Here is a 120,160-nt window from a genome sequence, read left to right on the forward strand (position 1 = left end):
TACCTAATTTTTGCCCGAAATTTGGGGATTTCGATTGAAATTTCAGTTTCGGATAAGTTCGAAAATTTCCAAAATTTTAGCCTAAACTGAAATTTAAAACTTTGCGCACAAAAGAGGAGAGTAGGGTAGGAAAGGGCAATCTAGATGCACCCTTGACAGCGTAGGTGAGGGTAAGAAACATGGTTAGTATATATTGATGGGGTGGGGCCATACATTTTATGACCATGCCTAGCATGAGTGGGACCCATCATTTGAATTACCCCTACTCTTGGTTTCTTTCGACTTAAAATGGGTGTCAGATAAATCTTACACCCATTTTTTGAAGGAGAAGCAGAGTCCTATGGTGTGTTCTGATGTATTCCTTGAGGCCCACCATCTCTACCCAAACCTCTACATGAGGGTGGAGCCAACCATTTTACGCCCTCATGTCTTGAACACGTGCGTTTTTTCTTTTTTCATTCAACATATTTTTGGCGTTTCCATTTATTTGACATTTTTTTACCACGTTTTTTAATCCAAAACCGTATTAAACCGGAATTTTTCCCGTCCCCTTTTTTTGCCGTGTCACGTTTTGCTAACTATGGTTTTGATGGTATGCATGGACCTGAATACTAGCAATATTATATAGTGATCTTAGTTAATGATATCAAAAGTGCCTTAATGTCTCGCCACGTGATTGTTTACAGAGCTTGAAAATAATGTTATTTGATTTCTCGTTCCTCGTTCTGTCTTTTTTCTTTTTCCTACCTAATTTATGATACAATGTTAAACATTCTGAAGAATTTCGTAATTTTGATATAAACAAGGGCAAATAAGACAAACCATCCTGCATTGGGATTTGCTAAGGGCCATCGCAGAAGGCATTTTGTGGAGCGGATGTTGCATGAGAAACAGCCACATAGGCTTAGATTTTGTCTTATTCACTTAATTCATCTGAGGTGGATGCTCTCTCATGCAACAACCGGTCCACGAAACGCCTTCTGCAATGGTCCCTCCTACATTTGGCATTATCTGAACTTTCCTAGCCTCTGTTTGGATTGAAGAATTTTCTTGAAAACATTGGGAAGGGAAAAAAAAAATTCTAAAATTTACAAAATTTTCGTACAAAATAAGATAATGAGAACCAAACCTATAATTTTTTTACTTAGGGACCTTCAATTTATGATGATATCCTTAATCATATCATTCCGCTCTATAACGTGGGAAGAAAAAAAAATCCATAAGAAATGTTTTTCTTGCAATCCAAACAGGGCCTTAATATCATGTCTAAATTCCTAGTTTTCCCACAAGCCATTTATTTGGAGATTTATTTGGACAGCCTGTCCTAAACTCTCATCCCACCTTGTGTTTTGTTTATGGTCCATTGATCACTTTTGATCCAATGGTTAAATAACAATTTCACACTCATTGTTATTCGATTAGGTGAAGCTAGGGGTGTAAACGAGCCGGGCTTGGCCAGGATCAGCTTGGCTCTGCTCGGTCAGACTCGGCCAAGCTCGCGAGCTTTACCGAGCTCGGGTTATATTAAGTTCACACCCCTCATCTTCCCTGGACAGCCCTATCTAGTGTAATTTGATTACTTTTTTTACATTATGGGGGGTGGTCCAAGTAACAAATGGAGTTCCAAAAATGAAGTGACATATTTTGCCTCCCCCTTTCACTCTCTGGACAACCTTTTTAGTGTATATATTAATATATAATATATATATATTTAAAGATATTAAATTCTTAACGAGCCGAGCCTGGCCTAAATCGGGCTCGGCTCGTTAAGCTTAACGAGCCTGGCGAGCCGGCTTGGCTCGGCTCGTTAAGGATTCAAGCCGAGCTTTTTTCGAGCCAAGCTCGAGTGAACTTCCGAGCCCGAGCCAAAATTGACACCCTAAGGTGAAGCCATATATGGAATTTCATTAGTATTTTTAACCGTACTTTGCTGCATTAATTACACTTGTTAAGGGGGTGAATGAGGGTGATGTCAGGTGACATCATCCCTGACTAGCCACAGTGAAAACAACATTTATTGACCCTTTGGTCAATGGTTGAGAATTTTGGGAGTGAAATGACCATTTTAATCATTAAATTAGCCAATCCCGTTGCACTCATGTATGAATTTCTATAGGACAAAATTTTTCAGGCCAAAGTTTTGATAAATGTTAAACATGCGGTTGCATTAGGTGATACCTCATTTATTAGAAGAACAGATGTCAGTCATCGAGTAACATTTTGATCAAGGGTTGAAATTTCTCTTTGTAAAATGTCTATTTTGACCTTAATATGGACCAATTGAGGGCTAACAACTGGGATTTTTAGGGTTTTCCTCCTAATTTCCCATCTAGGTCTATAAATAGACCTTTCAGGCCTAAGTTTTGATAAATGTTAAACATGCGGTTGCATTAGCTGATGCCTCATTTATTAGAGGAACAGATGTCAGTCGTCGAGTAACATTGTGATCAAGGGTTGAAATTTCTCTTTGTAAAATGTCTATTTTGACCTTAATAAGGACCAATTGAGGGCTAACAAGTGGGATTTTTAGGGTTTTCCTCCTAATTTCCCATCTAGGTCTATAAATAGACCTTTGCCATCTCATTTGTAAGGACTTTTGACACAGACTTTTAGAAGATTAATTATGACTTATGAGAGGAATTGGGTAGTATTTGGCAAACCCTAATAGGGTTGTATATAAGTAAGCCTAAACACCCATAAAAACCCAAAAAATTTAATAAAATCATCATTGATCCAATGGTTGAGATGATTTTAAATGAGATATCTTAGGCTTGCCTACAAATCTCTATTGATCAAAGGCCCTATTTGAATATTGAAGGAATTTTATGGAAAAGTTTGGAAAGGAAAAATATTTCTAAAATTTCCTACATTATTTACACGTGAAACAATATAAATTAAAATAACCCCATTCAATTTTACTTAGAGGGGCCTTCGATTTATGATAATATCACTCTAAATTAACCATAATCATATCATTACACGCTAAGGCCCTCGATTATGGACAATCGAGCATAAACACAGGATAATATGACACCTGTCACATATCTCAATAAATACAGGCTACTGGGTCTTGGAAGCTTCTACTTCTACGACTAATTTGTGAGACATTGATTTTTTCTTTTTTTCTCTCTCTGCGACTCTTTCTTTTCTTTTTTAATTTACTTCTTTTTTTCTTTTATTACTTGACTTGAAATTCTATGGTCGTTTTTATGATCATAACCTGATTGAATTTACTGAGTCCTCGAGAGCGATGGTTGGAAACTTGAAATATAATATTACCAAAATTCAACTTTTTAAATTTTCCCCCCCTTGATTGAGACTTATTAGATTATTCATTCTTCTTTTGATTTTAAACTTTAGAGAATATTTTATCACAAAGTATTCATAATTTTTAGTGAGAAATATTTTTATTAGTTTCTTTATAAACCAATTTCATTTTAGTACTAATTTATTTTATTAGTAGTAGGTCATCGATGTACAGCCAACATATATATAACAATATATTCTTTTTATTAGTTTCTTTATTAACCTATGCCTGATTTTAAAAAAATAATAATACAATGTCCTGTTTACTATCAGTATGTGTTAGTACATATTAATCAGTATTTTAGTTTATGACTAGTTTAAATTTTTAAATAAGTAAAATAATGCTTGTAAACAACAAAATTATTTTGAACTGCAATTGGATTAGAGGAAGAGCAGAGAGAGAGAGAGAGAGAGAGAGAGAGAGAGAGAGAGAGAGAGAGAGAGAGAGAGAGAGAGAGACCCTTGTCACTTAGTTTAGTAAAAGGAGGGACAATAATGTTGCTTATCGATTTTATTTATATTATGGAAATTCCCTTCCTACACACTCTTTTATTTACAACATGAAGGGTATTTTCATATATTAGTATTATCCAATTGGATCCCGTACACACCAGCGGATTTGTAGCTATTTTTAGGTTTGATCAAGTGTTGGAAATTGTAAATAAAAAATCAATGTTTATGGTTTTGTGGAGAGCCTATGTAGTCTTCTAGGATAGTTATTATGTGTGGAAAATGTAAAAGTTATTGTATGTTTTCTAGAGTTCTTAATGCCTAGGGTCTATAAGTATGAAGTCCTTTGTGTAGAGGAGTTCTTATATGATGCCCGACAGTGAAAATCACAAGGGCAGGGTGTCAAAACCACACCCTGCCCCTTGATTTTTTATCTTGGTCAAACCACCTTTTTTTAATTTCCCACTTAGATAAAAAATCAAGGGGTAGGGTGTCAAAACCCTACCCTTGTGATTTTCACGGTCGGGCATCATATAAATTCTCTGTGTAGAGATAGTAACCTTAAAGAAAAGCTTCTAGGGTTGGAAATTGTGAATAAAAAATTAATGATTATCAGAGTCAATGGGGATTTCCTATTAAAACCTTTTGCCAAATTAATATGGAATTATAAAACAAAGGGCAAATTAAACATTCAAAGCACAATACATACAAAGATAAAGAATAAGAGTAAAGAAAAGTGCACCTGAGATATACAGTGGTTCGGTCCAAGGATCCACACCAAGGCCTACTCCACTCCACCAAGATATTTGATGGCTTCACTAATCCCAATCCCCTTAACGGTGAGGACCAAACCAATTACAAACCAAGGAAAGCTCTGCGTCCTCAACACTCGCTCTGGAAATGGCTATGCGTCCTCTATACTCGCCCAGTGGAGATGGCTCTGCGACATCACCACATTCGCCAATTACAATGATGTAACAAAGAAAATGAAAGAACAAAAAGCCTCTACAAAGGCAAGATCAACTCTCAACCTCTCACAACAAATCTTTCGAAAGATATACAAGTTGATTCCTAGATCTAATCCCTTTAAGTTAATCCCATTTTAGGCACAAGGGTGTTGATCACTCTTAGTTATGTTTAGAACATGTTTAGGCATGTAAGAGTTAGGTTCAAATGGTTAGGGAATTCACATATATAGAGGAAGCCCAAAACTAGCCGTTTTAGGGGCAAAATAGTTATTCCCACGTACAACTTTCCCAAAAACTAGCAGTTGTAGCCTAATGACTAGTTTTTCAGCCTAGTCCAGTCGACTTGGGGGAGTAGTCGACTAGTCTAGTATTGCTAGACCTTTATGTTTTCAACAGCGTGCAACCCACAGTCGATCGGGGTATGGCCAGTCGACCGGTCTTGACAGATTTTACACATTTAAGGCTAAAAGTACTCCATTCTCTTGGGTGTGTTAGCTAGGTCTTGTCCCATGTATATTATCATGTTTTGAGAGACTATTAGGGCATCCAATGTGCCTCTAAGTGGGATACCAGATGGAGTTAGATTTATACAATCTAAAGACTTGAAATGCACTTGATTTGCACTTTTTCTTCAACTCTTCAAGTCTCCATGGATCAACTCCTCTTTGCTTTGGCTTCTAAAGATCTCCTTGATTGGTTCAATCCTTCATCTTCCTTTGGCTCAATTGATATCCAAGATTGTCCAAGCCTTGATCCATGCCATTGTCCTTGACCAATAGTGTTTGATTGATTGGAGTTCCAATACATGTACTAAAATATGAAACACATTAGTAATAACAACACAAATCAGCTTGTGTTTGGAATTATCAAAACTTAGAAGATTGTCAAGGTGGGAACCATTGAACTTACACTTAAGATACCTAAAGAAATCACGAGGACTACAAGCTATTTTAGGAGTGTCTTGGGTCTATAAGTATGGAGTCCTTTGTGTAGAGATTGTAAGCTTCAAGAGACGTTTCAAAAGTAAGGTTTAAGGGTAAAGGTTCAAGGAAGAAGTGTAGAGATTCTAAGGAAAAGGAGAAAGAACACCAACTCACTTTTAATGTGCTTTAACATATAAATGTTTATATTTTGGTGTTGCATTTGTATTTTGGTGAAGCTCTACACAGGCCATAGGGCCGTATATCTCACAAGCTCCCTTGCCTTGCCTTGCTCTTATGATCACAACACTACAAAAGATCCATCCAACTGGGGCCAACATCCAGCACAATTTGAACCTTAGGATATGGATCCTAATCGTATTTTATGGATCCAGCTGTTGTGCCCGTGTACTGTCCAACTCAGTTCGGACCCTTTGGGACCATTGAGACCTCTAGACTTATGAGGACAAGGGATGCCCTTATGATCGTTCATCAAAATTTGATAAAATTTCGTTTTGTATATTATATGGAAAAAGAGCTAAATTCAGGAGATATTTTTTGGGGCCATGATAGACACCATTAAAAGCAGACATGAGACATGACACCAGGGGTTTGTCATCTAAAAGAGAGAGTTTGTCCTACATCTAAAGGAGAAAAAGATACTTCAACCGCCTTTTCCACTATCTCTTAATGGTGCAAATGCCATCATTTTCTAATGAAAACACAAGGGGTGAAAATATTGGGAAAATAGGATGGAAATATCATTTCCCCATCTAAAATTGCAAAAGCAAATCAAATATGACAAACTGACAGGGTAGATAACCCTTTATATCTATGGGTGTCAATACCAATTCTCTTTTCTTTTTGATTTTCCCTTCATATACTTTTACAAATCATATACCTCACCAATTTGAGCAATGATATTTCTTCAATTCCCCACCAAAATAATAGTATTTCCTCTCTCTCTCTCTCTCTCTCTCAGCCAAAATAGGCAAGAAAAATATTTTTTATTAATTTTTTATTAATTTTTTATTTGATTTATTAACAGCCTACCATAGAAATATCCAAAATTGTCTAGAAGAATCCAAGGAAAATCATAGTATAAAAGTCGAAATTTGCTATTTTTTGCTAGGTTCAATTCCTAATGAAGTTTAGTCAAATGTCAAGCTCCTTTAGAAAAGGCTTTCTCTCTGCCTTGCAACCAATTTTTCAAATTTTCCGTCACAGATTTCTTACTTTTCTATGTCACCCTCTCAGTTCTCTTAAAACCACAACATCCAATCAAAATCCACTAAGTCATCTCCATAAACGTCAATAGAAGGATCCTATACAAGACAGTCGCCCTAATGACCAAAAAATCAAACCTCATGACTTTGACCAAACCAACCCCTCTTCATATTTATAAGAGGCTTCATGCAAAGGTGTCTTAAATGGTTTCTACTGCGCAGTGAAAACATTAAGAGAGAGAGAGAGAGAGATATGGAGTTAGAAAAGATTAGTTCATTAGAGGATGATAAGGAAGTAGTGCTTCCAGGATTTCGATTTCATCCGACTGACGAAGAGCTTGTCGGATTTTATCTCCGGCGAAAGGTGGATAAGAAACCACTCAGCATAGAACTCATAAAACAGACAGATATCTACAAGTATGACCCATGGGATCTTCCAAGTAAGTTGCTGTTTTCTAATCTATTATTTCATTTTACAGTTTTTTAAATTGAAATGAAATTTCCCTCTTCTTTTTTTTGGTGTAACTTTTGTTGTTGTTCTGTGAATATTTTTGTTAATTTTGTAGTATAATTTTTAGTGTAATCTTCATCTCATACTCATAAAATCAGTGTTTCTTTTTCCCATGGAAAATAAATTGGTTTTTCTTTAAGATGTGAATTTTTTTTATTCTCTTGTTCTTGATCACTCCATGAATATAAGCCTTATTACTTTAATTTTTAGCTTAATTTTCATCTCATACTCATAAAATCACCGTTTCTTTTTCCCATGAAAAATATATTGGTTTTTCTTGAAGATGTGTTTTTTTTTTCATCCTCTAGTTCTTGATCATTCCATGAACATGTAAGCCTTTATACTTTAATTTTCACTTCAATCTTCATCTCATACGCATAAAATCAGTGTTTCTTTTTCCTATGAAAAATATATAGGTTTTACTTGAAGATGTGATTTGTTTTCATCCTCTAGTTCTTGATCACTCCATGAACATAAGCCTAGTGCAATCTTCATCTCATACTCATAAAATCAGTGTTTCTTTTTTCCTATGAAAAATATATTGGTTTTCAATGAACATAAGTCTTAATACTTTAATTTTCAGTGCAATCTTCATCTCATACTCATAAAATCACTGTTTCTTTTTCTGATGAAAAATATATTGCTTTTTCTTGAAGATGTGATTTTATTTTTCATCCTCTAGTTCTTGATCATTACATGAACTACATAAGTCATAATACTTTAATTTGTAGCGCAATCTTCATCTCATACTCATAAAATCAGTGTTTCTTTTTTCCTATGAAAAATATATTGGTTTTCAATGAACATAAGTCTTAATACTTTAATTTTTCGTGAAATCTTCATCTCATACTCATAAAATCACTGTTTCTTTTTCCGATGAAAAATATATTGCTTTCTCTTGACTATGTGATTTTTTTTCCATCCTCAACTTCTTGATCATTCCATGAACATAAGCCTAGATTTTATGTTCTTGAAGTCATCCAATTAAGTTCAGAAACCAGGAGTGTTCTAATGTTTTTCCTATACAAAATAACCAAATATTGTTTATCACTCTCAAAACTTCATTTAGGATGCTGAGAAGTACAAAACTACAACTATAACAACTGAGTGAAATGATATTTGCAATCATCTTTCCATTTTAAACTCCTCTAAGTCCGTTTATAGCTTGTTGTGAGCAGTAACATCCATTTAGATTTCTTTTTGATTGACAACAAATTAAATTAATAGAAGAAGCAAACATGGGAAAACCCCGTCGACCGAGATGATCAACACAATACAGACAACAAGAAAGAAAGGAACCACCACTATACATCAAAGACATTAAGGGGGGAGGAAATCAAAGACCTCCAACTCCGCCCTAGATGCACCCTCCCTAGCTAGCCAATCGGCCTCTCAATTAGCCAATCTCCTTGATGAAATGAGATTGAAGTTCAGTCCACTTGATCCAAGCTAGATCTCGTTGATCCATCTTGCAAACCCTCCATGGATGTGATGAGCTTCCCTTCAACCACCTTATCACATTCAAGGAGTCTTCTTCTACTATCACCTTGTCTAGAGTATTGGGTTCCAACATCCTTATTCCTTGATCCACCGCTTTAATCCCCCCTGATTGGAGTCCGCGATTCCAATAGGCCTGAAAACACCCATATGGTGTCTCCTCTCTCATTCCTTAGAACACCTCCTAATCCTCCTCCTAATTCTCCCAAACTAGGAGAAGAGAAATTTTTGTTTGCTGATACAAGATTGTTTTTCAGACAACATGGACTTATGGAGGTGGGAGAATACAGTTATGAAACTGGAAAGTCAAGGTCGTTCTAGGACAACGATGGGGAAAGCATTCTTGAAATGTTTGCATGGTGGTGTTCTTATAAAAAAACACACCCTCGAAGTCAACTGGAACAACTATAATAATGAGTTTTTAATACTAACAGCAACACTCACATGAGCCCTATACACACACTCAAAAGTAAAACTGAAGTTCCGAACATCGTTTTACCGTATCGAATCAACAATTAGAAGAAACCAACATGTTTAATGTGAAAAAAGTGTTAAAAATGCTATTGAACTCTACAAACAATATAACGAAATGATGTCCACTCCTTTGTCTTAATAATAGAATTCTATACTTTACTTACCACTTTTCTTATTGGCTGATGAGAGTATTATGTGGAAGCTAATCAGAGAAGTGTAAGTAAAGAGACAAGTGTCATTATTTGAAATGAAGAGAATGGGAATATCAATTTCCAAAATATATAATGATTTTGATGATGAGATACGATGCATTATCATGTCTGGCACAACGTATCAAATTTTATAAGGTAATTTACTATTAGTTTTTTTTTTTTTTTTAAATGGCAAAGAATTTTATTAATAAAGAATGAAACCCGGGCAGCTACCTGATGATCAAGAAGATAAAAAAAACAAGACAACCGAAGAGAAAAAGAACCAAAAATTAACAAACCATAACCTATCAAGGAGGAAGGAAATCGAAGATTTCTAATGACACCCTAGAAGCACCCTGCCTGGCTAGCCTATCGACCTCACTGTTGCACCTCTAGTCTTGAGGCCCATTTAAGGTTCCGTAATCATATTGTAAAGGAGCTTTTGATTATTATCAATGGATTAATTTTGTTTTTAATGAAGTTTATTCTTTGATCTTCCTTGAGGATTCAAGGGTTTGCTCGAAAAGTAGAAGATGGTGATCTTCTCCGTCCATTTCTACAGCTTTATTCGTAACCGAAACTAATTTCTCAGTCGTTAAAAATGACATAAAATAGAAAAAAATTATACAATAATAGTGAATTTACTACCATTTTGATTTTTAATTTCTCTTTTATCTTCCTTGTGGATTCAAGGGTTTGCTCGAAGGTAGATGACAATGATATTCTCCTTCGTTCCTACAGCTTTATTCCAACATCGATGACCGAAAATAATTTCTTAGTCCTTGTTAAAAATGACATAAAATAGATGAAAATTATACAATAATAGTGAATTTACTACGGTGTTGATTTTTTTCTCTTTTCTCTTCCTCGTGGATTCAAGGGTTTGCTCCAGAGTAGAATGCGGCGATGTTCTTTCTCCATTTCTACAGCTTTATTCTTGCAGAAAAAAACGAAACTAATTTCTTAATTGTTCTTAGAAATGACATAAAATGAAGGAAAATTAAACAAGACTAGTGAATTTCTTTCCATGTTAATTTTTTCTGACTGCTACAAAAGAAGAAAAACTGATGGGGTTTTGTCAATATTTGTGTTTTGGCCATGAAGAAGTTAGTAGCGTGGGAGACAAAGAGTGGTATTTCTTTTGCTTGAGAGGGAGGAAATACAGGAATAGCATAAGACCCAATAGGGTCACAGGTTCTGGTTTTTGGAAAGCCACAGGCATTGATAGGCCAATCTATTCTTCTGGAGACAAAAACAATGAGTGCATTGGCCTCAAGAAATCGCTTGTTTATTATGTTGGGAGCGCAGGAAAAGGCACCAAAACTGATTGGATGATGCATGAATTTCGCCTTCCACCCAGCCAAAAGAACACCAATCCCCTCAATGCCAGGAACACCCAAGAAGCTGTAAGATTTCTTCTCTTCTTTTTCTCTCATATTTTCTTATTCTCATCAGCACTAAGGTTGCAACTTGGGTCGGGTTGTTGATTTACTACGTGACGATTTTATTGAAAAAGAGTGAAGTCGTGGTATTTATTTCACTCAAGATTGGTTCTCTATGCCAGGGGTATCTGACATTTGAATAACCTGGGTCAGGTTTAGAAATCATGGGTCTTGGGTTGGGTCCGGTTTCAAGTTGAAAAATCAGACCCAATCTTGGGCCTGTCGGGTTTAAAGAAAAAAATTCGAAAATTGAAACCCGACTCAACTCTTATAAGTGTACTATGACCTTTTTAAATATTTCTTGAATAACATGACAAATTATTTTTCAGTATATTGCTATAAATGTATTCATTGAGGTGATCAGGTTTGTGATTGAGAAAAAGTAGTTTCCTCCTTGAATTTATGCACTCAATAACTTGAATTTTTATATTTTTGACGTGTGAAGATTTTTGTTTTCTACAATCTTTTGAAATTAATCACTATCCTAGGCTAAACATTAAAACATGATCCGACCTGAGAAAGTATCTAGCGTAGGGTCAGGTTTATGAATCTTGAGTTTTCCCAACTCGATCCGACCTGACCTAAGATAATTTCTTGGGTAGGGTAGGTTTATGGAAAACCCGATCCGCCCAACCCAAGTTGCAACCCTAATAAGCACTAATACTAGCTTCTTTTATGGGGTTCATTCCTTTTTCAATAGTTTTTTTAATAAGATTCTCAATAAAGATTTATCTTTTTGGGCGGCAGGAAATTTGGACGATTTGCCGAATTTTAAAGAGAGCTGTTTCGTATAAGAAATACATTCCGGATTTAAGAAATTCCTCCTCAATCAAGCAAAAACCAACTGAATCAAGTTCCCAAACATGCAGTTTTGAGTCTGATGGCAGGGACAAGTACAGTTCTTTTGGAGCTTCAACTATCCAACAGATTGAGAAGAAGCCTACTGTTAATCACCTTGAAGAAAATACTCAGTTATTTTCAGGTCAGTTGAGCTCAATAGCACAACCTCCCTTCACAAGTTTGTATTCAAGCTACCCAAATCCGAATTCTGGAGAATTCTACACTGCTGGGAATTGGGATGAGCTCAGTGCAATTGTAGAGTTTGCTGTTGATCCAACACTTGTGTATGGTTGTAGATACCCCCTTGATAGATTCGGAGGGTAGTTTTTACCTTGTAATTAACGACCCTGATGACATACATAGAATAATACAATGGTTGTAGATACCCCCTTGATAGATTCGGAGGGTTGTTGTGACATTGTAATTAATTACCTTGATGACATACATAGAGTAATACAAAGAGTGGCTTGATTAAGTAGCTATGTAGGGAAGATTTACATGGTTAGAAATCATAGTTGAAAAGTGAACATATACACATACACGCAGACCCACTCACACACAAAGACACACGAAAGTATACTATATATACATATATGTTTTTTTTTTTTTTTTTTCTAATCAAGAGAAGGCAAAAGGAATGGAAGGATGGTTAAGTGTAAGTGTTCATCAGATCAGGAACCGTGTTCAATTTTTTAAGAGCATGGAAGGATGATTAAGTGCATCTAGGTTTGTTCTTTTTTATTAGTTTTGAATTTACAAGTAATATATGAAAAGGTAATGAATTATTCATATGATAAATTTTAAATTTAGAAAGTTCTCATTTAATTAGAAAAGTTGGAGAATTTTTTATTGTTGGGATTTTTAAAATTTTGAAATGGCCATAAAAAATTCTAGATTTTTTCAATAATTTTCAATTATTTGGAGAATTTTGTAACTGTGATAGAAATTACCCAAGGAACAAATAATTTCCATGTACAAGGCCCATTAGGGCTTTGTTTCATGCTCAACATAGTTTGTAGAAGAGGTCCACTGGAATCTTGTGGTTCGGGTCTCAAATGAGTCCATCGGGGACCCATGTTTTGCCTTGTTAAGCAGGTCCTTTTTAGGGTGTCGCCGAGCGGAGAGGGGAAGGCAATCCTCCCCTTTTCCTATTTTGGGTTTATCTTTCTTTTGAAATTTGGAGTATTTTATTTTGTCGAAGTTATGGAAATTCTAACTTATTGGAATTTTGACAATGACTTGCACCTTAGTTAGGGATTCGGAGTATTTCATTTCGTTTAAGTTGGAAGGTGCTTTTTTAATGGAAAAGAATTAAATTAATAGATAAACAAACAGGGGGAGAACCCCGGCGAACGAGATGATCAAGAACAAACAAGAAACAAAAGAAAAGACACCGACCACAATACAATAACCCCCTCATTGGGGGTCAAAGGTTTTCATCTCATCCCTTCAGGCACCCTCCTTAGCTAGACTATCGACCTCACTATTAGCTGATCTTCTTACATGATGAAATGAAATGGAGGTACCTGTCCCTCAGTCCAAGATCGCATCAATCCAGTGTGCAAACATACAAGGATGGGGTGTGATTCCCTCAACCGTTTTATCACGTTTAAGGATTCACCCTCTGCAATGACCATATCAAGAACATTAATTTTGGTCTATTATCGAATTTGGAAGTTGGTCTGACACCAATTCTACCTGATTCGGTGAATGGCTCTATACTTAAATTAGTGAGGTTCTCATTAAGTCTAGGATAATGAACTAAAATGTTCACACAAAACATCCAAGAATATGAAAAATGAATCACATGAATATCAATTGGTTCAGCTCTTTGTACTTTTGTATTCTCTGTCTCTTGTTATTGCATGGAAAAGTGCAATCACCAATGCCATTCGAATTTAGAAGCAGATCTTAGAATTCTAGATTCGCTCTATTTTCACGGTTCAAACATTTGGAATCATGGGAATTTTTAGCTTCAGATAATGCTTCTATGTTTCACTGATCTTGAAGGAAAATACACGTAAATGAAGTAATTTGGCTAGAGAATCCTACTACTTGAAAATATTACAAAAACTACACGATCTATGTAGCTATACATGGAAGTTTTGGATCATAAATGAGAGATTTTATATGGTGTAAGCCCATATAGTCCCTTTTGGATCATAAATTAGAGATTTTATATGGTGTAAGCCCTTATAGTCCCTTACTATTCAAAAACTACTGTACGGACCGCACTATAGAATGATCCAAACCGTCCATGTGATTGGCCACAACGTAAATGGGTTGTGCCCCAAAAATCATTTCCATAGGATGATCCTAGCCAACCGATCTGTAGAGGTTTCCATAATATGCAGTTCCTTTATAGATTGGTGGGTTGGGATCATCCTTAATATAAAGATCGAATTATATGGTGTAATATATAGGAAATTACTTGAAAAGTGAGAGGGGGGATTCATTTGATTGGTTCATGCAACCTTAAGATCGAATGAATTATCTAGAACTTAATTTCAAAGTATCCAGCAAACTATGACAGTAAATAAAATATGAAGGTCTACACTGAAAAGAACCTTTTTTTTAGAAAAATCAAGATATTTGAAGAAGTATTATTGTAATTCCAACGGATTTAAAAAAAAAAATAGTTTAATGTGATTGCCATTAGCAAATGGTCTTGCCATCGCACTACAGAATATGATTGCAAATGTCATTTTCTTTGAAATTAATTTTGAGAGTAGGATATTTTATGGGATCTACACATCAATCAACCCTTGATAATGACTTTGAAAAAAAGAGTTTTTGAGAATTAATTCATTTAAATCTAAGTCATTTGTAAAAAGTAGACACATTTTTATAAATTTCTCACTAATCATCCAGATCTGGGTTCTATTAAGGTAAAACTGTCAACATTAAGATTACAAAATTCTTCATCATTGAAACATCATACTGGTGTCAGGACAGGCAGACGCTAATCATGGTTATTTAGATGTGGAGTCATTAATCGATGTTGACTAGGCAGGTTTTTTTTTTCAATTAGGCAGGTTATGTAGATGATGATCTTTTTAATGCGAGTTATTGTATCTTAGAAGTACTTCAGTTAGTTGGATGAGCAGGAAACAATCAATTGTTGTTAAATCAAATGATGAGACTGAGTATAGGGCAATGCGGTGATCGACGGAGCTCGTTCCAACCATGCAAATAAACTAGAATATAGAAGGAAGATTAAGAAACTTATCTTGATCGCCCATTGCGGTAATCAACCGCGCTGGACCTTCTATTGCCTCTCTGGTGGGGAAACTTATCTTGATTTTCCTATTCTCTCTTGTGGGGAAGATTCTTCTTTGGTCAATTAAATGGAAGCAGAGACCAACTACTTATTTATAGAAAAACACCTCTTAGAGTTCCACACACAATAGAACTCTAATTAGCTTAATCAATCTATCTATTATCCAGGCCTACCGAATATAGTTGATTGGGCTATACTAGTCATCCATGTCTCAATAAGGATGAGTTATATTAATTACTCTTATACCTTTACAGATCAATTTGGTCAATGGGTAACTCCAGTGATTTTACTCCTAATCCCATTCTTCAATCTAGATAGTACTTTTTAGATCAATGATTGCCCACATAAGATCTTATACAATCACTCTAAACGTTCTTCAAGATCGAAGAGATCTTAACTACCCACTTCAACACTCCGATTGCCCTAACAAAAATATAGAAAGAAGGAGAAAATGAAGAAGGTAAAAGAAGAAGCAGAGAGCATTTAACAAAAAGTGTTTTGCAAAGAACATTGAAACAGAGAGCGCTTTTAATGTATATGTGATATGTAAAAATGAAGGATAGCCCCTTATTTTATAGCCAAAATGTGTCAGTTCAAAATACGCCCTTAGAGACGTTCATTAAATTGTAAAGCTGTTTTTAGACATTATTAAGTGGCGTTTCTAAATTGGGATTTGCTAGCATCCATCGCAAAAGGCTTTTCGCGGATGGTCTGTTTTATTTGACAGCAGCCACAGAGGCTAGCAAATCCCTTCTAAATTAAAAACCACACATGGCAGTTGAGGCAACACTCACGCAATCCAACAGTCCAAATCAGTGAACAAAATGAACTTCATCTCTTTTAAAAAATTCAAAATTATATCATGTGCATACACCCAGTTAGCAAGTTTTCGGACTGGTCTAGCCAAATGGCCCAAATCCCTCCTGTGGGCCCAAAGGCCCATGTGTGTAGGATCCTATCTCCTCTTCTCATTCACAATGCAAAGGGAATGAGATGCTCTATGTACCCGTGAAGATTTCTCTCGCTTTCTAACGTGAGACTAAAAATTTTAGGTGGGAAGAGTGAAAACACACTTTTTGAATTTGAGGCGCAAAACTGTAAATAAAGAGTAACTTTTTAAAAACGATTTTTTAAACCATTCTTTTTATATTAAAATAGGAACAATCCAATATCATTCACAGGATGTTTTTCTTTCGAGACATCCGATAAAATTGGAACGATACAGAGAAGATTAGCATGGCCCCTGCACATGGAACACACGCACAAATCGAGAAATGGTCCAAATTTTTAACTTTCAACAAAACTGAAAAATAGTGGTGCGAAGGTGAGGTGGGTCAGAACAGTAAGGCTATAGAAATCTTCTCCCAATTTACTTGCGCTTGGACAGCCTCTCCTCATAGATATCCAACACATTTCTCAGCTTTTCCTCACTCTCTGTTATGGACTTGTGATCTAGTGAAAGACCCATCTTTGGCAAATACAAGAGCTGGAGTACTAAAGTGTAAATGAGTGGATCTTAGTTCTGCCCCTGAACTTCTAACCAGTGCCCTACAGTAGCCCTTTCCTCTACATTCTTTCCATGTAAATTAGTCCCTTGTGCTGCGTATTTCTCCGAGTAGTAATACCCTATGATGCCACGAGACTCTGAAACAGGAATAGAACAAGATGGTTATGGGAGGATCAATGAGATTATCGGACTAGAAACAAATGAGTTATCATGAAAAGAGGAGATTGGTTTTGATAATGGAATGCCTTACTTAACTGAAAGGCATACCAATGTAAATTATGCTCAAATATTCATTGTACAACCCAGGATTGTCATGTAATTAATGCACATTCACATTGATCTAGATCGTCCAATTGATCTGCATTCTTAGATGGCTCATAGCCTTAGAATCAAATGTTGGAGCTATCTCTCATAGAGTGGCCCACATTGCCCACATTTATTAACATTAATCCATATTTAGGAGTTTTACTAAACAGAATCTCAGATAAGTTAATGCCGTAGAGTCCGAAAATATAAACGACATGCTGCATTTGCTGCATTAGGAGACCGAGCCCTAATCCCATTCACTTATAAATATATGTCTTGGCTTAATGGGAGCAAGACACTTGGAGAGGCTATATATTTCTTCTAGTTGATCGCTGATCTACCATGGCAAAGTCTAGGATTCTATTGATCCGAGCATCATAAATTGGTTAGATTGGAAGATCTTTCTAGTGATCGACGATATCTCCAAGGAGGAGCATCTTGAATGGTCAGATTGAGTAGATTGTTGAGCATCTTCAATGGTAAGATGGAGTAGATTGCAGAGCATCATCATTGCCGGAGGTATAATTAGTTTTTTCACATAATGGTTTGATAAAAACAGTAACAATTATTAGTAACAGTAGCCACTTGATTTAGGGACTTTCATAATTTGAATGTTGATTGTTGGTTAATTTTATCAACCATCCATTGGTAAACAATCCTCAGATGTCCTTGGAAGTTGTCAAACATTATTATTGCAGAAATTTGTGAGTGCCCCAGAATCATTTGCCCTCAATCCTCCCAAATGCTTCGTTCTCCAAATGAGAAAAGCTGATAAACTTGACTGGGCAAACCAGCTATGGAGGAGGTGGTTTTGGCAAGTCTTTGAATAATGCTCAGGTTTGTCCCAGTGGCTGCATTGTAAGGGGTTCAGAGATTGTAATCTTGTCGGGTGACATCTTGTTTGCTGCACGGAATTGTAATATGTTGTAATACGGATGGGATTTGATAAAAGTTACCGTTTTCCAAAAAACAGTCATTGGATTGGATGGTTAGGATTGTCTGTTTATTTGAATTGTAAGAAAAGATGAGGTGAAACAAAGTACTTGTAATTTGAGGAAATATGGGTTTTTTCTGCTCTTTCTTTTTCTCCTCAGCAAATTCCCCTTTTTCTTTTTTATAGATTGGTTACCAGTGCAGTGCAGGGGCGGAGCCAGGAATTTGCTCGAGGAGGGGCAGAACATGGGTGAGGCCCATTACTCTTTTACACTAGAAGGTTTCTCCCAAGTTAAAAAAGGGGGCTAGTATAACTTTTCCCTTACGTTTCATGTAGTGGGGCAAAATTATATTACATGTTTTGACGGGTTGGGCCCACTATTTAACACTCCTAGCATGGCATGGGTAATTTGTTTTGGGATGGTGAAAGTTGTGTCATTCAAAAAGTATTATACAACTTACCATATGATGATCCAAACCGTTCATTTGTAAGGCTATGCCAGAAAACTCATTTCAATAGAACGATCCTAGCTCTATGAAAGGTCTCCATAATATGCAATTCCAATACATATTGTAGTACGATCTAGGATCATCCTATTGAAATGTGTTTTTGGGCTATGACCCTAACATCGGAAATACATTGCACCCCAAAAACCATTTTCATTGGGGTGCAATGTATTTACGATGTGGCCTAGGATCATCCTATCGAAATGAGTTTTTGGGCTATGACCCTAACATCGTAAATACATTGCACCCCAAAAACCATTTCCATTGGGGTGCAGTGTATTTACGATGTGGCCCATCGAATGGACATCTTGGATCATCCTATGGTAAGTTATACAATACTTTTTTAAAAATAATTTGAACTATACGAGCTTACACCATTTTACAACTGATATATTTTGAGCGTATCAGTGGAGATTTTATATGGTGTGTGTATGCATGAATTCCAGTTTTGTTCTGGGTCCCGCTTCAGAGGATGATCGAACCGTTCATTTGTAGGCCACAAATCCACAATGTCATAGGAGATTTTTAGTTCCCTGAAGAGAGAGAGAGAGAGAGAGAGAGAGAGAGAGAGAGAGAGAGAGAGAGTTATCAATTGCAAGAGTCAATTCCTGACAATTACAATTTTGGACAATTTTGTACACAGATTATTCGAAGTTGAAAAAAACGCTATGTTCTCATCTCATCTCAGAGAGAGAGAGAGAGAGAGAGAGAGAGAGAGATAGTAATTGCAAGAGTAAATTTCTGACAATTACAATTTTGGACAATTTTGTACACATTATTTGAAGTTGAAAAAAACGCTCTGTTCTCATCCCAGAGAGAGAGAGAGAGAGAGATTGATTGCAAGAGTTAATTTCCGACAATTACAATTTTGGACAATTTTGTACACAGATTATTCGAAGTTGAAAAAAAACGCTATGTTCTCATCCTAGAGAGAGAGAGAGAGAGAGAGAGAGAAGTATTCATTGCAAGAGTCAATTTCTGACAATTACATTTTGGACAATTTTGTACATAGATTATTCGAAGTTGAAAAAAACGCCTATGTTCTCATCCTAGAGAGAGAGAGAGAGAGAGGCATTAATTGCAAGAGTCAATTTCTGACAATTACAATTTTGGACAATTTTGTACACAGATTATTCGAAGTTGAAAATAACGATATGTTCTCATCCCAGAGAGAGAGAGAGAGAGAGAGAGAGAGAGAGAGAGAGTCAATTTTTGACAATTACAATTTTGGACAATTTTGGACACAGATTATTCGATGTTGAAAAAAACACTATGTTCTCATCCCCTCACTTTGTCCATACTTATATAGATCCTGAGAAATTGAGAATTTTTCAATTTTGAGGGGGGGCAAGTGCCCCCCCCCCCCCCCCCCCCCCCGCTCCGTCCCTGGTTACCACCTTTTTACAGTAAGAGTCGGGTGCCTGAGTTGACTCCCTAGTACGTTGGCCGAGTTCTTCTCTGAGTCTTTGAGTCCAAGTCTAGAATCCATATTTTGTCCTGTCCTACCAAGTCTATCAGAATTCCCTCGACACTCCTAAGTTATGACCGTGTCAACGATGTCCTCAGCCTCGGCAACCAGGTAATCGACTAGGATTTGCTTTGCCCATGTCTCGCAGGCATCCACGTTCTGAAACATTGATCCAAATTGCACATCTAATGAGTCCCCCCTTGGATGGGGTTTTGAAACATTGATCCAAGCCCTTCGGTCAAGGGATAGTTGCTCTTTAAATGTAGGCCGTTGAATTTTATCCTTTTTTACTGTCCAATTGTATGCCAACTTTTTATTTTCTAAAATTTATGTGTTAGACACAATCCTGAGACGAATGTTTATCGTTTAAACCACGACTCATACCCCTTTATTTTGATGGACATCTCAGTTAAATATGGACATTATCATGGACTTCAAGTCTATCAAGTTTCATTAAGTCTTTGAAGTTTTTAACAGTACATGTAGTATTTGCATCGTCCCTTGCAAACACAAGTCAAGCCAAGCAAACTCTTTGTGGCATAAGCACAGGAAGCCAGGCTAAATTTACATGCACAAGAGGGAAAAAAGGAGAGCTGACATACGAACAATATGAAGTTTTACTCATGATATTAAGTCAATGTACAGTATACAAAGAGGTCCTTGAAATCTTGCAAACAAGAATGTCACCCTGCTATGCCAGCATAGCAAACTACAATAAGGCCAACTAAAACTCCAGGTTATATGCATGTAAAGTGAGGCAATGACCAAAATCGGCCAGAGTGGCCAAAGGTGTTATACTTGGGAATATGGACTGACATAGCCAAAACTAAAAGCAATATCCTAATGTTACATAACCTCTAGGCAATTGGCTGTGACACTCCATCTCATTACAATAATGTCAATGTTGAACTTGCCATTCCGATTGGTGGAGTTTCCAATTAGCACCTCAACTTGCTTCAAATTTAGGAAGCCCCTTCTACTTCACAAGGTACTCTGTTTGTTGCCTTTCCAAGACTTCCTCACAGTGGGACTCATTGAGGTATATTACTTTCAACTTCACATGTGAAAGAATTAAGGTTTTCCTTGCTTGATCCTCTTCGTCTACACAGTATAGCTTTGACTTTCTACTCGGTGAAAATTTGTGATCTGTGACCCATGAATTGAAACAGAACACCCCACCCCACCATCAACCCTGAAATTGGAATGGTTCTCAACACTTTCACCAGCAGTAGGAAAGGGAGGCCAGAAACTTCTAATAGTACAGATTACTGAAATGTATGGACAAGTCACCCCTAGGCGGTGACAGGTTATATTTCTATGCAATGGAAAAGGGAGTCGAGATTGCTGACATGTTCAGTATAACCTTCCTCCCCCAGCTTGAAGCTTCTTCCTCTCTCACTTATGATTGTAAAGAGAAGTAAATAATGATGAGATTTTGTGAGCCACCCAAAATTTGCCTCTTGCAATGACTCAAGGAAAATTTTGAAGTGGCTAGGTTAATCTAGTCCTTTGGATTTAGAAAGATTGTCTTTAGGAAATTTCCGAGTGTTGGCTTTGTTCTAGGATTTTTTCTTTTGACAAGTAAACTAAGAACGAACAAATTTATGCACGGAGAAACTTACAGTGTTCTGGTCTAGGAGCCAAGAGAGATTTGGAAGAGTGAAATGTACTTAATAAGAAGACTCAAATACCCTGGTAAGACAAGGTTTCCCCTATCAATTTGAATTAAATGTGAAATTCCTTTAAGAGATTGAAGTTCTCAAGTTTCTCTCCCCACGACCTCCCAACCCGAACCTAATGTCTCTGTCCTTTAGCATTCTTCCCATCGTCTTATGCATGTGATTTTTCTCTCGACCCTCTTATTGTAACTCTGGAACAACCCCTTGAATATACTTTCCTTTAGATTCTACATCACCATCAGTATCTACATCTCTGAGCTCAACAGAAGGCTTCATCTGCCGCCTGTTCTTCAAAATAATCTCCGATTTGTTCATCAATTTGATGTACTTCTTCCTCACCCCCAGAATTGGATGATTCTCCATTGCAAAATCCTTATTATAACCTTCTTTGAGAATTGCAGTGCAGGTCTTGTTCCTCAATGAAAGGTAGAATATATGCGGGTGGCGTTGGAAAACCTTTGAGAACTTCTGGGGCAATCCCAGATGCTTTTGGAGGCAAAGAAGTTTCCTTCTCTCCGCTGACTGATCGACAAAGAGGCTGAGCAACTCATGAAGAACACCCACAACCCGTTTCTCCGAAACATCACTATTCCGGTTCAAATGGGAAGAATCTTCATATGGAGACACGTACGGGACTTTCTGGAACTCATCTAACCAGTCTGAAATTTTTTTCTTCAATCGCAAACCCTTTGAAGGAAATAGTGGAAATGCAAGAGAAGAACCCTCCAAGCACCTTCCTCTCTTCGTAGCATTTTTCTGAATTACTGACATTACCTTTTCATCACATTTGACACTCAATCCTCGAATCCCATCCTCCATTTCAACAAACTCAAAACACCCATTAAGACTCCTTTCCTGGTTTTCAATAAAATCATCAGGTAATCCTAAATACCATTGGATCCCTTTAATGATCTTCAATGGAAGCCTCTTCTCCTTTGTCATCAATATCAACCGTTTAAGTCTGTCATCAAAATCTGACCATCGGTTCTTGTAAACCTCTCGTTCTTCTCTATCAAGATCAATTGCCTCTTGAGTCAGTTTAAACCATGGGAGATTATATTTTTCGCCCGTAAATTCCTCAAAAACAGATGGGTATTTCCTGAGAAAGCTCGCAACCTTAACGGGCACTCCCAATTCAAAACCCCTCTTTGAAACAGCTGAAATTGGGATGCAGCCTTCAGACTCTTTGATGATGCAGTTTTTCAATGAGATTACTGCTCTTAGTTCTTGGGATTTTTGGATGATTTCTATAGAATCATAGAAAGTATCTTGCTTCCATTTCATTGTCACATCGACGTAATTAGATTTCTGAGTATAACAGTAACTGGTTTGTTCATAGATGTGGAAAAGGGACAGTTTTGGGCAGGAAAATATAAGTTTCTTCAATCTATTAGGGTTGTTGAGTAACAAAGACAATCCACTGAAAAACATGATTGATTATGGTTTGAAAAATCAAACTAGGGTTTCAAATGGCTTTAAGACTCTTCCTTCTATAAAAGCTAGGGTCTACCGATTTCTACCCGTAATTCATGTAGTGAAACCTAGATTTTGAATGTTCAATGGTTGACTAGGGTTTTGCAATGGCTTTAAGACTCCACCTTCTCTCAAATCAAAAACAGTAAAAAAGCTAGGATTTACCGATTTCTATCAGTAATTCATGAATCTCTCTATCAGACGAGAAATTGCGCAAAAGGACCCTTTCTCTCTCTCTCTCTCTCTCTACATGTTGCCGCTTCTAAAACCCCCTTCTTCCTTCCCCAAACCCTCGCTCTCCTGATGCGAGGGTTTTTATTCTGAAAAAACCAGTTAGGGCTTTGGGTTACTAAAATGGCCCTGGATTTTCAGCTTATTAACAAACTGCCATTGTTAATTTCACAGTTGAGATTTACACTCATTTTTTCCTAGACCTTGCCATGGAAAGACATTGACAGTTTTAACCCTCCCAAGTTATAGATATAAGTATACAACAAGAAATAAGTTTTTATATGGTGTAAGGCCCTTATAGTCCCGTATTTTTCAAAATGTACTGTATGGAACAATATAGGATGATCCAAACCGCCCATGTGATGGGCCACAACCTAAATAGGTAGTCCCCAAAAAATCATTTCTATAGGATTATCCCAACCCTCCGATCTATAGAGGAACTGCATATTATGGAAACCTCTATAGATCGGAGGGCAAGGATCATCCTGTGGCAATGATTTTTGGGTCATAACCTATTTACGTGGATGGTTTGGATCATCTTATGATGAGGTCTGTACAGTACTTTTTGAAAAATAAGGGACTATAAGGGCTTACACCATATAAAATCTCAATTTTTAGAGCAATGGAACGACAATAACATATAATTCCCTATGAGGGGTTTTTCTTGTAGTGATTCTTGATGAATACTAGCATGGAGACATGAAGGATGTAAGTGAAAAGATGGGCGTAAAACAAATTTTATGCCTACTTTTAAGGGGAAATGGGAGTAAATTTTGCTTCATGTCCATTCTATGTACGGGGCCTGAGGAATAAAACTCTAAAAAGAGCTCACTCTAATCCACTTGAGAGCCACAGTTTCCATCCCGAAGATGTTGATAAAAGAGAGGGAGCAACCCTACGTTGCTAATGATTCAAGGAAGTGAAAGAAAATAGAAATGGCATGCGCCAATATAATTCTACGCCTTATGAAGGTCTAAGATCAAGATTCAAACCTTTTATCAATGTTTATCAGGTCACAAATTAGTGTTTGATGAGCAAGGATCAGGATGGGACAAGGCAATAAGCCAGACTTTTGTTCGCTTTTCAAATCAACAGATCCGATCATGTCCACATGGCACTTGTGGGGCTCAAAAAGTAGCTGAAAGCCAACATTTTTTTAGATTTTTTCCACAATATATAGAAATTTGAACAGGCAGAATCCATATTCAGAAAGGATTCTCCAATATTTTGAACTCTGACCCACCACTAGCCCAATTGAAAGTAGTTTCTAATATTTCTCCAAATAACAAAACAATGAGATACATAAAACTTCCTGAATAACAGCAACTTCAGGAACACATAATATAGCTTGTAGTAACAAAAACACAACAGCTACGAGATAAGCAAGAAGTAAAGTTATGAAATTGATTACAGGTCACAGACACTGTATTCCATACTCAAGATTAGCTCAAAACCATGAAGAAAAGTGTTCTTATTTGTACAACGCAAGCAGTCTCGTTCCCTGTAAGTCGCTTGAAATTGACGAATGAAATTTCAATTTTCAAGTACCAAACAGAGATCATGAAATGGATTTTTGTTACAAGTAGACTAAGACACATCAATATAACAGAAACCACTACTGTCTTGGAATGAACCTATATACAGGTTGACACAAAATGTAGCATCAACTCCAAAATCCGTCATCCTGTAATAAAAAACTCAAAACAACTCTGGCGGATTGAGAGAATCAAACGACTGTTTCCGAGCGGGTCAAAGTTTGCAACGAAGAAGCTGCAGTGTCACTTTCCTCGCTTTCTTCAAAATCGATAGGTTTTCCATTGAGAGTCCTACATATAAAAGATGAAAAATATATCAGTAAAGACTACCAGAATAAATTTCCAATATAAACTATTGAAACTAAAGAAGCGATTGTCTTTAGATTTGTGGTGTGGGCATAGGAGACCCTACAACATTACCCTAAGTTACCCAGACACGGATACAGGGATCCGATACTGATCATGTATAAGAATCCTTGAACTGTGAAATTATACAGTGCACCAAAGAAAATGATGTGCTTTTGTCAATATGGTAAGGATCATTATCCAAAGAAATTATATGCATTTGTTGAGGATATAACATGCATTTGTCAAAGCTTTTCCCATTATTCGTGAGGATCATTAAACGGGCATCATCTACTTGTAAAGAAAAGGACAATATAATAATTGCATACATAACAGGAGTCTCTCTCACACACAAACACATGGAAGTTATTTGGGTATAAGGCCTAGTCTGGTTGCTTTCTTCCTAGGCAAACCCCAGGGAAAGCCACCAGAAATTTAAATTTACACCTCTCTTCGAAGTGTCTATCCACATGGAAAGTGAAACCTCCAAACAGAATTTATATTTTTCAATTTTTCGCCCCAGAAAAGAGGAAAATATAAAATTCCAAGAAAAAAACCACAAAACCCCCCATGTTTTGATTACGGTTATAAATTTACACCGAAACCGACATGAAGTGGTCATAATGTTTCCATTTCCATCCCCACTGAAACACATACTAAAATAAAAAAAATAAAAGTGTATTAGTGACGTACTATATCTATATATCAACATGTGTTGCATAATTATATTTAAATGAATTACGTGTGAAATGTGTTCTATATAGTGAGTACACATAGTTGTATGAATTACAAGTAAAATGTGGTAGGTATCGAATTATCGCACATGTCATTGGGTTTCTGATGTTCTTAAACCATTATGGCTAGTGCCTTGTTTATGTGATATTTTCTAAGTGCGTATTTGCTCTTATTCTAGTATTTCCAGAAGTTTCATCTTAGAATTCAATCATTTGCATGTGTTCTCATACGTTTTCATGATTTTACAAGATTTTCACCGAAATTACCAACCATAACCGAAATGTTTCTTTCCGTGGCGGCCAAAACCGAAACCGAAATTTAATTTTGATTATAACATCCCTTCTTAAATGTTGTTTTGATAATGACGCCCCCTTTTGAAACCTTATTTTGATAGCACACCGCTTTCTGCAAAACTGTTTTGAATCTTTTGATTACAACACTCACTTCACTTTCCTTTGTTTTTCACAACAAAATACACACTTTATAGGACCACTTCACTTCTACTGTACTTCATGTGAAGCCGACTTCACTCCAGCTCCATAGATTGCAATCGTAGCATTGCAAGGAGGGCAAAAGCATAAAAAATGAAACTAGAAAATGTATCTAGATGGAGTAACAATAAAATTTTACTAATAGTAAATAAATTAAATAATAAAATATTTATAAAAATATAAAGTTGTCCTTGTTATGTAGATTCAAGCATGATTATTTTGGCTATTGATATTGGCACTACCGTGCTTTGCTAATTGCACTAACTCACTTTCCTTTTATTATTTAAACAGCTAACAAAGATTATTACAGTTCCTAGAAAACTCTGAGAAGCCAATTAAGAAAGAAAAGACAAGTTGAGTTTGTGTGACGCAAATATCAGTAGCCTTTTTACTTGTATATATGTGAGATGCATAGAAGATCTTACATAGTTGAAGGTGTCCCCACACACACACACACCAATCGTATGCACAAAGCAGTAAGGAAAGAAGCAGTGCTTGTCCAACACAGGAACAATCCAAGGAAGACTAATAAGATAGGTTCACACAAAACACAACAATATCACATACCTTGGTGGGAAAAGTTTCTCATCTGACAGTGCCTTCTCCAATCTCTCTTCAAATGGGGTTGCATGCCAACTGACTTTCTGATCCTGGGAACCAGAAAACCATTCCTTGAAAACAAGTACAATCATGGAATTAATCATGAAGAAAAAGTACAAAGTAACAAGAAAAAGTACCTCCTTATACTTGTTAGTTGAATTGGGTATTCCCTTTCCATCCCACCATTTGGGAGAGATGCGAGAAGGTTCATCATCATTCCAGTGAGCAGCAACAGTTCCAAGAATAGGCCTTTCTGTATCAGGACTCTTACTAGAGTAAGATTTGCCATTACTAAGAGTGACATGGTTATGAGTTCTCTCATCATTCTGAGACGATAACTTCACCCAATGAGACAAACTTGCGTCCACGGGAGTTGGACTCTGTTGGTTCTGCTTTCTAACATCCACAGTCGGCCTGCAATTCCCCATGGGTTCTTGAGATGAGTTGAAAACATACTGCTGGTCTTTGCTAAATCCTGGTTGTTCAGGAATTGCCTGTTTAGTTTCCTCAAATGTTTCTCCAGAGAGACCAAGCTGAGAGGCATTGGTTTCCTTAAGTGCATTCCACTGAGACAAATTCTCTACGGGATTCAAAACTGGATACACATATTGAGATCGGATCCGAGCATTCTTTCCGGGTGCAAAATTCTCTAGCTTTGAGGGATAAACAGTACCTGGTGTCTGCATTTCATCCGTCAGTTTTAACGGAGTTGGATAAGGAGAATATTTTGGTCCCACCAGTTGCCTTTTGCCATCATCAGTACGTGGCGAATTAGGTTGCCTCCAACTATGGGTCCCACTTTCAGATGAACAGTTACTCGAGGAAATAATGTCCACATTTGAATTACCAACAGTATCACACTTGAAGCGAACACACCTGTTCTTGCATTGAATAGTTTCAATTGGGAGTTCGGAAGTAATTGTCTCCAGATTTTCAAACACATTCTTTGTCTTATCATGTCCTTCAGGCATAAAGCTTTGCAAGATGCAGAAACCATCACACCAAGCAATAAACAGATCTTATGAATTGAACAGAGTGGGTGCTTACAAGTATAGAAAAAGATGGCAAGATACCAAGAGCAAATTCAAATAATCTACCTGCCCAATCGATGCTCTGGAGAACCTGAATTTGGGTGAACTGGTAGTTCTCCCTGTTGTTCATGGGAAATGGGAATATGACCAAGTTGGTCACCCCAATGGAGTTTCTTGCAAGATGTGGCGGGAAGCCATGAATGGAATTTGGGAGACAGATCATCTCCATCATGAGGCAGAACTTTCACTTTTTCAGATGCTTTACGAATTTCAGCAGGAGTCTCCAGTAGGGTGCCACATGACTTGAGGAATTTTGCCTGTCAAAACTCTATAACTGAATTAGTGATTTGTTTAGCACAGAATATTGGGTAGAAAACTAGAGAGAAAAGCTACTGACAGTCTCATATGAGAAAACAGTGGAAGAAATAAGCAACAGAAGGCTTAAGCTCCAGCAGCATTTAAAACATTTAAGGGGATGTGACTATAATAAATAAGTTATCACATTTTTCATGATTGTCAGTTTGTCACAAATCACAGGATAATCAGAGTGAATGTCCCCATCCATGTGGAAGACCTGCTGTTTAACTGAACACAATAAAATTCACCTGGTATAGCATGAAAGTGCATCACCATTCTTACAACAAATCAAAGTAGAAACAATGAATCAGCTTCATACTTATACTGACAGAGACATTTCAAGTGTCTCCATAATGCAGGTAAACAACAGATTTACTCGGTTTCAGATACACATCACAAGATGCAGACGATAGTAGATTGCTCGCGAAGGGTTTTATAATCCTTATCCCAGTGTGCTAACATGTTGTAACTTGTAAGATGCATGTACTTAAGCCATTTTTTAGTGTGTAGTCACAGTTTAATCTTTTTTGTCTTTCCCATTCTTTGTTTTACTTTTACCATTTGTATTTAAATATAGAAAGGGTAGTCATTTAATTTCTTAATTCATGTCTAAATAAGAAATTAAGATAATGACAATCATCTAATGACACATTGCTTAATTTTCCTAAAAACAAGAGTTTCTTCTTGGTATCGCATATCAGAGCATAAAATCCTAAATCCAAAATTATCTCTTACTCTCTTCTTGAAAATTCGAGACCAGATTTGCACTCTACAAATCAAGAACTTTCAGAAAATGTATTTTTTTTATAGAGGAGAGATACATTTGTTGGGGAAATATTACATCAAGCGGGGAGAAATACATTGCACAGATCACATCAGCATCCATACAAATCATGTGAGGCCTGATGTCTAGAAGTCATACAGTTAATGAGTGGTAATTTTTAAGTATTTTGCAGTATTTTTTGTTAAATATTTGAACCATCTTGAATGATCTTTACGGAGATATATAAAGAAATTCAAAAATAACTAGATTTTTGCTTTTTAATCAATTCGTCTAAGGGGATTTCAATTTGGTTTTTTGGGTTGGATAGGTCATAACTGGTAAAAAAAAACAGGTATTTGGTTTTTCTTAATTCGTGTTGGAAAAAATAGATGATCTGTAATATGACGAATCCAATGTTTTAAGATTGTTGTATGTAAACCAGAATAGGAGGCAGATGCACTTATCGATTTTTGAAGATAAAACTCATTTGTTGACTGTTGTAGATGCAGTTGCAAAAAAGGAGGCCGAATCACCCCACTTTGTCACGTTCCTTAAGAATCGTATTCGCCCCCTACGGTGCAACCCGGGATCCACGAATAGACCTCCAACATAAAACAGGCCGCAGGCTACAGTAGTCGTACCACTTGCCAATTCCCCTGAAAGGCCCAAGCCTTTGCTTCCACACTACACTTTCCAATATGGGACTAAACTTTTTGCATTGAATTTCAGACACTAGCAAGGAGTCTTGGGTTCAAGTTTCAAGGAAACACTACAAGAAAATGAGTTTAAAAAGCTAAGAGGGAGATTCTTATTTTGAACCTTCCCTCCAAATTTTGGGTCACAATTACAACAAAAGGTATTGACCTGCCAATCATTGTTTGGTGAAAGGCTACATCACCTTTATTTTCCTGCTTGTAAACTTTACATATCTTAACCCTTCCTAACCTACTACAATCTTACTTTCTATGTACTTGTTCGTTTCAAATGAGGCTTATTACATGTGTCATGTCATGTTGACTTTCAATGATGCTTCATACATATTTTATTTTTACTTTCTTTAATGCTTTTCGCTTTCCACATTTTGTCTTTTCTAAAACCCCCACTTGCTTCCCGCATGGGCAACTATGGTTTTAACTAGTATTATAGTGAAAATTTTATTAGGTTAAGTAGATATAATGTTTATTTCCATTTAAGAAACTTACAATTAGGATTGGCAAAAACTGAAAGCATGCAGTAATTGTAAGGTTGTAGTTGTAGTATTTAAAAAACAGATAAAAGAGACCTAGAAGTGCCTCAGAGAATCCTGAAGTATTAAAACTCAAGACGTGTCTGGCATGAGTAGTTCGCCAATTTAAAAGAATCCATGTAACATGGTCTTATGTTATGCAATTAGTTATACTCCATGTTACATGGATTCTTCAAAATGGGCGAAGTAGCCGTGTCAGATACGCCCAAATTCCAATACTTCCGGATTCACTAAGACACTTATAGGTCTATTTTATCTTTTTTTTGTTTTTTGAATACTATTACTAATACAACATTACAATTACCACATGTTTTGAGTATTACCAATCCTAATTGTAAGCTTCTTAAATGGAAATAAAACATGATATCCACTTAACCTATTAGAATTTTCACTATATTACTTGTTTGTTATAAGAATATTATTATGTAAAAAATTAAGAATTGAAAATAGATTATAATATTTTGGCGAACCCACAAATAATTCTTTTTGAGGTTTGCAGAATTTGATACTCGATACCCTTCGGATTGTAACACTCGTACTCGTACTGATGCAACATAGCTGCATGATAAAGTAGTAAAACACAAATGACTCCAAGCTTATGCATTCAAATTACTTAAGATGTATGATTCAAACAAAATACCATCATCAAGTGGAGCATCAATGACTACGATGAGAAGTTTCTCACATTCTAGAGAGAGAAAAATCAATAGTATAAATAACTGGTTAAGTTCCAATATTTTCGCAAGATCGATACTCCAAGGACTTCACTAGCTAATCAAGTCAAACTCAAATTTCTTCCCCATACGGAGACATTTAGAATATGTTTAAAGATAATAATTATCAAATCAAACGAGAACTAGTCCACCAAAAATAGTAGAGAACATACACATAACATAGTTGAGTACACAAAAAAAGACCCACAAACACACCTCATCCTTGAGCTCACTGTCATGACTATCTCCATCAATATTACTCTGTGCAGATTGCAACTGCTGGTTCCCCACGTCCTCACACGAAGACCCTTGTTCTTTACAACAACAACAAAAATTGTCCATATAATGAGCTCCCATACTATAAATCCTTTTTTAAAAGGCAACATCATAGATAACTCAATTCTACATACACCATAACTAGTAAAAAAATAACAGAAGCATAAAGCAATGAGATTCAAAGCAAGAGAATCACCCTCGTAACGAAATAATGATGCAAGCCGATTTTGCGATACCAAATGATCCTGATAGAATGATAAATTAACAAAATTATGCAAATATCGACAACAGAAAAAGAAAAAATGAATTAAAGAAATGTCAATTAAAAATTAACGAGTTGAAATATAGTTTCAAAATTAGGGAATGTAGAATCTAGGTGTAGGGAAGGTAGAAAACAGGGGAAAAGAAAAGAAAAGAAAAGAAAAACGAAAGAATATGAAAATCTTACCCTGTTTTTTGAAGAAACAGAATCGGAAATCAGATGAGCGTGATGGCGATCGCCATCTCTAACACGAAAGCATCCAAATAAGCAACTCATGGTATCAACGATAAACCAAAGAAAAGCCCTAATTTCCGATCGATGGGGGCCCTTCATGAATGGGAAGATAGATGCTTTTGAATCGAGCAAAGATAAACCCCAATTTTCATCGAGTCGGATGAAAATCTGGGAGAATCGGAAAAAGAAATGGGGCTTTTCTTGTCTAGGGTTAGAAAAGCAACGGAAAGGAGAAATAAGGAAAGAGAAAGAAAATGTTGTGTGTACGGAGAGAGAGAGAGAGAGTTGGTAGGGGTTTTGGAGGTTTTGAAATTTAAATTGGTTAAAAAGGAGGGAAAAGGGAACTCAAATGGAGCGTTTTAGGGGAAAAAAATCTGTCTTTATGGATTTATTATTATTTTGGGATAGGATTAGAATTGATAATGACAACCCTCTTGTTTAATGTTTGTGGGCCATGGATCTTTGACTCATTGGAAAATCAAAGTTCTATCAAGTGGACGGCTGAGATCAAATAAAGGTGGGACCAGATATGGAAATATTACTAAATTTGTAGGGTCATAGTTTCTTTTTTAGAAGACGTCCTAGGAGACATGTATTTTTCAAATGATACTATGCTAAACGCCTGCAATGAATGTGAATAAGACTATGGACTCACAACTCACAAGGACAATGAACTCTATAATTTATTTGTTGAAGGACTAATGTGGTGGCATTCTCATGTTTGGATGGTCCCTAGGCTAGCAAGAAAAATGGTTTGAGTGTGATTCCATTAGTTCTTCCCATTAGGTCTTGCATTTAGATTAGAAGATCTCTCCTTTTGAGACTCAAGAGATAACAAGGGTGAAGGATTTCCGTGGGGAAGTGATATTTACGCCCCTTTTGATCACCAGGGACACCCAGCGTCAGTGTATCAATGGCAAAAGTGGGGCTAATGTACTGTATCTCAGAAAAATCTAGTGGCTTTGATTGCAAAGTGCACTGGCAGATGGGTGTCCCTGGTGATAAAAGGGGCGTAAATATCATTTCCCTTTCTGTGGATAGACGGTAGTAACATAAAAAAAAACTGAATCTAATCGTCATGCCCGGAGGTAAATTTGTTTATTTTTTGCATTAAGATTTAACCTACATTGTTGTACTAGAGTGTCAGTCTCGATCACCATGTTTGATTTGTTTTTTACTCTAACTTGAATTTTTGACTTTTTCAGCAATTGTTGCCGGCCAAACCCTAGACTGGAATCATCATGCTATTACGATTTGACTTGGTTATGGCACAGGCCATAGTTACCGGCCATCATGGAAGGGTGGAGAGAAATTATATAGGAAATAAGGGATTTGCTAGCGTCCATCGCAGAAGGTATTTCGCGGAGCGTCTGCTGCAAGAGAGAGCAGCCACCTTAGATGAATTAAATGAATAAGACAAAATTTGAAGCAATGTTGCTGCTCTCTTATGCAACAGACGCGCTCCGCGAAGTACCTTCTGCAATGCACGCTAGCAAATCCCCAAAAATAATTTAAAAAAATGGTTTTGGCCGGCCATCACGAGTGGTCGAATTTTGGTCACGGCAAAAGTAGATGGAGGGAAAACTGGCATTGTTTAGACATGACCGATGCCCGACGGAGGCAATTACTAAAGACAAGAACAAATAAAGAATGAGCTTTAAGGGCCTAGCCTAATGTGTTCTGTAAGTCTTGGGAGTTTTGGCATATTGGTTAGGTATTTAGGTACCTAACATACCTAACCAATATGCATGAGACCTAACATGCGCATCTGGTATTTGGTTCTTGGAATGAGTGACCCGTTAAAGGGCTGCCAAGAGCAACTGGAGTAAAAGTTGTCACAAGCAGCATGTGCGCTGTCAGACTAAAGGGGCAACCTGCAACTAGATTGAAAGTTGTAAGATTTTTATGGAATTGCATAGCATATGTTTTGGCTTTTGTAAAATCAAATTGTAGAGAATGATTGATTAAGTGAAGAGCAATCCAGATCGGCTCATATATGGTTAGTAATCAATGAGGTTTTGAGCCCGTAACACCTTAGCTACGTGTCGTCATGTTGGAAGGGATATGGTAATGTGTTGATAATATGTGGGGCCATGTTGTAAGCCCAATAAGATCAGTGAGCTTATTTGAGGAATAAGAGTCCATAATGGGAGGACTCTAGGATTTCCTTTTGAGTTACTATCAATACGAGATTGGTCCCTATTCTTACACATAAGATTGTTAATTAGTTTCTTCCCATTGGATTGCACATAAGGAAGTGGAGAGAGTAGAATACACCCTAGTTTGTTCTTTGTTTGCAGATGATCTGAATCATCACAAGATTGTGAAATCATCTTTGCCAAAGGATCAAAGCCAAAGACAGAGGTCTTTATGCCCCATCTCTTCTTTAGTTTAATTTCTTGATTCACATGCTTATGATTTAATCTGTTATTGGTGAAGCCTGATCTTAGTCTAATCTGGAAGTACTGTACACTCTACCCCGAAGGCGGGGGTTCGGTAGCCCTAGACCCGAATTTTTTAGGGTATTTTTATACTGGGGGTAGTTTCGTACTTTCATGAATTAGGGTTTTTTCTCTTTATTGTAACACGTCTTAGAATGCCATATAAAAGGGATGTGATATCAGAAGACGCCCTAGAGAGGTGTGAGGGTTTGTAATCTTTTCTTCATAACAGTGGAATCGTTGGCTTGTCGCTTTGCCGTGGACGTAGCCCATACCAAACTAGTTGGGTGAACCACGTAAATCTGTGTGATCTTTCGTTTTATCTTCGAATCGTTATTCTGCTGCGTTGTTAACTCCTAACATGATCATCAATATTAATCTTACAAAAGTTGTCAAAGAGTGAGCCGATGGAGACATTAGCTACAGAACCTCGTCGAAATGTTATAACCCTAAGTAGTTTAAGGGCATAGCTTAACATGTTCAAACGTCTAGAGGCTTTTGGCATATCGGTAATTGGTTAAGACCGAATACAGCCATCAATTTTTGCCATAATTTGGCCACCAGTAGTTGGTTGGATGGTGATACAAAATCGCATTGATCCAACGACCATATCCTAATTGGTGCCAAAAAAATTTAGTGGATGGCCGGCCGACAACAATAAACACTTGCAAAATCACCTTTTAATTTTTGTTTTAAAGGGAGTGGAAGATGAGACCAGCTAATTTGGTGATCCACGAGTGCGCCTAGAAGCATTGCATTGTGGTCCTCTGGGTTCAATGGTGCTTAACACCACCAGCTTTAGAGATCAAGGGTCATAGTGTCTCGATGTTCTCGTGACTCCACCAAAGAAAGTTAACCCTCTTTCTTTAATTAAATTAATTTCTTTGTTATCAACGATTGATATGTTATTATGGGGGATTGAGCCTCTAGCTCAATGGTCAAGGCTCTGTTCTTCAGTCCCAGCTAACCTACCAAAAAAAGATTATGTAATTCTGGGTTCTGTTTACAATTTTTGGAGGTACCTATTTGCAAATTGAAATTACATCGAGAATATTGTAAATTGACTTTATTTTATGGGATTTGCAAGGGACCATCGCAGAAGGCATTTCGCGAACCTGCTGCTGCATGAGGGAGCAGCCACTTAGGCTCAGATTTTGTCTCATCCATTTAATTCATCTGAGGTGGCTGGTCAGATGAATTAATGCATTGAATTTAAATTTAGTCAATAAATTTAGGGAAGTGATATTTACCCCACTTTTGATCACCAAGGACACCCTGTGTCAGTGTATCAATGACAAAAGAGGGGCTAATGTACTTGATGTCAGAAAAATCCAGTGGATTTGATTGCAACGTACACTAACGCTGGGTGTCCCTGGTGATCAAAAGGGGCGTAAATATCATTTCCCTAAATTTATTGTTTTGCAAATTTGAGTTGTGATTTTAAATAGAAAACAAGAAAAGTTAATGTTCGTTTTGATGCTCTAGATGCATGTATAGTTTCTATTGAAATAAATTTCAACTAGAAATTCTGTAGGACGAGAGACATATAGATTGTTTAGACGACGGTACGTTAGGGTTTCAAGACGTATTCTTAGGCCCGAATTTAAAGAGATGTATCTTCTTCATTTTGAATAAAAAAACAATGAAAATATGAATGTCTATTTTCTAATGTAATAAATTTCATTGAATTTAGAATTAGTCAATAAATTTATTAATTATCAAACTTGAGATGTCAAATTAAGGTTAAGCATTTGATTAATTTATTGAATAGCCACAACATCTTAAGTCATGATCATGTGATGTATTGCAGGTTTCGGAATGGTCATTACCAACTTACCCAAATGGTAGTTAACTTTTCAAGATGAAGAAAAAAAAACACAAGAGGAGGAAAAAGGAGCTTTTGCGTAATCAAAACTAATAAAGAGATGGGCATTGACACTGTCACGGTCAGCGTTAATTTGTGGTTAATAGCGAGTTAATTAATGACCTGTAGATGGAACTCTATCAAAGGCTTGAAAAAGAAAAATTGAAATAGAAAAAGCTCTGTGGGGAAGAGATAGAGAGATGTTACCCATGATTTTTTTCTTTTGAAAGATAGATATTACCCATTATTACAATGACAAGGATTAATGAATCTTCCAACATTTATGCTGATTCTCTTACTTTTGACCATCTGTTAGGATTGTCTTGACTTTTAGGGCATGTTTGCAACAATGCAAATTTTTTTCATGGAATATTTGTGTGAGACAAGTGGCTTGAGTAGAGTTTTTTCCCTGTTTTTCAGCCACTTCTCTCACACGCCTCACCCATGTCCTCCCTCTCCCTACGCCTATCTCACCACTTGGTAAACTAGTATTCCATGGAAGAAAAAAAATTCATGGTTGCCAAACGTGGACTTAGAGGATACCCTTTTGTTTTTACAATATAGCTTGAAGAGAGAAATCCTCCAATTTATTCATGTTAGGAAGGTAACAACCAAAATCTGTAGGTCCATTCGGCTTCACCAAAAATTGGGTTTTTATGGGAAAATCAAAGTAAAAGGTTACCATATCATTACTCTTTTGTAATTAAATACCTAAACTAATGGAGTAGTTTGGTCAATACATATTTATGTAATCACTCATGTACAATATAATATGGTGATTAGTCCTAATCAAGGCACAACATTCTCTCTCTCTCTCTCTCTCTCTCTCTCTCTCTCTCTCTCACTCACTCAAAGATACCTTTGAAAGACTTTCTTTGCTTTCACATTTCTATTCACACGACCGAACTTGCCAAGCACTATCACCTAACCCAAATGAAAGCGAAACCCACATACGTAGTGCAAATTAGTCCACATTTCCACATGCAAGATTCTCCTTTTCCATCATTTCCTTTTGACATGCACATTCACATCACTTTCTTCCACATACACTTAATAGATAAGTTCTAAAGTTTGATGCCTACATCAGCCAAGGGAGTCTACACTTTCAAATATATATAAAATTCTCCATGACACTTTTCATGCAAGCAATTTCTCTTCTTCTGTAAAGAACCATGAACGCCAAACATAGATCTACTAGTTTTGTTCACATTTCAACCAGATCTTGGAGTTTCCTAATCATGTGAATCTCCAAAAGATTTAGGCCGTTGTTGAAGTATAAATGATTAAGTAACACCAACTGTAACAGCTTAATGGTATCAGAGCTATTGCCCCCGGGCAGGTCCGAGGAGTGTTGAAGTATAAATTATTAAATGTATAAACTGACTCTAACAGCTTAAGCTTTTGGAGTCATTACGCATGCTTCTATACTGGGTTTGTCTCCTAAGATACAATAATCCTTTGGGTTTCTTCCATGTAGGGAATCGATTCAACGAACCCTTAATCGCTCGTATCGCGAAAGTTGAATAAAATATGAAACTCAAGAACAAAAATTGAATCCTGCATTATATTTGGGAAATAGCTAGAAAAATATCCGTAAAAATGTGAGGGTGACACCAATTGAGGAGGAGACCGAAAACAACTTGGGTAGAAACAACGTAAGCCTTTGGATGCTCCAATGAGAAGAAGGTAGGGGTAGACCGAAAACAACTTGGGTAGAAACAATGAGGAAAGACTTGAGGGCTAGGAACATAACATTGAATATGACCATGGATAGGATAGAATGGAAGAAAATGATCCGTGTAGACGAATCCAACTAGTGTCAGGATTACACTTAGTCAATTTGAGCAAGATAGATCCTTTCACCTTCTTCATGGAAATTTTTCTAAAGGATTCGTTAGCAGACCCCAACTAGCTTGGGACAAAGGCTTAGTTGAGTTGAGTTGAGCTGAGCTGAGCCGAGCTAGAAAAGGATAGGAATCAGATTTTTAGTTGTTGTATGTATATATAGAGAGAGATTGTAGATAGATTTTTTCATTAGAGAGAAAAGGAGCATTTTAGACGTTTTTAAACTTCTTAAACTCACCCCAAACTCTATATTTTCTCCTCTCTAAAAAATCTACCTTACTAACAACTAATAAAAATAAAAACATCTAATTTCAATATAGGTAACTTCCGATAATGACAAAAGAAGCAACTTGTAGAAGGGGCTACATAGAAAAAAGTTCCAAGGTGAAACGGGAGTGGAATGAGTGTTAAGGTCCTAAATGGGGGCCTCCCTAAGTATGAGACTCGGTGGGACCCAATCTGGTACGAGATGTGTTTAAAAGGCTAGCCTAATGTGTTCCATCAGTCATCGTATTTTACGCATATTGGTTAGGTACCTAACAGAGAATAAGAAAATGAGCACATTTTGAAAAGAAAAAAAAAACATTCTTACCGCTTCAAAAAACAGTATTTGGAGAAATGAACATTGCTGGTCAAGTTTGTCAAGCTCATTCTTTCTCATTTTTTTTTTCATTCTTCCCACATAAAAGAGCGCAAATGGTTACCGAATCGTCACACTTGTTAATTTAGTCAAATACCCTGATAAATTTTCTGCCAATTTCTAAAGGAAAAATGAGAAATCTTTTATAGAGAAGTTTCATTCATTCATTCATCAATCACACTTCTTTGAAGCTTTTCCATACTAAGAAACAACGAGAGGTGATACGTAATTGCATCACACCCACGTGTTTATGGCCATTCCTTTTTATTCTTGCACATAGAATTTGATAGAGTTGGTATTGAACAAGCAATTATAGAGGTCCAAAAGTCGGCACCGTTTTTTTATGTGAATACTGAGGAAATGAAGTTTGGCTTTTGCTTCTTCAAATTCGTATCTTGACTGGGACTTTCTTCTTTCTTTTATCTCATCTATACCAACCTCTCCTAAACCTTGAACAAGTGTGATTGGCTATCCTGATTAAACCATTGGGATTGGCTATATATCCTGCTTTTACAGTATAAAGAATAAAAAGTATTGAGCTTAAACATGGTTCACGGGATCTATCATTTTAGAAGGTATTGATTGTAAGGTGTAAACTCTATAGCAAATATTAATTTTATGAATTTTTACATCAACCTTTTGATTGCTATAAAGAGGGGATCAGAATTCCACCCCAGCAGCCATGCAATTATTACCTAGGAAATATGCCGAGTCTCCTGGTAATATCGGCAACCAAACGAGGAATGGCATCTGAAATTCTTTTAAAATCCTGACGGCTGTCGAGAGTTTGTGCAACCAAACACTGCCTAAATTTTTAGCACATAAAGAAATTAAAGTAATCAGTAGTGGCATTCTGTACGAGGGCTAAAGATTTTGCAATGGACAATAATTGAAATAAGAAAAAAACAAAGAAGAAGCTTAAATATGAGGAATCTCAAAATTTTCACCTCACTAAAGAAACATGTATGGGAAGCATACAGATTGCAAGTTTTCCAAATAGCCTAGGGATCTAGGGCTGAAACTTAAACAAGAAGGTATTATGTTTTCATTAATAGAATGGAAATGGAAATGATATCTGCACTCCCATATTTTGATAACATCAATTTTTCGGATCCAGTGTTATTGCCTTGGGGGAATTGCCACAGCCTTTAAAAGCCAACAAAAAAAAGCCCAATCAGAGGACTGTACGTGGATAGTTGAAATCAGAAGTGACCAACAAATCAAGCGTTTTACACTGCATGCTATAATAGAGTCCTTGTCGTAAAGGGACTTCTCTTTAAAAGTTAAAACGTGTATCACACTGGATTTGTTTTACGTTTGTTCAACTTTATTGGGTAAGTACTTAGGCACATTTTGACTGGCTTTGCTCTCCTCAAGTCTATAGTCTAAGACTCTTCCTTCGACTCTCTTCGATAATTACAAATGATTCTTTTTTATTGAAGATTGGCGCCTGCCTAACTTAAACCATTAAAAGTCATATACTGACCTTTTCTTTTCTTCTTTTCTTTTGGAAAGAATATTTATTGGAATGAAGAAACAAACACAGGGATGTACAAGGAATGAGCTCCTCATTTCTCAAGAAAAAGGAATGAGAGAACCCAGAAGCATTAGAATGAGACAATACAATAGATCCCAAATTCCGCGCCTGCATTGGACGTCAGATCTTCATCGGCGTTTCATCGAAGCCATTGATTGCCTCGGTGGTGAACACAGTAAGTTTCAATGTATTCTTTGTCCATGGAAGATAGCAAGAACTCTCTCTCTCTCTCTCTCTCTCTCTCTCTCTCTCTCTCTCTCTCTCTCTCTCTAGAGCAAATGAAGAACTTCAAGTTCATCGGTTATATATAAGAAACTCAATGGACGGCTTAAAACATTAAAATAGTTTTGATTCTTTCAATAATATGATGTATAAGTAAAATAGTCTGTATTCAATTTGTTTATTTAATCGTTTGCAAAATCTTTTGTAAACAATAAAGTTACCTTGTATTTAATTTTGCCATCGTATTTTCAGTAAAAGGATTGGTGCAAGTCTCGGTTGTCAATAATTGGTGTTCTAATTCCGAAAAAAAAAACGACTTCCACCAAAAAGATTTTTTTTTTTTAAATAGCAAAGAAGAAATTCATATTGAGGAACAATTTCTTGGGGGTTTGCTTATGATCAGTTTTATTTCCTATTTTGCAGAAGCAACACCAAAGCATATTCTACGGCTGATGGGCGCAAAAGGATTGAGTTTATCTCATGTCAAGAGCCACCTTCAGGTAGTCATCTCTTTGATCATCATCTCTACTTGATGAAATCTTCATCTTCAACTTTGCAATTTCACCTTCCGGGAACTCGACATGAATCATCAAATCTTTCATTTGTTCTCTTTCTTCCATTATATTGCAATGATTAGCATCATCCAAGATGATGCGGTAGCATTCGAACAAGAAATGAAAGAAGACATGTGTTGCACTTTCTTCAACTTCTTTCTTCATATTTGCCATATTCTCAAAAAATTATTGAAAATCTTCCAACTTCAACCGAAGCTATAAAAATCGGTCTGTGGTCCGATCCTTATTTCCAAACGCAGTAATTGAGAGAGGCTTTAGATTCAATTTTCTGTAGCTTCTTTAGAAATACTTTGAACGAAGCTTTGACAAAATTGGTTTCCAAGGTGCATCAAACCTCATAATCATTGCCTTCTTGCAACTCCATCTAGATAAAAGAGAAATCCATTCTACTTGACAAACCTTCACTCTTTTGACAATAACTCTTCGCAGAAAACTTTGATTGATGATTTGATTTTTTGTTGGAATCTAGACTCAAAAATCTTTCCATCAATGTATAATAAATCACATTTTGACTAAAATAATAATTTCGGAAAAACAAAATAAAACATGCATAACTCTTTGGACTGGGTTTTCATTTTGTTGTCTAGTAATCTCTAAGGTTTTGGATGTTACATTGGCAAACAAACACACCAAGTAATCTAAAAAGTGCAATTTTTTTTTTTTGCTTAGGGAATTCTTGAGGATCCCTTGCAATTGGTATCGAAACGGAGTCTTAGGAATCCTAAGCAACATCATAGGAAATCCATAGTGACTGCTTGATATTCTATCCTACTCTTACAGTTTCCACACCTAATAACTACCTTAGAAGTCTGCCAAGAATTTCCACAAAACCATACACAATGATTTTAATTTACATTTTCCATTTATTTAATCATTCGTGCCAATCTTCAGGTGTAAATGATATTTACAATATTTAAGTGTAAACTATTTGGAAGAAAAGTATAATGAAAGTTCTGAGCCATTCTTGAGAATTGAGAATAATTATTTTCTAGGATTGTGTTTGTATGGTCACACTAAATAGCTACATCCTCACTAAAACATGAAAGAAAGAACACATTTGTAAATGTTAATTAACCCAGATCAAATCATGAAACAAATTACAAAAAAATATATATATATAGTAACACAATACGCAACAAGATTTACGTGGTTTGGCAGTGTGCCTATATGCAATGAGGAGATGAGAAGATTTCCAATATAACTAAGATTAGGGTTACAAGCTTTTCTCCTTCACCACTCTAGAATTCAAAGCTGAAACTGTTTCACACTACCTTAAAACGAAGCCTCGATAACAAAGTAAGCCTAACAGTTGGGGACTCAATTGTCGCCGAATCCCCAAGTCCCACTTCTTTTGCCTTGAGATCTATGTGTCTCAACGAGATAAAAGCTTATCTGTTCCTCCATTACTACTGATGCTAGTACCGGGTAATCTTTCATCCAAGTAGAAGAGCTACTTATATTTAAGAAAGGATGTTAGATTGGACTACTTATAACTTAAGTACCTTTGTCTTGGTAAGAGTTTAGGATTACATATGGATACGTAAATGAAGTAGGAGTATATTTAAAACATAGACTTCACATCGACATAACATTAGCACAAACTAGATCTTTTGCTAACAATTCCTTCTCACATAATCGGGACATATATAATCAACCCCCGTGCCTATTTCCTTCTATCATCGGTTGGGTTTTCTTGCCACCAAAATAACCATCCCTACAAGCAGATTTCTTATTTGAGGCATATCTATTATATAAGACGTATGGGTTGAGACATTCCTCTTTCAAAGTTCATCTTCCCAGAACTCAGACTACTACCGAGCTCCGCACCCGGGCTCAAACCATGCCTCAAGGAAACCATAGCCCCACAGCCCAAAGCGGCGAAGCCCCGGCATATATCCCTGGCCCTCCACCTCTATCTCCTTCGATCATCAGATGTTAAGGTTTGTTGCCTCCGAAATCATCCTCCTTTCTTCTGCTGGCATTCCTTGCATGTTTGAGGCATATCAATTATATAAGACATGGGTCCTCATCAATTGAAACAACTCATAATCACTCAACCCGAATGCGAGAATTGTATGCCATTATCTGTCTTGACCATAAAGTAAATTCCTCCGATTCGATCTACTTCTTGCATCTTAAAGCCTTCAGTGGGAGTTGTGATCTTGTGAGACCTATTAAGTAAGAAGGTCTTTAGAAATGAGCATGCAGACAACTGATCGACATCCCATTGAATACGGAGGGTGGAAACGGGGAGATTTGAAAGCTTGGAAATAGGGAGATTAGAATGCTCCAGATCGCTATATATAAATTCATTCAAGTTCCACCTTTATTCGTGCACTGCAACTCATTATCTATAGTGCTATATTAACAAGGGTGTTTAGGAGGCAAGCTTTTCTTGTTAAATGTTAAAAGCATCTAGAGTGCTGCAACTCCCCCTAAAAGCTAATGGAAAACACTTCTAAAACGGGATCCCTTCCCGAAAATATAGACGGGATAAGCATGGCGGGTCGATTTGGTGATCTTTGTTAAAGTATAATAGATTAAATAATGCCTTCTCCAAGAGCTTAAGCTTTTAGAGTAATTAGTTGTTTGACATGGTATCAGAGCAAAAGGTCCTAAGTTCAAACCTCCTTGATAGTAAAAACTCACGTGCAATGGCCAAACCCAAAAAAAGGGCCACATTTAGGCCAACCCTAAAAGAGGGACCACACGTTAGGAGTGTTAAAAGTCTAAAAGATTAAATAACGTCGTCTCCATTTCCAACAGCTCTAGGCTTTTCGAGTAATTGGTTGTTTGACAATCTTAATGTGTAGTCGAGATACTCACGCACCTTTTTATTTGATCTATGTGCACGTGTCACGATAGAGGATCCCGTGCATTTATTCAGCACAACCATGTTTTGATAATTGCACCTACCCATCTTGTCTTTTATTATTTAAAGGGCTGTCAAAGGTTATTACAGTTCCCAAAAAGTTCTTACAAACCAATTAAAAAGGAAAAAACCAGCTGCTTTTGTGCAATTATTAAAGTAAGGTTGTGCTGATATCATTTTCCCATCAAAAATATAGTAGTGTGTGTATGGGATTTGCTAGGGACCATCACAGCCACCTCAGATGAATTAATTGAATAAGAGAGTGCAGGCAAGTAGGACAAAATCTGTTGAAAATTGACCCTACGTGGCTGCTCTATCATGCAACAGCCCTTCCATGAAATGCCTTTCGCGATGGTCCCTAGCAAATCCCATATATAAAATATTGCGGCCTGCATGCATGCATGTTTATATATAGGGATTTGCTAGGCCATTTCAAAAAAAGCCATTTCATAGCTCACTTCTAGCCAATGTTGTCTTATTCATTTAATTCATATGAGGTGGTTATTTTCTCCGGCAAAAGTGAGCACTGAAAAGGCTTTCTTAAATTGCCCAGCAAAACTCATATATGTATGTATGTGTGTATGTATGTATATCTCCGTAAACAGGGTACAAGAAGAAGGATGGAAGGGTGGTTAAATACTTAAATCCATGTTCACCGTATTAAAATGTGAATTCGAATTACTAACAAGAAGTGCATTGAGCAGATGTATAGAAATATGAAGACCGGAATGAGCACGGATGCTTTTCTATCTGCTAATGGGTTACGTGAGGGAAAAAGCATACATAGTAAAGATTGTGGCATTTTGAATTCAGGCAAACACCACCAGATCTTCAACTCTACTTTTCTTTGCTCACTACAGAGGTAATCTTCATTAATTTCCTTCAATATTGGTTACAGCAGAGAGGGAGATTGTATCCGCACTCCCTTTTTTTTATAATGACACTCCTATGTTTGTTTTAAGCTCCTCAATATTTAGACTGTAAAAACTCATAATGTATACACAAGCCAAAAGCATGCATATAAAACATGGTTTTAAAAGAAAATATAAAACATGTGAGAGTAAGATCGGATGATCTCAACCGTACAATAAGATGGGTCCATTTATTTATAATTCACTGTCAAATTGTACTCGACGGGCCATCGTAGCCATCCAATCAAAATGAACTTTTGCATGTTGACGGTTAAGATCTTCCAGTGAGTTCATTTTTGAAGGGTGATTCATTTCATCTCAAATCACAACCTTGTTACGGTTGTGATTTGAGATGAAATCCATCTCGACGCTTAGCAGTTTAATCAAATCCTAATGCAAGTTCTTCTAATTAAATGGATGGCTTCTTCTTCTTTTTTTCTTTTTTTCTTTTTTACAGTCCATTAGAGGAGGAGCTAAGAACATGGGAATCAAAGAAGAGCGGTCCTGGCTATATCCAAAATAGAGAAGAAGGCAGAGAGAGGAATGAAAATAAGGTATAGTTATTATTTCTATATTTAATTTGGACCAAGCAATCTTCATGCATGTAGGCACATGTTACTAGACATATGTTCCATATAAGTGCCTAAGTAGACTGCATCTAGCATATAGTGGGTGATCATCATGTGGAAAATGGTTGAATATAAGGGCATATTTGGAAACCATGAAAAAATATTTCATGGAATATTCATGGGTCCAACTATGAAAGCAGAGCAGGGAAGAGCGAGGGCGGGAGACTTTAGAGGAAACAGAGGGCATGAGATATCTCTAAGAAAAGAGTCAAACGAAATACACTACTTCAAGTCGAATTTGGATTTTTTTCTTGTTTTTCAGGGGCTTTTCATTGTCCTCCTCCCAACCTCTCATGTCTCTCCCTATCTGCTCATCTCTCACAAATGCCTCCACTAATATTCCATGGAATAATTTTTCATGGTTGCCAAACATGCCCTTAAGTGTCACTATATCAATTGCTAAAAATCAAAACATATGGGTCCCACTTCTCATGGTTGTCTCATTTTGATTTAGTCGGTGAGATTTACCCACATCAATATTTTGGCATGCATGTTCCACAAAACCATCCATGGATTAGAGTTGAGGGAATGCTATCATAGGTTGAGCTAGGGTTGGCCTCGACCCTACCCGGCCCCCGTTACACTCCTACACACAAGCTAACATCTGCATCTCATATATATGTTTTTGGGTGGCAGTCTACTACTATGAACACGCATGGAGAGACAAGTGGAGAAAGCGAGCTCTCACTGTCCTTCACCATTTGGGACGTGAAAAAAGGTGTAAACGATGGAGAATCCTCTTCGACTATTGAATTTGATGCAAGTGAAGATATTCCTCCGCACAGAAATGGAAATAACAAAGATAATATGGCCTGTAAGAATCCTGTTGATGAAGATCATATAAACCTAGACCTCACCATCTCAACTACCCATACTTCATCCTACTCCAAACACAATTGATATTTTTCAAACCTAAGTTGTATTGTGATCCTCTCATTGAATTGCTTTTTTTTTTTTTCTCTGAGAAGGGACCTTATATTTACACTTCCTTGTTTTGATAGTTACACTCCCCACTCTATTACACTTTTCTGATTGGTTCGAGATAGCTTCTTGGAATCATATTGGCTAAGATAGCCTACCTGAAAATCAGGAAAGACAGATGGGAACTTTTCAATTGATGCCCATCAAATAGGACCCCACATCAACTATCAATCTATCTATTGACGAATGCTAAACTGAAGGTTGGCCTTGCAAAAACTAGCCGCAAGGGGCCCCCCGTGGAGCTTTAGGAATCACAATGGAGTGTAGAGACTGGTATTTTAATTTTTAAACAAGTCCCTTGAAGTTTAGCATGTCCAACATCACTTGATATAATGATTCACTCCCCTGTAAATCGTTGGCCAAAAGTAGTTATCTTTCTTAGATTTTAAATGTTGTGCTCGTGTGAACTCTAGTATTATTTAAAAAGTAGGGTGGGACCCACTTCATGGGATGATCCTAACCGTTCAACATTTAGGTCACAACGTAGATGGGTTGTAGCCATAGCCCATTTATCATCCCCCTAAATAATAATTTGAAGGTGTCCCATGTAGGCGAATTTATCATTCCCCTGTGGATTCCCCTAGGCCCTGTTTGGATTTCAGGAATTTTCTTCAAGAGTTTGGAAAGGAGAAATATTTCTAAAATTTATTATTTTCTATACGCCAAAAAAGAAAAAAATTTGAGACAAAATATTAAATAAAAATTCTAACAAATATCTTTCCAAAATCCCCTTCATTTGACTAAATAAGTCACTAGGGAATAGACTCATGGGTAATAAGACAAAATATTAAATAAAAACTCTAACTAATGTCTTTCAAAAATCATTGACTTAATAATTCACCTGATGGTCCGAGTAACCATCTGAATTCAAACTTAAACGGATGGGATCTAACCACATTAATAGGATCCATAGACACATTTCAAGGGTACTCGCAATAAAAATAAGTTGTATGCATTTTATTCTTTTTTTGAATGATTCGGATTTTCAGTATTTTGTGATTCATCTCCCACAAATCTCAAGCCACCAGCTTTCTCTTCCTTCTCTAACCATTGAACCTAAGACCCTAACTTCGCCCTCGCCTTAGAATTTTAAATGTACAATGTAAGTAGGACAGACTAGGACACTCTCGATTTCAAATGGATTGCGACCGAGATGACACCCCTAGCCGAATGATAAAATCAACACTCCAAATCTGATCAGACCGATAAGGGATTTGAATAAATTGTGACTACGACACAAGGATCCGTCGACACCACAAGCCATTGATAAACCAGCAAAAAATAGTTACGGTTTCTAACCTTCCAAGATTGTGTTGACATATCCACTAACATTAAGACACCAACGTGATGTTTGATTACCATGCGCCATTGGAACAAAGAGCCTGTGTCTGCAAGTGCACAATGAGTACCTCTACCACGAATGGGGAAGCATCAAGGACAAGGTGGAAGGAAACCAACCACGGAATGCAAAGAAAAAAAGGTAACTCGGTTGCTCTTTGCACATAAGATCGCCTCCCCCTCCCCAGAATGAAGGAAATCAGTTCAGTTTCGGCCAAAATTACAGAAAGCTATAGTAATATTTCTACAAAACTCACACCTAATAAATAAAGCAAGTTTATAATCAGGTTGATAAAATAGATATATAATCAGCTCGACAAAGCATTTCTCAGCATAAGCACCCTAAGAATTTGTCCAAAACACAAATATCAAGCAACAGAGTACTATCCTCATCCTTACAAAACAGCAATTGTAAATTGAAAAACTAGGAATAAAAATCTATCTGCTCACAAGCGAACTCAACAACAGTAACAAGAATGAAAAATCGGAGGAAAAGAGAGAAAAAAGAGGACTTACCGTATCATCACCTTCTCATCTTTATCCTTCAACACAGGCACAGCTTAGAGCTTGTCTTCGAACTCGGACAGCGGGGTCATTTGCTCCTTCAGCCCCTTCCTCTTGCGAATCTCAGCCACAAGCACCCCAGCCTGTGATGTTGGATCCAATGGGTCAGAACTCATCATCTCCCAATGATCAAACACGCACTGCGGGAATGCCTGTCCAGATGTGGCTGCCCTAAGATTGCCAGAGAACCCAAATGACTCGACAACCGGAAGATAGGCCTTGATGTTGTAGAGCGGTGTACCCGGCCTCTGCATCTCCTCAAACACATGCCCACGCTTCTGATTCAGAACACCATAGATACCACCAAGTGCCTGCTCAGGAGCCTGGATCTCCACCAGATAGACCGGCTCCAAAAGCCTCGGCTTAGCAGTTAGCTGAGATGCATAGATGACCCTTCTCGCCGTAGGAATAACCTGCCCACCACCACGGTGAATAGCATCTGCATGAAGAACCACATCACATACCTCAAAGCATATCGCACGCATGTTCTCTTCCGCCAATGCACCTTCCTTTGATGCCCATTGGAATCCAGCAGCAACTGAGTCCTTGATTTCATTCAGGTATTGAACTCCCTTACACATATCAACTACCATGTTAGGGCCAGTGGTTTCAGGTCCAAAGCACCAAATCTTCTTGGCAAGATCCTTGTCCCATCCAAATTCCTCAGAGAGAATCTTCGAACGGACTTTGGGGTCATCCCTCGGGCCAACACGACCTTCATCGATAGCCTCAGCAAGGCCGTCTTCCATGGGGCGAGCTTCCATGTATAGACGGTTGTGCTTGTTTGGGGACTTGCTCATCACAGTCCTGCATGACTTCTCGAGCACAGTCTCACGGAAAGACACAACAGGTGGAGATACGATAATTTCTGCACCACCCATGAAGTCATCCTGTAAGTCTTTCAAGCAAATTTCAAGATGCAGCTCACCAGCACCCGCAATGATATGCTCGCCGGATTCCTCAATCATACACAGCACCATAGGATCTGATTTAGCCAATCGTTTCAAGCCCTCAACAAGCTTGGGAAGATCAGACGCAACCTTACATTGCACGGCCACACGAACAACTGGTGAAACAGAAAATTTCATGGCTCGTATCGGATGGGCGTCAACTTCCTTCTCATTTGTCAGAGTTGCATTCTTAGTTATGAACTGATCTAACCCTACCAAGGCGACAGTATTTCCGCAAGGCACATCCTCTACAGATTCTTGCTTCTTCCCCATCCAAATGACAGTCCTCTGCACACTCTTTACATACAAATCTTTCTTCTGGCCCGGAACATAGTTTGGCCCCATGATCCTGACCTTTAAACCAGTTGAAACCTTTCCGGCAAAAACCCGACCAAAGGCGAAAAACCTACCCTTATCAGAAGCGGGAATCATCTTAGAAACATAAAGCATCAGAGGCCCTTCAGGGTCACAGTTTCTGATAGCATTAGCGTAAATATCATCAAGAGGACCTTCGTATAAATTCTCAACACGGTATCTTTGCGCTGTAGCAGGAGATGGGAGGTGGAAGATCATCATTTCAAGAAGAGCATTACTAGCTGGCAGCCAAGTCTGCATGACACGTTTCATTAAAGCCTTCCCAACCAAATCCTTCTCATCAGCTTTCATGCTAACGCCAAGCTTCTGCAACATTGGCCACAGTTTTCCCTTCTGATCATTCATGCAGGTGTTTATGATCTGCTTGATAGGTTCGTAACAGAACTGAACGAAACCTCGCTTGCATGTAGCAGAGCCTGTATTCTTGGTAGTCCATTTCTTGGTAGCAGGATCAAAGTAGTTTTCACCCCAAAGCCTCTCCATCATTTTTGACTCGTCAACTCCAAATTTGGAGGCATACATTTTGGCAAAGTTGGTCAAAGTGAAAGCCCAACCGTGCAAACCAGCTGAGAAAGCAACAGTTCCTTTCTCAGGGTAGACCTGAACATCACCAAGAAGGGGATCTTCATAAGTAGCCATAATAACATTTGCATTTTCTATGACTCGTTGGAAGGTCTGATATGCTTCTTCACCTTCGACCTGAAGCTCAAGGAAACAACGATCCATCTTGTTGACGGTCAGGACAGGCCTGATCCTCTCTCCGAGGGCCTGTCGAAGAACTGTCTCTGTTTGGACGCAGACACCCTCAACACAATCTACCACAACCAATGCGCCATCGGTAATACGGAGGGCAGCTGTGACCTCAGAAGAAAAGTCAACGTGTCCAGGTGAATCAATGAGGTTGATCAAATACTCATTCCCAGAACGTTCACCTTTGTAGTTCTTTAATTCTTCTGGTGTCATCTCATAATAAAGAGAGATACCGGTAGATTTAATTGTGATACCACGCTCTGCCTCATCTGCTCGGGTATCTGTCATCCGAACATCACCTGCAACTTCTTGTGCGATGATTCCCGCAGCCGCCACAAGGGAATCGGTAAGAGTAGACTTGCCTGCAAGGTCCCAAAACATCAAGTTAGCGTGCAAATGCATCCATATGATACACAACATTAAATGTATGCTTGAGAATATTAGAGCACATAGAATAGGGATTATAAAATAAAAATGCGTCAAGATAATAACAAAATAGAGATCCCATGTCAGACTTATGTATGAGGACATTTGAGAACTTCCATATGCTCCTATTGGCATCAAGGTATCCAATGAAGCCTAGTTCATTTCCTTTACATTGCTTGGAGATCAAGAATAAGAGGTGTCCTCGGCACCTAGCAAATTCAATCTTGGAAACAGATGACCGTTTTAGAAAGCAAAATCAATACTCTTGAATATCTGGTTGGAAGTGATGGGATGGGACTGAGGGATTTTGGTACTCCTTTTGCGTTTTTTTTTCCCCATCAAGGCTCCGTTTCGTTCGACATAAAAATGGATGTAAAATTTGTTTTCCATTGTAATAGTGAACATAAAACAAATTTTACGCCCGTTTTTACGTTGAAAGAAACGGACAGCAACTGTAATGAAGAGTTCTGTTAAAATAAGAAGAGGATAATAAACGGCTCCCCAGGTGACCCCTGTAGGTTACATTATCCAAAAGGAGAGTTATTATCGCCACCTTCAGAATTAATTTAATGCAAAAGGAGTGCCAAATAACCTCAGGCAGTACCAGCGTTTTTTTTCAGAAAAAAAAAAAAGAAAAAGAAAATAAATATATATATATAGGGAAATGTTATCAGCACAACCATATTTTGATATTTGCACAAACCCAACTGTCTTTTCTTCTTTAATTGGCTTGTGAGTGTGAAAGCTTCTGGGAAATGTAATAACCTTTTGACAGCTCTTTAAGGGAAATGATATTTTCCCCCTCTGACGGATAAAATCCGCCCCTTTAATGTTATTCGTTAAGTTTTAAAGGCAAAGAAAAATGTTAAAGGGGGTGAATTTATCCTCAAGCAGTTAACCATTCTCACAGAAACCGTCGCGGGGAGGGGGGGGTATCATTTCCCCTCTTTAAATACTAAAAGACAAGATGGCCTTTGTAAATATCAAGATCTGGTTGTGCTGATATCATTTCCCTATATACATTCAAGAGTATTAAAAATAACAAAGATGAGAACTTGGGTCTCATCATGATTTCTGTTCCAAAAATGCGTATAGCAAGGCACAACTTGATTGCATCATGTACGCAGACACACAAAGGAGATGAACAAAGGCATGCCCACTGGGGTGTAGCATGGTTGTTTAAAATAAAAATAAAACTTAATAAGTTTTAACTTTGTTTGCAAACTAAACAGATACCAAATGCAAACACAATAATGATTTCATACCGTGATCCACATGTGCAATGACAGACATATTCCTAATGTTATGCTTCAGATCCATGATCCTACGGAGCTCCTCTGCTGTAAACTTCACCTGCAAACAGAAAATATTTTCAACAATCATTTGTCAGAAAAGAAGAAATAAAGAACTCAATAACTTCAAATAATGGCATGAAATACACACCATCTTGACTGCCTTAAAAAATCACCGAGGAGCAACACTCAGCAAAAAAAATCCTGCAAAGCTTAGAAAAACATATTCAGCAACTTATCAACAAAACAGTCAAACAAATCAAGACATAACAGAAGTAAATTGCACATTGAATCATTTTTAATGGAAAAATTATAAGTCAAATTAGAGAGAGAGAGAGAGAGAGAGTTATATGTAAGTAATAATTCTAGTACTCAGACGTCCACCTTCTCCATGCCAATTGAATTCTGTATATAGATCTTTTACCATCACAATAACAGGTTCACTTATGAAAATAGAAAAGAAGGTGGCCCAAAAATATTGAAAACACGAGTAAAATGCATTATGGCCATGTCTCGCAACCGTGAATTTTATTAATTTTTTTTAAAGGTGCCACGTTTTTAATTTACCATGTTGCAACCCAAGCATTTCGTGTATTGTAATTAAAAGGAAATCCACCTGGCCTAGCAATAAATAACAATTCACCAGCCTTTCCATGTCATCGAGCTTATGGAAAATTGGAAATCCACCTGGCCTACAGGTATTGCTCTTAAATGTCAAAACAATATGAAAGCGTAGAGATCCAAGATGGCAAAAAACCCCACATCCTCTAGGAAACAATCACATAAAAGATGAATAATATAACGAGTATTGGCGGTTCTACCTATAAGAAGAATATTTTGACCAGAGTCACCACTGACTTCTTGCCTATTCACAGGAGTTTCAGGTCACCTAGATGTGGTGCATGGAAAAACTTTAAAGTAGCACTTCGCTACTCCACATAAAAGAGGACATAAAAGAGGAATGATATGATGAGTATTGGTGGTTCTATCTATAAGAAGAATATTTTGACCCTACCTATAAGAAGAATATTTTGACCCTACCTATAAGAAGAATATTTTGACCCTACCTATTTACAGGAGCTTGAGGTCAGACCTCAAACTAAGTGTGGTGCATGGGAAAATTTTCACCAGCACGATGCTACTCAATATATCAGTGAAAACATGGGCCGTTGACAAGAATATGAAATTGCATTTATGGTAAACAGTTTAGTCATACAATTATAGGATTAAATATAAAGTAATTCCATCTCGAGTAAGTCAAAACATCGCAAGACAGCTGTGATTTTGCCCAAAACACTAAACAAGTGTTTTCACTGAGGTAATCTCAGAAAACACAACAAGTTCAAGCGATCAGATAGTTACAACTGAAAATGCATGAAACAATAAGCTGAACTTTTTTTGTTTGAAGGGTAAGGATAAGCTGAACTTTTTGACCTTGAAACGGATGACACCTGAAATATTGTCCAAGACACACCTAAGAAGAATAGGTGAATGATTTTCCACAAGCACTTTCATAATTTCCATGCTACTACTGGACTATTGAATAGAGCTGAAGAAGAAAATAGACCTATAGTAAATTGCCACAAATCTTTAGAATCAGTCTTTTAATAGTGACTAGTGAGACATAGTTAAAAGGATCAGCTCAAATCTTAATTGCTGGCTTGGGATACACGCACTCATTGAGAGATAAGATGCGATATGTGAGAAATTGGAATATTCTCAATGAGATGCGTTATGTGATAAATTGGAATAATTCAATCTAATATTTGTAGTATTTAAAATTGCCACTCCCAAGAACAGCGTCACTCACTGCATAAGAACTCAGCATATTACTATGTGTCCCTCAATTTGCATCACTACATCCAACTAAATTACTACATGTCTCTCAATATGCAGCACCAAGCCACCAAACCCATTGAAGAGATATCAAAAAAAAAAGAGAAAGGACAATAAAAATATCACGCCAAAAAAGAATGAAAAACAGTGAAATTTTAAGCAAAAGATCAATTCTGTTATCAATCAAGAAGAAAAAAGGAAGTTAAGAACGAAGTCATGTAAAGAATGAACCAAGTCATGTAAAGAAAGAAACAAATAAAAAAATACATCAAGAAATGCACCTTAGTTCCGTAAGAAACTATTTAAAAAATTCAAAAGGAGATAACAATTTTCTAGTTGGATATTAAACTGAAAAATACTAAGATGCATGTGCCACATGTGTGGTGATCAGATTTATTGATCTGGTGGATTATCACATAAACAGAACATACAAAATATCATTCATTTTGCCTGGATAACGTTGACTCTCATTTCTTGTACAAATTTTTTAATGTTCCATTTGCAGATCATGGATTGGAAAGCAAAGAAAATTCGATCCAATGATTTTAGGGCTATGGCGAATTGACCATCCTTGATTTGAATGACCAACAGATCACCAACCGAAATCATCATGCATGTGTGACACACATACACATGGGAACGAGTAGGACGTCACAAATTAAATAGACTATCTTATTACTCTTGTTAAGATCTGTAGACGTTACTTTCAACTTAATCAACACAAACAAACTGAACAAAGAGATTCCCATCAGTTGCTCCTAAAATTAAGGGACCATATATATGCACTATTCACAAGTAATAGCAAAGCAAGTAGGAAAAAAACTCCAGCTTTGACTTTAAAGCAAACAAGGAAATCTTTTCAATAGCCATGAAAGAATAAGTTGGCATGAATTGATAAAAATTAAAGTTTTGATCTATACAAAGAAATTTGATCATTTTTTCATGTGTACAGACTACAGCAGAATTATTTCGATTTTTTTCTCAAACATCCACTCTCTACTTTAACAAAGTACTCTAGAGTATTAATAATAGCAGAGAAATTCTCGAACTCTTTTGCTGTCAAAGCAGTCTTCACTTTAACGTACCAAAATTTCCTGCTTAGAAAATCTTTTCTATAAGACTAGTATCATCAAGAACATATAAGGACACTACAAAATCAATAACCAAACAACCGTAATCCTACTTTCTATTATATGGTGTTTCGCTTGACATCGATTTTTTTTTTTTGGATGATTTGCTTGATATCAATATTGCAACCTACAGATAAATAAATAAAATAATAGAAATATTCAAGTTTCCAAGGGCTAAAGAAAACAGAACCAACAATCAGAGACTATCACATGCGGCCATGAACGAAATCAAATTAATATATGAAGTCACAAAAATTCAGATCCATCGAACATATCATAATTTAAACCTTAGAACCCCTCCAATCTCATCTCCCCTAAAATAAATCCTAACTGTTTTTTAACATCCATCATAAGAGCTTGCAGATAACTGGATTTACAATCAGAAAACAGTCATACAGAGCCAGAGGATCCGAAAGTTAAGAAAATAAAGCGATAAAGGAAAATTGTTAGATCTAAAGCTCTTCAAAACTCCTACAAGAAAAAGAAAAGGAAAAAACAAAAACTTTCTTCAAACAGTAGGAAAAAAAAAAGTAAAATCAATGAAACAGGATTTAATTCTTCGGATAAAAACCGTTAGATGATTTAGATCTAAAGCTTTTATTCAACTTTTGATCTACGATTAAGCCACAACATCATGCATCAAAGTAGAAGAAAAAAGCTAAAATTAATAAACTTAATCTTCGGAAAAAAAAATTAGATCTAAAGCTTTTATTAAAGTTTTGATCTTCGATTCAACCGCAACATCACGCCTAAAAGTAGAAAAAAAAACTAAAATCAATGAAACTGAACCTGATTCCTCGGAAAAAACCATTAGATCTAAACTTTTATTCAACTTTAGATTTACAATTCGATCGCAACATCACGCCTCAAACTTTTTTTTTTTTTTTAAAAAAAATATTACAAAGGAAAAACCAAGGATTTATGGCAGAAGGTATTAGAAAACAGAATAAAAGGTATTGATCCGAGCGAAATCAAAACCCGATCAAAGATTAAGAGATAGAAATAGAAAAATAATCAGAAGAAGATCGTTGGGAGCTAGGGTTTTACCTCGGAAAAGCAGAGAAAAGGGCGAGGAGTTAGATCTCAGAGTAGCCTCTGGTCTGTTTCTAACAGATGACAGAAATGAAAATGTGTGTGGCAAAACCCTAATATGCATGCTTGAATGAATCTTGACCGTTAGTTTCAGAATGATCTTAGTCGTTGACTTGAATATATGAGCGAGGGCAGCAGCCGTGTCGCATATGCCTACCATTAAAAAAAACAATGGGAAATATCTTCTAGTGCGCTCAGTGCTTTTTCCGTTTCTACGCTAATTTGTGGGAAATGACATATTTGTCCTTTTTTTTTACTTGGGACAACCCCGGTAGTGTAAATACTAAAGAGTCTAAATACACCAGAGGGGGCTGTCCCGAGTAAACAAAAAGGGGGCAAATATGTCACTTCCCATTAAAAAAAGGGGGAAAATATTTACGTTATGGCTTTAAAGGCTGGTATTTATCCAAAAGTATGCGGGGCCAGTCATAAGATGATCCAAACCGTTCATTTGTTGGCCCACAACGTAAATAGACCGTAGACCGAAAATCATTCCCATGGGATGATCCTAACACTCTGGCCTGTTACATTGTGGAAACCTCGATAGATGGGAGGGTTAGGATCATCCTATTGAGATGATTTATGGGGTATAAACCTAGTTAAGTTGAGGCCCAAAAAATTAGCGGTTGGGATCATCTTTATTAAGTGGGCCCATGTACCTTTTGAGAGACATGCACTTTAGGGCCACACACCCTATGAAATTTTGCATTTACTAGTGGGTATGATTTTGGTAATTCCACCGGGAGAGATAGATGGGCCCACCGTACTTTTTTGAGAGACATGCACTTTAGGGCGTAACGCCATATAAAATTTCGCATTTACTAGTAGGTATAATTTTGGTAATTCCTGAGGAGAGAAAGAGAGGTGGGTAAGTATGGGTTTAAAAATCACAGAATCCTTCAACGTGAAATGAATATTTAAAATCGAAGGGAAGCTAATAAAACCCTTTTACCAAGATGAAGGCAGAGAAACAAACTGATGTGATGGCTAACAAAACCAATGGATCTGATCACCATACACTTATAGCGAGCCATGTTCGATTGCCCATTGGTTGATCATATCAATCGTCTCTACCTATCATTTGGCCGCACAAGGTAACTTTGTATGTGATGTAACCCGAGATCTTGCCCAGGATCTTGAAGATCCATATTACCAAAAACTCCCGAAAGGCAAATTCGGAAACCAAGATTTGAACACGTTGCTGCTTCCCATCTAGGCTTTTATATCTTCCCATTGCAAAAGACTTTTTTATAGTTGCTTTTTGTAGGTTGCCATCTTACCTTTTCGAATCAAACATTCAACCTAGCTATTGTGTTTTTTTGGGCATCTTTAGTAAATGTAATAAGAGACTAAGGAAAGTGAGGATTCTGTTGAGAGAAGTAGAATAAAAGTTACACTCACGGTTCACAAAGGGATACGTGAGATTTGATAAACAAAAAGTGTTCTTGTTTTGTCTTCTTGTTGTTTACTTAGTCTTGGTTTGTTGATCTTAGTGTTTGGCTGCGCTTGTACGATCTTTAGACTGCCTAATCCGTTATTAGATGATCATTAGAGGAAATCTAAACTCAAGAGAGCCCTTGCAAAAAAAGGTGAAAGGGCTGTCTTTTTTGCAAGGGCTCCCTTCAGTCTAGAATTCCTCTTATCGTTATTATAAATTTAGGAATACTAAACTCAGGGGTGCCCTTGCAAAAATTGGATGAAAGGGCGCCCCAATTGGTTACACGTCACCAAAGTGCCATTAATTTGGTTTGACTTTTATGTTAATGCACTTTGGTGAGGGCAACCAATGGGGGCGCCCTTTCATTCCATTTTTTGCAAGCGCGTCCTTGATTTTAGCATCCCTCTTATAGCTTTCAACTTGTCACACTTTTAACAGTGTATCCCATGGCTAAAAGAGGAAGCCCTTCAGAGTTTGTCATACCCTAGGCTAAATACAATAAAGAAATGTGTACCCAAGTGTCACGCGTTTCAGGATGTACTTTAATTGTATGCTTATGTTAAATAGAGCATCCTTGCATTCTTAGAGATTAGGAATTCCGAATTTGTATCATTCTATACCAAACTCCCCTCATCAAACACTCCACTGTACAATTAAAAAAATAAGCACCCCATTACATCATCTCATTCTAACTGTAACTTTGAGTTTGCTTACAGTAGAGGCGTGAATAGGATTTAAGAGAGAGGAGGAAGAGGGCAGGGGCTAAGGTTGGTGGTAATGTCGCTGGCTTCATGTTACATATCACCCGGAATCAAAAAGATTGAAAAAAAAAAACTGCAGAAATTGAAATTGAGTGCTGCTATGGAGACTGAGAGTGGAACCTAACAGATAGCCTGTTAACACGTTAGAAATCTTTCCCTTTTGTTAGGATCCAATCTCGGTCCCCAACTCGGTTACCATATCATTATTCATTGAAATTAAGATTGAGGTAAAGATTATATGTCACGACAATGACAACATAAGAAGATGTATAAATCTGACTATTCTAAATTAACCGATCAAATATTTCAAGGGAAATTATATCAGCACAACCATATTTTGATATTTTTCACATACCACCTACTCTTTTAGTATTTAAAGAGCTGTCAAAATGTTATTACATTTCCCAAAAAGCTCTCATGATCCAACTAGGGAAGAAAAGACTGCTGGTTTTGTGCATAAATCAAAATATGGTTGTGCTGATAACATTTCCCTATCTCAATTTTCAGTTTCATCTTAGCAATTAAAAAAAATCAAAGTAACTAAGAGCAGTGTACGAAGCAGGTAATACCCCTATGCAGCACAATTATTTGCAAGCATCGGCCAATACACATATACACATAAGTCACAAATCAATCATAAAAGTAGTCTTATGACATCATAAAAACCTAACCTATGAAAGAGGTATTATGAAAAACCTTGAATTCCACACGAACACCATGAAGATCAGTAATACCCACAGTCTCCCATACTCTTGAAATCACAGTGTAAACAGTAAGAGATTAAATCTAAATGAAAAAACTAAAGATACCTCGCGTAGCATTGGTTTTCCTCTTAATCGTCAAATTGCATGAAATTGACAATCCTAGCATTTGTTCTAATCGAAATACCATGAAAGAAAAAAGTCACATAAAACCGCAAAAGTTTAGAAATCATAAATAAAATGACATATTGGATCTCCACTCCTAATAAGTTTCTCCATTGAAAATGTAAAATACACATATGCTACTCCATAGCTCCAAATAAGCAAAGCAAAATACTAAATATTAATACTAATGCACCTTGAAAATTACATTTATAAAGGTCATAATGGACCACGAGTGACTCCTAATAAGTTTTCCCGCTTGAATGTAAATAGTAGTTTATAATATCTAATAAATGTGCTATGCTAATTAATACAAAGCTAAGATAGGCCAATATCATAAAGAATCTCTAACAAAACTAAGCCCTGCCTACATCCCAAAATACATTCGATTCTGTAAATTACTGTAGACACCCCATTTTGACTAAGCCCTAAACCTTCCCGGCTCGTGCCAAATCTATCTGAATCTCAGCATTAGGGTCCCAAACTTCGTCCTAGGCTAGATTAGGGTCTCTTCTAACCCCTTGCAGAATTTCATCGAGATCGAGACTCGTTTGCCCAGTAATCGGGCTGAGAGAGAGTGTATAGTGCAATGAAGGGTGGCCCACTAAATTTTCATTTTCCCCTAAAATCCTTGTATTTTAGGAAAAATCCAAGTCAAATCAAGCCCCTAAATACCCATGAATACATTTTTAGAAGCCTTAAAATCTCAGAAATGCCCCGGCAGAGTTTCAGAAAAATCCGACAAAAAAATTTGGAAAAGACAAGTGGAGTTTGTACAGTTATCAAAGTGTGGGGGTGATTTAGCCCGATGGGGTCGCGCATTCGTGCGCCCATCAAGCAGTAGTGCCATTATCAACCCCCTTTTCTTTTCTATATATACGAAAAAAAACTGTAAAATTAAAAAAAAAAAAAGAAGGCGATATTCGTTTAGAGAGAGAGAGTCTGAGAGAAAGCTTAAAGAGAGAGAGTAGATCCGGCTCATCTTCGTCTTCTCCGGTCGAACTCCGGTCACGATTCCGGCTCAAAACTCCAGCTAAGATCATTTCCTATTCCTCCTTTTCCTCTTCTTCTTCTTTTTCTTCTTTTATGATCTCCATTTTCCCCAAATCTTAAACCCTAGCCTTTTTTCTTTTTTTTTCTCTTCTTCTCCGATCATTTTTTCCGGTGAAATCACCGGAGATCCGGTCAGTGTCTGTTTTCTTCAGCTATTAGTCTTCTCCTCTGATCTTCTTCTTCTTTTTCTATCTTCATCAAGCCTTAATTTGCTCTTTAAGAACCTTACCTTGATCATCTTTCACATCAGATCTGGTTTTCTCCCATATCAGATCCAACTTTTTCACCTTTTCCTTTTCTTCTCCGGCAAGCTTCGTTGAATTCCAGTGATCTTTTCCGGTTGAGAGCTACCTCCGATGATCTCATCACCTAGAGTTCGGTTAATCTCTGTTAGAAGCTATATCTTCATCATCTTTCTCTTTCTGAAACCCTAGAAATTCTAGAAATTTTAGATCTATTCATAGAAATCCTAAATCTTGCTTGAAGAACCATAGACCTAACCTTATCATCGTCGGATCTAAGGTTTTCCTCCATCAATTTCATAGGCCACGATCTCAGATCAAATTTGCTGGAATTTCAACAAACTTCGGAAAGAAAATCAAATATTACAAAGGGACGGTGACCAAATTTTGAGGTAAAGGTGAGGAAATTCAACGAAAAGGTAATATTCTTATCTTTTTCCTATCCGATTTTGAGATTGGATCATTTCTTTTTACAGAATGATAGTAGATACAGGAAATATACCTTCGATGTTGTTTATTTTAGAAGTTGCTCTTGGATCAGGTCTTAATAGTAGATTTTTTTTTTTTTGGTAAGGTTGTCCAATAATGTTTGGATTGTCAATTTTTTTAGAATGCTTGTTACTTGTGTGATTTCTCATCCTTTGCCAAAGTTTGATATCTTGTTTCATAGAGTTTAGAAGTAGGAATCAGGTTATATCCATAGCCATGATTTGAACCTTAAAAATCAGTTCATGAAAAATTAAAGGCCGTTGATATTCCCACTGCATTTTCTTTTATCATATGGTGTTCTGGAATTGTTTGAACCAATCAAAAATCACAGAGCCCTTTACAACTTTTCAGGTCAAACTTTGTATGAGCAGTAACAATTAAACTCCCAAGTGTTTCATATTGAATATAAATTCTTGTGTGAATGTAATGAGCATAGACATATGAAAGAGTATTAGTATTTGTGAACTTATTTACTGTATGGTATAGGGAGTCCTTGTCCCCAAGAATTATATATGGCCTGTAAACTCTGCTATGTACCTACAGCCCCACACTTTTGTTGTCTTGGACGGTCATAAAGAAGGGCTGGACATTTTTGCAGCAGATTTCATCAATGATGCTGTACCTCTTAGCTACAATTACAGTTATGATTCAATAGCTGAGTATTTATCGTACATTGACAATGGTGACTTTTCTATTGATGGCGTTCTGTCAGTTTTTCCTATAACTCCATCAGAGACCATTGGTTACTTTCATCATATAAACCAAAATGGCTCTGAAAATGAAAAATCAGTAATTATTTCCCACGATGGAGCAAGTGGAATCTACCCCAGATGTACTGATCTGTCTTACCAGAAAGCTGTTGATGATGGTGCAAATATTATTGATTGTTCTGTTCAATTAACAGAAGATAAAATCCCCATATGCTTAGGCTCTATAGATCTTATAGCTAGTACAACAGTTGTGCAGACACCCTACAGTTCTCTTTTAGCTAATATTCCAGAGATTCAGGGAACTTCTAGAATTTTCACCTTCAATCTCACTTGGAGTGAGATTCAGTCTCAGTTGAAGCCGGCAATTTCAAACCCATTCTTGAACAAGTAAGCCTATTACTGGGATCTTGATCAACATAGAGAATGCAGCGTACCTCGCACAGAAGTAAGGCATTAGCATAGTTGATACTGTCATCAACACCTTGAATGCTTCTGGTTATGCCAACCAAACAAGCCTGGAAGTCACAATACAATCTACCAACAGCTCTGTTCTGACCAAGTTCAGGCAGCAAACCCACTACAAGCTTATGTACAAGATTGATGAGACAATTAGAGATGCCCTTAACTCATCTATCAATGATATCAAGAAGTTTGCAGATTCTGTTGCAATTGGGAAGGATTCTATATTTCCTCATAATGATGCTAAGTTCATAACTAGAGCTACTGACCTGGTGCAAAAGTTACAATCATTTAACCTATCTGTTTATGCACATCTATTTATGAGTGAGTTTGTATCTCAAGCTTGGGATTTTTCTCGGACCTAACTGTGGAGATCAACTGATTTTTCCAAGGAGCTGGGGTAGATGGAGTTATCACTGATTTCCCTGGGACTGCCAGATCGTACAGAAGCAATACTTGTTTAAAGTTGGGCAGTAATATGCCAACTTATATGCTTCCTGTTCAACCTGGAGGTCTAATTTAGCTACTTTATGCTATTACACCAGCCGCCGCACCTTTCCCATCCCTCACAGCATCCAATGTAATAGAGCCACATTTGCCTCCCGTTTCGGAACGAGCAAAACTCTACTGGCGGAAGTGTGTCGGAGCCCACCTCCAATGTCGCTCCTCAAACACCTCCAAATGGAGCATCACCAAGTGGACGGCCCCATACTACTGCGTACACCTTCATCTCTCTGGCAATGCTCCTTGTATCTCTCCTCCTTTCAGGTATCTTAGATTGTAAAAACCTATTCATTGCCGAGGGCGATGAAGGCGCTAGCCTAAGCCCATCTTTAGAAGGATTTACCCGATCGTGATAGTCCCCCCTTCTTTCTTCTTTTCTTTCTATAAACTTGCATAGTCTTTAGAAACCTTTAGAATTTGTCCTTTCATTGCAAGGGCGATGAAGGAGTTATCCCAAGCCCATCTTTTAGGGTGATGTAAATATCATTTAATGTGTTTCTATAATCTGTTGGAAATTTAATATTCCTCTTTCATCTTATAGTTTTGAGTTAGATTCTGAAGATAAATGGATTATTCAGGTGTGATTATCTCAAAGCTTATTATTTAAATAAATTGTTAATAGGAAGAAGGAGATCAGATGACTACTCTATTCGATATCATCGACATGAGTACTGTCTGATCTCAAGGCGGGATTAGAAATATTATCATGTGTATTTGATATCAGATGATTACTTTGGCATCATCTGATTTCATTGGAGTCCCCGTATTGGGGTTTGTGGTTGGTTTTGAAGTGTTTGATATTATTTTTACTTTATTAGGCTATCCAGCGGCTGGTCTGGACTAATTAATATTGTTTATCATTCTATAATTGCTATAGATCGTGTATTGTTTTATTGAAAATTTTTCTTTGTTTAGTACTTGATTTATTTTTTGGAATTTGTGATTATCTGGTAGACTTTCCTTCTTTCTTTGATAGACTAACACAGTCTTTTAGAGTTTTGTTAAATTCTTTAGATACTAGAATTCCCTCTCGTTGCAAGGGTGATGAAGGCGCTAGCCTAAGCCCATCCTTAGGGGATTCGCTTAGTCCAAGTAGTACTCCTCTCATTTATTTAAAGACTTGTCCAAGTCTTTATGGTGTGTATCCCCTAGAAATTAGAAATCCTTTCATTGCAAGGGCAATGAAAGAGTTCTCTAGAGCCCTCTCAGGGAGACAGGCTATGTCTCAGACAGAGAAAGTTGTATCCTTTAGAGACAAGCTTTGTCTCATTAGTGAGTCTATCCTTAGGAGACATGCCATGTCTCATCAGCACCTCTCTTGGAGCTCATCTTCTTGTTTAGGAGTCTCACCCAATCTCATTTTTCTTTCTAAACCTCATCTTTGTGCGTTTTTTGGTTTTGGGAGAACACCTTGCTCGGCTTGGCAACATACCCCTTACTCTTATGGGTATTGGGTTGCACATTTGTTGCACCCTAGGGCTAGGAAGCTATCCGGCCTGGCTGGGTGTTTTTACCTTTGCTAAATATGCACAAGGTCTCTTTTTCCTTGTTAACATTTTTCTCTATCCTACCTATGTGTCTAATAGACTTACCCAGTCTCATTCTTTTACTAAACCCCCTCTTTGTGCATCATTTGGTTTTGGGAAAACATCCTACTCGGCTTGGCAACATACCCCTTACCCTTATGGGTATTGGGTTGCACATTTATTGCACCCTAGGGCTAGGTAGCTGTCCGGCCCGGCTGGATGTTTTACCTTTGCCAAATATGCGCAAGGTATCTTTTTCCTTGTTAATTGTGAGCTTTATCTCAGCTTGATAGTCTCACTAGCACCCTTCTTTATCTCATTTTCTTTTAGGAGACAGGCTTTGTCTCATTAGCACCTCCTTCTTAGAATCCTATTTTCAGAGTCAGTCCTTAGCCTAGGAGTCTGTCCTTAGCTAGAGAGTCTGTCTTTCTTTCAGGATTCAGTCCTATCATCATGTGGGTTAGGATTTTATCCAACCTCTCATCAAATCTTGTGTTTTTTCTATCCGCTCTTGTAAGGTATAGGATGCTGTCCAACCCTTGCAGAGTTGTTATTCTGTTCATTCCCCCCGCAAAGCATAGGATGCTGTCCAACCTTTGCGGGATTTCAAGAGTATGTCCTTCCCTTATGATGATAGGATTCAGTCCTCTCGTGTCAAAAACATCTAAAAAATCAAAAATCTCAAAAATCTTGAGTCATTAGGAGAGTAGTTAGGAATTCTATTTCCGAACTACGTTGGCTTGATCCTCTTCCACGAGGTACGTAGTGCAGCTTGGGATCCACATCCCAGGTCCAGCCAAACCTTTAAAAATAAAAATTTCGAACCTTCAAAAATACAAAAACTTCTTCAAAACCTTTTTCAAAAAGATCTTCCCATAGAGTTAGGAGTCCGTCCTAGTTTGTTTGGGGTGTTTTAGAGTTAGGAGTCTGTCCTGATTTGTATTGATATGGTATGTCCTGTCGTGTGAGTGTCCCTAGAGTTAGTAGGCTTCAAGTCGATCGGTTAGACATTTAGTCGAACCGATGGCTAGACTAGGAAGCATATAGTTAGCCCATGGTTTTCCTTAGATTGCACAGCCTAGTTACACATGGGATGTAGGACCCACCTGCATTAGCTTAAGGCTAATCAACTTACATTAGTTAGGGCATATAGAGAGTCCTGAAAATTACAATTCACTTGAATTTAAGCAATCATACAAAAAAGCTTTAAAAAATCAGTTGAGTCTAATGGATCGAGTCTATGATAGCGGTTCTAGATGGTTAGGCATAGTAGTTTGGAATAGGGCATCGAACTACGTTGACTCCGATTCTTCCCGAGGCCGGGATACGTAGAGCAGCTGGGATGGACGGCCATCTTGGTCCGAGTCAGGTCGTATTAGAGTTAGGACTCATTTTGTCCAGTCAGGTATAGAGTTGATTTGTGTTGTATGTTTTTGCTGTGTTTTCTTACTTTCATGTACAGATCCTATACATTTAGCTGTGACATGCATGTGTTTGCACACCAGAATTTAGACACCCATTAGGCATGTCACTTATAACCTAGTTTTGCTTAGGTGACACATCTTTCATTTATTTTGTATATGTGTTTAATTTTCATCTCTGAGACATGCATGATTAGGTAGACGTCTTCTCAGAGATATATGTTCCCATTTCATATGACTTTCGCTCAAAACTCTTCAAAATCAATAACAAATGGCATAAGAGACCAGGTGCTTGCACTTGGGCGGATGAGGTGCTCTTCAGATCTTCCGAATTCGTAACCAGGCACGAACCCTCTTTTATAATCTCTGGTTATCCGTTGCAACAGAGCATAGTATGGGATCCTTGGCCCACTTCCTTGGATGGCGACTCTTCTTTGTTTAAGGTACGCCTTGAATCTGGGCTAGTCCCCGAATCGAGAGGTATCTCACCTTTTATATCGCCACTCATGCTGTGAGAGGCACTTCTTTCGAGAGTTCCTTGGTAGAGCTCTCCATTCACGTGGATGATCCATAGAGACTGTTAGCGCGTGGGGGCACGTCCCTCACCGCCGCCTCTCGCCCGGATCGGGGTCCACAATTACTACGCAACTATAACCAACCAAATTCATGTTTTTAAGATAAAAAAAATTCAAGAAAAATGAATCATGGTGAGTTGACCACAATAAAAAAAAACGTTCACATTGGAATCTCGCAAGTCGCAAAGACACAGAACGGATGCGTCTTGAAAATGCAATCATTAATCCTAATCAAATGTCCACACAGAAAGGGGCCTTCGATTTATTGTAATATCTTTCTAAATTATCCGAAGTTGTGTCATTTCCCTCTAAATCATGGAAAGAAAAAAATTTCCATCAGAGATGTCTTTCTTTCAATCAAGAGAATGCAATAAAGAAAAATAAGAAATTCATATGGATCCAAACCAAGATGAGCTACTGCTAATCTGCTATATGCATAAATCCGATAAAATCTAGAAATTTTCTCGAGGTTCTAAAAAATTATAGAGATATCTTCACATTTTATTTTTATGGTAAAAATAGGGAAATGATATATCCGCCCATTTTGATCACCAGGAACACCCCCTGTCAGTGTATCAATGACTAAAGAGGGGTTGTTGTACTTATGTCAGAAGAATTCAATACCCCTGATTGCCACACACTGACAGGGCGTGTTCCTGGTGATCAAAAGCAGCGGATATATCACTTCCCTAAAAATATTGTGATAATTTTTCCATATTACTTGTTGTCTTTATTTTATTCATAGATTTTATATTTTTCATATTTTTAAATATTTCATTTTTTTAGTTTTTTTTCAATATAAATCTGAAAATAACAAAAAAAATTAAAACGTCTCAAGATACATTCTTCCAGATAAATTTTCCCAAAAAAATAATATTTGTGACTTAAGAGGTATTTGCGCTAGACACTAGGCTAGACTACTAGTAGGGCTGGCAACGGGGCGGGGCGGGGCCGGATGTTGGGGTCCCCTACTACTTCCCCTCTACGGGGAATTTCCCCCCTCCCCACTGCGGGGATGGTGGGGAATCCCCCTCCCCTCCCCAAGGGGAATATCTAATCCCCATCCCCGCCCCGCATCCTTCGGGGACAATCACTACAAGCATGTTGCGGCTTGGCCGTTGCATGTGAGAGTAGCCACACAACCCACATAGGCTAAGATTTTGTCTTATTCATTTTATTAACCTGGGGACAAAGGTGGTTGCTCTCAAATTCATTTAATTGATCACTAGTCCCTAGCAGATTCCTAATTCCCAATCCCACTTGCCAAAAAGTACTGTATGTGCCACACCATAGGAAGATCCAAACCGTCCATTTGATGGACACACCATACTACCATAGGCATATGATGATCCAAACCTTCCACTTGATGGGCACATTGCAGGATGATCCAAACTGTCCATTTGATGGGCTACAACGTAAATAGGTTGTGGCCCAAAAATCATTTCCATAGGATAATCCCAACCCTCTGATCTATAGAGGAATCGCATATTATGGTACCTTCTATAGATCGGAGGGTTGCAATCATCCTATGGAAATGATTTTTGGGCCGCAATCTATTTACGTTGTGGCCCATCAAATGGACGGTTTGGATGATCTATGGTGTGGCCTGTAAAGTACTTTTAAATTGTAGCCTATCAAATGGACGGTTTGGATCATCCTATGGCGTAGCCCATACATTACTTTTTGAAAAATAATGGACTATACGAGCGCACACCATATAAAATCTCATCACTCATCAGAGAGATGTTGCCTTTATTTGGGGGAGGGAGATTTTCAAAGAATTTAATGTTGATGGTTCGAGGGAGAGATTTTAGGGATTTCTAAGGGTAATATACTAATATAATGAGGGACAATGCCCAATGGATTATGAGTAAAAGAAAACATAAAAAGCTATGTCAGGGACAAAACTGTACTAATAGAAATTATGAAAATTTTGGAGAATCTTGTAGATATGTTTTGATCCAAGGGGTTTCTAGTAGTTTTCCCAAAAAAAAAAAAAAAAAACACTTAAAAAAATACAAGAAAAAATGGCATTAATGCGGGGCGGGGCCAACTCCATCCCCTTCCCCGCACCGGAGAATTTTTTAAATCCCCTTCCCCTTCCCCACTCAAATTGGGGAATCCCCTCCCCAAGCGGGGCGGGGCGGGGCGGATCCCCGCTTTTCCGGGTGAAATTGCTAGCCCTAGGCTAGAGGCCTCTTGATGCATGGCACCCCTCTAGATTGTGCAGATCAACAGCCAAGGCCGTTAACGAACTGCTCATGACCATTAGATCAACACTCAGACAATCCAGATCGTTGATCCTACTAAAGTCATGGCGGAGGAATACTTTTCAAACACGCCAACAACCTTAGATTGATCAAAGGTCGGAAATGATTCATAATCGACAGTCCAAAATCACTTCATCTTATGATTTAGTTATTTTAAGGGAATTTTCCTAAATTGTAATTTACCATTCAAAAAAAATTCTAAATTGTAATTTCCTCTTTCTTTTTGGGCATTTCAATTAAGTAGGAATTTTGGTTTTACGAGGAAAGACCGAAATATAGGTTGGATGTGGAAGTGATCTCCAAGTAATAGTCAATGAAGGATTATTGCCCTAAGTTGGAAACTTGACGTAAGGTTGTGTTTGAGTAGAAGTAGGAGAAAGTACGTAAATAAAATCTATTTGCCTCGATTGCATTTGCTCTATTTGGTTGCCACCCAGCACACAGCTTTTTTCGAAGTCAGCTAGAAGCCTAGAACACAACCAGTCCCTATCAAATCGGAAGAAAACCATATAGTTCTTTTGCATATAATCTACTATACATTGAAATTTAGTTTATAAAACTTACTTTTTAGTCCAGATATAGCTGCAGTCCGTTAATTCCAGATATTGGATGTCATCAACAACATGATCAATATACCTATTTGTATACTGTTTTGCCTAACCTTTGCTGATCGTCCAAATACCAGTTGAGTTGAGGGCTTGGGCAACCGAGATTCTCCCCTTCCGCCGCTCTTGAGCACATCGCTTGTACGGTCCACGGCTAAAGGAAGAATCGAGAGCTGGTGCCCGGTTCCTCGGAGCTTCTGAGCGTGCCATAAACCGTTCGCTGTCAGCTGTCTGAGCAACGCGTTGAGTCGGTAAACATAGGGCTTTTGCCCCAGATCGGTAGACGAGAGGACCTTGACACAAGCTTTGGAAAGCGATTGTGAAAGAAGATTCTAGCCTTCCTTCCAGCAGCAAAGATTGTTTTGAAAGCTTCGGTAGGCACTCTTGATCATGTTGTTAAAAGGATGACTTAGCTGCTAATAGTGAAACCCAACATTTTTAATATATTTTTATTTTCTAAGCTTGAAATCTCGGGTTGGGTTGGGTTGGGTTGGGTTGAACTTGGGTCGGGTTCGGGTTGGAACTCGAGTTCGGGTTGAGTAAATGGTTGCTCGGGTTGAGTCGGGTTGGCCTCAGCCCGACCCGAGTTGCACCCCTATCTGCAACCCATTCAGGAGTTAGCCTTTCAATTTAACAATCTGGTTCAATAATGATCTGCACCAATCATATGGTATCAATAGTATATATGCTAAATTATTGCATATCGTGGATTCATTATTTAAATAACAGTTTTATGCACAATCCAAATAATGAAAATGCTGAAAAGAAAATCACTTTCATGCTCATTCCTTGGCCGTGTTTGATTGCACAAACTTTTGGCATCCATTGGAATTTTGATAAAAAAGTAAAACCGATTCCTCGATTGGTTGCCAATATCGCAATGAACTTCCACGAGACTCCCTAACATGTCTCTGACACAATTATTGCTTGTCTGCTTATGTAGATTCGTGTTCCCCCTTCTCACTTTCTAACCAAATTCTACCAAAAAGGGAGAATTTTGGTTGAATCTTGGAATTGGTGCTCCTCTCTCTCTCTCTAATCTCTATATTGGTAATGACACCCCTACTTATTCCCTTACTCATAGTCTGTCACTCAACCAAACACTACTTACGGCTATTCCACTATCCCAAGCCCTTGATCCACCAAGCCTCTCTAAGGCTCCACCAAACTGTTGAATTTTGTTCCACACTACCAATTATCTCACTCTCCCATACGTGGCTCTCTATGCCCCCCCGCTATCTATCCCCTCTCCCCAACCCCTGAAAGTCATCTTTTAATAGAGGAAAAGCACTTTCATAATCTTTCATAAAAGGCATTGGTTGGTCCTGACTTTTATATCTAATTGACGCAATCTGACTGTGATCCCAACTTCATCTGATGAGCTAGACCCTTGATCCACCAAGCCCATGGTTTTAAAACTCCAATGTTTTATCTTGGACTCCTCCGAGTCAAATATTGAGGAAAAGAAAATCACATTCACAATCCTTCCTATTGGGCCTGACTTTTCCATCTCACCAACGTGGCCCGACAGTGATCCCAACATCAAGCAACTTCATCAGACGAGCTATGCCCTTGATCCACCAAGCCCATAGTTTTAGAACTCCTATGTTTTAGCTTGGACTCCTCCGAGTCAACTCCCTTGTACCCAGGCGATGTTCCACGTTTTTTATGTTGCTTTCCGCATTTTGCCATGCATAGTCAATAAAAACTCCTTCCAATCTCCGAGTTATGACCACCCAAGCCCATAGTTTTAGAACTCCTATGTCTTAGCCTGGACTCCTCCGAGTCAACTCCCTTTTACGTGGGCAATGTTCCATGTTTTTGATGCTGTGTTCCACATTTTACGCCGCGTTTCGCATTTTGCCATGCATAGTCAATAAAAACTCCTTCGAATCTCTGAGTTATGACCACCCACGTTAATCAACTACTCAACCGCGTCAACCAGAGGGTTCAACTGCGTCACATCGGATCAACTAGGATTTTCCTCAAACGCATTTTGAAACACCAACCAAGCCTCGTTTCAAGGCGAACTTGATTTTTGTTCAAGATGATCAACGGTCTCGATCTCACTTAAGTGGCCCTCTGTCCCCATCTCGCCTTGGTAGCCATTCACTTCTAAACTGGCTCCTCCCAAAATTGTGGGTCCCATCTCAACTGTTTATGCTTTTGCTTGGAAGTTAGGGTTATTTCGGTCATTTGAGCTTTTTATTAAAGAAATATAGCCGTTAGTTTCGAGGTGATTTTAAAGTCTTCGTCGAGTTCAAAGATCCCCAACAAAGAAGAGGTAGAAGTAACATAAGTTTCTTCGAGAACGACGTTTTATGGATGCTCAAAATTGTGAGATTCCTTCCAAGTTTGGATTTTTTTTGGGCGCTGTTAACCCCCCCCTTTTCACGGCTGGCTAACGTTAAACGTTAGGCTTTAACGTATACGTGACGTTTCCCACCACTTGACCGGTCTCCCTCTCTCCACACACAGAAATAAACCGTTGGTGGGCTCAATAGAAACCATTGGTGGAATGGTGGGGACATCTTTGAACAACGTAGGCCCCACCCATACCACACCATAGGATAATCCAAACCGTCCATTTGATGGGCCATAAACGTAAATAGGTTGCATCCCAAAATATCATTTCCATAGGCTGATCTTAGCCCTCCAATCTAAATAGAAACTACATCTTATGCAACCTCTATAAATTGTAGGGTTTTGATCATCCTATGGAAATGATTTTTGGGGCACAGCCTATTTACATTGTGGCCCATCAGATGAATGGTTTGGATCATCCTATGGAGTCGGTCGTAAAGTAACATTAAGGCCCGTCCACAACATAGGACGATCCAAGCCGTCCATGTTTTGGATAATCCTATGGAGTTAGTCGTACAGTAACATTAAGGCCCAATCGTAGGCCCCACCGATATTTTTTCAAATTGAAGCGTACCATCCTCAACATAGGATGATCCAAGCCGTCCATGGTTTGGATCATCCTATGGTGTGGTTCGTATTGAGTCCCAATTTAGGCCCCACCTTATTTTTGAAAATGAAGTGTACCGTCCAGACCATAGGATGATCCGAGCCGTCCATATGATGGGCCATAACGTAAATGAGTTGTGCCCCAAAATCAATCATTTGCATAGGATATCACAACCCTCCAATCTATAGAGGTTTCAATAATAAGCAATTTCTCTTTATATCTGAGGGCTAGGATCATCATATGGAAACGGTTTTTTGGGACACAACCTATTTACGATGTGGCCTATGAAATGGACCGCTTGGATCATCCTATGGTCTGGACGGTACTCTTTCATAGTGGTTGGATTTGAGCACCAAGGAGGAGAATTTTGGGGCGCCCATCAACTGTTCCTGTTGTTTGAGAGAGAGAGAGAGAGAGAGAGAGGAAACGTGAACTAAACGGTTTAACGTTAGCCAGGCGTGAAGAGGGAGGGCGGGGCGGGGACAATATCAGCGCCCTGTTTGTTTTTAAATATTTTTTTGGGTTTTATACGTTTGGTTGATTGATGCCAGACAATCCAGTCACGTCTGAATATTGAAAAAACTAGGGTTTTATTTTTCGTTGAGTTGGGAAGAAGTTCTGTTTGTACATATAGTTAAAGAGAGAATATACAAAAGCACAAATTGGGTTGTTTAGTTTGGTTTTTCTTATTGACTTTTATCGGTCCGATTTGGATATCCCAAAGTGTGGATGGGTGTTTTTTATTGGGTCGAAGGGGAATATTTAAATATGTGCCAAAGACAATCAATGGCAGGCCTGAATTTTAAAATTTGGCATTGGAAATTTCTATTTCTTAGGAGATTGATGAAACATAAGCTGAGAACATTGGAAATTGAAAGAAAGAGATTATCTCTACAAGAGGACAGGTAGGGAAATTTTCTGATTTGGGTTTTGTGGAAATTCATTGGTTTTGGGTTCATGTGTTTTCAGCAAGATATTTGGTGTTCATGAAATATCTATCCAGTACATGTATTCTGTGAACTGCTTGTTGTTTAAAGAATTTTGTTAGAAGGGGTGATTTTTCGAACAATATAGTGTTTCAAAACGCGGCCAAATCAAATCCTAGTCGACTCGGTGCGACGTGATCGAGTACTTAGTTGACGCAGTTATAATTCAGGAGTGTCAATGGAGTTTTGATTGCCAAGGTTAAAAGGAGTCAACTTGGGGGAGTTTTGAAACTGTGGATCAAAGCATAAAGGTGAAGATAAACTAGATATTCTGGAAAATTTGTTCAGGGATTGGCTGATTAGAATGTTACATACATTTTACAATTTGTTAGCAACTTGATTTGGTTATGAAAACGCTATGCTACTACTGAATTTGGAATTGAGAGGTATATGCCTATTTCTAATAGCTTGAAGGTTCATTTAACTCTTGTTTTGTTACACGTTTGAATGTTCCCTAGATACTAACGATGCCGCGAACATCTGGGAGAAATAAAGGCAAGGTTAGATGGAGCAAGCTCTATTCGTTTTCCTGTTTGCGAACTGATACTGTGGAAGATGCTACTGCTCAGCAGTTTGGTGGCCCAGGTTTTACCAGGGTAGCGTTTTGTAACCAGCCTAACTTGCACAAGAAAGGCCCATTCAGATATCCGAACAACTCCATCTCTATGACTAAGTACAATTTTGTGACCTTTCTCCCCAAGTCACTTTTTGAGCAATTTCGCAGAGTTGCCAACCTTTATTTTCTTTTGGCGGCGGTGTTATCAGTCACATCCTTGGCTGCGTTTTCTCCTCCTAGTGTTATTGCTCCCTTGGTATTTGTTGTTGGGATTAGCATCGCTAAAGAGGCATTGGAGGACTGGCACAGATTTTTTCAGGTAATTTCTGAGAAACACACCAAGATATTTATGTCTATTTGTTGTGGAACAACCAATTACTCCAAAAGCATGCCTTTGGAGTAATTGATTGTTTTCACATGGTATCAGAGAAAAGGTCCTGGCTTCAAAACTCCTCGATGTTAGAAATCCACATGTAATGGCCAGCCCAAAAAGGGATCCACATATTCCACATGTAGGCTAACCCTAAGAAAGAGGGGCCACACACGAGGGGGAGTGTTAAAGTATAAAAGATTAAATAATGCCATCTATAACAGCTTAAGCTTTTGGAGTAATTGATTGTTTTCAATTTATATTGACAGCAATGCTGAAATTCTGAAGGGTGCCTTCTAGATACCTTGATTGTTTTGTATTTGCATAATTAAATTTCTATGCATGTTTCTGTGCTTGCCTTTTTAAATTGTTATGTCACTGATTATTCAGTTACCGGACACCTAATTTTTAGTTGACAATATGGTTTTCAGACTCTACTTGAATCCTTTGTGGGCTGATTTTAAAGTTCACAGATAATTTGATCCTCTATGTAGTCTTTGAATTTTTAGTAAGCACAGCTTCTTTAACTCATCAGAAAATTGTATCCACTGTTATCCTATAATATTTCTGTACCCAACTAAATAAATAAATAATCATATTTGAATAACTGGGCATTTATAAGGATATGGAGTCTAATTTCTACGATGAAAAATGCATTTAGAAATCTTAATAGCCTCGATGATAAATATTCATCTCTCTAGTCAGATTCACATTGCTCATCTTAAGTATTACTCTAATAATGATTTGTGGACACGAACACGAGTGTCGCGTGTCGAGACAGACACGAAGTGTGAAACACGGCAAACTCCCAAAATTTAGAAACGGGGACACGGCTAAAATAGAAAGTACATATAATCATGATTTCTGGACACAGATTTGTGTGCCGAGTTTTGACACTGATACGAGGTATTTGACATGGAAAACCCGAAAAATCTTAAAATAGTGGCACACCCATACACATACATACATATAAAGTTACTGACACTTCTAGCAGTACACTTGTGTCTAAAGGAGTGTCAACAGGGGTGTCGTGTCGTGTTTGTCCGACACGACACGTGTGTCTGCAATAAATTCAAAGTGTCGGCCAAATCATAGCTATTTAGAGTTTTCTGTCTACCCTACCTCATGGTTAAGGGTTTTCATTCCACAAGTTGTAACTTTGCCGTCTAGATGTTTTGCGCCTTCAATGGCAAAGATTCACACTATGAACCAAGCCTTTTGAAGTCTACCTGCAAATGTTATGAAATATTAGCAATTATGTTGCTAATTTGATTATTTTAGAGGGAATCTGATATTTACCTTAAATATCCTATCATATTATGTCAAAACTCGCAAGCCTTAAATAATCATCTGTTCACATTCTATTATCAAATGTTTCTCTATTGTCTGATTTCACATCTACTCCTCTTTTTTTTTTGCACTTAACCAGAATTGAAGGTATATTTAAGCTGATTTCGAGCAACCATGATATTCAAAAATCAACTCAAAAATCTTCACACAGTTGATAACATATCTTGGACATGCAAATTCATTATTCCATATCTTGTTTGTTGCTTTCATGTCTTCAATTATCAAAGAAACAAAAATTCAGAAAACACAGATTTTCATAATACAGTCCTCGGTAACTGTTTAAGAGAGGAGCTCATTTGACTCACTAACTGAGGGGATTGTAGACTCTTTTATACGGGCAGGAATTTGTTTCTACAGAATTTCACTAATTAGTGCGATGGAAAAATTCATTTAATATAGCCATAAGATCAAACAAAATGTAAAAAAATCACTAATCATTGCACCAGAAACTTCTTACTAGATTTAGTTTAGCTTGAAATTACGAATTTTTTTGCATTGAAGATGTAGCCACCAATTCAAGATTTCAATGGCTTGACAATACTTTGTCATTTTGTTATTTCTTGCATATCCAATAAATAAGAAGTGCTCAGTGCTAAGTCATTCTTTCTTCCAATGCTTTGATAAACATTCACATATTCAGAGCCAAAATTATCTTTCAGGATTTTCAAAATTTAAGATTGATGTTACCTTTTATTTCATATTTTTTTATCAAATGGAAGTTTTCAAATTGCCTTACATCAAAGCTGTATTTTCTTTTTCTTTGTCTCGGGTTAGTAAAGCATTGTGATTGCAGGATTTGAAGGTCAACTCTCGAACTGTCAAGGTTCACGTAGGAAACGGAGATTTCGTTGATAAACCATGGAAGGCACTCCATGTTGGAGATGTTGTCAAAGTTGTGAAAAATGATTACTTTCCATGTGATCTCCTTTTTCTTTCTTCCAGTTATGATGACGGCCTCTGTTATGTTGAGACTATGAACCTCGATGGAGAAACTAATTTGAAAATTAAAAGATGCTTGGAAGCAACACTTGCTCTAGATCATGATATAGAAATAAAAAATTTCATAGCTACGATCCGTTGCGAGGATCCCAACCCAAACCTTTACTCTTTTGTGGGGAACCTAGAATTTGAAAATCAGTTGCACGCTTTGAGCCCTTCACAAGTGCTCCTCCGAGATTCGAAGCTTCGGAATACTGACTATGTTTATGGAGTGGTCATTTTTAGTGGTATGGATACAAAAGTAGTCCAAAATTCCACAGCATCGCCTTCTAAAAGAAGTCGCATTGAGAAAAAGATGGATTACATCATTTATCTTCTTTTTACTGTTCTTGTTTTGATTTCACTCATAAGCTCCATTGGGTCTTCTTTGTTTACACAATATGATATGAAAGATTGGTGGTATCTTGATCCAAGTGGACATGACCCATTGTTTAATCCGAAGAAATCACCATTGTCTGGTGCCTTACAATTTGTAAAGGCACTAATACTTTATGGCTATTTGATCCCGATATCTCTCTATGTTTCTATTGAAGTTGTCAAAGTATTACAAGCAATGTTCATTAACAGGGACATACAAATGTATGATGAAGAAACCTGCAACTCTGCAGAGACCAGAACATCGAATTTAAATGAAGAGCTTGGTCAAGTTGAAATGATTTTGTCTGATAAAACTGGTACACTAACATGTAATCAGATGGAGTTCATTAAGTGCTCGGTTGCTGGAGTTTCATATGGTGGAGCATTAAATGAGGTCGATCTTGCTGTATCTAAAAGGATGACCGTGGACTTGGAAAAATACCTTTCTACTATTGAGGGGTCTGGTTCTATAAGTCAAAGCTTTGATATGTTTCAATTCTCAATTTCTGATAATAGCATCCAAAAAGCAGTAAAAGGTGAAGACAATATTAAGAATTCAAACATCGGTAATGAAATATATGCTCGTGTAGGGAAAGAATCTACAATCAAAGGTTTCAACTTCAAGGATGAGGGGCTCTTGAACAAAAATTGGATAGATAAACCCCAGGTTTCCGATATAGCTATGTTCTTCAGGGTCTTGGCCTTATGTCACACTGGCATACCTGTTGAAGATGATGAAACACGCAAATTAAATTATGAGGCAGAATCTCCAGAAGAGGTAGCTTTTCTAATTGCTTCACAAGAGTTTGGTTTCAAATTTTGCAAAAGAACACAGTCTGCCATGGTGCTTAAGGAACTCGATCTTTCTTCTAGAGTGGAGATTGAGAGGTAAAACTTCAAAACTTGCTTCTTTAAATCATTTTACTTTAACATTATGGGTTCCAAATTTAATGTCATGCCCCACTTTCAGGGAATACAAGCTTCTAAATCTACTAGAATTTAGCAGTTCTCGCAAGCGGATGTCAGTCATAGTAAGCGATGAAGATGGGCAGATCTTTCTTCTATGCAAAGGTGCCGACAGGTTTGTAATCGTATAATTTCTTGAGTTCTCATTGTCTATAACAATCTTGAACCCTACACCTCTTGGCAGAGGGAACTTATTTACTCTAAGAACTCTACACCTTATGGCAGAGGGAATTTACCTCTAAGTTTCTAACCCCCAGGCTATGTTGGAGATTGGTGTAATCGTATAATTTCACTCATTCATCTGTTGAAACTTGAAACTCTAGACGCAGGCCTGACTAGAGTGATATTACCTTAAGAAAATAACTGCTATTATCTGTAAATGTTGTGACAGCGCCCATTCCTCCCCGCTCCCCCACCCACCCACCCACCCACCCCAACCCTAAACAAAACACACACACACACACACACACACACACACACACACACACACACACACACACACACACACACACACAAACAATAGCGATCCGCAGTTTCAATGGCAAAGCAAAACAAAAACAAGGAAACACAAGCAAACGCACAAAGACAGAGATTTATGTGGTTTAGCGTCAAGCCTACATCCATGGCAAAGGCAATGAGAAAATCCACTGTAGAAACATGAGATTACAAGAGAAGATCAGTAACTCTCACCAAACCCACCAAGAAACCCTAGTACACCCTTTCCCCCCTTCTCAAAGAATAAGCTCACGAAAATAAGCCCTAAAACCCCTTCATATAAGGTGGGCCAAAACTGAGTTGAGTCGGGCCAGGCCGAGCCGCTTCCGGGTCACACACAATATTTCGGACCCAAACTGGGCTGAATTCAAGACACCCAACTCAACAGTGAATGTCCTGGGGAGGTAAACCTTGATAAGTTCTATTACAAGAATGCTTTCCTTTCTGTTTTCTTGTAGAGCTGTGGTCTTGAGGGATCATCTAACCCAACTTCATCATCTGATCATTTTGTCTTTTACAATTTGCAGCATTATTTTTGATAGGCTTGCCAATGATGGAAAGTTGTATCAAGAGGCAACAAATGCACACCTTTCAGATTATGCAGAAGATGGCTTACGCACTCTTGCACTAGCATATCGAAGAATAGAACCAGCTGAATACAAAAAATGGAATTCAATATTTACACAAGCCAAGACTACAATCGGTCCAGAAAGAGAGAAATTATTAGAGTCTGCATCTGAAATGATCGAAAGAGATATGTTTCTTTTAGGAGCTGTTGCAGTTGAAGACAAACTACAAAAAGGGGTTAGCATATTTCATTTATTTTTATGGATAAATTTTGGATTTCCAAACAACAAGGCTCTCCTCATTCTTATGACCTGTAGAATGAAATCAGGTACCTGAATGCATAGATAAACTTGCCCAAGCAGGGTTGAAGATATGGTTACTTACTGGTGATAAACAGGAGACCGCAATTAATATTGGGTGAGAAATATCGTCATCAAGATTTCTCTTTTGTGGTCACGAGCTATGTCACAAATATCTCTCATATTTTCAAAATATAGCGATTTTATCACGGTATTTGGATAAAACAACAAAATCCTGAAATAATCCTGAAAATTTAAAAAATATAACAATATTTTCATTTACCGCGATAATATCACTATATTTTTTAGATTTTTTTATTTATATTATTTTCTATAAGCTTATCTGAGCAGCTGCTCACAAACCATTTCCTCTTTCTTTGTTTACATATCTTTAAATTATTTTATTTTATAGTTGGAAAATGATATGGAGACCTAGAGTACGACCTAAAACGGGACCTGCAATGAGATGTGTTAAAGAAAAATTTACTTTTTGGTAATTTCCCTAAACTTAAGGGATTGCTCACGTCACTAGTGATGTTGTGGCGTGAAACAATTTGTTTGGTCCCATTTTAGGTCCTAATCTCGGTTTCCCTAGCATTACTCTTTATAGTTTTTCCAGATATAAACCCATAAAAAAAAATCCATCCCGAGATTTTCCCTTGCCGAGAAATTCTCAAGAACAATATTTGTGACATGGGTCATGGGTCATGTTTATGGATCTTTGTTTAATTCCTATTGTTACTGAAACCTGCTAATTTCTGCTTGAGTTGCAGATTTGCTTGCAGTTTACTTCGGCATGATATGCAACAGATCCATCTGAATTTAAAAAAAGAAGTAAATAAGCACGAGAAGGTGCATACTTTGCATTTGAAAGCATTAATTTTCAAGGAAAATAATAACTCTTGTGTTGGTTATAATGATGATTATACTTTTACAGGTTTTGAAGGAAGATATATTGGTTCAAATTGAAACTGCTTATCAAGCAACTTGCCAAGAAGTCAACAAAGATACACCTTTTGCTTTGGTAGTTGATGGGAAAGTTCTGGAAGTTGTTTTGCAAAGTGATGTGAGATTTCAGTTCTTACAATTGGCAGTAAATTGTGCTTCTGTTATATGCTGTCGTGTGTCTCCTAAGCAGAAGGCTATGGTAAGATTCCATCCATTAACTAATTTTTATGAAGGTTTAGATCCCATCATGTGGTAAAACCATATAGAATCACACAATACTCACATAGTACCCTTGTACGCTGGGTCACAAATATCGTTCTCAGGAATTTCTCGGCAAGGGAAAATCTCGAGGTATATTAATTTTTATTTTTCAGGTTTATATCAGGAAAATGATAAAATAAAATAATTTAAAAACATACAAACATATATAAATTAAGGAAAATAAATATAAAATAAAATTATAGTGATATTATCGTTATATTATTGTGGTAACTGAAAATATCGATATATTTTAAAATTCTCGGGATTTTGTTGTTTATCAAAATGTCATGATAAAATTGCTATATTTTGAAAATATTGTAGATATTTGTGACATAGCCTGTATGCCATGCTTCTTTGCTGTCAGAACATCTTTTCCATGTTTCTTTTCGCATTAATCATGGGTCATCTCAAACATATGGCACTTTTAGATTACAAGATTGGTAAAAGACTACACTGGAAAAACTACCTTAGCGATTGGGGATGGTGCCAATGACGTTGGCATGATTCAAGCTGCGGATATTGGAGTTGGAATCAGCGGTATGGAAGGAATGCAGGTAAGACAAAAATGTTTATCTGAATTGTGGTTCCATAACAAACTTCCTCATGAATGGATTCATATTTGCATTAGGAAGCAATCACTAACTGAAAGATTGAGTGTGCATTTTCACTCTTATTTAAGATTGATGTATTTAATTAGTTTAGAACTATGTGCCGTACCAATAATAGTTTTTTTCAAAGCATGATTCATGATCTCGGTCTATCTGCATTACCAACTCAAGAATATGGTGTAGGGTTTTCAAATAGAACTGGTTATGGGATTGCTTACAATATGGGCGGTTTTTAAAGTAGGAAATGAATGAATAAATTCCAAATACCCATTTACACTGACATGGAATACAATGCTCCCAATTAAACTATAGAAGGCTTATATATTTAGGTGAACAAGAACAACATAAGTGGGACAAGTCTTCTCCTCACAAACAAACAATGGAGATTGAGGCATAATACCATGTGAAACTACTTCCAACGAATAAAATGAGAAATACATAAATTTCATAAATGTCTAACTAATCAGACACATAGAGGGTGAGCCTTGGCGCAATGGTAAGGTTGCTCCATTGTGACCTGGTGGTCACGGGTTCGAGTCATGGAAACAGCCTCTCTGTAAAGCAGCGTATGGCTGCTACATCTAGCCATCCCCAAACCCCGCAATGGCGGGAGCCTCGTGGACTGGGCCGCCCTTTTTTTTTAACAAGACACGTAGAGGAAAGTAAAAGCATGTCCTCAGAAAGTATAGGCACATGCACATGTAACAAAAATGCGATTTTTTTTTTGAATGGCCAAAATTTTTGTTAACTTGCCAACTTCTCCAAGAGCTTAAGCTGTTGGAGAAAGGCGTTATTTATCTTTTATACTTTTAACACTCCCCCTCACTTGTGGCCCACTTGGCAAACACATGGCACATGTGGTCCCACTTTGGGCTGACCATCGCATGTGGATTTTTGCGATCCAGGAGGTTTGAACTCGAGACCTTTGGCTCTGATACCATGTTAACTTACCAACTTCTCCAAAAGCTTAAGCTTTTGGAGAAAGGCGTTATTTATCTTTTATACTTTAACAAATTTCATTACAAAAAAGGATCGAAATGGTAAAATACAAGCAAGAAAAGAGAGGAGAGAATATACACGAGAGAAAAACAAAAACAAAAAGAACAACAAAGGGAGGGGGAAATGAGTCAGTTACCAAAGAAGGCATGAATATATGACAGTTAAGAACATCTCTCGTATTACACGATGATGTATATTCCTACCATTTTTTGTGTTCAACTTCAGTATGTAATTGTTCTAACAACAATTTTCTATGATTAAATTTTCATAAAGAAAAATGATCAAACATAAACAAAAAATAAATCCTTAATAGAACAAAAGGGGAAAATGTTATTTGTGCATTAAAACCAGCTATATTCCAGGAATTGGAATTTGGAAATGAACTAAACAGTACTTCAGTTTTTTGGGATGTGATAGTTTTATTAATTCATTTAATTAAGTTGAAAGTTAAAAATGGAAACCTTGTAACTTGAAGGTTCATTCATATCATTCTGCCAAATGACTTGTCACTTGACTTGTACATCTACAGTGCATACTCTATTTGGAATTCACTTTCCTCGCTTTTATGAAAATCATTACGAGGTTTTACTGTGGCACCACTTGCAGGCAGTCATGGCAAGTGACTTCTCGTTGCCGCAGTTCCGCTTCTTGGAGCGCTTACTTATAGTACATGGGCATTGGTGTTATAAGAGAATTTCCAAGACGGTGAACTTCTATTCTTACATTCATGAAAAATGACACTTGAAATGATTTCTTTATAGTCTTTTTGGTTTCTAATTGCTTTTGATCTGCAGATTCTCTACTTTGTATACAAGAACATAGTATTTGGTCTGACGCTATTTTACTATCAACTGTACACAAGTTTCTCCGGGGAGGTTCTATATGATGATTGGTATATGGTATTGTTCAATGTTATACTAACATCCTTGCCAGTTATCGCCTTGGGGGTTCTTGAGCAGGATGTTTCCTCTGATGTATGTCTTCAGGTATGATACACCAGCGTAATATATGTAAGCAGTACACAAAAGTTATCTTCTGTTTTACATAGACGCGGCTAAACAGAAAGTGAATCGTTCAAGGATTGTTGGACAATCAGGGTTCCAGACTTTATTTCGCACGAGGAATGGATTACATCCATTGTATTCGATACAAGGAGATGCACCAAACATAGGGTGCATACACACATAATAGAAGAAGAAATACACCATATTATAATGTCGTTATGTTTAATTGACATGTCCTCAATAAATACTTAAATCCTATTGGTTGGAGGTTTAAGTTGAAAGCTTAAGTCCTATTGGTTGGGACTTAAGTGATTTATTGTGCATGTGCTCAATTAATCCTTAAATTCTATTGGTTGGGATTTAGGTGAAATCCTATTGGCTACAAGATTGGTGGATTCCTATGGGCTGTATTTCTAAGAAGGAATGAAGAGCTATTGAAGAACTTGGAAACCCACTTGATTTTGCAAAGCTTCTTTTTAGGATGATAGCTCATGTAATTTAACAAGAGAAAAAAACAAGAACTCACAAAAACGATTTTTTTTTTTTTAAAGACTTCAATTTGTGGACATCCTACTTTTTATGCTAATTACATTTTGATATTAATTTACAACCTCCACTTTTGATCGATATCTATTTTGGAAGTCTTGCATAATCAGCTACCTTGATAAGTGGGTTCCAGATTATTTGCATTATAGCATTTGGGTCCAATTTTTACAAGATTTAAACTTAATCTCCATTCTCGAATGGTCATTATTAATTGATCAGTTATATATATTTTCTTTCACTGGTGCAGTTTCCAGCCCTTTATCAGCAGGGTCAAAGGAATATCTATTTCAGTTGGACACGCATTATTGGTTGGATCGTTAACGCGGTGTATGCTTCTCTTGCCATCTTCACCTTAACCATCTACGCCTACTCAAATTTTGCTTTTCAAAAAGAGGGTATGGTCGGGGACATCGCTCATCTCGGAGCTACCATGTATACATGTGTCATATGGGCTGTGAACTGCCAGATTGCTCTCGTCATAAGCCACTTCACTTGGATAAAACACCTTTTTATATGGGGCAGTATCTCTTTCTGGTATATATTCTTACTCATATATGGTGCACTCCCTCCAATAGATTTGCAAAGAGGATTCCGCGTTCTTCCAGAAGCTCTTGGGCCTTCTCCTATGTATTGGTTGGTTACATTTCTTGTAGTAATTGTCTCTCTTCTTCCATACTTTGTACACATTGTCTTTCAAAGGCAATTCTATCCCATGGATGATCATGTGATCCAAGAAATCAAGCACTATAGGAAAGATGTCACAGACAGTACAATGTGGTTAAGGGAACAGAAAAAATCCAAGAAAAAGTCCCACATCGGATTTTCAGGTAGAGTTGATGCGAAAATACGGTATTGGAAAGAGCAGTTACGCCAGAAAAAACAGTTGATTCATAGATCATCGGCAAGCAGCCCGTTCTTTTGAGTGTAGTCTCTCAAGTGTTCATTAATTTTGCATTTCACATATGTGCAGGTTTATTCTTAATCTGTTGTACTCTTTCATTTGTATTGGATCATTCTTTGTCCTTGTTGAAACTGCTCCAAGTAAGAGGGGGGCAGCTTTATGTTCTCAATTCCAGTTTATAATGAAAATTCTTTAGCTATTACATTGGCATGACTCTCTGTTGTGCAATTAAAGAACCTTCTTTTTTCTTTGTTTTTATAAATTCTTTCCACATTTTCAATATTTTGATATGACTTCTCCTTCACATACGTCGTGAATCCTATTTAAAGATAATTATTAAGGTTAGAAGTTAGAGTTTTTTAAAACTATTTTGTTCTGAAACATGTGGAACAGAACGAATACCAGCTTCTATGAACTAATTAAGTCACATGATCCTGAATAACAGCATGGTTAGGAATATGATTAGCATAATTACAGGTGCAACATAGCCCAAAAATGCACCAATAAATTTGCCGTGATCATCTCTGACAAGCTAACCAAAAGATTGACAAGCCAAGCACGTTTAATGGGTGAAGGCTCTTTTGTTGGATGGTTGGGATGATCTTGTAAGACCTAAGTGGGCAATCATAGATCATTAAGATCTATGGTTTGGACTGGAGAAAAGACTCAGATGAATAGATCTGGAATTACCCTTGTTTTGAGTGATTGTTAAAGAGAAAATGGGTAATCGGTACACCTGGGCCGTTTGGATACATGGATTTTAGAATCCGGGTTTTAGTTTAAAAATAGTGTAAAAGAGGGTTCATGATTAGGCTGATGTATGCTGTCCAGACAGCGCTTCTTGGATTTTAAGTAAGAAAACCAGGTTTTAGAAATCTCTTCCCTATCCTGAGATTTCTAAAACATGGAAACATGGGATGATCTCCCACTCTCTTGCTGATGGAAAGAAGGGTGAGAAATCAGAAAATGATGTTGATCCCCTTCTCTTGTCTCCCATCTACAATTTTGAAGAAATACAAGATTCTAAAATCCACGTATCCAAACGGCCCCTTAGTTTGTGTACATGGATGCTTAGTGTAGCCAACTTTAACCAATTTATGCCTTGTTTGTTTCAGATTATGACAACCGATTGTAAGTCTCAGACCTATTATTGGACTCAAAATTACATTTCAATTGGTCCAAAGGAGACATGTTCAATGATCATATAGTACAATGAGGGCCCACAGACTGAACGGAACGACTAAACTGGTACGGGCACTCTGCGCCGGCAGGAATAGTAAGCAAATAACAGGTATAGGAAATGATATGGGTGAAAAGAAAAGAAAAAAAAGAATTTTTTTTTTTTGGGAGAGAGAGAGAGAGAGAGAATCCTTCAAAATCCGCTGAGGAAAGACGGACTTTAAAAAGGATGCCACGTGGGAGACGACAACAGAACGCAATTTCAGCGGAAAGCTGGGTTTCTTTTCCTGTTGTTTTATCCGCGGAGTGCCGCAACTAAAACGTAGCCTCAACGCCCTCAACTGAACGCACGACTACATATTGTTTTAGACACCCTCTTTCCTTTTTTTGTCTTATAATAGAACTCTGGGGGGGAAAAAAGCCTTTAAAAGTTTCAAACAACTTGGCCAAAATCATTTTACAACAACATTTTCCTTTCCCCTTCAGTACAACCTTTCATTTCCGATTCTTTCCTTTTCTGCAATTCGATTTCAATTCCATCCACCTCCGATTTCTCATACAACAGCTCGAGATTCATTTTAGGTTTTTTTCTTTTTCTTTCTTGTTCTTGGAAGAGAAGATGACTCAAATCAACAATTACAGCAACGGCTCAGATTTCCATCTACCTGATGAAATCTTGGCCGTGATTCCAACAGATCCGTACGATCAACTGGATCTGGCAAGGAAGATCACATCCATGGCGATTGCGTCTCGCGTGTCAAAGCTCGAGTCCGAGGCAGGACGATTCCGTCAGAAGATGGCCGAGAAAGATTCGATCATATTCGAGCTAAAGGAGAAGCTCTCAGAGCTCGATGAAATGTTTCGAAAATCAGATGCTCGTTTGAGGACTGTTCTTGATGAAAATGTAAGCATTTTATAATCTTTAGCTTTTGCTTTTAATTTGTTTTAATTAGTAATTTATTATTATTATTTTTTTTTATTTTTCATTTGAAGATTAAGCTAACAAATGAACGGGATTGGCTGGCTGTAGCAGTGAAGAAACTGAACCGTGATTTGGGGAAGGTAAGATGTTTCCTTTGTTGAGTCAACCTCTAAACCTATTTCTACATCGAATTTAAGTTAATGAGAACACTTGATAGAATCCAAAACCAACTTCTGTTTCTAAATGAAAATGGCAGACTAATATTATTCGCTGTGAATGGAATTGTTCAACAACATCCTTCAATTAAGGAAGGTAAAGGTAGGAGTGTAAGTTGGGGTGGATTCACCCAACCCAACCTATCTGTTGTACTGGGTTTATGTCTTTAAGAAGAGGAGACTCTCCCTTTGATTTAAGCTTTCTCTATGTCTAGGATACAGAAAGAGGAGAGCGTTAAGTATCCTAGTTAGTATAGGGCTAGGTCTAGGTTAGGTGTCCCATGTGTTTCCTAGTTTGAATTGGAAAGAGAGACCTAGCTTATACCTTAAGAGTGGAGGTGAGAAAAAAACCCACAACCAAGTGTGTGGGTGGTGAGAGAGAAAAAACAGAAGAGTGTTCTCTTCTCTGGGTTTCTCTTACGGTGAGAAATTGAGAGGGGATCTTAGTTCAAGAGAAAGAGTTTTGCAGATTGTGGTTTTGGGATAAAACCATTGTAATCTTCCTTTATTGCTCTCTCATAGTGGTAGATCGCGTTCTTGCTTGTGGACGTATGCATCCTGGCTGAACCACATAAAATCTTGGTGTGTGCATCTTGTGGTTTGTTCCTTTTTACTTCTTTGTGCCTGATTGGATCCTTTTTGCCCATCGGATTTCAACACAATTTGTATCATAGCTGTTGGATTGACCCAATTAGAGAAGAACAATGGAAGGTAAAAAGCTTGTTTGGGTGATTCTCATTTGAGGTAGAGCTCTGCAACAAGGATTTTATTGTCTAATCGCCACTCTATGATTTTAGGAAGTTGATTGAATCTAAGGCTGTATAGATCGATCAGTGTGTATAAAGAGAGTATTTTACTCATCTTGCTCGAGCTTATGGTGATAAAAGGCTCAACTTTAAAAATCGAGATTAAGAATTTGGTAGAAAGGAGAGTTTCACTTATGGGGACCATCCTAGAGCTCATATTCTAATTTTCAAGTGTCTTTTTGGTGTTTGTAAGTCTCTTTAAGTCATAGGGTACAATAAAGTCAGGGCACTATTGCAGGGAATCCGACTATCCGGTAGTATTGTATTGGCTAGACTTATTGCAGAGCAGAGGAGGACTTCATCAATGTTATTAGATGGATGGATGGGAGATGTTCCAGCCTTCGAGAATTGCTCCTTTGATAGATGCCATTTGTGATAGGGTGGAGGGTTTCCTAGTTCGATTTCAGCATGTCAGAGATCGGCGAATGGGGAGGCAGACCGTCTAGCTCGTGAGGGCGTTGATAGACCGTCTGTTGTGATCCTTGACAAGCTTCCTCCTTAATTTTGTTGTTTGCCTCTTTTTTTCTTTTCTGTTTTTCTCTTTTGAATTGATCTTATCTCCTCGGTCGTGTGCCTCTTTCTTCTTTATAAATAAAACTCTTGCCATTTCCAAAAAAAAAAAAGTGTCAATTTTTTTGGCGTGGGCAATACCAGTCTCATACACACGCGCTATATGTTTATGTATGCATTTTTGACTTTTTTGTATTTATATGTGTGTTTATGTATTTTTTTTGAAATAGATAACTGCATTGCAAGGATAGGATAAGATAAAGTACAGGAACAACAGGATGAGGTGTCCTTAAGCGGAGCAAATGCTCAGACAAAACAAACCAAAAAAAAAAATTACAAAGGGTATAACAGAATACACAATCGGGTGCATGCCACTAATGAGGAGCACACTTTGGTCAGCACCTTGTTTTGCCAAAGTTTCCGCTTCCAAGTCGGCTGATCTCCATCTGTGTTGTAATTGATCAAATTTATAATGCTGACTGAATCTCCTCAATTTATTATTCTTTGGAATGGAAGTTAATGGCAATAAATGTTGAAATTTTTTTTCCCACTCCAAGTATACATTTCATGCTCTTTTCGCATGTGCAATGGAAAATAGCAAAGTCATCTGTACCCCTGCAGAATGAAAAAGCAGCTTAGTATAGATGAAAACAATATCTTTGAAACTTAATGGATAGAAAGTGTTATGATTACATTGCTGTAGTTATTTCCCACCACCTATCATTTCACATTGAGTGAACCAAATTCTCCAATTGATGCTTATAGATGCGCGTGCAAATATAGAGAATTCTCAGCTATGCAATGGACACCATATATTGTGAATTAAGAGTTAGTCAATAACATATGTACAAAGTCGATAACTTTTACAGATGCTGATAGGAGAATCCTTTTCTATTTGAGGTCATTCATTTTCCTAGAAAGAAATCTTGTGTCATGTCGTAGTAGGGAAGATAATATCTCGAGGTCAAGTTTAGAAGCATAGAGCCCTGACATATTCAGGAACTTATATTTTTTTTGAAAAGGAATTCAGGAACTTATATTGTTTGGCTAAAAACCTTCTAGGAAAAGAAAAGGAAGCAAGCCACATAAAGATCATTATCAAATATAATCTATGCTGATGATTGAAGTGCAATTTAAAAACAAGCAGGCCACATGAAGATCATTATCCAATATAATCCATGTTGATGATCCTGTTGGGCATCTATATAAATGTCTTGGTCTGTCTGTTGGCTATTTATGTAACTGGCACTGATCTGAGCTAACCAACCAACCAAAAAAGTGCAATTGTAATTAATTCAGGTTGTGTTTACTATAGAAGATTAGTCCCCATCAGGATTTATTATTTCTGAAGAGAAAGGTCAAGGCATGCAGATACAGCTCTCGATTTTTAGCTTCATGGACATAGTTGTATGCTTTCATGATAAGGCCTAATTGGTGGAAGTAGTGATTTATTTATTTTTTCGCATTTTGGGGGTTATTTATGAAAGGCTCCTATATTCATTGTACAATATTTTAATACATGAATAGAATAGAATCTACAGATAAATGTTTTAGTCTCTTGATTCTCATACTTGGCTATTTAAGAGGGTAGAACATGTCAAGAATCTGATCAAATCGTGAATCGATGACATGGAAAGAAAGATTATAGCCAGACTTGTTATTGTAGTCAAAGATTGTTATGATGTAATCCAGGTTTGAGTCTTCTTGAAGAAAGATTCTGTTATGGTCGGTCTTTCTAAAACATGGAAGGTTTCTGCTCTTTTAGCAAACTGTATGAAATTGCCTATTATAATTGCAAAAATTTGCTTTGCACTTTTCATTTTTCATTTAAAAAATGATAGGCCATTCCTACGGCTAATGCCAACTGCATTTTTGGTTTAAGCATACAATTTCTGTTCATTGTTGGACCTTTTTCGCTCCTGGTTTGAGTGCTTTTATACGTGTTGTATTTTGCCTCAACTCTCAAACACTGAACCCTGATTATTTGCTTCTGCTTTGAGTGCTTTTATACGTATTGTATTTTGTCTCAACTCTCAAACACTGAACCCTGATTATTTTGGCAGCTGGAGACATTCAAGAGGCAGCTGATGCAGTCATTGAGTGACGAGAATCCACCTGTAAGATAGAAATATCAGTCGTAGATATATTCTGTGTGGAACTTTACGTTTATATGTTTTTACTCTTCCACTGTCTCCCTCATTGTGGTCTGTTATTTGAGTGAAATGATATGGTGTTTGCATTTGCTGCTTGTAATGGGGGTACGACAAAAGTGCGGCCCTTGATGTTTGGATCAAATATCAAGGGTGGCGCCCTGATTATGGGCAGTAACGCATGTACACGTTATAAAAACTCGTTATTTGAATATCTTATGTTCTTAGACTATCATCATATTACTGTGTGCTAAGAATTAGACTTTGTTTTTGTTTAGCAGCCAGCCGAGACGGTTGATATAGGCACCTGTGACCAATCAGTGGGCAAAGCTTCTTCAGTGAAAGGTACTGTTTATTTATTGATGGGTTTGTTATATTATTTGTACATTGTAATTGTCACGATGATGACTTATAGTTATAGGCATTGTCACGATGATAACTTATAGGCATCCCTATTTGTTTCTTTGTTGGAAAGCATGTGTTTGTGACTGTTGTAGAAGCTTGGTAATAACTAATAACTATATTATTTTCATACATTTGTTATTTCAGATGAGGGATCCAATGGCTACACATCAGCGAATTTTATCACCAGCTCTACAGAAATGGGGGATACAGTTCAACATGGTAGGTGCATGACCTCCGTTATATTATTAATAAATAATTCTCCCACCCCAAACTCTAGATGCATTTTAAGATATGTACTGGTTTTCAGCTTCAAGGTATACTGGGCAGAGATTCTCTATGACTCCATACATCACACCACGACTGACTCCAACTGCAACCCCAAAAGTGATGACAGATGGTCCCACTAGAAGGTTCTCTACTGCAGTATCTCCCAGAAAGACCTCCGGAGCCTCATCACCAACGAAACATAACTTTGGAGGACGGTCTGTTCTGTCATCATGGTACCCTTCAAGTCAGCAATCTTCAGCCGCTAGCTCTCCTCCCCATGGACTCCCAATGCCAGGTTTTCAACACATTTTAGTTTAGAATGTCAAAGCAAATATTGATGACCTTTTGATGTCTATGAGTTCTGTAGAATATGACTTGCCTGTTTCACAATCATTATAGAAGGTGGATTTCTTTATATAGTTAGTGCTTATGTGAGTATTACATCATTTCAGCTCGTACACCGCGGATTGATGGGAAGGAGTTCTTCCGTCAAGCCAGGTGGGTACATGCGTTTTAACATTTATTTTTTTTAGTTTAAGTTTTAGTTAATAACGACGGGCCATTTCTGAGAATAGGTTTTATGTAATTCAGGTGTCGCCTCTCCTATGAACAGTTTAGTGCCTTTCTAGCTAATATCAAGGAGCTCAATGCTCATAAGCAATCACGTGAGGTAATGTGCTGGTTCCCACCTTACTAGCTGGTGAATCTTTTGCATCTGCTGCTGGATCATTCGTTTGAGTGGGGCGATCAGTCATGCTGTCACTCTGGAGATTCAGGTCAAGAGCATTAGTCATTGCTGATTTTTGGATGAATTATTCCATGCAGGAAACTTTGAAGAAGACAGAAGACATATTTGGTATTGATAACAAAGATCTTTACTTATCCTTTCAGGGGCTTCTTAACCGTAACATGGCTTAGAAGCTAATTTTGTGGCAGACGATTCTTGATAACAGGTCCCTCTCTCCCTCTCTCTCTCTCTCTCTCTCTCTCTCTAATTCTTAAGTATAATGTTCTTAATTGTTAATCATCCATTTGCAGGTGTATTCAAGGTCATAATTGCTTACTGGTTGTGGTATTCGACATTCGTGATAGCTGTTGGAGGAAGATTGGTAAGTTGAAGCTTGACTTACTGTAAACAGGTTGTAACTGGTCTTCATTCGGAAAAGATTAGAAATAATACAACAGGATACTGATTTTCGGTTTTTTAATGAGGGGCTTGGAGTCCATTTTATCTCCCTTTATTTGACATTTTTTTCCTAAAAAGTAATGATCCTGTGTATAGCATGTCAGTGCATCCATCGACTCAATGGTGTATGTTGTGCTGATGGATGATTATTGGCTTAACTCATCACCACGGTTAAATTGTAATCCGAACGGGGTGATTTCACATACACTGAGGTTTGGTGTATATGCAGTACTTCGGATCATTATTTCTTTTCAGAATTGATATCTTTGCATGGAGAGGGGCACTCATTTCCTTGAAGAATTATATGAATTCTGATATGCCCACTCTTGAGAAAGATTAGAAATTGTGTATTAATCACATTGGTCTAGATCAATGGATTTTGCTTTGTTGTATGTGGAGAAATGACTTTTCCCCCTTCTGATCAGGGTTGGATCTTCTACTGCCTCTCTAGATGATTAGACTTGATCTCTTTATTTTCAGTTACAAGGTAGTACAAATAAACTTCATTATTTATAGAAATCCAACTGTTAGTGTTCTACCATGGAACTGTTAAACTAGTAATGGTTTATCCAACTCTTACTGTTCTACCATAATTAAACTAGTAATAGTTTACTAGTTCTAATTAAGATAAGACACTCTAATTACCTTTTATGGATCACCTAATCCATGAGTAAAATAGTCTTAAAATTGAAGCAGTGAAAATACTGTGACTTCACAATTTTTTTATTATTAAAATCACGTTTTTAATTCTTGATTATAAATTCAATCATGACAAATCATTCTCCATCAAGACCTATTTAAGGTAAAGAATATGAAGGGAAAACACATTTTCACCTATTATAAATCTTTGATTTTCCTCAATTTGTTTGATCATTTTAACGAAGAATAAAAAAGATGTAGTTATCACCATATCTATCTACTACTATAAGTTGGGAGGAAAAGAAGAGAATTTTTTGAAAATTCTATGAGAATTATACATCACTTTTTTTGACTTTTTTTAAGCAATGCACTCATGCTTTTAACAAAGGCACCCATTAAAGCCATATAATTTCAATCTTACTCCCCTCATTTATGGTTTTTTAATAAAAAATCTATAAGGTGATCTTAACCATCCGATTTAAGAGGAATTATGGAAACATCTATAGATTGGAGGGCTAGGATCAGCCTACGGAAATGATTTTTGGGGCATAACTTATTTATGTTGTGTTCCATCACATAGACGGTTTAGATCAACCTATGACGTGGTCCGTACAGTTCTTTGTAAGCCCGTGCATTGCACGCACTCATTAAAGCCATATAATTTCAATCTTACCCCGCTGCTTTATGGTTTTTTAATAAAAAATCTATAGGGTGATCTTAACCATCCGATTTAAGTGGAATTATTGAAACCTCTATGGATTGGACGGCTAGGATCAGCCTATGGAAATGATTTTTGGGGCACAACCTATTTATGTTGTGTTCCATCACATGAACGGTTTGGATCAACCTATGACGTGGTTCGTACAGTTCTTTGCTTTTTACTAGTATACTATATGGCAGAAGAGAAAAGAAGAGAATTTTTTGAATTTTTTGAAAATTCTATGAGAATTACACATCACTTTTTTTTTTTAACAAATGCACTCATTCAACTCACATATTTTCAATCCTACCCCCTCTTTTATATTTTTTAACAAAGGCACCAATTAAAGCCACATAATTTCAATCTTACCCCCCTCCTTTATAGTTTTTTAATAAAAAAATCTATAGGGTGATCTTAACCATCCGATTTAAGAGGAATTATGGAAACCTCTATAGATTGGAGGGCTAGGGTCAGCCTATGGAAATGATTTTTGGGGCACAACCTATTTATGTTGTGTTCCATCACATGGACGGTTTGGATCAACCTATGACGTGATCCGTATCCTTTATGGTTTTTAAATAAAAAATCTATAGGGTGATCTAAACCATCCGATTTAAGAGGAATTATGGAAACCTCTATAGATTGGAGTGCTAGGATCAACCTATGGAAATGATTTTTGGGGCACAACCTATTTATGTTGTGTTCCATCACATGGACGGTTTGGATCAACCTATGACGTGGTCCGTACAGTTCTTTGTCGGCCTGAACCGAACCGGAACCGAGCCAAAACCGAATATTTCCAATGATTATGAGTAAGGGGTGGCAAAATTGGCGCAACCGAACCGAACCCGAAACCGAACCAAAAATTCGGTTTCTGTTTGGTAAAACCAAACCGATTCAAATTTTGGTTCAGTTCGGTTTGGGGGTCAAACCGAACCCAAACCGAACCATTGCCACCCCTAGTAACTACTCACTCAGGCTTCTGTATACAGTATACATGCAGCAAAAAACATCTTGATCAAATGATCCTGGGGCCTTGATTGATCAAGTCTCGATCAAGAAAAGCTAAGGCGTTGATTTTTGTAGTCTTTTACACAGTATGGGACCAAAACTGTGTGGATCAACGGTCTTGACTTCTCATATCCCTAAAAAATTGAGTGTTACTGTTACCGTTGATCGTGAAAGTGACTTTCTGGGTATAAAAAGAAAAACTAACCTAACGCAGGATCGCCACAAATTCAAATCAGAATAAAAAAATCCAAAAGCAAAAAAATCCCCAACCAGATATCTGATAGAAAATCTCACAAAGCCTATACCTCCAATCACCATCTTCCAACTCTCTTCCTCACTCCCCCTTATCCACCAACCCAATGCCCACCACACGCCTTCCCTTATCTTCTTCCCCTCAAATCCACCCAAACAAACCAAACCCACTTCCAAAACTCAACAAAAACCAAAACACACACACACACACACACACAGAAAAAAAAAGAGAGAAACAAACATGTCTCTCACAAGCCTCCCTACCACCCTCTCCAAACCTATCTCCAAACCCAAATCCCCCTTCCAATTCTCACCCAAATTCCGCCCCACCACCATCTCTTCTTCCCTCTCTCCACCCCCCTCTGAATCCTCCTCCTCCTCCTCATCATCATCATCATCATCTTCCCCTCTTCCCGCCTTCTCGGCCGCCCTCGCCCTCTCCTCAATCCTCCTCTCCACCCCTCTCCCCGCCACCGCCGACATCGCGGGCCTCACCCCTTGCAAAGAATCCAAACAATTCGCAAAGCGCGAAAAACAACAGCTTAAAAAACTTGAATCCTCTCTCAAACTCTATGCCCCTGACTCAGCTCCAGCCCTGGCTATAAAGGCCACTATGGAGAAGACGAAAAGGCGGTTTGATAATTATGGGAAGCAGGGTTTGCTTTGTGGGACAGATGGTTTGCCTCATTTGATTGTGAGTGGGGATCAGAGGCATTGGGGGGAGTTTATTACTCCTGGGATTTTGTTTTTGTACATTGCTGGGTGGATTGGGTGGGTGGGTAGGAGTTATTTGATTGCGATTAGAGGGGAGAAGAAGCCTACAATGAAGGAGATTATTATTGATGTTCCTTTGGCTTCTAAGCTGCTGTTTAGAGGGTTCAGTTGGCCTGTTTCTGCTTATAGGGAGTTGGTGAATGGGGATCTCGTTGTTGATGATAAAGATGTTACTGTTGTGTAACAAAGGTTATTACAATTTACAACTCTCTCTCTCTCTCTCTCTCTCTCTCTCTCTCTCTCTCTCATCTTGCTTTTGTACTGACTGCATTTTATGTGGAAATTTAACCCTTATTTTATTTTATTATTTTATTTTTAACCCTTATTTTTGTCTGTTGATCCTTTATAATTTCCTGTGTTTGGTTGCAAGTATTTACTTAGTGTCTAAGTAGTCAAACAGGAGGAGACAAGCATTTGAATTTACCTGGAACTTACCTCTTAGAATAGTTGTAACTAGTGTTTGGTTGTCAACCTCATAAGTAGTGGTATGGGGTGTCATTAGGGAGGGAAGAGAGAGAGAGAGTAGTGGCTCTTTGGCGTAAAGTCATGGGTGTGCTCCCCAGTGACGAGTGTTCGAATCCCCCCGTGTTTACCCGATGCGCATGGTCTTCTGGGTGCCTGCGCGCATCCCTAGGGAATAGTCCCGCGCTACAAAAGTGGGGTGAGGATACCCTATGGCAGAGAGAGAGAGAGAGAGAGAGAGAGAGTCATTTCCAATAAATCTGTGCAGAATTCCTCCTTTTTTTTATCGAATATTGCATGGATTTCATAGGGAGGATCCAAGGGTGACACATCAGCAAACATGTAATCATTAACCAGGAGATATCCCTACTCTTTTAGGATGTCAACACTATATTGGCAAAACCCCTTAAAACCACTAAGCTATCTGCCTTTTGTTCAACCAAACACATCGCGTTTTGAAAGACCTTTTCTTTGTTTTGTAATTTATCTTGGAATTCATCTCACTTGCTTTGTTTATTTTGAATTTGGCGGTGGCTTGAATTGATTCTGTTATGTTTATTTATGCTTGCTTAGTATCTTTTTATTTTATATTATTTTGGAGTTGGTTGCTATCTAGAAATGTTGTTTAGGTCATTGGATGTTATATTTTTCAGATATGTCTGGATATGTTTTTTATTTATATACAATAGATCTAATCAGATCAACATTATAGATTTATTAATCAAATGGATCTAACCATGCAAATTACCATAATACAAAAGGAGGACTAAGAACTTATGTCAATCAGCCATGGTGGAGATTGATCTGGGCTGGATCTTCTACTGCATCTAGATGGCACCAAAGACCAAGCCCTTTATTTATAGAAAAGGACCCCTTAAAATTTCACTCACAATAGAATTATAATTGGCTTAATCAATATAACCAACGACTAATCCTGATGTAGTTGAACTTAGGGCTACACTTATCATTCATGTCTTAGGGATGAGATGCACCGATTACCCTTATACCCTTTACCAATCACTTTGGTCAATGGGTAACTCCAATAATTTCACACATAAATCTCATTCACCAATCTATACCGTTGATCTTAGACCAATGATTGCCCACATAAGTGGATTTTGTTGTAGTTGTGGGTGTTTATGCTTCTTTTTTTTTTTTTAAATGTTTTGATTTTAGAGTAGGATGATGTCTGGACTGTTGTTTGAATGATTTTAATCCATTTCTATTAAAGTTTCATATACTATTCAGATAACTAGAATTCAGATAGTTAGAGAAGGAATATGAACAAAACAAGTGCATCCAAACACTCGCAAATGCCTATAGTACTGCCCTGGTAAGAAGTTCATGAGGTGCCGAACGAGAGGAAAGACACCTTCTTTTCTTTCTATGCAGTGTTTGTGCCAATTTGGCTTTTTGCAGGATGTTCTACTGCGGGCATATTATTAGAAGTTGGGTGTTGTCATAACTAGTCTTTTTTTAGCTGCTAGTCTTGAGAACTTCTGTCTCCATGGCTAATTGTCTGTTTTATCTTTTAATCTTTTTTGTATTCTTTTATTTTGATATGATTTCTTGATGTTTGGCATACTTTTATGTTTTGATTACAGACTTTTCGGGATCTGAATTGTTATTTTGTTCACTGGATTACCTGTTTTTTCTCCTCTTTCTACCATGATTTTCTATTTTTTTTTCTTTTGAATTGGTTTTCTCCTACTTTGCTGCAGATGTGATTGGAAGAAAGGAGAGCGAGGGAGCTTCACTGGTGTTTATTAAGAGAGGAGCTGCTATAACACTGTTTTATTTATGTCTGTATTTCTTCTAATGTCAATATTTTTTTTCATCAAGACAAACCAGACTACTTGTAATTTTAGATGGTAGCCTTCTGTTTCAATTTGCCCTTTGGGTTTTTCTTGTCTTATGACTTGTTGAGTTCCCTTCCATCCGTTGCTTGTATCTTTTCTTGTAATTATAGATGATAGCCTCTCTTTCATTTTTTCGGTGTCCTTGTTTTCCAGGTTCTTTTTACCCTCTTCCTCACTCAGTCCCTCTCGTATATATCTATCCCTCTCCCAGCCTCCCTCACCACTCATGGCAGCCAAACGTGCCATGAAAAAAAAAAAATGGCTAATATTCCAAGAAAGAAAGTTCATGGTAGCCAAACGTGCCCTACGGTTGATTTGGATGCACCAGAAAGTAGGAAAATCAAAGTAAATGGACACATCTTTCATTTCCTATTGTTTGGTTATTCACTGTAAATTTATGTGGCAGTCCTACTTTGGTTTGGGCATATCCAATGTAGGTCTTTGGATACTCCAGTGAGAAGAAGTAACTCGTGCCAAGTTGATGGAGTAAAAAGAGGTAGGGGCAGACTGAAAACAACTTGGGTAGAAACAGTAAGGAAAGACTTGAGGGCTAGGAACATAATAAAGAACATGACCTTGGATATGATAGAACGGAAGAAAATGATCCATGTAGACGAACCTAACTAGTGTCAGGAGTAGACATAGTCAATTTTGAGCTGGGTAGATCCTTTGACCTTCTTCATGAAAACTTTCTGAAGGATTCATTAGCCGACCCTAACTATTTTGGGACAAAGGCTTAGTTGAGTAGTTGTTTTGTGGTGTTAGACTTTCCTCTCAAATCAAGAGAAAAAGTAAATAAATATGATCTATATTCCTTGAGGAATGCTAGTCTCACAGGAGCCCTTGCAAAAAATCAGGGAAAGGGCGCCCTCATTGGTCAAAACCAATTTAGGATGCGCAGGAAATCACGGTCATAACTGCCATAAAGGAGTTTTGACAGATGAGAGTGCCCTCTCCCTATTTTTTGCAAGGGCTCCTGTGAGTCTAGCATTCCTCATATTCCTTTCCTTCTATATTACATGCATGCAAACAAACCTAAAGGAAGTATAGCTGAGGAATATGTTCTATATTCCTTTCCAATAGTACTAGTAGTAGAAATAAGCATATCAGCAAGACCATGGAAACTCTCAGAGCTTGGCCCTGGTCCACCACTATATCTAGAGGCAAAAAAGGATTTGGGAGCTTTTAGACTTAACCCCTGGAACACCAAGGTTCAATCACCAATTAGCTCGATGTGAGGTACGGGCGGGGCCTACGTTGTTCAAAGATGGGCCCACCATTCCACCAACGGTTTCTGTTGGGCCCATCAGTGTTCCTGTTGTGTGTGTGGAGAGAGAGAGACCGGTCAAATGGTGGGAAAGTGACATATACGTTAAATCCTAACGTTTAACGTTAGCCAGCCGTCAAAAGGGGGGGGGGGTATCAGCGCCCAATATTTATCGTGAATCTTGGATCCTTATCTTCGTATTGGCACACTTCTACTGTATAAACGTTGAAGTTTGAACCTTCTTTCCGTGGTTGCAAATGTCTTGGGGAGTGCCAACGTTAAGTACAAGGTGGTGCGAATACGTGTTTCCCTCTTCCCTGCTTACACACAAGAAAATGATGTTCTTCTAATCCATTCAAGCCAAAAATCAAGTTTCACCGTGGTCATAGTCTTTGGTTCTTTTCCCTGCGTGTTGGTTTTCAAAGTCTAAACTAGACCCAATTTTATTTACCAAGTCTCAGTCAAGAAATCCCCTCGTAAGGAAAGCGGAAACAAAAGCCACCTATAAATATCCCTCCACATTCATCCATCACAACCAGAATTTGAAATCCCCATCTTCTTCATATAATTCCCCACATCAGAAATTTATTCTTCCTTCACAAAAAATGGGTTGTTATCCAAGAAATTTCCCCATAATATTCGTCATCTTCGTGGTCTTAGTTTTAATTTTCGGGCCTCTTGCTAATGCAAGGCCTATGGAAGGAGATCCATGGTTGAACAAACATGTTCTCACATTTGATTCCCTCGCAAATGGGGTCCCCGTAACGTCCTCCGGACCTTCATGTGGCACAAATGTACCTAAAAACGGCTGCAAGCTTAGTGAAATGAACTTTGCGGTCCATATTCCTACTGTGGCATCTCGCACATTTGATTCCCTCACAAATGGGGTCCTCGTAACGTCTTCCGGACCTTCATGTGGCACAAATGTACCTAAAAACGGCTGCAAGCTTAGTGAAAAGAACTTTGCTGTCCATATTCCTACTGTGGCATCTCGCACATTTGATTCCCTCACAAATGGGGTCCTCGTAACGTCTTCCGGACCTTCATGTGGCACAAATGTACCTAAAAACGGCTGCAAGCTTAGTGAAAAGAACTTTGCTGTCCATATTCCTACTGTGGCATCTCGCACATTTGATTCCCTCGCAAATGGGGTCCCCGTAACGTCTTCCGGACCTTCATGTGGCACAAATGTACCTAAAAACGGCTGCAAGCTTAGTGAAAAGAACTTCGCGGTCCATATTCCTACTGTGGCATCTCGCCTTTACTCTACCATCATCCGTTTCGGCAAAGCCACCATTGATAACTAAATTAGCCGCCAAGATTAGGGCGAAGATCGAAGAAATCGCCTTCTTTAACACAAGTACTATGATTTTTCCTGCATGGGATTGTAAACCCGTGCAGTTCTTCAGTTTGCTTTGTTAATTTATCAAAAGAAATGAACATGATTAGCAATGTAAATGATAGTTTTCACATAGATCAATGTCATATATTTTATTATACTGAGTATTTTTTATTTCCTTGTGGTTATGTTTATTGTATGTGTTACATTTATAAGATTAATTTTGGCCCGTAGATGGGACACAAGAATTAGACCTTCCTAATTCTCATTTCAGTGGCCCAAATAACTGAGAGTTAAACAGAAAACATTCACTTGTAATAACTTTGTGGGGAATCAAACCGAGTAGAACTCACCCCTAAAAGCTAGCTGTTAGAGGGAGGGTGCCCGTTCCCTTATAACCCATGCATCCCCCATCCATCTCACTTTACCGATGTGGGACTATTTTGCTTTTGCGTGGAACCCCTACAAACTTTATATGGTAATATTGATATTAATATGTTAAACAAATTTACAATATTGTTAATGATAGATCTCTCCTCCCAGACCAAATTGGGGCAGGGGGGATGGCATTCCCCTCTGTCACTTTTTTATTTATTTATAAAGATACCAATTTTATTAAGAAATATAGAAATGATTACAAGTGCGCTTCAGTCGGTAAATATTCCCCATATAAAATGAGGCACTAGATGCTCCTAATTTGGCCAGACGATCAACCAAATTGTTGGCACTTCTAGGAATGAGAGAAAAAAATAAGACAGTACCATACTCCGTAGCTAGTTGCAAATTCCTTTAGCCCACAAAATTGTTTTAGAGGAATCACTTTCTACTTCCAAACTACCCTCCATCTGCCTGAAGAAAATGGTCATCTCTGGTGGAGTGCACGAACCTTAGCTTCTATGGAGCCTTTGGAATGTGCCTACGAAGCAGTAGATGATGGAGGGTAGAAATAAGAATATATCAGCAAGACCATAGAGACTCTGAGAGGTTGGCCTGGTCCACCACCAAATCTAAGGCAAAAAAGGATTTAGTGTGTGGACTCATTAGCTTTGTAGAAGGCCATCCGACGCCATCGAACGTGTTTTCGGCGAGGCTAGAGAGAGATGTGGCTTGGTGCATTCGCATGTGGACCACCTCGGCTTGTGCGAGAGCCAATTGGGTTTGAAGGATATGGATATGTTGTTGTAAAGATGAGATGGAGCCCACACAACCATACACCGGATCTCTTACCCTCGCGTTTGCTTCGTACACCATGCTACTCACGGCGTCGTTCCGGTGGTGCACCGGAAGTTCCTGTGCGTACCACAAGCCAATGTTAGTCTTAGGCATGCCACTCTCGGTGCTCACACCAGTTGGGCACATGGGTTCAACCCCTAGTAACAAAATTCTTCAAATAATAAAAAAAAGTCGAAAGATATCTAATCTTTCAATTGTAAAGAATTATCTAATCTTCGATTGGATGGTAATTTAATGTGGGGAGCACACCTTTGAACCAATTAAATATGGTGCTTAACAACATAGCATGTTGTAGTAGTGTTGGTCCCACATTGGGATGCTTTTCAAGTTGATCCATACCAAAAATTAGGTATGAGTGTATTAACATGTACGCGCTTATGAGTTAGAATTACCTCTCCGTGACATCACGATTTCATCAACTACTTAAAAAAGATTAATGAAAAGATTGTAAGTTTGAAAATTGCTACAAAACCCTCCTTTTGGACGTGTATTACGAGGGGGACCCATTTCTTTTTCTTTAAGAGCAGAAACACTTTCAAATTTATTTAATTTGCAATTGCGGCTGCACCCTTGAAGTTCTTCAAATTTACAAAAGTATACCTCCACCACCAACAAAGGAATCTTCAAATAAGGGCATATTTTAAAAATATACATTGAGGCCCACCTTGTTTGAAGATCAAAACCCTTCATTTGTTGGGCCCCCCATGAAAATACGCCAAAAATTATCTCTATAAGATGATTCTGACACTCTGATATGTAGAGGATGGGAGGGTCAGGATCATTCCCTGAAAATGATTTCCATCTCTGATTGATCTGAGCCTTCCATTCGTTAGGCATTGCTTTGAATTGTCGATTCCCAAATATCAAGGTAATCATCCAATGATACTAATTTTTTTGTAATTAAATGTGAACAGTGTTATCTATTGGTAAATTCTGACCGTCGGTGTTCGAGTAAGACGATACACATTTTTGGGCCGTTTTCTATAGATAAAATTCAATGGTTTACCTGATTTTTGGGCCATAGTATTTCTAAACAAAGGCCGATAAAGTGAATGGCTCAGATCAATCAATAGTGGAGCTCTCTTTTGTAATGTAAAGAGAAAGTAGGAGAGAGTATTAAACCTGTAGCATCTTGTTCACATTGCTGGCCCCGAACACCTTGTGCACGTTAGCGAATTTCTGCGGCTCGTCGGCCGGAAAATAAGGTGCTAGGGTGCAGTCCTGCCCGCACCGCCGGCGCAGGAGCTTGCACGCCGCGCATGGCGAAACCCCCGCTTGTTTCCGACTCGTTTCCCTCATTTTCCCTTCACTTTCTACCTCTGTACCTACAAGTAAAGCGAAGAGAAATGGGGAGGAAGGAAGAAGTGGGGGTGAAGGTGGGGGTATATAAGTAGTAGATGAAAATCTATGTAGGCCCCACCAAAAGAAGCGACTAAAGATTTGCTTGACAAAACCATCACTGTTTAAAACATCTCTCCAATTCGTGTATTTGTTGTTTTAAATTTCTTCAAATAAAATGTGTTTGTACTCACTAGTACCTTGCTCATTTAGCCGCAGGCAGATAGGCTTGGTGAAGCTGGGGTGCACTTCTGGTGAAGCTGGGGTGCACTTTTGGGAGGGAAATGATACTGCACTCCCTTGTATTGATAATGGCACTTCTCACTTATTAAAATCCCTTCTGATTGGCTGTTGATAGCTTTTTCAGATTTTTAACAAAATTGCAAATGGGGGAACCAAAATATGAGAATTGACAATGGGGGACACTCTTTTGAAAAATTATAAATGAGGGTCAAAAACGGAATTTGCTAAAAAAATCTGACCAAAATGCCCCTAGGCGTCATCAAGTCTAAATTGGGATTATCAATTTAACAGGTATAAATATGATTTAATAACTCTAACCTAAACAGGGTTATCAAATCTCGACCGGGGATATCAAGTTCTCAACAGGGTAATTGAGTCTCACAAGGGGTTATGAAGTCTAAGCAAGGGTTATCAAGTCTTTTTAGGCTTGATAACCCCTAGGGGCATTTTGGTCAGGTTTTCACTATTTACATACTTGATAACCCCTTTTTGTGCTTGATAACCCGTTTTCGACCCCCCCCCCCGTGTTGGCAATTCTCATATTTTGGCGCCGCCCATTGGCAATTTTTCCTAAAACTAATTATTAAAGCGTAAAATTAAGAGTGGAGTTACCGAAGAATAAAATTCCCCCACCAACATTATTCAATAAGTTTTAAAAGCAAACATTAAAGGGGGTGAACTTATCCTCAAGCAGTGAACCGTTCTCACAGAAACCGTTAACAGAGGAGGAGGAGGGGGGCGCGAGGGGAGAATATCATCAGATATAGTTAACAAAACTTTGTTTTATAGGGGTTTTAAAAAAAATAAGCATTTTGTAGGTTAGCCAGTCAATACTCTCGGCTTAAAATGCACTTTTTTTAGCTAACTTCCCAATTTTGCCCTACTATATTTTGTAAATGACAAATTTTAAATGTATTAAACACTTATTTTCGTGCTTTCATCTCTTTTATAATTACATTTTTTAAACCAATACCGTATTAAACTTGAAATACCCAAGCCGCACCCCCTCTTCCCCGCCCCGCGCCCCTGCCGTATCATGTTTTGCTAAATCCTAGTAAAGAAAAAGGAGTGCGGATATCAATTCTTGAATAATAATAATCTCGTGCAATGCATGCACCGCGACACTCGGTGTGTAAACTCTTTCGAGGATGGTCCAATCCGTGCACATGCCTATCAACAGGGATATTTGACTAGCGTAACATGAATGCAAAAGTAGGCCCCACGGCCCCCACGTCATTGTAATACAATGTGCGCTTCTTACCACCCCATAGTAGGTCCCAACTTTGATTGATCTGAACCGTCGACTTTATATGCCTTTGTTCTGGATCTCTCTTACCCTACTCAAGCATTCCTCCATAGTAATGGAAAATCCAAAAAAGTTGAAGGCAGCTCACAATATTTTTAATTGAGACACCATTATTGGGTTACGACCGTTGATTTATAGCTTTGTTTATTAACGGATGGTTTAGATGCCTTCTCAGCCCTTTCTTTTTCAATTACAAACTCAAAATTAGACAGAGTCGAGCAGATTTTTCTAGTGAAAAATGTGAGCCATCCAAAGTATTTCTCTCTATATTTTATAGAAAATTACATCAAATCATGGAATCATTTGACTTGGTAAAGTTTTCGATTGAGCGGTCGAATCATATTAATAAAACTGGGGATGATTTTTCTATGGGCTTAGCTTTAATCATCCGCTTGGGACATGACAAGACATGGGTTATAGGGGCTATGAAAAATGATGACCGCTAAACTGAAGGGTGCCCTCTTAAAGAAACAGCCGCACTGTATCCATGTTATGGATGGAGTGAGGCAGAGGAGGAAAACTCTACACGACTAAATGTTGAAATGGAATAACAAAGAGGAGCAATTTGCTGTCCTCTGCATGCAGTTAATCTTTGTAAAAGTGTTATATACCCCTTTCTTATAAATATCATTTGGATGAGCTTAGACTACACATCAAGTGAGCCAAACACCCAGGGGCGGAGCCAGGAATTTACACTTGCCTGCATTGGGCACTGGGGTGGCCATAGCCACTAAACTACCTAAGCATGCATGGATGTACATGCACCTCTAATGGGATTTTTCAAGTCATTGGGGGGAGGGGGGCATGGCCCCCTCATGCTATATGTGCCTCCGCCCCTGCAAACACCCTAGCCAAAAAATTACATAGGAGAGAAAAAGAGAAGTGACATATTGCTTATCTAGGGTTTTCTTGTTACCCATTTGGCATGACCATTTACACTAAGACTAGGTTTTCCTTCTTTTCTGCTCCTTCCATGGAAGAATAACAAGTCACAGGAAATTATATCCCCCACCCACCCCTCATTTTCACCCCATTTTGTTTGCCTTTTCTTGAAAATAAAGTCATTATCAGGAAAATACAAAAAAATTGTAAAATTATCCTTTGTTAGAAGGGATATGTGATATCATTTCCATTCCCTTGTTCATGGAGTTCTAAAAGAAAGCAGTACAGGAAGGTTTTATAGCTAGGATGTTTTGTCTTAGAATGCTTTAAAAGATTCTACATGGAGATTGAGTAGAGATTAAAAAAAAAAAGACAACACAAACAGTAAAAGGTGATAAGATATGTCTAGGAGAATTTATTTTTTTTAACAAATGGGTGCATGAACTAAGGTTTTGATTAGTGGACACGGTTGCTTGAGGATGGAGGGATAGATTTCATGTCTAGTGATATATTGGATAAATTATTTTATAGGGTAACATGATTGAGAGAGAATGACTTCATGCTTAAGAAAATTCTTCAAGCACCTTGTCCATTATGAATTAATAAAAGTGATATCGAATCTCGATTCGATCAGTAATATCTTATTGCTCTGAGATCACGAAACAAGCCTACGAAGCGATCGGATTCCCTTGCCGGCGCAATTGGATCATAAAAATCTCTCTCATTTTCCAGGGTCCCGTGTTGTAGCAGATTAATACAAAATCATGATTTGGCTAACTATTAAAGTTAATCCAAAAGTCTTACCTCAGCATAGGACAAGCTTGTCAGTGGTTCCCATCGGCAGACTAGGTGTGTCTACCATTTGGATTGTTCTAAAGCTTGCCTGTGATCCACGACATTCTGGGTCTTAGTGCATTTGGTTGTATATTAATCTTTGTTTATGTCTAACGTTACATTATCAGTAAATTAATTATACAATAATAGTTCTTAGAGGAGAAAGGAAAAAGAAATGCAACAGATAAGATGAAGTGGGGACAATTAGAATACCATTAATAATATCTTTTACGGCCCTAATCCACACCTTTTGTAACTCTCTCTCTCTCTCTCTCTCTCTCTCTCTCTCTCTCTCTCTCTCTCTCTCTCGTTTTGATGATGGCATAGTACGTTTGAGTTGAAAAAATTTCTGTTGCTTGGTCGACTTTTGTCAAGAGTTTCAACAAGAGAGGCTGTAGGATCTCCCTACATTCTCTTTTGTTTTGAATTGCTTGAGCTTCCCTCAAAGAATATCTTTTTAAAGTGGTGAATTTGGTTGAATGGGCAAATGGGTGCACAACAAACGAGGTGTATCAAGTGCACTCGAGGCCCCAAAACTTTTGATCAAGTTGAGGTCTTGCATGAAGGCGGGGCCCAAATGGCCCTTTATTGCCATGCATTTCTCAATACAAACAGGCACGCATGGCCAACAAGAAAACCAAATTCATATATCACATGAAATGAGGTTGGACTTGGAAGGATCCATCTTCACTCTGCAAAAAAGAGACACACCCAACAAATCCTCAAAAGTTGTATGCTATAAGTCTATGCTTTCAACAGTCACCTTAGGAATCCCAGGTGCTCCTCATCATATTCTTTACAACAAAATAATTAAAAGGTGATCAAATATATATTCCACTTTAGAATTGCATCGGCTGAGAGGAGGAGGAGGAACTTGGAAGAAGAAAGATTGGAGAGAGGGGAGGAGAAAGTGTAGAGAAAGAAGAGGAAGAATAGAAAAAGGTTGGAATGCACTGAGTTGCAATTGCGAAAACTCGTGACTGGGTTTGAATGAGGGGTGCAACTCAGGTCGATTTTTAGGAGTTTTGGTTGAGCTTCTACCATAAAATTGGTTCGGGTTTGGCTTGACTACAATTCATTTTTTAGCAAAAGCTCAGCCCAACTTGGCCCAAGTTGCACCCCTATTAGTTTGAATCGGATTGAGCCTCATTTTTTGACTCAAGTTGGCTGACGAAACTTGGGCGGGTCATCACTTCCAAGTCATTTTTAGCAAAAGCTGAGCGCCTCAGCCCGACTTGGTCCAAGTTGCACCCCTACTAGTTTGAATCGGATTGAGCCTCATTTGTTGACTCGAGCTGGCTGACAAAACTTGGCCTGGTCATCACTTCTTTTTCTGCACAAACTTCTAAAAAGGAAAATCGTGAAAGGGAAATGATATATCCGCCCCCTTTTTTTATTTGAAAATGGTGTCATTACCAATTGGATAAATCGACTCCCCATGTGTCTATCTCTCTCCTCTTTCTCTCTCTAACCTAGAGGAGAGAGAAAGACACAGGGGGAGTCGATTTATCACTCCCCTAAAATATATATAAAAATAAAGATGTGTGTGCGGGCGTGTGAGTGATACATGTTTGTTCCTCTTTTTCTAAACTGACCTTGGATTGCAACAAAAAAATTTCTTGCAGTAAAAAATTTCCTAGGAAAATATAAGGTTGTGCTATAAATTGAAGTACCTTTCAAAAAAACTTAAGCAATGGTTAGGGTTACTTTTTCCATGTGTAATCAAACAATGAAAAAGCAGGAAATTTTAGGTAGATCCATGGCCGTTTAAGTGTTATTTACAGAGACCTTCAATATATAATAATATCCCTCTAAGTAAGCAATAATTATATTAATTCCCTCTAAATGAAGATAAAAGATAGCACACAATTTGGAGGATATTTGATAAAGATAAATGTAAGTAAGAAGAGGTTGATAGAGGAGAAATTCCAGCCGTTAAGACTTAAATAGGGAAGTTGTAGTCATAGTCTCATACATACACTAGAGGGGTGGCCCGGGAAAGAAAAGGGAGTGAATATATCACCTCCTTAGGAAAAAAACACATCTGCGCAAGTGTTTCTCCTACAAGAGGAACCCACACATGGTCCCGGCCCCATGCGGAACAGATAGAATCAACGGTTAAGCATTCTCGCCGGGACAACAAACGAGGCTTGATTGATCAAAAGGCTAGGATCATCCGGTAGAGTAAACAGAAATGGGCCAGACATCTGGTTGCCAATCAGATCAACGGACCCAATCAAGACATGTGGAACAAGAAGGCCCAAAAAGTGGCTGTTAGGGCAGCCTAATAGCAACAGTCTTTTTAGCATTTTCCATGAAATAAGAGTAAACTTCGAAATCATATTGTACCAAATACAGTGACAAATAACAGAAAACTTTAACAGTCCTCAGGGTTTTGTTTCTAAGCTCACCTTTTATGGTATGGAGATGGCCCTCCTGTTTTAACCCGAGGTAGAGTTTCACCCTCCTCGATGTCTATAGCCCTCATTCCACCAGCCAAAGATGAAGATGGAGATAGTCCATGTTTTTGAGTTTCACCTTCCTCGATCTCTATTTCCCTCATTCCGCCCGTCAAAGATGAAGACGAATCACATCTCTCTGGCTTCACCTTGCCATGGCCAGCATCTTCGTCAGCTTCTTCGTTAAGAAGGGAACCCGTTCGCCAGAGTTCTTTCACCATTCGGTATTCATTATAATGCGCCCTCCGGTGGTCTTTGAAACTCAATCTGTCCTTATCTGAGTCAAAATCTGTGAGCAAGAAGGAAAATGGGAGATAAATCAGGATGCTCTTGGCTAAATACAGTCCCAATCAGATTCCAATAATCATCATTAGATGTGGTTGTAAAACATTAACATTTGTCTTCTTCACCGTCTCATACTGGATAGAGTATATTATTTGAAAAGATACAAAGAGATTTGATGGGGTTCATAAAAATTCATATACCATCATTTGTAGTGTCCTAATCTGTATCATTCCTTGATGGGAAATAAATCAGTGGCTGTCTCCACAAATCAAGTTTATCAGAAAATGAAACTGCAAGCATGGGAATAACAGTTGATAGGATTACAACACAGTACATTTACCAACATTTATAGGGACACAATAGAAGAGGATCTACATTCCTCAGTAAACAAATGCAGAATTTAAATGAATAAATACAGAGAGAGCATAAGGGTTAACTTCTTTAACAATGTCCCATTGTGATCTTACCAATTCCTCCAAGAGTAGAAGCCAGACAAGCAGTTGCTGCCGGGCCAATATTCAGATATATTAAGCACAAGAATTTCTGTCTATCGACAAATGGCATCAAACCATTGCTCACACGCTGCATGTTTTATTCAAAAATTATTTAGCTATGGTCAGTGCACAAGTTAACTCCGCCTGTGTTTTTCACAGCCTGTCCCAAGCCAGGATAAAGGAAGGTTGGCGTCAGGTTGGCAGCTGGCCGTAAAATTTGCCACTCTTCTATGAAATGAGTCCTATAGAAAATTCGTTGGGCATAACCCTCTTAGCGACGCGCTATATCGGCGCTCGGATGTAGTGTTAAATGAGCAAGGGTCTTTGCACTTTCATGGGCAGGTGGGTGCGAGGGGTGAGGATAAATTATATTAGGTGAAGAGACAATTAACGTTATCAGTGCGTATGCCCCTCTTCATGAAATTTTTCTACATGATTTAGCCGACCCCAACTAGTTTAGGACAAAGGCTTTGTTGAGTTGAGTTGAGTTGAGTGCGTATGCCCCTCAAATAGGATTAAATGATTCTGTCAAGAGGAAATTTTGGGAAGATATGGATGAAGTAGTCCAAGGAATACTACATGGAGAAAAGTTATTTATAGGAGGAGATTTAAATGGACATGTGGGAAGAACGAGTGGAGGTTTTGAGAGGGTTTATGGAGGATTGTTGGAAATAGGAATGAGGCAGGAGAATATATTTTAGGGATTGCAGTAGCATATGATTTGATGTTAACAAATACTTTTTTTTTCACACTTGATAACCTTTAGCAGTGGCACCAACTGTAGCCAGATAGATTTTATCCTCACTAGGAGAGAGGACAGAGTTGCCTATAAAGATTGTAAAGTCATACCTGGGGAGTGTTTAGTCACACAGCATAAGCTGGTGGTGTTGGATATATGCATCAAACGTTGGAAGAGAAAAGATAGAGATGTTAGACATCCGAGGACTAGGTGGTGGGATCTCAAAGGGGTAAAACTAAAGATGTTTAGGGATAGACTACTTAAAGACCGACCTTAGAGTCTTGACGAGAGGACTAATATTATGTGAAATGGGATGTCTAGTTATATCAGGAAAGTGGTTAGAGAGGTAATTGGAGAATCTAGAGGAAGTGGGCTGCCATCTAAAGACACGTGGTGGTGGAACGGGGAGGTCCAAAAGGCGATTAGGACTAAAAGATAATGTTATAAATGTCTGCATAAGTGTAGAAATGAGGAGAACATTGATAAGTATAAATTGGCTAGAAAAGAAGCTAAGAAGACAGTAAGGGAAGCTAGAGGCAATGCATATGAGGATTTATACCTAGGGGTGTTCATTATTCGGGGATAACCGAACAAACCGACCGAACCGAATTATTTTTCGGTTTCGGTTTCGGTTAATTTGTAGTTCAGTTCGGTTTCGGTTTCGAAATGACCAAGTTTTCGGTTATCGGTTTCGGTGTCGGTTACCATCAACAGGTTATTCGGGTAGACCGAATAACCGAATTATTGTAAGTGTAAAAAAACCAAAATATGGTATTAACTAATAACTATTAATCAGACCCCTATGTATTTGCTTTGGAGAGCTCTCCAGTCACATTTGTACACTAGAATACCAAAAGGTAGCCAGATAGGGGTGTATTTGTTATTTTGGCGATGAAAATTGACAAAAAGTCAAAAATCGACTTCTCAGTTCTCACTTCTCATTTCATATTTTCACTAAAACTCTAAAAGTCTAAAACTAGGGTTTCTTTTTTTCGCCGCAGCCAAGCCAGAAATCGAGCATCGATTTCTTCTTCTATTCTTCACTTCTTCACTCGATTTGGGAAATAGGGTAACTGGGTAAGGGCTCTTCTTCTTCTTCTGTTCTTCTTCTTCACTTCTCATTTCAGTTCTTCTTCACACTCTCTCTCTCTCTCTCACACACACGGGCCGACGAGTGACTCTTCTTCTTCTTCACTTGCAGTTGCAGCCTAGGCTCCAACTCCGACGAGTGATTGAAGAACTCAACTACTCAAGGTGATTTATGCCTTTTAGGGTTTGTAACTTTGTATGCTTTTTAGGGTTTTGAATGTGGATTTTTATTTAGGGTTTCGGTCTTGATTTTAAATGTTGTTTTTTATTTCAAGTTTCAACATTGATTGCACTCTATTTTTGTTTTTAGGGTTTTGTTTTTTTCCCCAATTGAAAATTTGAAATAGGGTTTAGCTTTTTTCCCCAATTGAAATAGGGTTTTGTTTTTTTTTCCATTGATTTTGCTACTCTATTTTTTCCCATGAATTTATGACTTGATGAATGATTTTGCTGCTCTGTTTTTTCCCCATACTGTTTTGTTTTTTTTTCCCATTGAGTCTGCTATGCTCGATGGATTGAGTACTGATTGAGTTTGTTGTGCTCAAATGGTGAGTACCGATTGAGTGAACTACTGATTGAGCATTGGATGCAAAAATGATTTTAGACTTTTAGTATTGCAAATGTTCTGTAAAACATAAACTGATCTGTTGATTTTTAGTAGCTACTAAAATCAGAGCATTTGTTTTCTTATTTTTGCTCAATGTATTGTAAATGGTTGATTGTTCTGCTGTGTAATGGCCTGATGGTTCTGTACTTCTGTTGGTTCTGCTGGGTAATGGGCTAATGGCCTGATTTTTAGTAGCTACTAAAACACAATCTGATGGTTCTGTAACTTCTGTTTCCTTGTTTTTGCTGAATGTATTGTAAATGGTTGATGGTTCTGCTGGGTAATGGGCTAATGGCCTGATTTTTAGTAGCTACTAAAACACAATCTGATGGTTCTGTAACTTATGTTTTCTTGTTTTTGCTGAATGTATTGTAAATGGTTGATGGTTCTGCTGGGTAAGGGTATCTTGTTTAAGTTGTTTTTGTTCAATGTATTGTAAATGGTTGATTCTTCAATTGGGTAATGGCCTAATGGGTATCTTTTTTATATTATCTTATTAGATGTCGCAAGGAGGGAATGATTCTAATGTTATCTTAAGTGAACAATGTTCAAACCCCACAAACTCAAGCCAAACGGTTGCAAACTCAAGGAAGAGAAGGCTATCAAACCAAGGTCAGAAGTTTGGGCTCACTTTACAAAAGTTGTTGACGGGGATAGTGAAGATAAGGCTAGGTGTAACTATTGCGACAGGGAGTTGTGTTGTGATCCGCGAAAGAATGGCACTACGGCACTTAAGAATCACATTTCGACGCGTAAGAAATGCCCCGACAATATAAATGCAAAGCAGTTGAATTTTCAACCAATCAAGGGGCAAGAGGGGGATGGTAAAGTGTAAATCTACCATCTGAGCACATTAGAAAAGGCACCCACAAACTAGCTAAACCCAGTCACATCTATGAATTATGAGGCTACAACCAAGCAATAAGGCAGAGGAGTTGGGATGGTGAGGTTTAGTAATTTCACAAAGGGGGCATATGTTTCTTCCTTCATCATAAAAAACAATATAATTCTCAATTTATTAACTCCAGAAAATATTGGAATGACCATATCATATGGTGTAATTATCACTGGCACTATCAATCACATTTTCATATCAAAATGAAAGTTTGCACAGCAAGGCCTACAGTTAGAAAAAAACAATACAAATCACAAATATTAACACAGAACAAGTTCCCCGGTTAAAAGAGTCCAGGAATCATTTGAAACGTTAAACACACAAAGGCAAAACCAATGATAAGAGAAAGAAACATGTAAACAAGACGAATCTTAACGGTGATTATTAGGAGAAGATATCAACCTTCACCATCTTGTTCCATGGCATCTCCCTCATCTTCAGAAGATGCCCAGCCCCCAATCGGTCGGGAATATTTTCTACTTGAAGAAGCTACATCATTCAAAGCACTTAGTATAGCTTCTGCATGTGAAGAAGTACCCATGCATTCATCAAAATCCCGTATTGGTGACATAGAACCTGCATGAAGGATCAACTATATATTAGTTAGTGATTTGCTACCCACCTTCGTGGAAAGCCATTTCACGCCCATCCTTTGCATGTGATGACACCCGTCTATGTTGACTTTTGACAGATTTTGTCTTATTCACTGACGTGGCTGTTATCACATGCAAAGGACGGGAGTGAAATAGCTATCTGCGAAGGTGGCTGGCAAATCCCTATTAGTTTAACATCAATTGTAATCTTTCAATAAAATTTTCATGATACAGAGCAAGGCAGCAAAATAGACAGTACTGAAAGGCTAAATCAACATACCATCGTCATCAATCATGCGATGGTATGGCGTCTTAGGCTCAGTGATTTTCTGCCTTACAGGTTTATTTGATTCAATTTCATCCAGGTTAGCCTCATTCCATCTCACACGGCTGCTGATTCGCAACAAGCATGAACAAAATGGGTTAAGTACAAGATTTTTGTTTTATCATTGGATAAAAGCATGTCATAGATCAGGAAACAATACTAAAATACCCCTAAGCATTGTATAAATGAAGATTTTTGAAGCAATAGCCAAGGCAGCATTCCTATGAAGCATTTGTCATAGATCAGGAAACAATGCTAAAATACACCCTAAGCATTGTATAAATGAAGATTTTTGAAGCAATAGCCAAGGCAACATTCCTATGAAGCATTTAAAGGCATAGAACCACCAAGAACATCAAAATGGTTGGAAACAAGAACCGTAAGTTTATTTACCGAAGGTGATGAACCCTTTACCCGAAAATTCAACCCTGCTCTCCTTTTCAATGGACTTTAGATCTGACAAGTATACTGAATGATGGCCACACCAATCACAATATTTCAACCACATGAAAGGTGAAGTTGAATCACAAATACTCGTCATGAGAAAATATCATACAGAAAATGTCATCAACCAGGAGCTAATTCTAAGATTCTGAGGAACTAATATGGCAATGGTATTCAGTATCATGAATACTAACTATGAGCTAACAGCAGTAGTCAAAGCTCAAAAAATTCGTTTTATGGAACATATCAGCCACTTCAAAGTAAGATAAAATTGAATAAACATTACGCTCGGTCAAAAAGTGAGAGATATTGTATATATTGGCTACGAATGTTCATGCTACCATCTTTTTTATAATGGGACAACTTACTTTGTTACACTTCTCCGATTGGCCGCTTAGAGCTTTTGGGAATTCTAATAGTCTTTGACAGCTGATTAAAATATTTAAAACAAGGTGAGGTCGTCCCATTATAAAACATTGACGCGTGGATATCAGTCCCCTGGATGTGTGCGTAAAATCTAGTTCAAACATTCTATAGTTCTCATCATGTGAAGAAGACATTACTTTTCAAAAAAAAAGTTCTCATGTAACATAAGAAGGAAAGAGATGAGAGGAGAAGAGATAGAAGAGATAAGTTGTGGGGGAGAAAGTATGTATGTTTCATTGTACATAAAGCTAGTAGCTTTACTAAGAGATACGTTGTGAGGGAGAAAGTATGTCTGTTTCATTGTACATAAAGCTAGTAGCTGTACAATATGTTATATACTTGTGAAAAAAGGACTAAAATTCCCTTAATGAAGGGAAACCACATAACTTACATGAAGTGTACATAAAGCTATTTTTAACACAACATCTAAAGCTGATGTGTTCTCCCCGCACGATCAACTTGTCAAATAGATGTACATAATGATCTATCGTGACAGCCTTTGTAAAAATGTCCGCAATTTTATTGCAACTCAATATATATTTTGAAAGAATTACACCACTTTCTACTTCTTATCGTATGAAAAGACAGAGTCTCTCTGTATGTCGGGTCCTGGCATGCAAAAATTGGGTTCTCAGATAGTTTAATTGTAGTTTGATTATGCCAGTATAAAGTGACGACCCTAATCAATGTGAAGCTCCTGCAAAAGGTGTAGAACCCAAGCGAGCTCGAAGTAGATGAAAAGGTGTGACAGTCTGCTTCGGCGCTATACCTTGCAATTGTTCTTTGCGTCTTACTGCTCCATGAGATTAAGCAGGTGCTCACCATTACATAAAACCCATCATTGATTTTCTCTTATCGAGCCAATGGCCCGAACAGCATAATAATATCTTTCTACCTTTACATGTATTTCTACTTGCTCTAAAAAACAACAAAATCAAGAGTTCCCCTAAAGCACCCCATGATCCTCTTTACAGCTTGTAGATGTTCTTCTCTGGGTTATGTAAAGACTGGAATACCTGGTTTTTTATAGTATATACCTATGATTTGTGGACACGGACACGGAATGTCGGACACGGCAAACCCCTAGAATTTAGAAACGGGGACGCGGCTAAAATAGATAGCATATACAATCATAATTTGTTGATATGGATACGTGTGTTGAGTTTCAACACGAATATGAATAGTCTAACATGGCAACATCTAAAAATCTTGAAACGGTGACACGTACATACACACAATTATTGATTGTTACACAAATATGTGTCCATGCACACACATTAACTCTAACACTCCTAGCAATATATTTGCAAGTGTCCAAAGGAGTATCGACATGGCTGGACACACGTGTCGTGTCGGACACGGCTGGACACACGTGTCGTGTCGGACACGGCAGGACACGTGTGTCGACAATAAATTCAAAGTGTCGGCTAAATCATAGGTATATACGTAGTATCAGGTCTCGTAAGAATAAGATATTGTAGTCCTCCAACCATGAAGGGTAAGAGAATCTTTGACTTTGGTGCCTTCTTTTCCACCTGACTTCTTGTTTTAGATTGTTCGTGCTAATCGATTTACAGATCATCAACAACATACTGCTTTTACCTTTTACATTAGCACCATCCCTTCCTTGGTTCTTTTATCTATAAACCTAAGAAATATTGCAGCTCTACAAGGTCATTAATATTGAAACTTTCATATCTTTGAGCTTCTAAATCTCACACATCACATCTACCATTTCTAATGATTATAAATTATAATAGGGAAGTGTTATCCGCACTACTGTATTTTGATGATCACACTCCTCACTTTATTAAAAGTACAGTTTGGCCCGCACCATAGGATGATCCAAACCGTCCATTAGATGGGCCACACCCTAAATAGTTTGTGCCCCAAAAGTTATTTCCATAGGTTGATCCTAACCCTCCGATCTGTAGAGGTTTAGGATCATTCAGTACCTCTACAGATTAGAGGGTTAGGATCAACCTATGGAAATGATTTTTTGGGCACAACCTATTCAAGGCGTGGCCCATCTAATGGACGGTTTGGATCATCCTATGGTGCTGGCCATACCGTACTTTTAATAAAGTGAGGAGTGCGATCATCAAAATACAGTAGTGCTGATAACATTTCCCTTATAATATAATCAACATTATCGAAAATTTTCATCTTCGAGCTTCAAAATCTCACAAGTTACAACTACCATCTCCAACGACTATAATATCATCAACGATTACGCAAACTAGAGTCACACTAGATAATTGTGTCAAATGAAGAGTGAGTTATTTAGCACACTTATTTCATAGCCCCTTTTTCTAAGAGTTGGATACTCTATCAGATGGAGAGTGAGTTATCTAACACACTTCTTTCATGCCCCAAAAATCTTTTAGGAGCATTTATACGCAAGAGCAGTTAAGAGTAACTTCTAACAGGTTGTGACAATTCTTTCTCACAGCAACCCAGTTTTGTTGAGGTGTTACGCACGTGTACTTTGGTGGAGGAGTCCTTGATCATCCAAGTACGCATTGGGATCATGTTCGAAATATTCTTTCCCATTCTCAGATCTAAAGATTTTGACTTGTTTGTCAAACTAGGTCAGCACAACGTGAAATACAAGACCCCTAACTTATGCATGGTTTTATCTATTTTACCCTCATATATGAATAAAGTGCTAGAATATGTACAGCACAGCATAGCCCAAAAGCTTCACTGTATATAAATCATGAAACAAAATCCAACCAATACTATGAAAACATATTTTAAAAGACATTTTCATTGGATACACAAAAAAATGACAGCTAGTCATAATAGTTAGAATAATTCAGAAAATTTAGCCAGCTATTGATACCATAAAACTATCAAATTACCAATCAAACAGTAGTGGTATCCCTATGCCATAGAATAGTGGGAGCTAATAGAGTTAAGGTTGATTGAAACTGTAACCAATGTTTAAAAAAGGTGGACACATACCAGACTCAGATGAGAACTCAGCCAAGGCGAATGGAGCATGTAAGTTATTAGCGCACTCGATTTTCATAAACTCAAATGATTCAGATGATTTTTTTAATTGACGTGGTAGGGCAAAACTTGGACTCAGGCAAGAAATCAGCTAAGGTAAAAGGGAGTTGACTCAGGCAAGTCAATGATTGATTAAAGTAGACCATTACAACCTTACAACTACACAAAGTTGCTGAGACAGCACAGATAAACAAATAAGTAGGGACAAGAAATTGTTCAATATTTGAGTAACATTAGAGGGATCAGGTCAAAAAACTGAAATAAAGAAAAATTATCAATAATTAATAAAAAAAATTAATAATAAAAACAAGAACTATATTCACAGCAATCTGAGCAAGAGTAGCTAAAAGCAGACTACTCTCAAACAACAATAAATAATTTCAAAATGATACCTCATCGTCAAGCCTTTCCTACGAAGTTAGATAGCCAGTGGAAAGTTCCTGCCTAGTAAAGATACATACCAGAGAAAAAAGACAGTATCAGATAGATATAAGTATGTATATATATATATATATATATATATATATATATATATATATATATATATATATGGATTTGCTAGCATCCATCAGCCCATCTGCAAAATGCCTTCTGCGATGGACGCATATATATATATATATAAGAAAAGATAAGGTACTCCCTAGAGTAGATAACTTATCTACTCCCTACCTTAAAATAACAATTGGGGCCATATTGTTTGGGTGATCCAAAGCATTCATTTGATGGGCCCTCACATAGATAGAGTGGGCCAAAAAAATCAGCTCGATAGGATCATCCTAACCCTATGAACTTTGGAGGCAAAAATGGACGTGTATAAACCTGCACAGATCTGTCCATTTTTTGCCTCCATAGTTTGAATGGTTGGGATGATCCTATGGATCTGATTTTTTGTGGACACCCTATCTATGTGAGGACCATTCAAATGAATGGTTTGGATCACCCAAACAATGTGGGCCCCCACTGTATTTTAAGCTAGTGTAGGTAACTTACCTACACAAGTGTGTAGGAAATGTTTTCTCATATATATATATATATATATATATATGTGTGTGTGTGTGCGCGCGCGTGCGCGCGCGCGCGTCTATTACTATAAGCCAAGAAAGACAATCCGGCTTTTTTTATTTTTTGTTTTTCCAACATCTAAAATTGTATGTGTGTGTATAGAGAAAGAGAGGCTTCCAAAGCCCGCATCCATGGCAGGATGAAATTGCTAGGCCCATGTGATTGGCCCAGGAACAACATCTGCAGGCCCAAGCCAACCTTCTGCCCATCCATGACAGCTTTGCAAGACCCAAAAGACATCAAATTCAGATTATTTTTCTTGCAAACGTTAATTTTTGTTTTTCAGTTTGATGTAGGCTGCAAACCTATACATGCACAAACGTAATACGAAGTTTCACCCATGTTACTACAAATGGCCTTTTATAGGATTTTACAGCTACAGTTCAATAAATTAGAGCAGAAATTCAGAATTTGCTGTCAAATAATCTCTCATACAACGTAATAATTCATTAAGAGACTCAGAAACCCTAAAACTCGGAAAGGAAACCTAGAAACCAATAACAGTGAAAACATCTTATAGGTATGAAACTTGCATCTCGAACACGAAAACACACCAATCTATAATGAATTATACGTGAAAATAAAATTAAATCATGAAACACTAACCCTAATAAACAAATTCCACTCACGAAATAAACAGATATAAAAACACTTCGTGATTCTAAATAAGATAAACAGTAAACCTAAATTTTGCATGCCATTACAATGGAATAAGATAGAAAAACAGAGGGACGAAAAATGTAAATATCCTATCGAAGCATCATTCGTCGTAGCCCTATAAAATCCAAAAAAAAAAAAAATCTAACCTAAACACCAAACAAGAGATCTTCAACACTATATCTCGCTATTTTTTTTCAGAAAAAGCGTATGGGAGATCGAGGTATAACAGAATTGAAAACAGATAATAAGATGGGGAAAAAAAATCAGGTCTCTAATCGTTCTCCTATTCAACCTACAAGGGATTGGTCTCCTGCTGAAGCAGTTTTCGGATCTGAGGGGGGCTTTTTTGAATGGCGAGAGACACAGAAATAAAACGAAAATTTTATTTAACATTGAGATCAGTTGAGAGAGAGGGGGGGAAGAATTATGAACTACCGATCAGAGAGCTTCAGGGTTTTCGTGGGGGGCGTCCAAGGGGAAAGAGGGGAGGGAAGAATGTGATACTCTCCACGAACGGAATGACGTTAATGCGCGGCAACAAACCTTATTATAGGATTTGATTCTTTTTATTTTATTGGCTGCTGCTGGTATTCGCACTACCATGTTTTGATGATGACACGGACTCGCTTTGTCTTTTATTATGCAGGCAATTCGAAATAAAAAGACAGGGCGAATTTGTATCATTATAAAAACATTATATTGCAAATACTCCAAATAGCATCAGTCCTTCTTTTCTTTTTTTCTATTTATCGTTTGGATTAAAAAAAAGTCATGCGATGCAGTGATGGTAAATTTTTTAGAGGAATGATTGAGTGAAGGGCGCAGTTGCAAAAAAAACGATTACAGGGGTGCTCTCATTGGTTCTTGGCAACGAAATGCATTTATTGTTCATTAATTTTTAAATTTACCAGCCTCATTTACATTTTTTTCTCTGCCCTTAGCTCCTTATAGATGCATTTTGTTGCCAAGGGCCAGTGGGGGCGTCCCTTGAATCTGGTTTTTGGAGTGGCGCCCTTCATTCTATCATTCCTCTTTTTTAGGGAAATGATATTAGCACCAGCATGTATTTATAATTGTACAAACTCAATTTGTCTTTTATAATTGGCATGTGGGAAACTGTAA

The 120,160-nt window shown here is 37.8% G+C and overlaps 10 protein-coding genes, 1 non-coding gene and 1 pseudogene across 16 annotated transcripts; 7 read left to right on the plus strand and 5 right to left on the minus strand.

The window, feature by feature from the left end:
• Positions 1-7,109: 7,109 nt before the first annotated feature.
• On the plus strand, positions 7,110-12,285 carry LOC143892554 (transcription factor JUNGBRUNNEN 1-like). 2 transcript variants are annotated; one of them, XM_077397266.1, is made up of 3 exons: positions 7,110-7,310; positions 10,648-10,949; positions 11,733-12,285. In XM_077397266.1, exons 1-3 carry the CDS (start codon positions 7,124-7,126, stop codon positions 12,147-12,149), a joined length of 906 nt encoding a protein of 301 aa, XP_077253381.1. In that variant the 5' UTR covers positions 7,110-7,123; the 3' UTR covers positions 12,150-12,285. The 2 variants fall into 2 exon arrangements, with proteins under 2 accessions (XP_077253381.1, XP_077253382.1); XM_077397267.1 differs by having other exon boundaries at positions 10,651-10,949.
• A 4,004-nt stretch (positions 12,286-16,289) lies between these two features.
• On the plus strand, positions 16,290-16,394 carry LOC143847697 (U6 spliceosomal RNA). Its single transcript, XR_013235214.1, has one exon. It is a non-coding gene; the product is annotated as a U6 spliceosomal RNA (small nuclear RNA).
• A 5,019-nt stretch (positions 16,395-21,413) lies between these two features.
• On the minus strand, positions 21,414-23,249 carry WTF9 (Ubiquitin carboxyl-terminal hydrolase family protein). The gene has a single exon (XM_077397265.1). It carries the CDS (start codon positions 22,934-22,936, stop codon positions 21,686-21,688), a length of 1,251 nt encoding a protein of 416 aa, XP_077253380.1. The 5' UTR covers positions 22,937-23,249; the 3' UTR covers positions 21,414-21,685.
• A 1,259-nt stretch (positions 23,250-24,508) lies between these two features.
• Positions 24,509-32,106, minus strand: JASON (aspartyl/glutamyl-tRNA(Asn/Gln) amidotransferase subunit). The gene is made up of 7 exons (XM_077397268.1): positions 31,750-32,106; positions 31,498-31,546; positions 31,242-31,339; positions 28,013-28,263; positions 27,053-27,890; positions 26,883-26,965; positions 24,509-25,035 (listed from the first exon to the last, which is right to left on the minus strand). Exons 1-7 carry the CDS (start codon positions 31,894-31,896, stop codon positions 24,936-24,938), a joined length of 1,566 nt encoding a protein of 521 aa, XP_077253383.1. The 5' UTR covers positions 31,897-32,106; the 3' UTR covers positions 24,509-24,935.
• A 7,921-nt stretch (positions 32,107-40,027) lies between these two features.
• Positions 40,028-46,317, plus strand: LOC143846150 (myb family transcription factor MPH1-like). The gene is made up of 5 exons (XM_077354567.1): positions 40,028-40,299; positions 40,770-40,846; positions 44,498-44,655; positions 45,162-45,258; positions 45,970-46,317. The coding sequence occupies exons 1-5, from the start codon at positions 40,116-40,118 to the stop codon at positions 46,231-46,233; spliced, it is 780 nt and encodes a 259-aa protein (XP_077210682.1). The 5' UTR covers positions 40,028-40,115; the 3' UTR covers positions 46,234-46,317.
• A 1,602-nt stretch (positions 46,318-47,919) lies between these two features.
• On the minus strand, positions 47,920-56,120 carry LOC143892556 (elongation factor 2). Its single transcript, XM_077397269.1, has 4 exons — positions 56,023-56,120; positions 52,161-52,213; positions 51,983-52,070; positions 47,920-50,653 (listed from the first exon to the last, which is right to left on the minus strand). The coding sequence occupies exons 2-4, from the start codon at positions 52,161-52,163 to the stop codon at positions 48,213-48,215; spliced, it is 2,532 nt and encodes an 843-aa protein (XP_077253384.1). The 5' UTR covers positions 52,164-52,213; positions 56,023-56,120; the 3' UTR covers positions 47,920-48,212.
• A 329-nt stretch (positions 56,121-56,449) lies between these two features.
• Positions 56,450-62,866, plus strand: LOC143892098 (glycerophosphodiester phosphodiesterase GDPDL4 pseudogene; annotated as a pseudogene).
• Positions 62,867-72,399: 9,533 nt separating this feature from the next.
• LOC143892557 (putative phospholipid-transporting ATPase 5) lies at positions 72,400-84,368 on the plus strand. Its single transcript, XM_077397270.1, has 12 exons — positions 72,400-73,191; positions 73,399-73,815; positions 76,010-77,460; positions 77,543-77,653; positions 78,561-78,837; positions 78,929-79,017; positions 79,673-79,751; positions 79,837-80,046; positions 80,537-80,662; positions 82,322-82,420; positions 82,510-82,701; positions 83,513-84,368. Exons 2-12 carry the CDS (start codon positions 73,408-73,410, stop codon positions 84,185-84,187), a joined length of 3,717 nt encoding a protein of 1,238 aa, XP_077253385.1. The 5' UTR covers positions 72,400-73,191; positions 73,399-73,407; the 3' UTR covers positions 84,188-84,368.
• Positions 84,369-85,759: 1,391 nt separating this feature from the next.
• LOC143892558 (uncharacterized protein At4g15545-like) lies at positions 85,760-92,065 on the plus strand. Of its 2 annotated transcripts, none has more exons than XM_077397271.1 (10): positions 85,760-86,249; positions 86,339-86,407; positions 89,862-89,915; positions 90,227-90,293; positions 90,498-90,572; positions 90,661-90,915; positions 91,073-91,118; positions 91,212-91,290; positions 91,446-91,573; positions 91,659-92,065. In XM_077397271.1, exons 1-9 carry the CDS (start codon positions 85,965-85,967, stop codon positions 91,536-91,538), a joined length of 1,023 nt encoding a protein of 340 aa, XP_077253386.1. In that variant the 5' UTR covers positions 85,760-85,964; the 3' UTR covers positions 91,539-91,573; positions 91,659-92,065. The 2 variants fall into 2 exon arrangements, with proteins under 2 accessions (XP_077253386.1, XP_077253387.1); XM_077397272.1 differs by having other exon boundaries at positions 90,230-90,293.
• Positions 92,066-94,579: 2,514 nt separating this feature from the next.
• Positions 94,580-97,631, plus strand: PSAF (photosystem I subunit F). Its single transcript, XM_077397273.1, has 2 exons — positions 94,580-95,371; positions 97,366-97,631. The coding sequence occupies exon 1, from the start codon at positions 94,650-94,652 to the stop codon at positions 95,364-95,366; it is 717 nt and encodes a 238-aa protein (XP_077253388.1). The 5' UTR covers positions 94,580-94,649; the 3' UTR covers positions 95,367-95,371; positions 97,366-97,631.
• A 3,032-nt stretch (positions 97,632-100,663) lies between these two features.
• On the minus strand, positions 100,664-102,684 carry LBD4 (LOB domain-containing protein 4). Its single transcript, XM_077354571.1, has 2 exons — positions 102,465-102,684; positions 100,664-101,399 (listed from the first exon to the last, which is right to left on the minus strand). The coding sequence occupies exons 1-2, from the start codon at positions 102,639-102,641 to the stop codon at positions 101,067-101,069; spliced, it is 510 nt and encodes a 169-aa protein (XP_077210686.1). The 5' UTR covers positions 102,642-102,684; the 3' UTR covers positions 100,664-101,066.
• Positions 102,685-108,203: 5,519 nt separating this feature from the next.
• Positions 108,204-119,599, minus strand: LOC143892560 (protein phosphatase inhibitor 2-like). Of its 4 annotated transcripts, none has more exons than XM_077397276.1 (5): positions 119,474-119,599; positions 117,709-117,760; positions 113,387-113,496; positions 112,916-113,089; positions 108,204-108,693 (listed from the first exon to the last, which is right to left on the minus strand). In XM_077397276.1, exons 2-5 carry the CDS (start codon positions 117,711-117,713, stop codon positions 108,353-108,355), a joined length of 630 nt encoding a protein of 209 aa, XP_077253391.1. In that variant the 5' UTR covers positions 117,714-117,760; positions 119,474-119,599; the 3' UTR covers positions 108,204-108,352. The 4 variants fall into 4 exon arrangements, with proteins under 4 accessions (XP_077253391.1, XP_077253389.1, XP_077253392.1 ...); XM_077397274.1 differs by having other exon boundaries at positions 113,387-113,499; XM_077397277.1 differs by lacking the exon at positions 119,474-119,599 and adding an exon at positions 119,335-119,462.
• Between the last annotated feature and the right edge of the window lie 561 nt (positions 119,600-120,160).

Source organism: Tasmannia lanceolata, unplaced genomic scaffold (assembly GCF_043159265.1).
Source record: "Tasmannia lanceolata isolate RefF3 unplaced genomic scaffold, GAP_Taslan_0.1 ptg000015l, whole genome shotgun sequence".
Taxonomy (NCBI): domain Eukaryota; kingdom Viridiplantae; phylum Streptophyta; class Magnoliopsida; order Canellales; family Winteraceae; genus Tasmannia; species Tasmannia lanceolata.

Bases quoted from the DNA above. Each gene is read 5' to 3' on its own strand.
- LOC143892554 (XM_077397266.1), top strand. From the start codon at position 7,124: ATGGAGTTAGAAAAGATTAGTTCATTAGAGGATGATAAGGAAGTAGTG. The intron at 7,311-10,647 runs GTAAGTTGCTGT...TTGGCCATGAAG, and splicing joins TGACCCATGGGATCTTCCAA to AAGTTAGTAGCGTGGGAGAC. The intron at 10,950-11,732 runs GTAAGATTTCTT...TTTGGGCGGCAG, and splicing joins CCAGGAACACCCAAGAAGCT to GAAATTTGGACGATTTGCCG.
- WTF9 (XM_077397265.1), bottom strand. From the start codon at position 22,936: ATGTTTTTCAGTGGATTGTCTTTGTTACTCAACAACCCTAATAGATTG.
- JASON (XM_077397268.1), bottom strand. From the start codon at position 31,896: ATGAAGGGCCCCCATCGATCGGAAATTAGGGCTTTTCTTTGGTTTATC. The intron at 31,547-31,749 runs GTAAGATTTTCA...TCATTCTATCAG, and splicing joins CTGTTTCTTCAAAAAACAGG to GATCATTTGGTATCGCAAAA. The intron at 25,036-26,882 runs GTATGTGATATT...TTTTATATGTAG, and splicing joins GAGAAACTTTTCCCACCAAG to GACTCTCAATGGAAAACCTA.
- LOC143846150 (XM_077354567.1), top strand. From the start codon at position 40,116: ATGAAGAAACAAACACAGGGATGTACAAGGAATGAGCTCCTCATTTCT. The intron at 40,847-44,497 runs GTAGTCATCTCT...TGCATTGAGCAG, and splicing joins ATGTCAAGAGCCACCTTCAG to ATGTATAGAAATATGAAGAC. The intron at 45,259-45,969 runs GTATAGTTATTA...TTTGGGTGGCAG, and splicing joins GAGAGAGGAATGAAAATAAG to TCTACTACTATGAACACGCA.
- LOC143892556 (XM_077397269.1), bottom strand. The intron at 50,654-51,982 runs GTATGAAATCAT...GGGACCTTGCAG, and splicing joins CATTGCACATGTGGATCACG to GCAAGTCTACTCTTACCGAT.
- LOC143892557 (XM_077397270.1), top strand. From the start codon at position 73,408: ATGCCGCGAACATCTGGGAGAAATAAAGGCAAGGTTAGATGGAGCAAG. The intron at 77,461-77,542 runs GTAAAACTTCAA...CCCCACTTTCAG, and splicing joins TCTAGAGTGGAGATTGAGAG to GGAATACAAGCTTCTAAATC. The intron at 82,702-83,512 runs GTATGATACACC...TCACTGGTGCAG, and splicing joins CCTCTGATGTATGTCTTCAG to TTTCCAGCCCTTTATCAGCA.
- LOC143892558 (XM_077397271.1), top strand. From the start codon at position 85,965: ATGACTCAAATCAACAATTACAGCAACGGCTCAGATTTCCATCTACCT. The intron at 86,408-89,861 runs GTAAGATGTTTC...TTATTTTGGCAG, and splicing joins TGAACCGTGATTTGGGGAAG to CTGGAGACATTCAAGAGGCA. The intron at 91,291-91,445 runs GTAATGTGCTGG...TATTCCATGCAG, and splicing joins CTCATAAGCAATCACGTGAG to GAAACTTTGAAGAAGACAGA.
- PSAF (XM_077397273.1), top strand. From the start codon at position 94,650: ATGTCTCTCACAAGCCTCCCTACCACCCTCTCCAAACCTATCTCCAAA.
- LBD4 (XM_077354571.1), bottom strand. From the start codon at position 102,641: ATGAGGGAAACGAGTCGGAAACAAGCGGGGGTTTCGCCATGCGCGGCG. The intron at 101,400-102,464 runs GTTTAATACTCT...TGGTACGCACAG, and splicing joins ATGTGAACAAGATGCTACAG to GAACTTCCGGTGCACCACCG.
- LOC143892560 (XM_077397274.1), bottom strand. The intron at 113,090-113,386 runs GTATGTTGATTT...TCCTTCATGCAG, and splicing joins TCGCATGATTGATGACGATG to GTTCTATGTCACCAATACGG. The intron at 108,694-112,915 runs GTTGATATCTTC...TCTTGCTCACAG, and splicing joins CATGGAACAAGATGGTGAAG to ATTTTGACTCAGATAAGGAC.